We start from the raw sequence: 102,661 nt of genomic DNA, 5'->3' as shown, positions 1-102,661 counted from the left end.
ACTACCCAGTCACCACCTGCTTATAATTACCACGCTGGTTAAATACAGAAGGTGTAAGATATTTGAAAGCTTGGGACCCGTCACTTCGTCACAACCTTATAGCTTCTGCTCGCGACAGGGGTAGGGGAAGGGAAGGAGAATCGGTAGGGCTCGCTTACTCTTCCCCTCCAGTGCAGTGGCCGGTGATAGCAGTAAGACACCCGGGCTTTCAGCTAACCTGCTTTCAGATAAGAAAAAAATAATGGCTAGGGGGGGGGGCGTTAGAACCCCTAACCTCCCCCCCCCCCCGGTTATGCCCCTGATTCTGAGTCCGCTGTTTTGTTTCTATGTATTTTGGCTGGCACTGTAACCATATTTCAATTGCGTATCAGACACCGAGGAATTTGATTACGACGTGGTTACACACGCTACATCACAGCGCTGACAGCTGTTGACGCGAAATTCGTTGTTACTTCGATAATACGAATATGTTTTTTATCAATCATTAAAGTTTATATACAAATATATCTAGAAAAAATGAATGCATGTTATGTTAATGTAAGTAACTCATTAGCATTCCAAACGTTTAAAAATTTTGATATATTTGATAAAATATTTTTTTTTGTTATATATCAACACAATAGTTGTTTGTTTAGTATATATTATTGTAAATGTGTTTCCGAAGTAGTACTATAAAAGCATTCTGTTTGACATGAAACATACTAAGAACCACAAATTACCTACCGTTTAATTTTAATCAACGCTGTGTGTCGAAAAATGCAGCTGTATTTTAATTTCAAAAAGCAGAAGAATACATAAGGAATTTTTTTCTTAAAATTAGGGGTAGGTACGTTTAAATAGACTTTTTTTTAACACAACCATATTTTTGTAAATGAAACTATATTAAAAAAATTGAAGATATGAATATGTCTAAGGAAATTGATTTTTAATACCGTTTATGCTTAGCAGCAGGAAATTTGTGCACATATTTTACAAAACAACATTAAGGATATTTCATCAATAATGTTCTAACAATGGTAACGTCAGGTTTATTAAAAACATACATGTTACCTATCACACCAGTTAAGGGGCCCACCTCGTCAGGGGTGTATGTGTGTTAGTGAGGCGGGATGATAAGCGCGACGCTCGCTGGTGCTTCTAGCGCGGTGTCTCCTCTGGATTGGCGCGCAGTCTTCTCCCAGTGCATATGAGCGGTGACCGTAACATTATATGGCCGAGAAATGAAGATAAAGGTGTCATGCAAGTCCCTTAAGTGCTTTCAAGAATCTGTACCAGTTGTTTTACGCCTACAAATTACTTTGAAAACATACGTTTTAGCCATTTTAACTCTTCTAAAACTACAGTTTAAAAACATAAACCGAAATCAAAAGTACATTTCGGCCCTCAGCGAACTCTTAAATGCTTTTCGTAAGCAGACCCCACCGGGATATCTTGAGTAGTTTTCAAATTGCGTTGTTTTTCCTGAAGCTCTGCATGCCGTATGTGTAGGGACCTGAAAAATTCGCGGTTTAGATGACCTTCAGGATAGTCTACACAGTCCTCTGTACACGCGGGCAAATAACGCCAGTTCGTTGGCTGCTTACTTGCGAGACGTCTCAACTGGTTTGTCCGTCATTCGATACTTCTTTGGTGGAGGGTTTCTCATTGGCCCAGAGTCGCCCAGACGAACAGTGAGCCAATAGCAAGAGCAGCTTCAAGGTATACGTGTATGAATTTCAGACTATCGCGAAATGAATCTGCGAAATTTTCCTGTCTCTACGTATGTGTTTCCGGGTAGGCGGAGCCCAAGCATTATAGTCCACCGGGCACCTGCCAAATGACGTCATGTTGAAACACTTGCGAGAAACGGCGACCGCGTCACTTTGTATTTGAACGCAGATAGCCGCTAGGGAACGCCAGAATTCTGATAAGCTACTCGGCGGAACCGAAGGCCCGTTGTGTTGAAATGACGCTGAACGATACGTAGGTATGAGAGAACACAAGGGCCAGACGTCATAACTGTTTTTCGGTTGCTTGCGTACGTACTTGTTTTCTTAAAAACCAAGCAGCGCACGGTATAGGAAAATACTTTCTGTTTTGTCACTCCAACGTGAACATTTCATAATAGTATTGCAATAGAGACAATATAGGAAACTCGTAAGGAAATGGGAAGCCTTCTTTTCACAGACGAGAGAGCCAAACTCCCGATCGTGCATCTTCGGTTTTTTTTTTGTTCATTGTAAATAAATATGGCGGTGTTGATAAAATGATACTAATGGTCAATTAGGTTAGGTTAGCTACATTATAAATACTTTATAAAACATTGCATTGTGGACGGTTGATTCGGTTAGGATAGCTACATTAAAGATACTGTTAAATCATGTGAACTTCGAGGAACTTCGGGTGTAGCTCTCTCGTCTGTGAAATGAAGGCTTCCCGTAAAAAATACGTGAGTCAAGTGATATCAGCGAACCTGGCGGCATGGAGTGTAACTACATTTTTTTACAATGACATCTAGCGGCGTGGAGTGAAAATAGCTGGAAAGCAATGCAGTAAAATGTCTCGCTCTTCGCACATGATAATTGGCCAGAGTTTCCCACAGTGTCGTATTAACGTATTTGACAATAATATGTTTCTGAGATATTTTTGAATTCATTCCTCAAAACTAAGTTTATTGAATTTGAATGTGATTGGGACGTTTCATAAACAAATAAAAATTGTTTTGCTATACTTCTCTATACTGTATCCTAAGGCATAAGCGAAGGGTGCGGATATGTTGTAATATTTAATAACGAGAAAATATGGGTGAGGCCGATCTCCGTAACGCTACTGGATGCACGCCGGCTTTCAGTTCGAGTGGTTCTGGGTTCGAGTCCCTGGTTAGGCGTTTGGCGCTGGTGTGAACTTGTATTTAATAATGTTTGCAGGCTTGAGTAGGTAACTGCTCCCGGATGATGGCGACTGCAATGTCGACCGAAACGTCGGTGAATTATTCGCCAAGGACCCGGCTACAACCCAGAAGCCAAGCTACGTTTGAATTTATATTTGCCTAAATTATTATTGAATCTCGTCACCGTCATTTCTTGTGAAAATATTTGATACGTAATTAAACATGAGTCATTAACCATTTTAAAAAAAATGGTTGCGTGTAGGATTATGTAAGCGCATTAGAAGTTATACTTACTTGGCGTAATAACACACTCACTTCAATTTTGCATGCAAATAATTAATATAAATAAAATACTAAAAGTACTGGCGATATATTATTAATTCTATTGGTAAAGAATCGATTTAATGAAATTTAAAAAATAATTATAAATTAATATAATTATGTGAATAACATTAATTATTTAATTTAGTAAAATAATAAAAATAAATGTGATTAATAATGAAATCAATAAATCTTCTCAATGTGTATTATGATTTGTTGCTTTTAATTATTTTAATTAATAATAATGTAATAATTTATAATTAATAGTGTAAATAAATTATTTATATGGAAACCTAAACTAACTTAGGTATATAAATACACTTGAAAAAATGTAGACACAATTTTTTATCACTAATGTTCAAAATATATATATATATATATATAATTACATGGACCAGTATTCAAAATCAAAAACTAAAATATATCATTTAAAAGAATATGTTTACTTTTTATTTGTATGTAGTTTTCTTTTTCATCTTGTCAATTGTTGTTGCATACTGGACGTGCATCGTAAATTTCACTTTCATAATTTTTTCATAACGTACCTAAAGAAGTATAACTTCAAGAAATTGTGCATGTGCATTTTAAGTTATTCTTATTAAGTACATCTGTTACATTAATAATTGATGCAAAATTATAAATTATTTTTAAAAAAATCAGAAATATATTTTACAGCAAAACAGATAGCCAAATCTAGTTAATTATAGGTAAATATACATATAAGCAGAAATACCCAACATTGCATGGGCTCTATATACTGTAAAAATAATTCTTTTTTTGAGAGAGTTATTAGAAAACAAAAATGTAATGTTTTATTTAAGAAATTTAAACTCCTGGTGTACGGAGGATGGGAGAAGTCATTGAAATCAAATTAATTCATTTATTTTCATCTTACTTTGAATGGTGATAATGAACATTTTATCAAAAGGTAATAAAAAATTTTAAGGGGAGGGAGTAGTATATTTAATGGGCTCCTGGCACAGGTGCCAGTGCGTGGTGTGTGGTGTCGGTTACCGCAATCTTGGATTGTGACGTCACGGCAGCCATCATGGATGACCTCCTGACCTTGACCCCGGTGGCCATTTTGGATCCACCATCTCGGATTCAACCATTTTGTATTCTAGAACTTTCCGCCATTTTGTTTTGTCGCCATCTTGGATTCAAGCACTTTCCACCGTCTTGGAATAGAATGTCCCACTACCTAACGTTGCACATTTCGGTACGGCCGCCATCTTGAAAATCCATAATTTTCATCAGAAAAAATTAGGTAAAATTTTTAATTTATAAACAAATTTATATAGTAAAATTAAAAAAAAATCATTCCGTTATTTCAAAATTATGAACGCTAGGCCACCATCTTGAAATTCCATACTTAGAAAATTGTGAAAAAATTTTAATTCATAAAAAAATTATTTAATACAATTTAATAAAAAACGGACTTGCATCATGGAGACCTCGGTTCTAACCCGGTGAGGACATTCGATTAAAAATGGCGATGACTCCTTCCTCCATGGAAGACACCCGCAGATTGAACTCCAACCACTAATGTCAAGGAATAAATTACATCAGCCACTATGATGTCATAGTGGCCGCCTTGTTTTCGTCTGAAGGAGGCCACCATTTTGAGTCTGCTAGAGAGTGCTACCACCATATTACATATTTAACCACTTTTGGCCGTCTTGGCTGAAATCGAAATGCTGCACGTTTAAAAATTAGGGAAAATTTTCAAAAATCATCAAAAAAGTACTCATTATATATTAATCGAAACGATTGATTACTGTGCTTGGTTCAATCCTTGACTGAATAAATAAGGCAGTTTAATTAAATATAATCTCAATTTACTTAAAAAAAAGTGACAGGTTCGTGGATAAAAACACAAAATTACAAACAAAAATGTATTATTTAATTTTTACTCTACTATAAGGAAAAAAGAAACAATTCAAATCACCTGTGTTTCTATATTTCTGCATCTACTTCCCACGAATTAAAGCGAGGGGGGAAGCCCCAACACTTGACGTAGGATCGTCCATTTCTTAGTTTAAGAATACTTTCCACTAAGTACGTGTTGGGATACATCGTAGGCTGAATCTCTTCGGCATAGAAGTCGCCACGAATAAGCTTGAGGTCCAAATCTTCGAGGTAGTAGGTCCTAGGCTCCGATTCACGAATGTGGGTCACACGGAAAAGTTCGGGACTCCAATTCTCAGTAAAACCTTTCTCAAAGACCCTTTTCTGCTTGGAGATCCGCACAATGTCACCAACGTTAGCTTTACGCTTTCGTGGATCTTTCTTCTTCGTGTTGAAAAACACTGTTGAAGTAGACGACCATCCTGTACGTTCTTTGGCTTCAATTCGTTGGCAGAATGAACCGTGGAATTGTATTCGCTTACTTTTTTCGGCAAGATATCCAGCCGCTTGTAATTTCCGTTAGCTGTGAATTGTCACCACATCTTGGTGAGAAAAGTCCTATTAAACCTTTCAACAATGGAGGCGTTGACATTACTAAATGCAGAGTAGTGTTTGATGCCAAACTTCTTCATCAAAAACCTTGAAGATCACACTGTAGAATTCTTAGCCGAGATCCGATTGCAGGTGCGACGGTACACGTCCATCACGCAAAATATCTGCAGTGGTCTTGGTTACGTCGGTGGAATCCTTTGATTTAACAGGTCTGGTCCAAGTGAACTTGCTAAGCACATCGATGATGCAGTAAAGAAGTAAGAACTAAAGAGGGATCACCCCGGGTAAACGTGAAGGGGTGGGCAGAATCCGGCCGCAGACAGTCAAATGACGCTGTTTGGAGGAGATCGGAAGTAACGCAGCCTCGAACATGCAGTTGTCGAAAGTACCAGTAGATGGCGCGCATAAGGCCTGGGGAAGAGAGTCCGTGAGGAGGGTAAAGGTAAAAGGGTCGTAGTGATGACGCTCCCATAGGTGGTATAAACCAGAACTACAAAAGGCATTCACTTAGTTTGTGCATGGTCCGACAGGTGTCGCACCCGGTCCACGCCAGAGGTGATGATAGCTGAGTCCTGTCAGAAAAAAAAGAAGGGGGGTGGCGACAAAATTGTGGGTGGCACTAGGGTCGAGGAAGAGGAGAATATCGAAGGTGCCTGGGGTGGGGGACGCACCACAACGCCGAAATACCACAACGCCGAACGTACAATAACGCCGAATGCCAAATTGACTACAACGCCGACAGCTAGAAAACTGCTGTGTACCACAACGTCGAATTACCACAACGCCGAAATACATTAACGCCGAAAAATGTCATTGCAGGACTGCCACAAAGGTTAGGTTAGGTAAGGTTAGGTTAGGTTAGGTTAGGCTAGCCTAGGTTAGGTTAGGTTGTGGTACATTTTTTCGGCGTTACTGTATTTCGGCGTTGTGGTACACAGCAGTTTTCTAGCTGTCGGCGTTGCGGTCAATTTGGCATTCGGCGTTATGGTATTCGGCGTTATTGTACGTTCGGCGTTGTGGTATTTCGGCGTTGTGGTAACGACCCCCTGGGGTGCAGTGGAAGAAGCAAAAGGGAAGTAGGGGGAGGGGGGCATGCGGAGAGGTGCCACGAAGGAAAGCCACAATCAGGAGAGCCGCTGGCAGCAGGCGCTGACGTGTGCAGGGCACAAGATGGCGCGCATGAGAGGCGCAGGCCGGCATGGAGACGGCCATCGGTCATTGGTCCGCTGCCAGCGCAAGCATCTGGATGGAAGTGGCCCGCCAGAGGAACAAAACTTTCCGTCTTGAGCACCTGGTAAACTAAACAGAAAAATATTCTGTGAAACTACAACAAAAATGCCAAAATCATTCTAGGGTAAACATATGCAAAAAATATTAGCTCGCTAAAAAAAAAAAAAAAAAAAAAAACCAGTGCCATGAAATCTAAAAATATTGCACATGCTCCTCCGCTGAAAGACTGAACCATCGGTCAATCACTTGAAACTTTGAACACATTAGGTTAGGCTAGTATCTTTCTTATCTGTGAACATAAGATAACCCTAAAACATGCGCGGATAGTTTCTTTTAAAATTATGTACATTTCGCAATTGATCGAATTTTTATTGTAATATATTATAATGAGAAAATGTTCCTACCCATGACATGGTGACATGCTGGATGCCATGAGAAAAACACATGTTTTTGAATGATTAGAACGTAAATTGTGAATAGTTATCGGAGACGATTATTAATGGTCAGCCAAAAATCTGAAGATATGGTTTCGCAAAGCTGAAATTTTGGTGGCAAGACCAAAAAAAAAATTCTAATGTTTCAAATTAAGAACCCTCATTTTAACGATAGTGCAGATAAAATAACTACCATTAGCATTACTATTTACTACTACGTTAGTAAATTGATTTGGTGGCATCAAACATATAAAAACAGCAGCCAAACTGTAACAGTATTGTTAAAAACAGCTATTTCCTAGCAAAACCAGCTTAGGAGTCAGTTTTACACTTCCTGTGCTCACGCCATATGAGATAAGGCGCTGGCTGGCAAAGATAATCGGCTCAAATGTGGACTTAGCCTTATCAGAAATTGAACTTCGCAAATACGTCAGTTCAGCAAGCTCCAAGATGGATACGTGCTATAACACAGTATATGGGACGGCATTTCAGCTCTAAGAAGAAAGCAGTGTATTAGTGTTTGTTAACTAAATAAATTTATGGTAAATTGGGAAATAGCTCAATTCATATTTGTATTAGTTTGTGTGTGCATTATAACTGGTACCAGATTTCGTTAATGAATTAAATTGTTTGGATGGCTACCGTAAGTATAAATTAAATTAAATATGAAAAACGTTATATCAGACATAATTTAAAATCAATTGAATAGTATAATATAGTTTAGGCTTGCCTACATGAATTACTTGAAAAGTATTAATGTTCAATCAATTTACTCAGTAAGTGTGTGTGTGTACATATCCATTGTTTGACGTAAAGTAGTATAAGAAATTATTACAAGAATTTAATATTTTTTAAAAATAAGTATTTACACATTGAATACTCTCTTGCAAAACAGAATGTTGAAAAAATAGTTATTTATGTTCTGGAAATAAATATTCTATCACGTAAACTGTGTTGCTATGTAAGGAATAGATACAGTTTTAAAACAAAATCAAGGCTTTTAAGAAGAAGTTACTACAATTAGGTATCCATATTAAAATTTTTAATTATTTAATCACTAATAGTTCGTAATTAAACTCATGCATGAGTTGGAAAAAAATCGATGTTTTACAAACACATTGATGATGATAAAGCGTTTCTTAAATTTGCAAAAGAAATATAATTTTTATTGCATATAATTAATAAATAATATACTATAAATTATGGTGATTTTTATAAAGCGCTTTCGTAATATTCTCTCACAAATAAAATATTTATTGATATTTCTGAGAGGGTTTTATCCATAGTGTTTTAATATCTTTAGACGTGTTCATGTTGTTAATTGTTATAACCACCTTTTTTAATTTAATTATCTTGTTGTATATTCTATATAATTAAACTATTTATTGTTATATTTTTTTCTAAATGCGGGTACTGAAAATATTTCCCCCGTAAAAGAAAATGTATTATCTGTTTACATGGAAATGGAGGTAAATATGATATTGTAAAAATACTTGGAATGAATAGCAATGTTTATGAATCAAATTCAGAAAGCAGTCTGTAGCTACCCAGTTGTATCAAGGTTTTCAAACCACCAGGTGAGGATTATATTTAATATAAAGCATAGACGAAGTTAAGAATCATTACATGATGTAACTATAAAGTTTTAAAGTGTAGCTTTTGTTTAGCATATTATTTCGTGGGTTAAGAAGTAAAGTTGAACACAGTTAAGAAATATAAGTTGTTTCTCAAGTTTTTCTCCAACAAATTATAAATAATTTCTTCAAATATTTTTTAGAATAAAAATTATAAAAAAATTTAAAATTCAAATTTTATTTCCAAAAATATATTTAAAAGCTTGCCAGTTAAAAACATTCGTTTCATTTTTACACAAGTTTATCTTGCAGTATAAAGGTTAAATGACAATTTTGAAAAAAAAAAACGCTGAATTGTATTTATTTTTAATGTCTTCTGATAGTAAAATGTATCAATTTATTAAGAGTTTTTTTTTATTAAATTACAATTAATTTATAATACACGTAAACTTTGAATCCGCAATGATGAGATTATTTATTTGGTATATGATAACATAGTTTATCTGAGACTATGTATATAAAGATTATATATATATATGTCTTTTAGAAAAATTGGCCTACACGACCGTCATCATAATCAAATTGGCTGGGGATTTTGAAAAATTTGGGGATTTTGAAAAATTTGGGGATTTTGAAAAATTTGAGGATTTTGAACGATTTGAGGATTTTGAACAATTTGAGGATTTTTAAATATTTGAGGACTTTTTTAAAATTTTGTAGTTTTTTTTGTCTATAAAGTCGTTAACGCTTGAAGGAATAATAAATTCAACCTTTCCAGTATGATAATGTGTGACACTGATGTACTTTAGTAACGGACATCAGAATTAAATATGGCGACATACATCAGATGAATTCAAGATGGTTGTCTACAGCAGACGAAAACAATATGGCTGCCTCCGGCAGAGAAAAACAATATGGTGATGTCACCATAACGAAAAATGCAACAAATAATAGTGAGGTGCTCGATGATGATATCGTAACGAAAAGTACAGTGTTCAGGTGTTGAGTATTCGATTATGATGTAATCGTAAGGAAAAGTTCAACACACATGAGTGGGGAGCTCAATGATGATTCCATCATAACTAAAAGTGAAACGCACAGGAGTTTGGCATTCGATGATGAGGTCATCTTAGCGATAAGTGAAACACACAGGATTGGGGTGTTACATTCCAAAAATGGCGGAACGTTCTGGAAAAACATAATGGTGGATGTGATGTCTTAATTAAAAATGGTGCAATGTTCTAGAAAACAAAATGGCGGCATCCGAGTTGGACACCATGGACAAAGGTCAAGGTCAAGGTTATCTAAGAAGGCCGCCAGAAATTACGTAGTCCAAGATGGCCACCGGAAATGTAATCCAAGATGGCCACCGGAAATGTAATCCAAGATGGCCACCGGAAATGTAATCCAAGGTGGCCACTGGATATGTAATCCAAGATGGCCACCGGAAATGTAATCCAAGATGGCCACTGGAAATGTAATCCAAGATGGCCACCGGAAATGTAGTCCAAGATGGCCACCAGAAATGTAGTCCAAGATGGCCACCGGAAATGTAGTCCAAGATGGCCACCGGAAATGTAATCCAAGATGGCCACCGCAGATCCCTACACCTACCAAACCTACCTATGTTTGTCTGTGGCGCAGATGAGCTGGCTGGCTGTCGCGCTGCTGCTGGCGACTGCGGCTGCGCGCGCCGCCGGGAACATCTGCCTGGGCCCGTGCAGCTGCTCAGCGGCAGATGCGCGCCGCGTGGACTGCTCGCGCCGCCACCTGCTCGCCGGCTTCTACTCGGCGCGCGACTGGCCGCCCGCTCTGCAAGCCACCGCCGTCGACCTGAGCCGCAACCGCCTCGCCCAGGTGGGCCGCTTCCCGCGGCTGCCCGGGGTCCTCAGCCTCTCGCTGCGACACAACCAGATAGCGCGCATCGCGGCCTGTGCTTTCTGCGGCCTGGAGAGCCTGGAGGCGCTGGACCTGGGCCGCAACAAGCTCACAGGTGCTGTCCTGTTGTCACTCTCCTCAGTCTCTCTCGGTGGCTCGATCTTTTGCTTTCAGAAGGCTTAATATTAGTACCTCTGGTTGTTATTTCACTTATGATTATTTTCACATATTTTATAAGTTGATTAACATATATATATATATATATAACATTGACATTGATTTAAAATTACCTTATTAAAAGAATGGGCCGGCCCTTATTAGATGGATCATTAACACAATTTAAATAAAAATTCGTTACAATAAACATGCTCATGAGTAGCAGTCTCCCAGAATACGTTGGTGGATCTTATAAGTCCTAAAGGAACGTTTCTGGCTGTCTGATCTGTTCAACATCTTGATTCAATGCTAGTTCGAAAAGGTAAAAAAAAAAATGAAGGGCTGGCGGTTTGACGATTGCTGGACGAAGTGGAACAGCTGACTGGACGTCAGAGGGCCTTAGTCATTCCGGCCCTTGGAAACTGATCTGGTCCTCGGAATGTGTCCGGTACTTGTACCCTGTCTGTGAACAGATCCGAAACACATATGTTCAGGACTGATTCACAAACAGTTGGCAAAATAGGCAGCAAATGCCTTCTAATAACGATGATGGTCGGGGAGTAAAAGTTGTCAAAACTCACCAAACCGGGAGATGGCGTCCAGGATCAGCCCGGGTGCTGGGCTCGCGAACTCTCGGTTGTCGCGGACGTTTCCATGATTTAAAAAAATTAATAAATTATGATGAATAAAACATGACTACTCCTATGAGGTAGAGCTACATGGACTGACTAAAGGCTAATCACTACAGTGGTGGAAATGATATCCCTTGTCTAGCTGATTCCATTTCAAAATAAAAACGGAGAGTCATCCTGATGCCGGAGATACGGTGTGGTCAGTCCAGAATCGCGGCGCGCAGTAAGTTTGGGTCGGCAGCGACTCGTAATTAAAAGGCGAAGTTAAAGAAAAGAAAGGGTGGAGGCTTCGGCCTCCGGACCGAAAGGTTCCGAATATTACCGAGGGGCTTGTCAAGAAATACTGACCTCGATATCTCGAAGTTGGTGGTACTGGCCGATGTCAGTGCGACCTACTGAGGTGTGTCTGAACCAAGTAGTGGTCGACTCACACGAGGCGACTGCTGGCAGCATGGGGCTTATGGAGCAGACTAGGCCAGCGCTCTGGTGGCCTGGGAAGGAACTACGGGGTACTGGTTGCTGCGGGAGACGCCAGAGGGCAGGCGTTTAGCGGGCATTCAAACACCCAGGGGAAGTGATTCGCAAAACTACTGCTAGGGTGCATGAGCAGTACATTTTTGGGACTGTAGTCGTGGCCTTGGGACAGGCCGACCCTGGCCGGGGTTAGTGGCCAGTGTTCCCAGGAAAACTTGGAGAATGGGGGTGGGTGGAAATTGCTGTGATAGTGAGAACGAGGCTCTACTGGGCCTGGAGGCATGACTGTGCGTTGGTGAAAATGATTCGAGATCATGTCCCGAAGTGCTCGCGTCAGGGGAGGTCTGAGAAGTAGCCTGCCCTGAGAGCTTGCAGGTCATAGCAGTTCTTGTCACGGTCGGAGGCGAATTACAGGCGACGTTCGTGAGCCAAGGCGGGAATAAAAGGATACACAGTCTGACTCGCAAAAAAAAAAAAAACTCGGCAAAAATCGGATCTAGGGCTGGGAAAATTGGGAAGGCAGGTCTGACAAAGATTAAACTGGAGTTTACGGTAGAGGAACAAGTTTAAGTTCTTGCAGCAAAAGAATGATGGGGAAATTATTTTTTAAAAATTCAATATTTAAAATTGTGCCAAAAATACTAGTTAGCGGTACCATGTTCCTTTTGAGAACATTAACTTTTTCAGCTTGAGTTCAAATTTATGTCCCAGAATTTAAAAGGTTAACAGGCACAGAACGCAGTGCGTATTTGTATGTCCAAGAACATAATTATGTCGAGGAGCCAAGGAGCCTACCTTTATGATGTCTGTCACTTTCAATCTTCTTTCTGAGCTACGAGATATTGACTGTGCTTGCAATAATTAAAAGTGCTTAAAAAATAATTGTTTTAACAGATTTATTTCTTGCATTTCAATTCAATGCCTTCCATACATAAATAAATATACACGCAGATGGAATAACAATTATTTAGAGCATGTCATTGACTTTATGACCTGGGGTTCGAATCTCGATGGATACACCAAACTAAAAATTCAGCATGTTCTCCAGCATACTTTAATCGGCCACCAAGTCAGGTGTACTTATAAAACAACTAATCCTTTATCTCCATTAGCCTAAACCTCGTGACATATTACAGAAAGTTACATGCGTCAGTTAAATGCACACAGCACACTAAAATAACAGCAATTTATGGAAGGTCTAGTCCGAAATATGCTAGAGGTACAAAATATTACTCACACCTGCACTGTAAAAATGTTTATATTTACACATGCAGTGTTGGAGCGTTTTTTCCCTTTACATTTTCGACGTGTAATTCGGAAAAACAAATACCTACAGTATATGTACTTTTACACCTTCCTTGTGTAAATTTACTACTATATCGTGAAATATTACACCAAATGCAGGTTTATTTTCTCAAAACTCAACACTGGTTTAAAGTACTCAGTTTACGTATAAATGAACGATTCTCCTGATAGTTTTACTCCCACAATAACACATTATGTTGTGATAATAATACACCAACATGGTTTGTGTAATTTGACACAAACAGTGCGTATTTAAACATTATTAACAAGTGTACATTCACTCTATTGTGTTTTGGTATGCCCGTCAGCCAATATTCCTTGTGACTTTTACATTTCATTGTGTAAATCTACACCTAATACAGGGTACTATTCTTCAGATTAAACATTGATAAAAAAAACTGATTTGTATTGTAAATCATCGACTCTTCTGGTGGTTTTGTACCCAAAATGTAATTTAGTAAAATTACACGAACATGAAGTAAAATAAAACTTTGTGTTGTTATAATAATACACCAACCTGGTGAGTGTAATTCTACGCAAGCAGTATGCATTTCAAAACCCTTTCAACAAATTGGTGCCTACATTGTAAAATAAATTTGATTTTTCTCCTTAGAAGTAGGTTTATTGTTACACGTAAGTATGGAGCAGTTATTAAGCCTTATTGTGTGTAATTTTATATGCAGTGTAGCCAAAACATTAAAATATACTACAAACCATAACTTAAAAAAACATCGACTTTGTGTGTTTTTACACATATTTAGATGTAGGGTGGGCACACGATACGCATTTTCCTAGCAGTTTTCATAACTGTTTTCTGATAGCACGCCTGGTCTCATGTAGGTGCCATTCCAGCGCAATTCCAAGGAGTCTGGCACCGGGTATAAAATATTTCATACCTGAAGTCTTAACCAAAACCGTAATAGAACGTGTTCTATTTTTGACGTGACAACGTCTAATTAATCGATGAACGCCGGCTGCACGCACGAAAAAGTGTCCCGTAACGCACATTTTCCCACTACGATGTGTCCCGTTACGCTAATTGTACGCTTGCGCCGCATCTCTCTTCCACTCAATTGGAACAACCATCGATTTGACTTTTAAATCATGTTTTCGTCGTTTGAATTATTAAAATTATGTAATTTAACGATCGTTCACCGATTTTCAGCACAATCGGTACGATTATTTAAAAGTAATGTTGAATTTTCAAATACGTTTTTGTACGAACAATGGTGTTTTACAGTTACACATAATAATTTAAATTACACCCGTGATCTTTTGCACAATGTTTTAAAAAATATTGTAACACATTATAAATAAGTTTGGTGTATTTGGGATGCGTATTTGTTATAAAATCGTATCATAAAAACGAAATAATATTATTCCCCTACGGTGCTGCCATCTACGGTGACGGACGCGAACCGAACGAATCGCACTATATCCGCTTCCGCAGCAACCAGGCACTCGTTAATATATATTTTCCTTTGTTTATTGCGAGGGGCGTTATTATTAATGAATTATAAATAAAATTTCGTGCCCGGGGCTACAATTGCATATCATTTTGAGCACTGGAAGACATAAAAACGTAAAATATTCTCGACGAATTTTAATGTCGGCCCCAGCGCACCACGAGCGTCTGGGTTGGAGATTAAAGCCGAAATTCTTTCTTAAACTTACTAATACTTATTTTATTAACTGCAAGGGCATTTTTATTAAATTCTACGTTTAATTTCACGACGAACAAACTTCGTCGTTAAATGTGTAATTGCGAAAAGGCGTAAAACATTCTCGACGATCTTGAAGTTAAATAGCAAACATGTATAAAAGTTATAGTTAAAATAATCTCTTCGTTAAAGTAATAAACATATTAACATATTTAAATTAATGAGTGCAAATAAAAGTAAATTTATCAATTAAATTGTAGATTTCATTTCACTCCTTTGTATCCATACAAAATAGTTATAATTTAATTAAATTTGATCAATTTTATTCATAAAAGTACGCAATCATTTCATCAATGTTTTGTTATGACGTTGTCACAAACTATCGTCCGTAAACCGACTATACAGACAACCAATTTTTTTCTGCTATACCCACGATTGGAAGTCGTCAGGATGGCGGACCCAGGTGTAGCAACATAAACACTTACATAGTCCTTTATTTGTAAACTTTAGGGGACGTTACAAACATAATGGTATGCCAAATGAAACTTTATAATAGTAAAACTACCTTGGAATATATTTGGTAAACTAAAATAATCGTAGAAAGAAGTAATATCAAGTTTTAAAATTCGTAATGAAAATGCATTGTAATGTAAATAACCTTAGTCGTCACCTGCAAGTGTGTAAGTCTCGGTAGCGTAGTGGTATAGTGCGTTGTTGTGGTGTTCAGGGGCTAATTTTTGTTGTGTTTCAGAAACTCGTCACTGCAAATAACAGATTACTAAATTATATATATTGTCCTTTAAGAAAATATGTATTAACACATTTTGTTTATCTTATTGTTATAATATTATTAAACACATAGCTCAGACCATTGGTTGTTTTCCATACTAGGTAGATTTTTTTTTTACTTAAAGTAAATTTAATTATTTTTTAACAATTATTTTAAACAATAAATTAAATCTCTAATTAAAACTCCAACTTTTTTTTAGGAAACGACTGTCCATAAGTTATTAATGAATAAACTAACACTTCATAGAAACCCACACCTGTTGCTTAAATTAAAATGTGAGATGGACTGTTGATTTAAGTTTATTATGCGAACTTTGCGGGTTTCTTAGTCTCGCTGGGTTACAAAAATTTTATGTTACAAAATAAGCTAGTAATCAAGTAACATATATAAAATATCTGAATCGGTAGCATTTTTGTTACTATTACAATGACATGAGCACAATTAATACTGTGAATTAGCTAGATGAACTGTCTGATTAATGTAATATTATAAATATATCATAAATAAACTACATTAAAGCAAACCCAATTTCCATGTATCCTTTATATTTTGTATTACTAGATTTTGAAAATAACCTATTAATAAAAAATCAAATCTCGTTAGTTTTAAAATTCCTCTGTATTTGTTTTTTAAATAAACCAACTTTGTTATATTTTTGCAAATAAAATATAGATGATATTGATAAACATCATTCTCCAAACTACATAATTTTAACATAAACAGCTGCATTTTCATCTTTTTTTCAGTATTTTGTTAAATTGACAACATGTTTATCCTTCCCCAACATGTTTGCTTTGGTCAGCAACTGCGTTGGCTGGTTTTCTGTTAGCATTCTAGGTAACGTGTGTATAGAGTTAAGAATTCTTTCTTCTCTTCTGCTATACTAAATTTTAAAGCTCATTTTTATACCCAAAGATATCAGATATGATATTTTCCAGATGTCTAAACCTGTAAATTCCATTAAAAGTCTTTAATGATGACATTTTCTTATAAATGTCAATTTATTAACTTTTAAATTCGTAATTAATATATTTATTATCCGTCATTTAACAGAAACATTGAACACTCAAATAATGTGCATATATATTAAGCCAACCTAGGCAAAACATTTAACCCTTTACTAAAGAGAAAAAAAATAATTACAACTATTGCTGTATTGTATTAGTCTGACAATTACTGGTAACATTTTAAGCACAAAAAAATTATATTATGTAAAGCAAATCATATTGGGTTTCATAGTTTTCGAAAAGTAAGATTTTACACTTAGGCCTATTTATGTTTTTTTTAAATAAATACAAATACAAAATCAAAAATACAAAAAAAAATACAAATTAATTTTTTTTTAATTTTAAGCATTTCTATCATATATATATGTATAGTACATATTGCGTAAATATTCCCAATCCTTGACCACATTTTTTTATGAAAATATTTTTGTGTTTTTAAGCTACTAACACTTAATGATCTTCAGTAGACAAGCTCGCTAATATGTGTATCGTATGTGGCACAGAGGTGATGCTGGCTATGGTAAAATCTCACTCTCTTGCATGACTAATTTACCATCACCAAATCTTTATAAAATTCTCTAGTCGTTTTGAAGTGTCGTGTTTTTAAGAATATGTTGTCCAAAATTGTATGATGGAAGCCGTAGATTAAATTAACAAACATACCAAATAATTACTATAATTATAAAATATTCTAATAAAACTTTGACGTTTTTAAAGAAAAATAACACAAGGATTAAATTTGGGTTTATTTCAATAATAATATGCTTGTAAAACATAGTAATGATATTTTATAGTTTAATAAAAATGTTAAGTAAAATGTATTAAGGTTTTCACAATGGAGTGCGCTCTAAAGAAATAACATAGATATTGACGATTTCCTTAGTATTTAAATTATTTAAACTTTTAATTTTAAGGATGTCACTCATGAAAAATGATACATGTGGTTTTGTTCCAGGTTCCCAAATTCGTTCCGACATATTTCACGCATTGTTAAACTCCAGCCACTCCCAAGGATCTGCTCTTATAGCATTAGATCTTGGTTACAATAACATATCGACATTGCAAACCAATGCTCTTAAGAGACTCGACTCTTTGCAAGAGCTTCGCCTTAACAACAACCCTCTGCTTTCTTTGGAGAAGAGTATTCAAGAAGCTCTGCAAGATTTAAATAACTTACAAGTACTGCTTATTTTTTTTTGTAAATTCTATTAGAAAATAAGTTTGTTTCCTTCTTATGCAGGATTCTGTCGTCACGTGACGACCGACCGCGCATTTTATACTATTTAAATATAACTTTGAACGAACCATTTGTTTTATTTAAGACAGAGTATTTTTTTATTGGGCTGTATCGGGGCTCGCGGCCATTGATGTAACGTAAAACAATGCGTATTGGATTGAAATGAAAGCGAGACTTCGACTGTGTTACTTGATGTAAGCTTTTGGACATACGCCATTGCTAAGCACATGTATGTCTGTAGAAGAAAACTACAAAAAAAACCAAAAGACAAAAACACCAATTAAACAATATTTTCAATATTTTTGTGCTGTCATCATTTGTGGGTTTTTTTTCGTTCTCTTAGTCCATTTTTATTTATATTTCTTTGTTTGTTGACTATATTCCTGTTGTGGAATATTATGTCGTGTTTATATCCTGTTGACAGCAGAAATTGTTTTTGCTTAATTTGTGTTTTTGTCTTTTGGGGTTTTTTGTAGTTTTCTTCTACAGACATACATGTGCTTAGCAATGGCGTATGTCCAAAAGCTTACATCAAGTCATGCAATCCCATTGCACAAATCTTTCAAAGATAATTTCGACTGTGTTAAGAGTTGCTCACACCATCGTTCACCGACTGAGACAGGTTTAGTAGCGATGTTCCCTAAATTGTTATTTCTCTCTGGACCACCTCACTCATCTTCCCATTCCTGCATTTGGACGCAGTACACAAAGCCCGTCACCCTTCTTCTCCAGCGACCGTCTGCCGATGTCGGCCTTGTTGTATGATGGCGTAACCAGAATCTTGTTTTGTTCTAACGGTTAATGCAAGAGAAGGGGCCAATACATGTGATTTCAAAATTGGTTGCTAAAGGTTGCGAGTGATGTATTACACACATTTGTTCAAGTGTACTCATTAGACTAATTGTTGCTACTATAAAATTCCACTTTAGGCAATCTTCAATTTCAGTTCCTCCTATCAGAGCATGGCAAAGTCACAATATAGTTCTTAAGTAGCTGTTAGAAGGTGCTGGTGATGAAGTAGTCACTAACTGTAGTCAACTGTCTTATTTACAGTGTCGATACTAGGGCCCAAATCTTTTGTTATTTTTCTAAGTTTTGTTCCGCTCATTCTTTTAATATCATAAATGCAATAAAAGATATAGAAAAAGGGTTCAACACACAGCAACGAAACTAGTGGCACCGACTATTGAACCTTGGAACTAAGATGGAAAGGAATACATTCTGGCGTGTAACGGAGAGCTAAGGTGTACTATTATATGTACCCTGCTTAAAAAGCGTGTGCAAAATCGGTATACGGTATTTTAGGATATAACTTACGATGATTTGTAGCATTATATTCCTTAAAGAGTACCATATTTACCAATTTTGCATACCAATATTACAGTACATTGTATCATAATAATTATCGTGCACACCAGAGAACTGGTCTAGAAGTGATGTACATTCCCTACAAAAAAAACAATCTCCAGATACTGGTCTATTTATAAACTAGGAGAATACGTAAATTCATGCTTAAATTTAAATACGTGTTACTTTGTGCTTGTATGCGTACAGAGTAACAGGCAACATGGAAGCGACTCCCAAATTGTAAGTGGCCAGTAATCAGACAATATCAGGCCGAGTGTGCAAAGGACGGTTGTCTATACCGTACATCACTAAATCATAGCATTTTTTTCTGGCCACTAGATGGTCCCATTATGAAACCATGGTGTTTCCCTGGCATGTGCTGTTAAAAATAATCGCTGCTGACTTCTACGAATTATTACCCAAATCGAATAAGCCATTTTTCAAATTGGGAAGTAAACCGTGGGGTTCATAATTTACGCAGCAACACTGTATCAGTTGACATACTAAGCAAGGTATAGCGCACTGGTCCATATTCGAATAGAACACAGCATGTTCTCTCTGATTGTAATTATTTACTGATTGAAAGCAAATGTTTCCCAGAATATGTCCATAAAATAAAATATAAAAAAGTGTGGTCGGGCGATGTAAACACAGAATGATGCATAAACGTGGTATCACATACACTACTGTACAATTGTTTTTCTCTCTTTCAGGTTCTTGATCTTTCATCTACAGGTCTCATGTTTATTAATGACGACTTCTTCAATTGTCCTTCGATAAAAGGGAGCTTAAGAGAATTTTATCTGACAAGTAACCATTTGACAGAAGTCCCTAAAAGTCTTTCAGCTTTAGGTAATATATATTTATTTAAAATCTGTGTAAAATCAATAATCAACATAAAGTATACACAGTAATTGTATAAATTCCATAATTTTTTCCAGGTTCAGTGCTTGAAATATTATATTTGAATGACAACCCTATTTACGAGCTAAACGAAACATCGTTCATTGGTTTGCGAGCGCTACGCAAGTTGTCGATAAGCGAAATGGGTAGTTTACTTCGCATCGCAGCTGGCACATTTGACTGTCAAGAGAAATTGCAAGTTCTCTATTGCTCTTCAAATCCTCGACTCAACGATATAGACAAAGATTCTTTCCGTGAACTTAAAAACAAGTGGCCGATAAAAGAAGTAAGTAAACAAAGTAAGTATCTTTATTTATTTATTTCTCAACTTTGAGAAACTATAGAATGTGATATCCCATATTAAAGAGCAGTTCGCTTGTGGGTACACATAAATTTCAGTCCAAGTCCACGGTGCAGGGTGTGCAGCCGAGAGTCAAGCCCGCCATATTGTAATGTTACGTCACAGCAGCCATGACCTTGACCATAAACCTTCACATTTAAATTTACTCAAAATTCCCAACAGATGACTCAAATTTCCCCAAAATTGTCACAAAAATCCCCAATATTAACCTAGAATTTCCCAAAATTACTCAAAATTTCGCATTTCAGAGGGAAATAATTCCAGTTTTCAGAATAAATTTCCGAATAAAAATCTTCAGGAATCTAAGAATTAAAAATTACCCAAAGATGATAAAAATTCCCCAAGATGCTTAGTATTCCACGAAAATAGATAATGATCCTTAAAATGAAAAGTTAAAGACACCACTGGCCATTAAATTACGCTTAAACCAACCCGCCATTTTTAATGCTAGAAGATTCCGCGCTTATTTTTAATCCCACCATCTTGGAATCTAGAATATTTTGTCATGTAGGAATATATCTTGACAGTCATCTTGGTTTGCATCTTAAAATCACAAATATTGACCAAAAAAAAAAAAAGAAAAATTAAAAATATAAAGTCCAGAGTTGTTGCAAGACACAAGAGGCTGTATTCCCGACTGCACAAGTGTGACTGCAGGTGTACCTGGACGGCTGTATTCCCGACTGCACAAGTGTGACTGCAGGTGTACCTGGACGGCTGTATTCCCGACTGCACAGGTGTGACTGCAGGTGTACCTGGACGGCTGTATTCCCGACTGCACTAGTGTGACTGCAGGTGTACCTGGACGGCTGTATTCCCGACTGCACTAGTGTGACTGCAGGTGTACCTGGACGGCTGTATTCCCGACTGCACAAGTGTGACTGCAGGTGTACCTGGACGGCTGTATTCCCGATTGCACAAGTGTGACTGCAGGTGTACCTGGACGGCTGTATTCCCGATTGCACAAGTGTGACTGCAGGTGTACCTGGACGGCTGTATTCCTGACTGCACAAGTGTGACTGCAGGTGTACCTGGACGGCTGTATTCCCGACTGCACAGGTGTGACTGCAGGTGTACCTGGACGGCTGTATTCCTGACTGCAAAAGTGTGACTGCAGGTGTACCTGGACGGCTGTATTCCCGACTGCACAGGTGTGACTGCAGGTGTACCTGGACGGCTGTATTCCCGACTGCACAAGTGTGACTGCAGGTGTACCTGGACGGCTATATTCCCGACTGCACAAGTGTGACTGCAGGTGTACCTGGACGGCTGTATTCCCGACTACACAAGTGTGACTGCAGGTGTACCTGGACGGCTGTATTCCCGACTGCACAGGTGTGACTGCAGGTGTACCTGGACGGCTGTATTCCCGACTGCAGAAGTGTGACTGCAGGTGTACCTGGACGGCTGTATTCCCGACTGCACAAGTGTGACTGCAGGTGTACCTGGACGGTTGTATTCCCGACTGCACAAGTGTGACTGCAGGTGTACCTGGACGGCTGTATTCTTGACTGCACAAGTGTGACTGCAGGTGTACCTGGACGGCTGTATTCCCGACTGCACAGGTGTGACTGCAGGTGTACCTGGACGGCTGTATTCCCGACTGCACAAGTGTGACTGCAGGTGTACCTGGACGGCTGTATTCCCGACTGCACAAGTGTGACTGCAGGTGTACCTGGACGGCTGTATTCCCGACTGCACAAGTGTGACTGCAGGTGTACCTGGACGGCTGTATTCCCGACTGCACAGGTGTGACTGCAGGTGTACCTGGACGGCTGTATTCCCGACTGCACAAGTGTGACTGCAGGTGTACCTGGACGGCTGTATTCCCGACTGCACAAGTGTGACTGCAGGTGTACCTGGACGGCTGTATTCCCGACTGCACAGGTGTGACTACATGGCTGTATTCCCGACTGCACAGGTGTGACTGCAGGTGTACCTGGATGGCTGTATTCCCGACTGCACAGGTGTGACTGCAGGTGTACCTGGACGGCTGTGTTCCCGACTGCACAGGTGTGACTGCAGGTGTACCTGGATGGCTGTATTCCCGACTGCACAGGTGTGACTGCAGGTGTACCTGGACGGCTGTATTGCCGACTGCACAGGTGTGACTGCAGGTGTACCTGAACAACAACAGCCTGGGCAGTCTGCCGTGCGAGCTGCTGCCTTGGTCTGAAGTGGACTTGCTGGATATCAGGGACAACCCGTGGGAGTGCGACTGCCGCCTGGCCTGGTTCGCGCGCGAGCTGGCGCCTGTCATGAGGGCAAGCATGGCGATGTCAGCGCTGCGCCCCTAGTAAGCACAAGCACGGACCGCCCACGATCCACTCACCTGCAACTCACAGTGGGGTGTGGCTGTGTCATGGACACGGCCGTGTGTTGTACGTGAATATGTGTATTTGTATTTGGCTTTTTGACGCGTATAGGCCGACATATTTTTCTGATTTTTTATTTTAACACCATATATACATTCACTGTAACCTTTTTTTACACTAATGTTTTATATATGCAATTAGGGGCGCAACAACTAAATTTCCAAAGGGGGGGTAATATACCTTTTTATAAAGAATCATCGATTCCCCTTATTGAAGCGGGGGGTCCGGGGGTCCTCCCCCGGGAAAATTTGTATTTCAAGGTGGAAATTGGCGCTATTTAAGCAGTTTTATTATTATTTAAAAATTGATGACACAGCACTTTCTTTGCCCCCGTTTGCCCCCACTTATAGGTTTCAGAGGGGGGGGGGGCAAAATAACCTTGCCCCCCCCCCCCTGTTGTTGCGCCCCTGTATGCAATCGATAGATTTTGACGATAGCTGACGATTGAAACCCAAACGAACGTCGTAGCTTCTCCGAGTCAAAAGTTATACTAAATGGAAATCTCGAAACGCAGCAAAATTACCTCAAAATTGCGGCGCTTCCCCCTCCACCACGCGCGATGCGTCACAGTCCTCACTTAGCGTGACGAATTCTTTGGTTCTTTTGCTATCCGGTGGTGTAATTAAATTTTGGATGGAGATGATATATATGTAGCTGCAACACCAAACTGTATCCCCCGATTTTGTTATCATTCGTTTTTTTTAATTGCATCCCACTAGGGAAGCAATTTTAAAGACATGGGCTATTCACGTCAAAAGTGTTTGGTTACATTTCGTACGTATTTACGATTTTACAGTACATTTTTAATTTCGCTGACCTAACCTAGACAAATCTTTCATTTCAGTTACTATCAACTAGACGAGCGAAAACCTTACTCTCCCGGAAAATATATTAAAGAACCAATTTTTGAAGAAAATAATGATTTTAGGAATCTTACATAACCTAACTGACATTTTACATTTACAAACAAATATTTATCCGAAGATGCATGAACCCGGGATACTAGGACGTTTGACTCTGGGTTACGGGAATATACTTCTTGTCCGGTGCAGAGTGGCGATTCAGGATTGTGGAACTGCAGCTATGTTTGTCTAGAATGGGAAACCATTTCCGCTCAGGAGCGGAGCCGGGCCAGGTCAGTGATAGGTTCAGATGCATTCGCAGAAGGTCCTGAAGCATCGCGCACCCGTGAAGACACGCGCATTCCCTGCTGTTGCTGGTTCACAAGTCGTTCATTAAGGGGCCCGCCTCGTCAGGGGTGTATCTGTGTCGGTGAGGCGGAATGATAAGCGCGACGCTCGCTGGTGCTTCTAGCGCGGTGTCTCCTCTGGACTGGCGCGCAGTCTTCTCCCAGTGCATATGAGCGGTGACCGTAACATTATATTGCGGAGAAATGAAGATGAAGGTGTAATGCAAGTCCCTTAAGTGCTTTCAAGAACCTGTACCTGTTGTTTAACGCCTAAAAATTACTCTGAAAACATGCGTTTTAGCCATCTTCTAAAAATACAGTTAAAAAACTTAATCCAGAATGAAAAATACTTTTCGGCCCTCAGCGAATTCTTAAATGCTTTTCGTAAACAGACCCCACTCGGATATCTCGAGTAGTATTGAAATCGCGTGGTTTTTCCTGAAGCTCTGCGCGCCGCGTGTGTGCCCGGGTAGGCAGGGGCCTTAACCGCGCAGCTTACGTCACCAAGATGGATATGTGTGGCCAGACCTGTACAGGCAACCGAGCCAACACAACTCTCGAGTGAGCAGCCAAAGGGCAATGGACATTTTCTCGAGTAATGCAGGGTAGTGTATAATGTGTCTAAGTGGCCAATTTTCTCGGAGATACGAAGCGTGTTTTTTATAAGTAAGTACCGTTTTGAAATTATACCGCTGCAGTGTTGCGGTTGGAATTCCGCTGACCAGCCACAGACGCCATCGCGGAAACATTCTACCGTGTTTACGTTTGCGTGTATTTAAAATGCATATGCCGACTGTGAAATACGTGCTGCGATTCGTTCTCTTAGTGCTAAAGACGTGGCAAGGGGCTGAAATTCACAGTCAGATCAGTTAAGTGTGCGGAGAAAACATCGTGACCGGTGGAATGGTACAGAAATGGGTTAGAGCATTTAAAGATGGCCGCACGAATGTTCACGACGAGAAACGAAGTGGGCATCCTTCTGTCATTTATGAAGATTTGGTGCAGGAAATTGATTAAAATGTTCAAGAGAACAGACGTCTTACGATTTCTACGTTATCTACGTACATTGATATTTTGACGACGTATTTCCGCCGCTATCGTGCCTTAAGCACTAAGAATACCAGTCACAGTGCATATGTTATAGTCGGCGGGATTCTCAACAGGCGGAGACATTTTAAATACTCACAAACAAACGTGAGCACTGTCGAACGTTTCCGTAATGTCGTCTGTCGCTTGCCAACAGATGTAGGTACACATGCCGACCGCAGCGCTGCAGCGGACTTTCCTTTCAGCACGTGGAGGGCCAGACGGCCAGGCGGGTGTCAGGTCCTTTCAGCACGTGGAGACCCAGACGGCCAGGCGGGTGTCAGGTCCTTTCAGCACGTGGAGAGCCAGACTGCCAGGCGGGTGTCAGGTCCTTTCAGCACGTGAGGGCCAGACAGCCAGGCGGGTGTCAGGTTCTTTCAGCACGTGGAGAGCCAGACTGCCAGGCGGGTGTCAGGTCCTTTCAGCACGTGGAGAGCCAGACTGCCAGGCGGGTGTCAGGTCCTTTCAGCACGTGGAGACCCAGACGGCCAGGCGGGTGTCAGGTCCTTTCAGCACGTGAGGGCCAGACAGCCAGGCGGGTGTCAGGTCCTTTCAGCACGTGGAGAGCCAGACTGCCAGGCGGGTGTCAGGTCCTTTCAGCACGTGGAGAGCCAGACTGCCAGGCGGGTGTCAGGTCCTTTCAGCACGTGGAGACCCAGACGGCCAGGCGGGTGTCAGGTCCTTTCAGCACGTGAGGGCCAGACAGCCAGGCGGGTGTCAGGTCCTTTCAGCACGTGGAGAGCCAGACTGCCAGGCGGGTGTCAGGTCCTTTCAGCACGTGGAGAGCCAGACAGCCAGGTGGGTGTCAGGTCCTTTCAGCACGTGGAGAGCCAGACTGCCAGGTGGGTGTCAGGTCCTTTCAGCACGTGAGGGCCAGACGGCCAGGCGGGTGTCAGGTCCTTTCAGCACGTGGAGAGCCAGACTGCCAGGTGGGTGTCAGGTCCTTTCAGCACGTGGAGAGCCAGACTGCCAGGTGAGTGTCAGGTCCTTTCAGCACGTGAGGGCCAGACGGCCAGGCGGGTGTCTGGTCCTTTCAGCACGTGAGGGCCAGACGGCCAGGTGGGTGTCAGGTCCTTTCAGCACGTGGAGAGCCAGACAGCCAGGCGGGTGTCAGGTCCTTTCAGCACGTGGAGAGCCAGACTGCCAGGTGGGTGTCAGGTCCTTTCAGCACGTGGAGAGCCAGACTGCCAGGCGGGTGTCAGGTCCTTTCAGCACGTGGAGAGCCAGACTGCCAGGCGGGTGTCAGGTCCTTTCAGCACGTGAGGGCCAGACGGCCAGGTGGGTGTCAGGTCCTTTCAGCACGTGGAGAGCCAGACTGCCAGGTGAGTGTCAGGTCCTTTCAGCACGTGAGGGCCAGACGGCCAGGCGGGTGTCAGGTCCTTTCAGCACGTGGAGACCCAGACGGACAGGCGGGTGTCAGGTCCTTTCAGCACGTGGAGACCCAGACGGCCAGGCGGGTGTCAGGTCCTTTCAGCACGTGAGGGCCAGACAGCCAGGCGGGTGTCAGGTCCTTTCAACACGTGAGGGCCAGACAGCCAGGCGGGTGTCAGGTCCTTTCAGCACGTGAGGGCCAGACAGCCAGGCGGGTGTCAGGTCCTTTCAGCACGTGGAGAGCCAGATCGCCAGGCGGGTGTCAGGTCCTTTCAGCACGTGGAGAGCCAGACTGCCAGGCGGGTGTCAGGTCCTTTCAGCACGTGGAGAGCCAGACAGCCAGGTGGGTGTCATGTCCTTTCAGCACGTGAGGGCCAGACTGCCAGGCGGGTGTCAGGTCCTTTCAGCACGTGGAGAGCCAGACTGCCAGGCGGGTGTCAGGTCCTTTCAGCACGTGGAGGGCCAGACTGCCAGGCGGGTGTCAGGTCCTTTCAGCACGTGGAGAGCCAGACTGCCAGGCGGGTGTCAGGTCCTTTCAGCACGTGGAGAGCCAGACAGCCAGGTGGGTGTCAGGTCCTTTCAGCACGTGAGGGCCAGACAGCCAGGCGGGTGTCAGGTCCTTTCAGCACGTGGAGAGCCAGACTGCCAGGCGGGTGTCAGGTCCTTTCAGCACGTGGAGAGCCAGACTGCCAGGCGGGTGTCAGGTCCTTTCAGCACGTGGAGAGCCAGACAGCCAGGCGGGTGTCAGGTCCTTTCAGCACGTGGAGAGTCAGACTGCCAGGTGGGTGTCAGGTCCTTTCAGCACGTGAGGGCCAGACGGCCAGGCGGGTGTCAGGTCCTTTCAGCACGTGGAGAGCCAGACTGCCAGGTGGGTGTCAGGTCCTTTCAGCACGTGGAGAGCCAGACTGCCAGGTAAGTGTCAGGTCCTTTCAGCACTTATGGCCAGACGGCCAGGCGGGTGTCAGGTCCTTTCAGCACGTGGAGACCCAGATGGCCAGGCGGGTGTCAGGTCCTTTCAGCACGTGGAGACCCAGACGGCCAGGCGGGTGTCAGGTCCTTTCAGCACGTGAGGGCCAGACGGCCAGGCGGGTGTCAGGTCCTTTCAGCACGTGGAGACCCAGACTGCCAGGTGGGTGTCAGGTCCTTTCAGCACGTGAGGGCCAGACGGCAAGGCGGGTGTCAGGTCCTTTCAGCACGTGGAGAGCCAGACTGCCAGGTGGGTGTCAGGTCCTTTCAGCATGTGGAGAGCCAGACTGCCAGGTGAGTGTCAGGTCCTTTCAGCACGTGAGGGCCAGACGGCCAGGCGGGTGTCAGGTCCTTTCAGCACGTGGAGACCCAGACTGCCAGGCGGGTGTCAGGTCCTTTCAGCACGTGGAGACCCAGACTGCCAGGTGGGTGTCAGGTCCTTTCAGCACGTGAGGGCCAGACGGCCAGGCGGGTGTCAGGTCCTTTCAGCACGTGGAGAGCCAGACTGCCAGGTGGGTGTCAGGTCCTTTCAGCACGTGGAGAGCCAGACTGCCAGGTGAGTGTCAGGTCCTTTCAGCACGTGAGGGCCAGACGGCCAGGCGGGTGTCAGGTCCTTTCAGCACGTGGAGACCCAGACGGCCAGGCGGGTGTCAGGTCCTTTCAGCACGTGGTGAGCCAGACGGCCAGGCGGGTGTCAGGTCCTTTCAGCACGTGAGGGCCAGACAGCCAGGCGGGTGTCAGGTCCTTTCAACACGTGAGGGCCAGACAGCCAGGCGGGTGTCAGGTCCTTTCAGCACGTGAGGGCCAGACAGCCAGGCGGGTGTCAGGTCCTTTCAGCACGTGGAGAGCCAGACCGCCAGGCGGGTGTCAGGTCCTTTCAGCACGTGGAGAGCCAGACTGCCAGGCGGGTGTCAGGTCCTTTCAGCACGTGGAGAGCCAGACCGCCAGGCTTGTGTCAGGTCCTTTCAGCACGTGGAGAGCCAGACTGCCAGGTGGGTGTCCGGTCCTTTCAGCACGTGGAGAGCCAGACCGCCAGGTGGGTGTCAGGTCCTTTCAGCACGTGGAGAGCCAGACTGCCAGGCGGGTGTCAGGTCCTTTCAGCACGTGGAGAGCCAGACCGCCAGGCGGGTGTCAGGTCCTTTCAGCACGTGGAGAGCCAGACTGCCAGGCGGGTGTCAGGTCCTTTCAGCACGTGGAGAGCCAGACCGCCAGGCGGGTGTCAGGTCCTTTCAGCACGTGGAGAGCCAGACTGCCAGGCGGGTGTCAGGTCCTTTCAGCACGTGGAGAGCCAGACTGCCAGGTGGGTGTCAGGTCCTTTCAGCACGTGGAGAGCCAGACTGCCAGGTGTGTGTCAGGTCCTTTCAGCACGTGAGGGCCAGACGGCCAGGCGTGTGTCAGGTCCTTTCAGCACATGAGGGCCAGACAGCCAGGCGGGTGTCAGGTCCTATCAGCACGTGGAGAGCCAGACTGCCAGGTGTGTGTCAGGTCCTTTCAGCACGTGGAGAGCCAGACCGCCAGGCGGGTGTCAGGTCCATTTAGCACGTGGAGAGCCAGACTGCCAGGTGGGTGTCAGGTCCTTTCAGCACGTGGAGAGCCAGACTGCCAGGTGTGTGTCAGGTCCTTTCAGCACGTGAGGGCCAGACGGCCAGGCGTGTGTCAGGTCCTTTCAGCACATGAGGGCCAGACAGCCAGGCGGGTGTCAGGTCCTATCAGCACGTGGAGAGCCAGACTGCCAGGTGTGTGTCAGGTCCTTTCAGCACTTGAGGGCCAGACGGCCAGGCGAGTGTCAGGTCCTTTCAGCACCTGGAGGGCCAGACTGCCAGGTGGGTGTCAGATCCTTTCAGCACGTGGAGGGCCAGACTGCCAGGCGGGTGTCAGATCCTTTCAGCACGTGGAGGGCCAGACTGCCAGGTGGGTGTACGCTCGGTTTCAGCTGCGCGCGGCCGTTCCGCTGGAGTGGCGTGGGTCTGCTGGACATGCCAGCTGACGCGGAGGCGTGGTGTTTGGAGGAGGCCGTCGGCTCGTCCTCAGGGTTGTCCTCCGGAAGGCCCGCCGCTAACCTCGTGGTGCTGGCCGTCGGCCTGTGTCTGCTCACCGGGGCGGCTGTCTGCGTTCTGTGCGCGCGCTGCAAGTACCTGGCCTCGTTGGTCCAGCCACTGAGCCAACCCTACTACGGCCTCAGGCAGTGAGCACCCTGTCAAGGGAGTTCCTTCTTTGCACACTACTTGGTGATCGCCAAAAACCAGCAGCAGGTTTTACGGCCGTTGTCTCAAGTAGCTTGGCCTCTGGGTCGTTGCCGCGTCCTCGTCGAACAATTCACCTGACGTTTCGGTCTACATTGCAGTAGCCATCATCAGTAGGGGTAACTCCCCCCTTTTGATGGCGACTGCAATGTCAACCGAAACCGTCGGTGAGTTGTTCGCCAAGGACGCGGCTACCAACCCAGAAGCCAAGCTACTTCAGCAGTATGTATATATAGCTCTGTTACATCTGGCAAATAAACTGAATTAACTAATTATATCGTGTGTTTTTGTTTATTTCCGAAGTATTCCAATTACTTTGGCCTAGTCCTTGAATCCGACACTTAAATACAATCAGAAGGAATGCATAATATATATGATTTGTTTGGTTGTTATTGTATTTCATTTGTAACACCTGTAAAGCAATATTTTTCTTTTTTTAATGTGTATATAACACAAAGATGCTTATGAATTTTAAACTGAAGTACAATTATATATTCATAAAATAATATGTTGCAGTTTATATACTTAACCTATTTTAATGCAAATTTTAATATAAAAATCACCTGTGAAATATTCAGTGCATTAAATATTGACTTATATAAAGCTGCATTAATTTTTTTTGTTAACCTTGTGCTCAACAGTACCCATCTTGAATGCTGCTATCTTCTTATCGTCTGCTAGAGTGTGCTGCTGCCATATTTGTTAAATTTTTACCCGCTAGAGTGCAATAGTGTCGCTAACCAGAATGTTAACTATTGTAGTGTCCACCGTTTTTTGGCCATCTTAGCCTCTATCGTAAAATTCCGTAAAAATGATCAAAGAAATTCGGAAAAAAATCCCAAAAATCATATAAAATTTTATATTTAATATATTGATTAATTTGATTTTTCCAGTCCTTGGTTTTAACCCAGGCAGTTAAGAGTTAAATAAATCGACTCTTTATAAAACATTCTGCTCGAAATTATAATAAATAAAACACAACACTTTGAAAAAACATACATTACATAAATACCACTCAATTACAAGTGCATAAAATCAAATATATAATGTCTTTAGCGATTCTCGATTTCCGTATTTGCTACCCTATAATTAAAGCTACATGGGATGCGCCACCATTTGAGGCAGGAACATCAATTTCTTTATTTAAACATCTTCTCTACTAAATACATGATTGGCATATGGTATATTTTTAACAAGGTCCGCATGGAATTAAGCATTAAGTCCGCGTACTACAACTTTGCATAGAAGATATTTCCATCTTGAAGGAGCATGAAGTTCGCGTTCGACTCCGGTTCGACTCATAGTATGTATTTTTTTTTAGTATGGAGATTATCTTGTTGGTGTGCGAATAGTTTCATGCACTAAGCGAAGTAAGCAGCAATCTCAGTTGATAAAAAAATTCGTTTGGGTCATCCCAATACAAATTTTCAAAGTTCTGACCACTTTCTAGCTATTTGAACCTTCGAATCGCACTGCTATTTCAGTGAAGTGATTAGCGAAAATATCGAATTTGTAGGGACCGGAAAAATTCGCGGGTTCAATGACCTGCAGGATGAACTCTATAGTTCTACGTACACTCGGTCAAATGTCACCCACTCATTAGCTGCTGTGTTGTGAGACGTCCCAACGTAGCAGCCTGTGATTCGATAAAGCTTTGGTGGGGCGTTTCTCATTGGCCCAGAGTCATCCAGGTGAGTTGTGAGCCAATAGCAGAGGCAGCACTGAGGTATAACTATTTGTATTTTAGCCTATCGCGAAATGAATTCGCGAATTTTTCCGGTCTCTACGAATTTGTCATTATTTTCGTCAATATATATACCACTTTCTATATCGTAATCGCAAAGTGTGCTTGGGTAAGCTCTAGCAGTTTTTGTACTCCAAAAAAAAACCTCTAGAGGAAAGCCTGTAGGTTCCCTGCGAAACAACATTTCGTACAGACCAAGAGTCCCATGTGTTTTGCAATACTCAAAATGTGCGTATTTTCAGATAAAAAGTCTACTTCTTTAGCGCCGAGAAAAAATTAATCTGATTTGTGTACACTACAGAAGTTGTATCATTATTCTGGCTCCTGAAAGTTCTCAGGTATGACCGCACCATTGCATTTTGTCTTGTGCATAAACTCGGTGATCGTTATTTCCTCTTCTCGAGCTGGATCATATTTCCTTGCTTTTGCAGTTAGTACTTCCAGAATCCCTCCCTACTACTGTTGAGTGTGTCTTACTCCAAGACATCTCTCAATATGACTGCCATTGCATTTCATCTTAGCCAAAATGGTCTTCATTACATTTCATCCCAAGAGACAACGACCCACACATGCATCATGTATACCTTATTTAACCTTCTCATCCTCATCTATGCTTGTGGTCAAAATGCTTGCCTCACAACCAAGAGATCTTTTTCAAATCTCACCCACCGTAAACTCTCTACGAGCAACTACTGGAACTAACTGTGTCATCATCACGTCGCCTGGCTGCCAACTCCAGAACTAACATGGATGTACTCCAATCAATAACTAAGGCACTCATCTCAATACTCGCATGAGTTGGTGAGTGATAGTGGGAGGGGGAGAGGTAGAAAAAATCAATACTCCGAGAAGGTGGTGGGAGTGGGAGGGGGGTGTCTTCCAGAAATACACAAGATCTTAAAAAATCCATACTGAACTGAGGGGTGGGGTGATATGTTTTGGCAAGCGATAGAGGGAAGGGGTGGAGTGCGTTGGGTTTCCTCCATAAATACACAAGATCTTAAAAAATCAATACTGGACTGAGGAGTAGGGTGATGTGTTTTAGCAAGCGATAGAGGGAAGGGGTGAAGGGGATTGGGTTTTCTCCAGACAAACACAGCACTTGGGATCCACACTAACTGAATGATGAGTCATACAATCTAATTAAAATTAGTGGATATTTAATTAATACTAATTGACTGAGCTAGTGTTTATAAAAATACTGAATACTGTGTATTTATTAAAACATTTTATCTGACTGAATTTATACTGTACTAACCATATTTATAATATCACTCCAGTTCTTTTATTATTTTGTATCTATTAGCTATTTGCATGCAAATTTAAAGTTAGTTTTTAATCACGCCAAGTAAGTATAACTGTCAAACGCGTGTACATAAGTACACGCACCCATTTGTTTAACAGTACTACTGACATCATTGAAGTGTAAAATATTGTTTTAAGAAATATATTAGTATCTACAAAAAAATGAAAACATCTATGTTTTGTTTTTTGAAATATACAGAAAAAGCATGATAAACAAACATAAGTATATTAAAATTTATACAATAAAAATACATAATTTTATTGCATGCACCAGTAAACAAGTTGTTAATATAGAATTATTATTTTTGAATGACTATTTAAAGTTTGTCCAGTATGACAATGTTCTATTTCTCTGGTTAAAGAAAAGTTTTATTTTATATATATATTTAATAAAATTAATAATAACATACATTTAAAATTTTATGTTATTTACAATCCAAGTTCGTATGCAGATTAGGAAGGAAGTTCGATGAAAACTTTTACAAAATTTTAATAAAATATAAATGATACATAATATAAGAACAGTCTTTTTCACAGCTTGCTAATCGAAAAACAGAATTGTTTATATGATAATCAAAAGATTTACAAAAATAATTCAAGTAATATTTTTTTACAAATTAAATATGTCTATATGTTCAGAAATTTCAAAGAAAGAAAATAAGAAAAAAATAATAACAGATAATTACAAATATAGATATGTAATTTTAGGTAGAAATGACTTAAAAAACTAAAGGAATTGAATTCCTGCAGAAGATTTTCCCATGGAATAGATTATTAAATATACAAAACTTAACAATAATTGATTGGTAATTTAACTATTAATAATAATTATTTTAATATCATATGCATGTATTTTAAAACAATTTGAAAATTCATATTAAACATTATTAAGACTTTCATCTTAAATTGAACTGACTTTTGAACTATAATGAAAATCCCTTATCTAAGTCTTGACAACTTTCATGCCAATGCAAAAAAATTTCTAGCTTATGGTTAATCTTCTTAATTTATGGGTGTTGGGAATCAAAATAAACTCAGGGAATCTTTAAACAAAAACACGAAAAGAAAAATTCAATAAAGACTGAGTAACATTACTTGTATTAAGTGGTACAGTTTATCATTTATAATACAAAAATTACTTCAAGTTTTGTTGAATGAAAGCCATGAGAAAAACTGATTTCAATAAATATAGTTACTATATTTAAGAATCAATTATCTCAATTCTAGACTAACTGCCATAGTTCTTTATGTGGGCTATATTATTAAAAGTTTCAGTATAATTTACGCCATAAATTACACAAAAGAAAATCACTTTAGACCTCAAGTCGTAAAGAGGTTTTCAAATTATTTGGTTGTGAAAAACATGCCGTAGAGGCTTGTTGGTAGAATTCAGACCCACCTTTCATGCATATTTCTATATTGGATGTGGACTATTCGTAAATTGTATACATTATACATAATTAAATAATTGGTTTATACTGAAAACATTAATAACTTGAATGATATATAAATATAACATAGAAGATAACGTGTTTAAATATCTACGAAATTAAGTCAATAGGAAGCAATATATAGTAAAAAAAATTATTTTTCATTATGTCCATGTAGACATTTTACTACTAAGATACAACATTCTAGCATCTTATTTTAAAGCATTGCTACTAAGAAAAACTGTTCCCCACTATGACGTTACTGACTTATTGTGTACCAGCTATTGCGAAAATATTTAGCTGAAAAAAATATATTTGGCAAATGTTGGTTTATTACACAGATTCAAACTTACAAAATTAATAAATTTTGTTATTTTAAAACAATTTAATTTGTACAACCAACACTACAAACTTTAATAAATGATTTCAAATTTTGATGAAATGAGGCAATGAAATTAATAATAAAATATTCAGAAAACCACACATGGCTGTATACTAACAAAAAAAATTCTAATATTAAAATTAATATTTGCATTCATGGGTGGGAACACATTAATTAAATGTCATTTTACGACAAAGCTGTGGCCTTTTAAGAACACAGACACTAATTATTTTAACATGAAATGTTCTAAGCGAAATACTAACGTGGATATACTACAGCGATTATCTCTGTAAACGATGCCGTCATTGGTGTACGATTTGCCAGAATAACCGTCCGTTAAAGCCACGTGAACTATGACAAAAATTTATGTTCACAAATTGCAATTACATTAAGTCAGGAATGTATTTTTTATTATTCCTGACTTAATGCAATTGCAAATTAAGGTCAGAATTATTGCAATTGCATTAAGTCAGGAATAATAATAAAAAATGTATATATCTACACAGCAATAATTTAATGTAAAAACTATAAAAAAAAGTGCCAGCTGTGACGTGCAATACTGACACAGTTCCAAGATTTACCCAAATTACAGGAAAAAATATTTTTTCATCCATTCTCTCCCTAAACTGGCCAAGTAAGAGAGCTAACGTAGAGACAGGAAAAATCCGCGGGTTCATTTCGCGATAGGCTGGAATAAAAGTGCGTGTAACTTATTGCCGCTTCAGTGATTGGAACACAGTTTGCCTGAAGGACTGTGGGCTAATGAATGACCCTCAACGTAAGAAGTATCGAATCATAAGCATCCCAGTTAGCAGGTGTCACGAGTCAGTAGCCAATGAGCTGGTGTAATATTCCCGCGTACATAGAGGATCGTGGAGTCCTTCCTAGAGGTCAGTCAAACCGCGAATTTTTCCAGTCCCTAGAGATAAGGTTGTAGTACAGGTTTGCGATGTTTTCTAGCTATTGGTAGGGACCGGAAAAATTCGCGGATTCATTCGGCGATAGGCTAGAATTCAAATACATATACCTTTCTAATGATTTTGCTATTGGCTTACTGTTCAACAGGACGAATCTCAACCAATTCTAAAACCTCAATCAAAGAAGTATCGAATCACAGATAAACCAGCTGAGACGACTCACAAGTCGGCAGCCAATGAACTTGCGTTATTTGCTCCAGTGTTACAGGGGAATGTGCAGTCTATCCTGAAGGCCATCTGAAACCGCGAATTTTTTCCGGCCCCTAGCTTTTGGTAGAGAACCGGAAAATTCGCGGGTCCAATGACCTCCAAGGATAGACTCCAATATCCTCTACACACTCGGGCGAATGCCAACTGTTCATTGGCTGCTGACTTGTGAGTCGTCTCGACTGGGTGGCCTGTGATTCGACACTTCTATGAGTGAGGGTCTCTAATTGGCCCTCAGTCCTCCAGATTAACAGAGAACCAATGGCATAAGCAGCACTAAGGTATGATTAGAGACCCGTGAATTTCGCGGTATCATTTCGTGTTATGCTAAAATTAAAATAATTATACCTTAGTGCTGCTTCTGCCATTGGTTCTCTGTTAATCTGGAGGACTGAGGGCCAATAAGAGACCCTCACTCATAGAAGTGTCGAATCACAGGCCACCCAGTCGAGACGACTCACAAGTCAGCAGCCAATAATGAACAGTTGGCATTTGCCCGAGTGTGTAGAGGATATTAGAGTCCATCCTGGAGGTCATTGAATCCGCGAAATTCACGGGTCTCTAGGTATGATTATTTGAATTTTAGCATAACAAGAAATGAACACGCGAATTTTTCCGGGTCTCTAGCTGTTGGGTGGGAACTGCAGGAGATGCAACGGGAAGTGCAGGAAGGTGCCGGTGATACAGCTCAGGGCGCGATGTCGTCGTGCGACGTGGCGCGCGTGTAGTAGGCGCGCGAGTAGGCCTGGGCGCGCCTTCCCTGCAGCAGCTGCTGCGCCTTGCGCCACAGAAAGACGGCGGCGAGCGTGGCCGGCGCCGCCACCAGCGCGCCCACCAGCACGCCGATGAGCAACACGCCGTCACGCTCGGGGTGCGCTCCGTCCACGTCCAGGCAGCGCATGTTGTAGCGGCGCGCCTCAAGGTCGGCGGCGCGGCGGCCCTTCATCTCCTCTGGCGCGCCGCACCTGCGGGCCCAATCATCGCGCACTGCCCTCGAGTCGCCGGTGGATACATGAGCACACCAATGCATTTCACATCGTCACTTATTCTAATAACTGTGCGCGCGATTGTCAAACGCTACGTTGAAATCTTTAAGGAGCTAACTCAACTCGCCTGTAAGCTACGCTCCAAGAGCCAGATGCCACCCCGGATCTGGCGCGCCTCGCGACAGCCACGCGCATTAACTCAACTCGCCTGTAAGCTACGCTCCGAGAGCCAGGCGCCACCCCGGAGCTGGCGCGCCTCGCGACAGCCACGCGCACTAACTCTACTCGCCTGTAAGCTACGCTCCGAGAGCCAGGCGCCACCCTGGGAGCTGGCGCGCCTCGCGACAGCCACGCACACTAACTCAACTCGCCTGTAAGCTACGCTCCGAGAGCCAGGCGCCACCCCGGAGCTGGCGCGCCTCGCGACAGCCACGCGCACTAACTCTACTCGCCTGTAAGCTACGCTCCGTGAGCCAGGCGCCACCCCGGAGCTGGCGCGCCTCGCGACAGCCACGCGCACTAACTCTACTCGCCTGTAAGCTACGCTCCGAGAGCCAGGCGCCACCCTGGGAGCTGGCGCGCCTCACGACAGCCACGCACACTAACTCAACTCGCCTGCAAGCTACGCTCCGAGAGCCAGACGCCACCCTGGGAGCTAGCGCGCCTCGCGACCGTTACGCGCACTAACTCAACTCGCCTGTAAGCTACGCTCCGAGAGCCAGACGCCACCCCGGAGCTGGCGCGCCTCGCGACAGCCACGCGCACTAACTCAACTCGCCTGTAAGCTACGCTCCGAGAGCCAGGCGCCACCCTGGAGCTGGCGCGCCTCGCGACAGCCACGCGCACTAACTCTACTCGCCTGTAAGCTACGCTCCGAGAGCCAGACGCCACCCCGGAGCTGGCGCGCCTCGCGACAGCCACGCGCACTAACTCAACTCGCCTGTAAGCTACGCTCCGAGAGCCAGGCGCCACCCTGGAGCTGGCGCGCCTCGCGACAGCCACGCGCACTAACTCTACTCGCCTGTAAGCTACGCTCCGAGAGCCAGACGCCACCCCGGAGCTGGCGCGCCTCGCGACAGCCACGCGCACTAACTCAACTCGCCTGTAAGCTACGCTCCGAGAGCCAGGCGCCACCCTGGAGCTGGCGCGCCTCGCGACAGCCACGCGCACTAACTCTACTCGCCTGTAAGCTACGCTCCGAGAGCCAGACGCCACCCCGGAGCTGGCGCGCCACGCGACAGCCACGCGCACTAACTCAACTCGCCTGTAAGCTACGCTCCGAGAGCCAGGCGCCACCCTGGAGCTGGCGCGCCTCGCGACAGCCACGCGCACTAACTCTACTCGCCTGTAAGCTACGCTCCGAGAGCCAGGCGCCGCCCTGGAGCTGGCGCGCCTCGCGACAGCCACGCGCACTAACTCAACTCGCCTGTAAGCTACGCTCCGAGAGCCAGACGCCGCCCCGGAGCTGGCGCGCCTCGCGACAGCCACGCGCACTAACTCAACTCGCCTGTAAGCTACGCTCCGAGAGCCAGGCGCCACCCTGGAGCTGGCGCGCCTCGCGACAGCCACGCGCACTAACTCTACTCGCCTGTAAGCTACGCTCCGTGAGCCAGGCGCCACCCCGGAGCTGGCGCGCCTCGCGACAGCCACGCGCACTAACTCTACTCGCCTGTAAGCTACGCTCCGAGAGCCAGGCGCCACCCCGGAGCTGGCGCGCCTCGCGACAGCCACGCGCACTAACTCAACTCGCCTGTAAGCTACGCTCCGAGAGCCAGGCGCCACCCTGGAGCTGGCGCGCCTCGCGACAGCCACGCGCTCTAACTCTACTCGCCTGTAAGCTACGCTCCGAGAGCCAGGCGCCACCCTGGGAGCTGGCGCGCCTCGCGACAGCCACGCGCACTAACTCTACTCGCCTGTAAGCTACGCTCCGAGAGCCAGGCGCCACCCTGGAGCTGGCGCGCCTCGCGACAGCCACGCGCACTAACTCAACTCGCCTGTAAGCTACGCTCCGAGAGCCAGACGCCACCCTGGGAGCTGGCGCGCCTCGCGACAGCATCGCGCACTAACTCAACTCGCCTGTAAGCTACGCTCCGTGAGCCAGGCGCCACCCCGGAGCTGGCGCGCCTCGCGACAGCCACGCACACTAACTCAACTCGCCTGTAAGCTACGCTCCGAGAGCCAGGCGCCACCCTGGGAGCTGGCGCGCCTCGCGACAGCCACGCGCACTAACTCAACTCGCCTGTAAGCTACGCTCCGAGAGCCAGGCACCACCCCGGAGCTGGCGCGCCTCGCGACAGCAACGCGCACTAACTCAACTCGCCTGTAAGCTACGCTCCGAGAGCCAGGCGCCACCCTGGGAGCTGGCGCGCCTCGCGACAGCCACGCACACTAACTCTACTCGCCTGTAAGCTACGCTCCGGGAGCCAGACGCCACCCTGGGAGCTGGCGCGGCTCGCGACAGCCACGCACACTAACTCTACTCGCCTGTAAGCTACGCTCCGGGAGCCAGACGCCACCCTGGGAGCTGGCGCGCCTCGCGACAGCCACGCGCACTAACTCAACTCGCCGGTAAGCTACGGGAAGCCTACTTTTCACAGACGAGTGAGCCACACCCGAAGTTCATGCTCGCTTTTTATTCCGTTCTATCTCATTGTATAAACCGGTGTGGCATTAAATTTTTCGGTCGATTAGGATAGGTTAACTACATTATAAATACTTTAAAACATTGTGGATGGTTGGTTATATTAGGTAAGTATAGCTACATTAAAAAAACTGTAAAATCATTTTATGGTTGCTTAGCAAATAACTTTTTTAATATTTAGCTATCCAGGGCTAGGGAACCGTTTACATGATTTCACAGTATCTTTAATGTAGCTATCTTCACCAAATCAACCGTCCACAATGTTTTAAAGTATGTATAATGTAGCTAACCTAACCTTTTACAATGAGCAAAAAACCCGAAGATGCACGATCGGTAGTTTGGCTCTCTCGTCTGTGAAAAAAGGCTTCGCGTCAGCTACGCTTCAAGATAACGCCGTTTCAGGCGAGCCAACCTCTAAAACGCCACTGGCTAAAAGTGTGACGAGTTCCAAATTATAGGCTAATTACTTATGTAAATGTTAAAATCACAGAAGTTATATGTGAAGATTGTTAAACTACACACAGAAGACTCAAATTATGACATGCCCAATGAAAGTCTACATGAATTTTGGAACAAGTATTCAATCTTAATCGACATGATTTTTTGAGTATTTATAAGCGAAATTTCTTTCCTAAAATCAACTTGACTCACATGATTCCCTCCACGAGATCCGGATTCTTACTCTCGACAACTTTGACCAGTGTACTGACGACCCACTGGTTTTCACAGTCGCATATCCAAGGATTCATTTGGATATCTATGACGTCCAGTTTGTCCCATCTGTCCACGAGTCGAGAGCTGAGGTAACCAAGAACGTTGTCATTCAACCAAAGCTGAAAAACATAAATTTTAGGGTGTTAAGTGTTTTAGAAATGATTTAATTTCAAAATTAAAAAAATACAGAAAATGTTTATTTTATTATTATATATTAACATACATAATTACATAAAGCACATCACTTGATTTTGTGTATTGCTATTTCTAAGTATTTCTAAGAAGTTAAACAAGAGTACCTATTGTTATGGCCCACTCTTTTGAGTTACACGTTCTGCTAACGAATGGATAAAATTTCTAAGTCACTTTACTGAATTTTAGTTGTATGATGTAGTGTTTGTAGATCTCATTCTTATGTGTCAATAATTATTTCCCTGCCTTGCATCTATTTGGGCATATGGATATTAAAAAAAATATTTTTCGTATGGTCTGTAAATGAGGGTATGTAAGGTCTCTAATAGGTATAAAATGAATACTAATACAAACTTGTATAAATACTACTGTACTCTAGCGGGTAAAAATTACATTAATATGGTGGCAGCACCCTATAGCTGATGATGTATTTACTACATGACACTAGAGCTCCTTGTATCGTTTGCTGAAAACAGATGGCGGCTGGTAGATGAGAAATTTAAGCCTATATTGGGATCAGTTATATTTTATTAAATAAGTATTTTTTACTTAGAATAATGTTTTTTTTAATCGAACAAGGAGCGAACTAAAAACCCTAAAAAATCGATTCAATCATTATTTTAATTTTTCCCGAATTTTTCAAAAATTGCTGGAAAACAAAATGGTGAACGAGGTCCCAATCATAGACATCGAGAGGTTTCTCATGATTTCTACTGACGTAATTTAAAATAAAGAGAATAATGAAGAAATGATGGTAAAATGAAGAAGAGCTAATTTCAAAATGTTTTTATTAATCACTGTTTTTTTTTTCAAATATTTCCTGAAAAATTGTTGAGAACATTTTTTTTCCCTTCGTGTAATTTTCACACAGTCGGGTAATTCAACTAACATACGAAAACACACATCCCATTTAAATTAATCTATCAGCTACTGCATTGTAGCTGTTTCAGCCAATTAAAGGAAAATGGACCGAAGGAGCCAATTGCAGACATGAGATTTAGGCCTATCAATCAGGTTAGTTTTATGACAATGACAATGCTAAAACTATATATAAAGATATAGTCTCATTTAACTACATAAAGCATTTAGCAGCAAGAAACACCCGGAAATTTGAAACGATTTTTGACAAGGAATTTTATTAAAAAATTGCCCAACTTTTAAAAATTCATTTAACAGTTACTCCACACATTAGAAGTCATGCATACACGGCTTTACTATAATATTAACCTTAAATATTTTTTAACACATATTATAACACTAGGAATATGTTTGTATCTACGTTTTTTCTCAAAAGACTGTAATCAGTCTATAAATACTTCCTACAAACCAACTAACTTTATTTATCTGATTCAAAATTATCTTCTTTTTTTTTTTTTAATTGTAAACTAATTTTTTTTCCAGGGACGAGATTTAAACTACACCCCATGAGGTTACCAAGCGCGCTCTACCACTCTGCTACTAACCCTATTTAGAATTTAAAAGGAGAATATGTATTATAATCATTGTAATGCCAGTTTTCTTAGGTATTTTAATCTTGTGAATTCTTTATACCATGGCTATTTTAATTTACCAAATATATTCCAGTGTAGTTTCACGTTTGATATGTCTCCTAATATTTACAGAAATTGACTATTTGAAAACAATGGGTTTTCTTTTATAGAAAATTAAATATTTTATTTCAAATAAAAGAGCAACTTAATTCGGACCGAAGACCTCAAGCAATTTTTTTTCGTAATCATTAAAAATGTATTTTTTAATATTTTAGGATAAACATAAATTTTGGAAATGTTAAACTATTTTAAGTAATAAAATTGGTAAAAAATTGATATTTTTTTTGACAATACTCGAGGTTTGTAAAAATTATTTAGAGACTGCCATCAAACATAAAGTAAAATATTTTTAAACTTTTTTTCTTTCCCTAAGGGGAAACATTTTAATAATCAATTATGTACAATGTATTTCAATAAAAAACCAAATTACTAATTGGTTTGAATATCAAATCCATAACCTCCTTACAAATAAAAAAATTACACTTTGTTCTGAGATATATAATGTAACATTCTTTAAATTGATATATTGGTAAATTATGAAACTATAATTTATTTAAAATACATATAGGTTCTGAGCGCTGTGATTCAGTCGTGAGTTTTAAGGCCTTTTATTGTTGCATTGTTTTAACTGGCTATATAACACGTCAACTATTTGAGATGGGGGGACGTAGAAAAATGAGAGGTTGGACGAAGGTTAGTGAAGAGAGATTTTTTTTTCCTAACCTAAATTAAAACTAAGTGTATTGGGGAGGGTTCCGGGTTAGGGAGGGAGACTAAGTGCGTCTCAGGCCGAAGCCTTTACGCTCTAATCATGCAGGAGGGGTAGCATGCATCATGTGCTAGGAGGGGATTGGCCAGCCATGGCAGCGATTGGCGCCATGTCTAACTCCCCTCAATGACTATTCTAGGTTAAAAACTAGATAAGTTGGGCCCAGGTAAAACCTGCATAGACACAGGGAAAACCCTGGGCTCTTACATGCGGGATGCAAAATTTCATGCATTAATTACATGCGGATTGGCTACGGGAATAGAAATATGGCTCAGGAAGAAGAGTTGGAAGAGTAGAAAATATCTACTAAGCAAGGGCGGGCACTTGGACTTTTTTGTCCGCATTGGGGGTTTTGGGCATAACTGGATGTTAGGGGGGCGACTATCGTCGTTTCCCGCCAGGCTGCCAGCCAGCCAAATTAGTTGAAAAGAACATAATTACATGACCGCAGCAGCCAGGTTCCCCCAGCCGCCGCGGCCATGTATGTCCGACACATAGTGAAGAGAGGTTGCCTCGATCCTGTAAGGACAATGCAAACAGTCAGACACTCCGCTGTGACGTCATCTGCAGCCCGGCCGCACCCTGCTTCACGCCTGCTTACTGACGGCTTTCCCTTATCAGCCCGGCTCGTTTCACGTTTATAAATACCATCAAATGTCTGATAACCAATACGTATATAATTTCATTTGTGCTTCGCCGACTAAGATATGCAATGAACGACATTGCACATTACGATTTTTGTTGTTACGAAAAAAAAACCTCTTTACAAAACTACTTGCACTACGGTGCAGTCCGGGTATTCCGTTGTGACATATAAACATTGAAAAACCTGTTTTTTTTTTCTGAAGCACGTTTAAAAAAATTTCCTTTAAAGTGTTTTTGACATCAATTAAATACAATACGAAAGTACCCGCATCATACTTAAAACAGTCTTGACGCCTTGTTCTAAGAGCTTAAGAGATACTTATATGTAAAATAATAAAGACTTTTCGCCTATCGCTAAATAGATTTAACTTTTTATAATGTTTTTTCAGTAATCACTCCATCACATGTATGACGTGTATGTTCATTATAATTGCTTTGATGTGCTTTTCAAATGACTTAACAGGCTGTGACTGGAAGCAGATACCTTAATATTTGAATAAACAGTTTTTCAGTGATTGAATAAGCCCAGAATTTTCTTAAGTTAATTATAATAAACATATAACTATCAAATTACTCTCCTTTTCAAAACAAGTAATATGTAAAATTGATTTTTTTTATTTAAAAACTGTCCGAAATAAAGTTGCGCATGGGGATCTGTAATGAGGAAGCATTTTTCGTTTGTTTTTAAGATTTAAGTTTTCTTTTCTGAGTTTTTTTTATAAATTCCAAACCTAAAATATTTCTTTAAGGGCTCGGATTGGATATTAACCAAGCATTCGCGCACATACAATATACGCAACTAAACAATTTTACAACACACCCACTTTGTACAGTCAAACTCCTCACAATAACAATAACCGTTCCCACTTGACTGTTACGAGCAGATGCGCTACTGAACTACGTCACGGACATGAGCAGAAGGGCCGGGGCTGCAAGTGACGTCATGCGCAGAACGATGCGCAAGCGCTCGAGACAACCTCTCTCTCCTAACCTCGGGGTAAAACACCCTTCACAAGATAACCTGAGCAGTTACAGCCAGATGCTCAGCTAAATATTAAATCACCCCCCCCCCCCCCCCCCTCCTTCGACCCAACCCCCCCCCCCCCCCCCCAACCAAGGAGGGCTGGACAACACACGAGTTTAACGTAAAAATTAATTCATTCCCCTCGAAATCAAATTAAATTAAACTCAGGCAATTTGTATTCACCAAGCTTCGCAGCGAATTTTCAAAGTCAGTTATTTCACAATCCCCGTTAAAACTTGTTATTTACAGGCACAAAACAGGGGGTTAGGGGCCGCATTCAGCGGCCTGGGACTGCTCTCGGGCCTCGGGTTCGATGCCGAGTTCGGGTACTCGGCCCGTGGCGAGGATATCCCTGTTAGTTAGTCGGCAATGGCTACTTGGGGTTGCTTCGCCTACCCGGGCACACACGCGGTGCGCAGAGCTTCAGGGAAAACAACGCGAGTTGAAAACTAATCAAGCCATCCGAGTGGGTTCTGTTTACGAAAAGCATTTAAGAGTTCCCTGAGGGCCGAAAAGTACTTTTGATTTCGGATTAAGTTTTTAAACTGTATTTTTAGAAGGGTTGAAATGGCTAATTGGAGTGTTTTCAGAGTACTTTTTAGGCATAAAACAACCGATATATATATATATATATATATATATATATATATATATATATATAAAAGCACTTAAGAGTCTTGCATTACACCTTTATCTTCATTTCTCGGTCATATAATGTTACGGTCACCGCTCAAATTTCACAGTTATCCTGTGACTACGAGAAGACTGCACGCCAATTCAGAGCCTTGCGCCTAAAGGCTATACCGGGTTAGAAATACCAGCGAGCGTCGAACTTATCATCCCGCCTCACTAACGCACATACACCCCTGATCTGAGCTGTAAATGATCGGGAACTAAATCACGACCTTCAGAAGCAAGCCGGGCGTGCTAACACGGGACAAAGTACACTCGCTTACTGATCAACATGTGCTCCTATGAAATTCTGAGGTGTGCTGTACAGTGCAAATAACTTCATGACCTCAGGGTTCTAGTTTTGCTGTTGATAAAACCAAAAAAGCTGTTACAGTGCGCTCAACTTCTTATCTGCGTTCGACTCCAGTATTTAGATAAGATATCCGTTTGAAACCTGTACTTAACCTAACAACTGCAACTTTTGTTGCTAGAAAAGAATGAAGAAAAATATTTTTTAAAAATTCTAGGTGCTCTAGACCCAAAAAAATTAAGGTTATAATATATATTCTTACCAAATTTATTAAACTAAAAGTCTGTAAAGTCGGTTTACGGACAATAATTTTAACGTGATAACGTCATAAGAAAACATTGATGAAAAATTACATACTTTTTAATTTTCAAATAATATTTACAGTTTTTTGCAAATTTAAATAATTTGTTTAAATATACCCACGAACAATTATAGGAATAAACTGAAATCAAATCAATGTCAATAAATTGTTAATTTGAAATGAAGAAATTGGACAAATAAATCAATTTTTTTTTTTAAATTGCTGCTTTTAAAAAGCCCGCCTTAACCTGTTTGATATTATAGAAGATTTTCTCGCACGGTGGTTGGCCGGTTCTTGCACGCTCGGCTCAGGCGGAACGCGACAATGAGTCATGCTTTATCGTGCGTGCAGCCGGCGTTCAAAGACGTTATCGCGAGCGAGAAAACAACGAAGTAGAGCCATGTTCTGGAAGGTGCGTGACGCCTGAAGCGAGGACCGAGAGAACGAAAGAAGCTTGAAGCAGGGAGGACAGTTAGAACATGTGATGAGCAAGAGGAAGTAGGGAAGCCTACGATTCACTCATCCGTCTGGACATACCCGAATACTCACGTTGGCAAGCCTTCTTTCAACAAACGAGAGAGCCAAACGCCCGATCGGTTATTTTTTTTGTTCATTGTAAATAAATATACAACTCATGATAACTAATTGTCAATTAGGTTAGGTGAGCTACATTATAAATACTTTAAAACATTTTGGACGGTTGATTTGGTTAGGATAGCTACATTAAAGATACTGTGAAATCATGTAAACGGTTTCCCCCAAATAAATACACCTGTTGTGGTACGGGAAAAAAAAAGCGAGCATGAACTTCGGGGAACTTCGGGTTTGGCTCTCTCGTCTGTTGAAAGAAGGCTTGCCAACGTGAGTATTCGGGTAGGGAAGCATAAGATGTACATCAAGTTCTGTCCCTGCCCGAACACGCCCGAATATTCACCTTCGGCCAACCTCGGGTTTATATATATATGTATTTATATTTCTCTGTTTATTTTAATGTAGCTATACTGACCTAACCAACCGTCCATAGTGTTTTAAAGTGTTTTAATGTAGCTAACCTAACCGAGGTTGGCCGAAGGTGAATATTAGGGGCGTGTTCGGGCAGGAACAGAACTTGATGGACATCTCAGGCTTCTGGTGAGTATTCGGGTATGTCCAGAAGGACGGGTGAGGAAGCGTGACGAAGAAGGCGGAGAAACAAGGAAGTGCGGTGCGAGGTTGAGGACAGGAGCGGTGCTGGGACCTTTGAATATATATACTGTATAGAAGTCGCGAGTGGATAGAATTTACTCTACGTTTTTCAGAAGCGTATGATGAGCAGCTTGGGAACTTCACCGCTGCAGTGCGCTGCCGTAACGCCCTGTATCGTCTTAGTTGTTATTTACACGTTAGAGCGCAGCGCTGTCGCCCGCTGTCATTCCCCGCACCCCTCATCCATTATTCACTGCAGCTCAACGTCGTTCAACGGGAGGGGGAAGGGGTGTTTGAAGAGTTCGACACTTGTCCGCTAGGGACCACCACAAGTCGATGCCCTAGAGATGGTGGCGATTGCGGCGGTGAATTAACCAACTACCTCAAAACCGTATTAGAAATTTTAACCTGGGCTGGCGACTTCTATACAGTCTATATATTCAAAGCTGGGACTGACCTTCCTGAGCGGCGGCCACGTGGCCTGGCTGTTGCCGTCCTCGGAGCGCGACAGGGCCGCCTCGTCGACGACTCTGAGGCGAGGGTTGTGGTTGCAGTGCAGCTCCTCCAGCCCCGTCAGCCGCGAGAGACCGCCCGCGCCTATGCGCTCCAGCTGGCCCATGTAGCTCAGCTGCAGGGACTTGAGGTACGGCAGCCAGGGGAAGCCACTGCAACAGCCACGCGCTGAAGCACTTCGGCCTCTTTGCTGAGGAGGGCACAACTCCGAGGAAAGCCTTCTTTTCACAGACGAGAGAGCCACACCCGAAGTTCCCCGAAGTTCATGCTCACTTTTTTTTTCCCCCGTTCTATCTCATTGTATAAACCGGCGTGGCATTAAATTTTGCGGTCGATTAGGATAGGTTAGCTACATTATAAATACTTTAAAACATTGTGGATGGTTGGTTATATTAGGTAAGTATAGCTACATTTAAAATACTGTAAAAGCATTTTATGGTTGCTCAGCAAATAACTTTTTTATATGTAGCTATCCAGGGCTAGGAAACCGTTTACGTGATTTCACAGTATCTTTAATGTAGCTATCCTAACCAAATCAACCTTCCACAATGTTTTAACGTATTTATAATGTAGCTAATCTAACCTAATTGACCATTAGTTATCATGAGTTACAATGAACAAAAAAAACCGAAGATGCACGATCGGGCGTTTGATTCTCTCGTCTGTGAAAAGAAGGCTTCCCCAACTCCGACCACACGAGGGGAACAGTGCGGCAGGTGGCAGAGAAGGAGAGTGCAGCAAGCGCTAGCGGTCGAATGGCAGACGGCAAAGGAAGGGGGATAGGTACGTAGCGGAGCATGCTGTATGCTGGTTGTAGCGGTCGAATGGCAGACGGCAAAGGAAGGGGATAGGTACGTAGCGGAGCATGCTGTATGCTGGTTGTAGCGGCCGGAAGGGGAGACGGCAGGGGAGAGGTGGGAATTCTCGTAACGCTGCTTGTGTTTGTCTACTCCTCAGTTTTCGTAACGGCTGACCATTGACGCCGCCATATTTTTTTTTATTTCAAGTATATGCAATTTATTTAATCGTATGGAAAAGAGTTATTGATTTTTGAAATTAATTTGATATGTATCATTTATTTATATGTGAATAGTATGATTTAAAATGTAAATAATTTAACTTTATCTACACCTGATAGGCAAGAAGTTTCACTTGTGTCGCGCATGGACTTCATGCACACACTTTTTTTATTATGTTAATTTAAGTTTAAAACATAAATCTTAATATAAGCAACACATGTATTATGATGAGTGTTGGCTATTTTAAAGTTTAGGCTCATTAACTCAATTTTTAGAATCCTTATTACAAATAGTAATACCAACATAATAATCTTCAGGTGATACTAAACATTAAGAGTATTGGAGAAAATATTTAAATTATTTATAAAAAATTATAATAGAAATAAATGATAGAAATTATATTTAAAATTTAATAATTTAAACTTACATCACTAAAGAAGGAAAGCTATTCCATTTTCACAATTTTCGACTTTTTTTCACTAATCTTCCCAGAATATAATATCTAAGCGAGTAGTATATAATAGCCGGAACTAGATCTGGCGCTGGCGCGTGGTGCCGGTGCCGGTGTCCGCCATCTTGGATTTGTGACGTCACGGCGGCAAAAATTCCTCAAAATTCCTCAAAAATGACTCAAAATGACTCAAAAATTCCCATTTCGAGGGAAAATTTCCCGTTTTATTCCTCGAAAATCCCAACGGCTAGAAATGTCCTGATAGAGGCTTAAGCATCCTTAACTCAAGCCTCAGTTAAGCCTCTATCAGGATGTGACCTTGACCCCGACGGCCATCTTGGATCCACCATCTTGGATGACATCATTTCGTTTTCTCGAACATTCCGGCATTGTGTTATCCGCCATTTTGAATTATGACGTCACCGTTGCAATTTCCGTTACGGCCGCCATCTTTAACTTTTTTATTCATTATCCGATTTTAACGAAATTTTTTTTTAAAATTATAAAAAAATTTAAATAATAAAATTTTAATAAAATTTTTTTAAAAATCATACATTAACGACACGGAGTTTGGAGTCCTCGGTTCGAACCCGGTGAGGGCAAAGAAAAATTAAAAATGGCGACCGATCCTTCCCCTACGGTGGACGCAGGCATACTGACTCCCTCCACTTTTTTTTTCAAAGCATAAATATATCGTCAGGTAGTATGACGTCATGTCCGCCATCTTGTCCTCGTCTGCTGGAAGCCATCATCAGTGTATCGTCGGCGAGAGTGCGCTGACGCCATGTTAGTTTAATTCTTATCCGCTAGAGTGCAGTAATCATTTATTATTGCTGTGACACCCGACATCTTGTCATTTGGCTGCCATCTTGAAAATCCATAATTATTTAGCTAGAAATTCGGGAAAAATTCCAAAATGCATTAAATAAATTTGTAATCTATATACTGATCGATTAGGTCGACTAAGGTCCTTGGTACGATCTAGGACGATGCAAAAAAATTAAATATAACATCAATTTAACATAATAGTAACAGGTTCGAGGAATTAAACACCACAAGTTCTTTTACAAACATAATATTTATTACATAATGTCTATTCTACTACAGGATCATTTGCGAAAGCCAGCAATCTTATAATCATTTAGTTCCGCAGCGGTGTGAAATGACTAATTCTTAGCTCCAATCGGTTTATACTAGACAGAGTCCAGCCAGAACCTTTACAGACATAGTCCACCTCTTCTTGACAGAGTTTCTGGATACCGTTTTTAACAGTTTGCTTCACATCGTTAGAACTGTAAATTACTGCAGCCGATGTCTTGAATGCACACTTCTTCACTTTGTCATCGAACGGATATGGCTTTCCATATATACAGTCCAACCACAAGTTATATTTCAAAGGTCCGTTTGTTGCTACATCATCAGTAAGCTGATTGATTATCTTCTGTCTGATATCGTCAAGAAAATTACAAATGTCTTTCGACTCACCTAACGTATTTAAATAATAGTAGTCCTTCAATGTTCCACGAAATGCAGACTGCGCCAAGTAGAAACCATTATCGTTCACTTGTAATGCGCCGAACACAGTCTTAGGTTTATTTTCCTGTTCAGACGTCATACCAATCGGTTGCTGCACATCGGTTTTCTTGCTTGTACGCTCACGAGCCTTCAACCTAAACCGAGGAGTCGAAATTTCTGCAGGTAGTTCAGCAGTAGGCACACGGACTTCACCTTTACAGTTTTTCGCATGTCGACGCAAATTATCAATTCTAGTAAACCATTCATGACACTCATCACATCGAAACTTCATGCGAGATGGATTCTTCGTGCATTTGCTCCGCTCATGTCTTCGTGCATCATGGGAAAATGCGAACGACGTATCACAGTAGCTGCAAGGATACCGTGGTGATGAAGACGATCCTTTCAGACCCGATCCAGATACAGACGTTGCAACAGTAGTACCATTTCCAGGCATCCTCTTATGCACATCGATGCATCGTTGTTGCGACGAAACCTTTACTTTCTGCCGCACAGCAGGACCTTTGCATGCCTTCATGTGCGTTTTCATATTATCTTTTCTGGCAAACTGCTTATGACATTTCTCACAAACAAACATTTTACGATATAGGTTCTTGGCACATTCGCTCCTCTCGTGTCGTCGAGCATTGCTGCTGTTTGAGAAAATCTTGTCACAGTAACAACACCGATGTTCGTTAGTTGTTGTCGATTCGGCATCCATTGAAGCCTCCATCGAGGGCGAAACGAAGTTCGTCGAGTTTTCCTGCACAGCCAGCACTACCGGCATTAAAGTCTCTTCTGCTGGTGGTATCGCGTCTGATGAAGTCTCCTCCAGTGTTGTCGCCGTGGTTGTCAACGGAATCTGCTCCTTCTCCGTCGTAGATGTCGTCAAGGTTCCCGTAGTCGACGGTACAACCTCCATCGAGTTCGACGTTAAAGACGGTAAAGACGCCATCGAGGTCTCAAGAACAGATAATTGACACGACTTATGCACCAGAAGAAACAAACTAGACGATCCTTACACCGCCGACGTCAGTAACAAACTGAGCGATCTACTGTCTAGGACTCGCTTATATACATGCACCGTATGGAATAATACGCTAGTCAAATCAAGAACCATGTACAATAATACTAGAGTCAAATCTACAAAATTAAAAAAGAGGATCATTTGATCGAAAAAAAATTCGATCTCTCCAATATACGCCAGGCTCCAAGAGCTACAATTCACGTCATCAGATCCATCTATATTTTGCTCCTATGCTTCAATTGACCATTAGCTGCAAGTTCTCCAACAGCTCCATCAGCTCCAACACGTAATGTACGTAATGTACGCGCAATACATGCAATTTACGTACAATAAATGTAATGATTACACAGTACACACAGGAAACGGAACGTACACACAGTACACACAGGAAACGGAAACGTACACACAGTACACACACAGGAAACTGAACGTACACACAGTACACACAGGAAACAGAACGTACACACAGTACACACAGGAAACGGAATGTACACACAGTACACACAGGAAACGGAACGTACACGCAATTTACGCAAAGTACACGCAATGTACGCAATGTACGCAATGTACACAATATATATGCAATGTACACACAATGACTACGCTTCGTTCGCGCAGGACAAGCATTTAATGAAAACGAAGCACGTTTGGACGGAAATTCTATAAAACGAAAGCTCATTTAACGAAAAGGAGGCACATTCTCTTGTTCATTCAACTTGGTAGGATACGATCGTCAATGATAAGTTAGGATATAATCTCTCCAACAGTCTATGAATCCAACAGTTTATATTTCCATTAGCCATCGACTCCAACAGTCATTGACTCCAACAGTCATTGGCTCCAACAGTCATTGCCTCCAACAGTCATTGGCTCCAACGGCCTTTTGGTTCATCAGCTCCAATGATATTTGGTTAGAATGCTACGACTCTAAGAGACTATGAGACTACAATTCTACGAGTGTACAAGACTCCTCCAACTACCTTCAAGTGTACAAAGCTCCAACTACTTCAGCAGCATTATGTTATAAGATTACATGACTGCTTGTTTACATAGCTACAAGTCAACGAGGTTACTTGGCTACGTAGCTACAAGTATACGAGGCTCCAAGCCATCATGACTACGCGACTACGAGCCATGAGGTAACGAGACTACGTGACTACGGGTATTCAAGCTTACGAGACTGCGAGGCTACAGAGATACGAAGCTTCTAGAACATACGTTTACGAGACTGCGAGAATACAGGACTACAAGTGTACACGAGTACTTGACTACTTCTTAGCTTCATCAGCTCCAAATGGCTCCAACAGGTCCAACAGCCTCCAAATGGCTCCAACAGCCTCCAAATGCTTAACACAGCTCCAAATGGCTCCAAATGCTCCAAACGACCTCCAAATGCTTGACAGCTCCAAATGTCTCCAAATGCTTAACACAGCTCCAAATGGCTCCAAATGCTCCAAACGGCCTCCAAATGGCTCCAACAGCTCCAACAGCCTCCAAATGCTTAACACAGCTCCAAATGGCTCCAAATGCTCCAAACGGCCTCCAAATGCTTGACAACTCCAAAAGGCTCCAAATGCTTCAAAAGGCTCCAATTATCGCATCTGTCTTCGTCGGCATTTTCTCTTTTGCTCACACTGCTCCAACAGCATTATGTTATATGATTCCATGGATACTTTGTTACGTAGCTACAGGTCTACGAGGTTCCAATGCATCATGTTTACGAAGCTTCCAGAACACAGGGTTACGAGACTGCGAGGCTACAGGACTACGAAGCTTCCAGGACACGAGGCTACATGGCTACGAGACTACATGACTCTAACTGATTACAATAGCACCACTCAGTGGTGAGAGTTAGGTTATCTAATGCAAAGCAAATTGATGCAAGTAGTTCTGGCTGTCATCAACAGATGTAGCCACGTGTTGCTTGCAGGTGAATATTAATTAGTTATTTTATGTGGGATGCGGGATGCTCACTAACGATCGCAAAAGAAGGAAGGCTTCGCTAGACACCAAGGAGAAGGAAGTTCGTCCATCCTGTTAGTGCTTCTTAGATTTCTCAGAGATTATTTGACTGAATAATGATATATTTTTTTTAAATTTCCACCTGATAAAAATTTACAAGTGCTGATTTATTGGCAGAATTTCAATAATTAAATGCAACCTTGAATAAAAAATAACATGACTCATTAAGTAAAAAATTCTTCATGCAGAGATCAATTCCTCATCAGTAACCAGAAGCACTCGGAGAAAACCATCAGATGTCTAGTCAGGAATAATCAGGAGGACACGGAGAAAACCATCATAAAATTAGCAAGAATAATCAGCAGCACACGGAGAAAACCAACAAAATATTGACAAGAATAATCAGGAGCACACGGAGAAAACCACCAAAATATTGACAAGAATAATCAGGAGCACACGGAGAAAACCACCAAAATATTGACAAGAATAATCAGGAGCACACGGAGAAAACCACCAAAATATTGACAAGAATAATCAGGAGCACACGGAGAAAACCGCCGCAAGTTTTCTTTGATATCATAAAATTTCAGGAAAAAATAGTAATAAAAAATTAAAAAAAATAAAATAAAAAAAATACATAAAATTCTGGCTTGTACTAGAACTCTATCTTTGTTCAACAATGAGAAGTTCACAAGCTAGCAGAATCTGTTTATGTATTTTTTTTATTTTATTTTTTTTTAATTTTTTATTACTATTTTTTCCTGAAATTTTATGATATCAAAGAAAACTTGCGGCGGTTTTCTCCGTGTGCTCCTGATTATTCTTGTCAATATTTTGGTGGTTTTCTCCGTGTGCTCCTGATTATTCTTGTCAATATTTTGGTGGTTTTCTCCGTGTGCTCCTGATTATTCTTGTCAATATTTTGTTGGTTTTCTCCGTGTGCTGCTGATTATTCTTGCTAATTTTATGATGGTTTTCTCCGTGTCCTCCTGATTATTCCTGACTAGACATCTGATGGTTTTATCCGAGTGCTTCTGGTTACTGATGAGGAATTGATCTCTGCATGAAGAATTTTTTACTTAATGAGTCATGTCATTTTTTATTCAAGGTTGCATTTAATTATTGAAATTCTGCCAATAAATCAGCACTTGTAAATTTTTATCAGGTGGAAATTTAAAAAAAAAAATATCATTATTCAGTCAAATAATCTCTGAGAAATCTAAGAAGCACTAACAGGATGGACGAACTTCCTTCTCCTTGGTGTCTAGCGAAGCCTTCCTTCTTTTGCGATCGTTAGTGAGCATCCCGCATCCCACATAAAATAACTAATTAATATTCACCTGCAAGCAACACGTGGCTACATCTGTTGATGACAGCCAGAACTACTTGCATCAATTTGCTTTGCATTAGATAACCTAACTCTCACCACTGAGTGGTGCTATTGTAATCAGTTAGAGTCATGTAGTCTCGTAGCCATGTAGCCTCGTGTCCTGGAAGCTTCGTAGTCCTGTAGCCTCGCAGTCTCGTAACCCTGTGTTCTGGAAGCTTCGTGAACATGATGCATTGGAACCTCGTAGACCTGTAGCTACGTAACAAAGTATCCATGGAATCATATAACATAATGCTGTTGGAGCAGTGTGAGCAAAAGAGAAAATGCCGACGAAGACAGATGCGATAATTGGAGCCTTTTGAAGCATTTGGAGCCTTTTGGAGCTGTCAAGCATTTGGAGGCCGTTTGGAGCATTTGGAGCCATTTGGAGCTGTGTTAAGCATTTGGAGGCTGTTGGAGCTGTTGGAGCCATTTGGAGGCCGTTTGGAGCATTTGGAGCCATTTGGAGCTGTGTTAAGCATTTGGAGACATTTGGAGCTGTCAAGCATTTGGAGGTCGTTTGGAGCATTTGGAGCCATTTGGAGCTGTGTTAAGCATTTGGAGGCTGTTGGAGCTGTTGGAGCCATTTGGAGGCTGTTGGACCTGTTGGAGCCATTTGGAGCTGATGAAGCTAAGAAGTAGTCAAGTACTCGTGTACACTTGTAGTCCTGTATTCTCGCAGTCTCGTAAACGTATGTTCTAGAAGCTTCGTATCTCTGTAGCCTCGCAGTCTCGTAAGCTTGAATACCCGTAGTCACGTAGTCTCGTTACCTCATGGCTCGTAGTCGCGTAGTCATGATGGCTTGGAGCCTCGTATACTTGTAGCTACGTAGCCAAGTAACCTCGTTGACTTGTAGCTATGTAAACAAGCAGTCATGTAATCTTATAACATAATGCTGCTGAAGTAGTTGGAGCTTTGTACACTTGAAGGTAGTTGGAGGAGTCTTGTACACTCGTAGAATTGTAGTCTCATAGTCTCTTAGAGTCGTAGCATTCTAACCAAATATCATTGGAGCTGATGAACCAAAAGGCCGTTGGAGCCAATGACTGTTGGAGGCAATGACTGTTGGAGCCAATGACTGTTGGAGTCAATGACTGTTGGAGTCGATGGCTAATGGAAATATAAACTGTTGGATTCATAGACTGTTGGAGAGATTATATCCTAACTTATCATTGACGATCGTATCCTACCAAGTTGAATGAACGAGAGAATGTGCCTCCTTTTCGTTAAATGAGCTTTCGTTTTATAGAATTTCCGTCCAAACGTGCTTCGTTTTCATTAAATGCTTGTCCTGCGCGAACGAAGCGTAGTCATTGTGTGTACATTGCATATATATTGTGTACATTGCGTACATTGCGTACATTGCGTGTACTTTGCGTAAATTGCGTGTACGTTCCGTTTCCTGTGTGTACTGTGTGTACATTCCGTTTCCTGTGTGTACTGTGTGTACGTTCTGTTTCCTGTGTGTACTGTGTGTACGTTCAGTTTCCTGTGTGTGTACTGTGTGTACGTTTCCGTTTCCTGTGTGTACTGTGTGTACGTTCCGTTTCCTGTTTGTACTGTGTAATCATTACATTTATTGTACGTAAATTGCATGTATTGCGCGTACATTACGTACATTACGTGTTGGAGCTGATGGAGCTGTTGGAGAACTTGCAGCTAATGGTCAATTGAAGCATAGGAGCAAAATGTAGATGGATCTGATGACGTGAATTGTAGCTCTTGGAGCCTGGCGTATATTGGAGAGATCGAATTTTTTTTCGATCAAATGATCCTCTTTTTTAATTTTGTAGATTTGACTTTAGTATTATTGTACATGGTTCTTGATTTGACTAGCGTATTATTCCATACGGTGCATGTATATAAGCGAGTCCTAGACAGTAGATCGCTCAGTTTGTTACTGACGTCGGCGGTGTAAGGATCGTCTAGTTTGTTTCTTCTGGTGCATAAGTCGTGTCAATTATCTGTTCTTGAGACCTCGATGGCGTCTTTACCGTCTTTAACGTCGAACTCGATGGAGGTTGTACCGTCGACTACGGGAACCTTGACGACATCTACGACGGAGAAGGAGCAGATTCCGTTGACAACCACGGCGACAACACTGGAGGAGACTTCATCAGACGCGATACCACCAGCAGAAGAGACTTTAATGCCGGTAGTGCTGGCTGTGCAGGAAAACTCGACGAACTTCGTTTCGCCCTCGATGGAGGCTTCAATGGATGCCGAATCGACAACAACTAACGAACATCGGTGTTGTTACTGTGACAAGATTTTCTCAAACAGCAGCAATGCTCGACGACACGAGAGGAGCGAATGTGCCAAGAACCTATATCGTAAAATGTTTGTTTGTGAGAAATGTCATAAGCAGTTTGCCAGAAAAGATAATATGAAAACGCACATGAAGGCATGCAAAGGTCCTGCTGTGCGGCAGAAAGTAAAGGTTTCGTCGCAACAACGATGCATCGATGTGCATAAGAGGATGCCTGGAAATGGTACTACTGTTGCAACGTCTGTATCTGGATCGGGTCTGAAAGGATCGTCTTCATCACCACGGTATCCTTGCAGCTACTGTGATACGTCGTTCGCATTTTCCCATGATGCACGAAGACATGAGCGGAGCAAATGCACGAAGAATCCATCTCGCATGAAGTTTCGATGTGATGAGTGTCATGAATGGTTTACTAGAATTGATAATTTGCGTCGACATGCGAAAAACTGTAAAGGTGAAGTCCGTGTGCCTACTGCTGAACTACCTGCAGAAATTTCGACTCCTCGGTTTAGGTTGAAGGCTCGTGAGCGTACAAGCAAGAAAACCGATGTGCAGCAACCGATTGGTATGACGTCTGAACAGGAAAATAAACCTAAGACTGTGTTCGGCGCATTACAAGTGAACGATAATGGTTTCTACTTGGCGCAGTCTGCATTTCGTGGAACATTGAAGGACTACTATTATTTAAATACGTTAGGTGAGTCGAAAGACATTTGTAATTTTCTTGACGATATCAGACAGAAGATAATCAATCAGCTTACTGATGATGTAGCAACAAACGGACCTTTGAAATATAACTTGTGGTTGGACTGTATATATGGAAAGCCATATCCGTTCGATGACAAAGTGAAGAAGTGTGCATTCAAGACATCGGCTGCAGTAATTTACAGTTCTAACGATGTGAAGCAAACTGTTAAAAACGGTATCCAGAAACTCTGTCAAGAAGAGGTGGACTATGTCTGTAAAGGTTCTGGCTGGACTCTGTCTAGTATAAACCGATTGGAGCTAAGAATTAGTCATTTCACACCGCTGCGGAACTAAATGATTATAAGATTGCTGGCTTTCGCAAATGATCCTGTAGTAGAATAGACATTATGTAATAAATATTATGTTTGTAAAAGAACTTGTGGTGTTTAATTCCTCGAACCTGTTACTATTATGTTAAATTGATGTTATATTTAATTTTTTTGCATCGTCCTAGATCGTACCAAGGACCTTAGTCGACCTAATCGATCAGTATATAGATTACAAATTTATTTAATGCATTTTGGAATTTTTCCCGAATTTCTAGCTAAATAATTATGGATTTTCAAGATGGCAGCCAAATGACAAGATGTCGGGTGTCACAGCAATAATAAATGATTACTGCACTCTAGCGGATAAGAATTAAACTAACATGGCGTCAGCGCACTCTCGCCGACGATACACTGATGATGGCTTCCAGCAGACGAGGACAAGATGGCGGACATGACGTCATACTACCTGACGATATATTTATGCTTTGAAAAAAAAAGTGGAGGGAGTCAGTATGCCTGCGTCCACCGTAGGGGAAGGATCGGTCGCCATTTTTAATTTTTCTTTGCCCTCACCGGGTTCGAACCGAGGACTCCAAACTCCGTGTCGTTAATGTATGATTTTTAAAAAAAATTTATTAAAATTTTATTATTTAAATTTTTTTATAATTTTAAAAAAAATTTTCGTTAAAATCGGATAATGAATAAAAAAGTTAAAGATGGCGGCCGTAACGGAAATTGCAACGGTGACGTCATAATTCAAAATGGCGGATAACACAATGCCGGAATGTTCGAGAAAACGAAATCATGTCATCCAAGATGGTGGATCCAAGATGGCCGTCGGGGTCAAGGTCAAAGGTCAAGGTCACATCCTGATAGAGGCTTAACTGAGGCTTGAGTTAAGGATGCTTAAGCCTCTATCAGGACATTTCTAGCCGTTGGGATTTTTGAGGAATAAAACGGGAAATTTTCCCTCGAAATGGGAATTTTTCCCTCGAAAACGGGAAATTTTTTCTTAAAACGGGAATTTTTGAGTCATTTTGAGTCATTTTTGAGGAATTTTGAGGAATTTTTGCCGCCGTGACGTCACAAATCCAAGATGGCGGACACCGGCACCGGCACCACGCGCCAGCGCCAGATCTAGTTCCGGCTATTATATACTACTTAAGCGGATGCATGCTCATTACATACTTCAATGAGATCGACACACAATGTGGACAAATTTTTAATCTTACGACATTATCCAATGGTATCAAATAAGGTGTGCCAATAATGGATTTTTTTAAATTTTCAAAAATGTTGAAGATTTTCTTTAAATGTTTTATAATCTGGATTATATTGTATTATGTTGTATTAGTCAAACTGATGTAATTTACTAACAAAAAGCCTTATACAAAGACCGTGTTCACTGTGCGATTATTTAAGTAACACCTGTATCTTCGCACATACAAGCCCGCATACATACCTGCGCTGAGATTCGTTTAACAATGTAAAAATTCACAAAGAGCAGCATAAATGGCAACTAACTAAGAAAAACGAATTCTAGAGCACAAAATACATTATTAAGACAAAATTTGACACCATATTCCCAGAACGGTGCAAATTATTTTTACTCATGCCAAATATAACAACATAACTCGAAGCTGCTTACAAGCAAACTGTACCCTATTCCCGTATCTTAACTGCTACAAAAGTAGCATTGGGCTATATATATATATATATATATATATATATATATACATACACACACACACACACACACTTTGCAATCTCTGTGCTTCCTTGTCATTCCGAAGTCTTGTTGGTTTAGAATAGCTGCGTTTTCTGCGCGTACTCAGGCCTCAGTTCTGGGCAGGGCCGGTGCAAGGTAAATTGGTGCCCTAGGCGAAAAACCTTAATGCCCCCCCCCCCCCCCCCCCCGGCCAGACACCCCAAAAAAAATTTTCCTTGCCTCAAAATACATCACGTAAGCCTAAGATTTTGTCAACAATCAAATGTAAGCAGGCTTGTGTTTTTTTGTTACTTTTTTACCTATTACAAATCATAAAAAGGTCGCCGTGGACTTTAAATAATTACTTATATCAATATAAACATTCCAAACTGTTACAAAAATCAATTTTCATTTAGTTTCAATAATCGTTAAACATATTATATCAGCTGTTATGTGTCGTGCTGCGCCGCCCCCAGCTACTTGGCGCCCTAGGCGGTTGCCTAGTTCGCCTATATGGACGCGCCGGCCCTGGTTCTGGATATAAATCTTCTGGCAGAGTTGGTGTGGCCTCTTCATCGGTCCTAGCTCCTAGCTGATTGTTGATTACTAATTAGGGAACGTGGTATAGTACGGCGAATCGCACCGTAATAATTTGTTTCTGTGTTCTTCTTCTGCATACTCACTTACTCCTATCTTGATGTTTTCGATTTTTTTTTTCTACTTACAGTACACCTTCCTATTTTGAAAATTTTTGAATCAAACAAGAAATGTTAATATGGTAGAAATAATTTATTTTGGATGCGCGTACTTCAACACTATCCAATTACTTCTAAAGCATACCCTAAAATATCAACTTTAATGCACATTCTGTATTACACTAAAGTGCAAAGTTTTTTAATTTTTAATGAATATCCCCTCGTGCGTAAATAAATTTACGGCAGTTGCCAACACCTTAAATGTTGTAGGCTATAGCCTATGAGTTTCAGACAAAGATTATGCACATTGCTGATTAACCAATTGTCAGCTACCAACAACCAAAATGATATTTAATTAGACACGTGTTTATGATTTAAATCTTTGATATGCCACATTGAATTATTTTGATTCCACATTATTAATTTATATAAATATTCAATGCTCGCGTGAAACCACCCACCAACACATGGTTGTTACATTATTAGACACAGTTTAAAAACACGTTTTGAATGGGTAAAAAATTATTTTTTTTTACATTACAGTTTAAGCCCAGGGTGGGCCATATTAGGGTTTGTATCCACCCAGAGCTCGGCATGTAACGTTCCAAATGATGTGAAACAATACTGACTGTCACGGTAAACTATGCTGCTAAACTACTACCTAGATAACGCTTCGTTGTGGAGCATGGACCACAAAGTTGGATGGCTCACCTCAAACATGCTAGAAAAGTGTGAAACTAGAAATAACCGTAGCGTATGGACAATAACAGAAAATTCACGATAGTTACGTTATAAGTAACTTTGGTGAACATTAAACAGGCCAGTGGGTTTCTAAAAACTTCAAAACTGAAGCGCGGCTCGTCAGTTGTTGCTAAGTCATGAGAGATGTTTTAGGCGAGTGTAACACTTGAATGGGAAAAAAAAGGTGAGTACTGTACTTTTCAAGTAACCTATAAAGTGTTTGTTTTCTGGGGACAGCGAGCTGAGGAAAAGACGATTAGTTGGTGTTGGCCCGACGTGTCTTGAGAACATGAGAGCAAGGCCCTCGAGAGAAACGAAGGGCCCGAGGGAAAATAATTTTGTCCGCCCTCCCCCTTAACGCTATTACTTTATTCCCTTCCCCCTAAACGATATTATTTTGTCCCTCCTTCCCCTTAAAGCAATTATGTGTCCCCTTCCCTCTTAACGCTGTTATTTCGTCCCGCCTTCCCCTCAACACTATGGCTGGAGATGATAGCGGGTGATAGGATCAGAAGGCGGTATCGACGGAGGAAACGGGGGTGTTCCGAGTAAAAACCTACTGACGCACAGTGATAAAAATATATTCCGGGCTCGACCCCGCCAAGAAATGAAGTTAGGTCGCTTCGGCGGGAGGCCAGTGATCTGCGAAGGGAAGCCTTCTTTTCACAGACGAGAGAACCAAACGCCCGATCGTGCATCTTCGGTTTTTTTTTGGTTCATTGTAAATAAATATGGCGGTGTTGATAAAAGGAAAGAACATAAACAAGGCAACGGTATTTATTTGTACGCCGCCATACTTTTCGTTTGCCGTGTATCCGTGAATGTTTATTTTGGACAACTCATGATAACTAATGATCAATTAGGTTAGGTTAGCTACATTATAAATACTTTAAAACATTGTTCGACGGTTGATTTGGTTAGGATAGCTACATTAAAGATACTGTGAAATCATGTAAACGGTTTCCTAGCGCTGGATAACTATATATTAAAAAGTTATTTGCTAAGCAACCATAAAATTATTTTACAGTATTTTTAATGTAGCTATACTTACCTAATATAACCAACCATCCACAATGTTTTAAAGTATTTATAATGTAGCTAACCTATCCTAATCGACAGCAAAATTTAATGCCACACCGGTTTATACAATGAGATAGAACGGCGTATGACGTATGAGTAAGCTACATCCCAAATAAATACACCTGTTGTGGTACGGAAAAAAAAGCGAGTATGAACTTCGGGGAACTTCGGGTGTGGCTCTCTCGTCTGTGAAATGAAGGCTTCATATCTGCGAACTCAGACCTAACTAAAAACTAAGTGTGTTGGGAAGGGTTCCGGGTTAGGGAAGGAGACTAAGTGCGTCTTAGGCCGAAGCCCATACGCTCTAAAGATGCAGAGGTTTAAACCATGCAGGAGGGGTAGCATGCATCATGTGCTAGGAGGGGAATTGGCCAGCCACGGCAGCGATTGGCGCCATGACTAACGGTTGATGACAATTCCGATTTAGTTCTTTATATGTATCATTGTCCTTCTAGTATAGGTACGTAATATAAGTGATTCTGGTTTTGGTATTATTCTGTTAGTGGAAGAGGATGTTATGTGTTAGTGTTGGCAGCATTTGTTTTTTTTTTTTTTTTGGGACATCCGTTGTTGTGGAGGCTGCTGACACACTTCATATATAATAATATGTAGACTGTGAAGTCAATCCAATAAAACCATATATATAGTAACAGAAGTGAACACGTATCACTGACTATACTAGACTATAAACTAGATAAGTTGGGCCCAGGTAAAACCTGCATGGACACAGGGCTCTGACATGCGGGACGCAAACAACACCGAGCAGGGTGCATGAGGACGGATCTGGCAGAAGAGTTGGCCAGAGATGCACTCACGTGTCGGCGTCGATGGCCTGTATGGGGTTGTCGCTGAGCGAGAGGTGCTCGAGCCGGTGGCTGTTGGCGAGACCTTGTGGCACTCGGGTCAGCTGGTTGCCCTCCAGGCTGAGCCTGGCCAGCAGCCTCGTGCTGTGCAGCAGGGTGTCGGGGAACGTCCTCATGTCGTTGTAGGACAGGTCCAGCACCTGGGGACCACCAGCACCTCGAGCACCCACCAGCCGCACCACAACGCCGAAAACCATAACGCCGAATGCCAAATTGACCACAACACCGACAGCTAGAAAACTGTTGTGTACCACAACGCCGAATTACCACAACGCCGAAATACACTAACGCCGTAAAATTTCATTGCAGGACTGCCACAAAGGTTAGGTTAGGTTGGACCAGGTTAGGTTAAACTAGGTTAGGTTAGGTTAGGTTAGGTTAGGTTAGGTTAGGTTTGATTGTGGTATTTCGGCGTTAAGGTACATTTAAGAAACACACACAAATTCATTCAGTTGTTATTTCGGCGTTGTGGTACACAGCAGTTTTCTAGCTGTCGGCGTTGTGGTCAATTTGGCATTTCGAGCGTTGTGGTAACGACCCGCTCCCGGACAACTCACCTTCAAGTTGGGCAGCGAGGACAGCGCCATCACCGTCACGTGGTCCAGCACGTAGAACTCGTTCTTCTCCAGCAGGAGCACTTCCAGCTCCGGCAGGTGGACGAACAAGTCCGAGTGCAGCATGTGGAGCGCATTGTTCCCCAGCTTGAGCACTCGCATGGCTTGCAGCGGCTGGTACTCGGATGGAGCGTATGTGCCCTGCAACAACATCCACATGAAACATAAGACGAGTGTAGCAAAGCAGTCAAGCTGAGTAAATTGATACTTAACATCTACAAAAATTAACTTTATAAATTTTTATCGACCTTTAAACATTTTCTTGTTGGTTACCGTTTGAACAATAAACCTCATTTAATAACACATCCGATAAGGTAAAGCAAAGGGGTTCGGCAATGCACAAAGGATATGCAAATACGGAAATCTATCAATTCAATCATTATATAATATGAGTAAATTATTTAATGATTTTTGTTAATTTTTACAAATGTTTAGTTTAATAATTACAGATTTTTAATATGATGGTCAAGATAGCCGATAATATGGCAGATGCCACCAAAATAAATACTACCGCAACCTAGCAGGTGAAAGTTAAACCAATATGTCAGCAGCGCACTCTGACGAAGGATGTGTGTACAATGTGACACTAGCGCTCCTAGTAGCAAGTACTGTTAACAAAGATGGCGGTAGTGCCCTCTAACAGACGATGTGTGCAATTTCGCTCCTAGTAGCAAGTAGTAAAAATGAAGATAGTGGCCATTCCCTTCCGTAGGTGATGCTATTAATCCTTCAAACTAAAAAATATATATTACAAGTCCGAATATGTGTGTTAATTTTTTATAAACCTTAATTAATTCTCTGTCTCGTTGGCCAAGTGGTCAAAGACATATTTTTTTCCAACCCAGAGGTCCGAGCTTTCATGGTTGGAATCATCTCGCTTCTAATGTGTTTTGTAAAAAAATTAACTTTAATATTTCGATAAGGACCATAACAACACGGGTAGGTAAAGGAACTTCGACCTTATACGTACATGAGGCAGAGCGATGCTGGAGCACTCTAGGAACAAACAGCGGAAACAAAGATGGCGGACATTACATCATACAAAATGACGACTTGTAGCAGAACTAAAATATGGCATCTATGATGTCATCCATGATCGCGACCTCCAGCAGACAAAAACAAGCTGGTAGCAGTGATGTCATAACCGACAAAGAGTAAGTGATGTCATCCAAGATGGTGGCCTCGAGCACACGGAAACAAGATGGTCGTTGTGAGGTCAACCAACATTGCAGCTGTGATGTTAGAATCCAAAATTATGGAAAGTTCTACTTCAAGATGGTGGAATCCAAAATGGCCACAGAGGTCAAGGTCAAGGTTCAGGATGTCAGTTTGTGGTAGGTCATTGACCCCATCCTCAATCCTTTTTGCCAGTTACCTGGGAACTTTTTGCCTAGATTTGCAATCAGAATTTAAATATGTTTCAGTAGCTTTTTAATTACTGTTTAATAATTTTAGTAATGTTAATTTTCATATCTGTTGATTTTATAGTCTGGTTAAAGTATTCTTTTTTTTTTTTTTGCATTTTTTAAGTCATTTACAAGCATATTAATCATAATTCTCCAAACTAAAAAGCTTGCAGACAAGAAAATAACCTCGTGTTATGGCAGTCTACACTAGAGAAAAATAAAAGTAACTTCACCAAGCTTTATCGATTAACAAGATACCAGACACATAAATAAACATGTGATCTTTATACCATTATTTGGCTGCACAGTTTAGGCAGTGTAATATTTTATTAAATTTCTGAATATATTTTATTAAATATATGAAGTTTTTCATTTATAAATGCAATATGGCGTCCATGATGGCATATATAAATATCTGCCACTAAAAATTAATGGTCTCTAGAATTTTTTTTAGAAACCAGAAGACAAAATTCAAGATGCAGACTAGGGGCAAAGTAAAGGTCAAAGTTATTGAATTTTTTGGGCTCCTGATTTTTCTGGACTCATTGGAATATTTTAATTTGTTAATATTCATTCACTAATAACGGTCCTTTTAAGGAAGCATGACACTTTCTAAGTAAACTGGACTTTCCGGACTTTTAAAGTGTTTTTTTTTTTGGAAAACATTTTTTAAGCATTTGTGAAATTCACCTAAGAAAGGAAACTAAAGCGTTTTTGAATTATTTTAAGAAATTTCAGGTTTTATTATAAAAAAAGTTATATTTTCAATGTCAAGGCCAAAAATCATCCAATATAGCGATCGGCTCTAGCTCCACATCCTTGATCATTTTTCCGGACCTACCATATTACTACTACTCACGTGGTCAGTAAGAAAGCTGAGTTTACATTATCCAGTGGAATGGCTAGAGACCGGAAAAATTCGCGATTTCAATGACCTGTAGGATATACTCCATGATCCTCTACGCACGCGGGAAAATTACATCCGCTCATTGGCTACTGACTCGTGTCGCCTGTTAACTGGGACGCTAGTGATTCGATACTTCTTTTGTTAAAGGTTTTTCATTGGCCGAGTATCATTCAGATAAACTGTGGCCCAATCACTGATGCAGTAAAAAGGCAAACGTTTTTGGATGCTAGACCAGGGCCGGCGCGTCCATATAGGCGAACTAGGCAACCGCCCAGGGCGCCAAGTAGCTGGGGGCGGCGCAGCACGACACACAACAGCTGATATAATATGTTTAACGATTATTGAAACTAAATGAAAATGGATTTTTGTAACTGTTTGGAATGTTTATATTGATATAAGTAATTATTTAAAGTCCACGGTGACCTGTTAATGAGATGTAATAAGTAAAGAAGTAAAAAAAATCAAGCCTGCTTACATTTGATTGTTGACAAAATCTTAGGCTTACGTGATGTATTTTGAGGCAAGGAAAATTTTTTTTGGGTGTCCGGCCGAGGGGGGGGGGGGGGCATTAAGGTTTCTCGCCTAGGGCGCCAATTTAATTTGCACCGGCCCTTTGCTAGACTATCACGAAATGAATCCGGTCTCTAGGAATGGCTTACCTTAAACACGTCTGCAGTGAGCTGGTCGGATGTCAGCTGATTGTAGCTGAGGTCAAGCTCGGTGAGGTTTGTGAGGTTCTGGAAGGCAAACTTGTCCACCCTGACAATGCTGTTGTGGCTGAGCGAGAGGCTGGTGAGAGGCAGGGCAGGGAAAGGTGTGACGTGCACAATCTGGTTGAAGTCGAAGCGGGCTGTCGAGATGGCTGGGCTGGTGCGCATCGCCTCGGTCCAATCCGAGGCGCTCAAGTGGGCTTCCAGCGTCCGGTTCGAGCAGTCGAGGATCTCATTGGAGCAGACGCATCTCTCGCATACCGCTCTGGCATCTGCATTGCACAGCATGGCAGCCAGCAGCATCACGCCACTCCATGCTCTCCTCGGACTCATTTTCATGATCCTGAAAATCAATTGAAGTGATTATTTTTCATATAGAATTACTAAAATATAAGACTATCATCAAGATATAGTATTTGGACTCGTTAACTTAGTACATTGTTACTTATAAGTTACGAGACATGATAAAAAAAAACAGTGAACTATTTTTTTCTAGCAACAAATGCTAATGCTACATCTATTTGAAGTAATAAACCTGATAGCCGGATTCTTTGAGATAATCAGTGACAAGTTTGAACAAGTTGTGACTTGTCAGTCGGCTTCCAGAGCCGGAAGCGAGGTAGTGTTAACCGTGTCTGTCACGAATCATGGATTTCGAATAATCCGTTAACATTAAGTTTTGTTTTAAGTTGCAAAATAATGCCGAAAAGATTATTCCTTAAATGTTATAATCAAGGTATGGTGGTGATCTTTGAAGACTGTTTACAAGTGGGATGAGCAATTTAAAAGCGGAAATGAGTCGGTTGAAGACGAGCAACGGTCAGGACACCTTTCGACCACAAAAACAGACGAAAACATGCAAAAATTTACAAAAATGGTTCCCTCAAACAATTGATTAACTATTAGAGAGCTTACCGAAGAACTGAACATTTCGTATGTATCTATGCAAAGCACTTTAATCGATAACTGTATAATGAATCGAGTGAGCGCGAAAATTTTGTCCCAGACATTTGACTGACGAACAGAAAGAAAATCGTGTGACAGTTTGCACGAAATTCAAGGATCATCTTGATGACCAAAATTATAACTGGAAATGAAGATCGGGTGTATGGCTATGATCCTCAGACGAAAATTCAGAGTAACCACTGGAAAAAGAGTGGCCCTCCTCGCCCTAAGAAGGCACGCCAGTCAAGATCATTCTCATTGTTTTTTTTAGAAAGTGAGGGCAAAGTGCGATCAGATTTCGTTCCAAGGGGAACAACTGGTAACTTAGAATATTTCAAAGGCTTACTGCAAGGTTTGTGAAGCGATGTGTGGAGAAAGATTCCATAACAATGGGCCAATGGCTTCCTCCATCACGACTACATGCTGTGACACACCTCATTTCTTATCCGCGAGGTTCCTTTCTGTCCACATCCACCTTACTCTCTGGATTTAGCAATATCGACTGTAGGTTTATGGTAACTGAAGTATGATACTATACTCGTGATTGTAATGTTTTTAAGAATCGTTCAAATATGGCATCAATAGTGATGTAAATTACAGTAATCAGTAAATTTCGATACTTGTTCATTTCTAGCTTGAGCTCGTTCTTCAGGAAAGTTATCAGCAGTTCAGTTTCTGTAGTAGTTGTAGTGGTATTAAAATCACAACTTAAAATCATGGGACATAAATAGTAATTAGTAGTGTATAATAGCCAGTCCAAGCGCTGGAATCAGAGTGTGGATTGTGGATTGGTTCAATGATGGACCGACCTCTGACGACAAAGCGGCCATCTTGATGTCAAAAATTTCTAAAAATGTCCCTATTTCGAGGAAAAAATTCTCTTTTCGAGGAAAGTTGTCCTATTTTAGTCCTCAAAAAATGCCGATGGTTTGAAAATTCTTTAAAAACGGCATAAAGTCACCATGAGCAAGCCGCCCTAAGCCACTGATGTCATAACATTGACAACTAGGATTATATATCATGGTCACAATTTTGAAAGTATGACGTCACCGTTACATTTTTTTTAATGGCCGCGTACTTGAAAATCCTTAATTTTTATCATAAAAATAAGGGGAAAAAATAAAGTTTATAAACCAAAAATTTAATCACAATGTTAATGAAATTTTAATAAAAATTACACATATTTGAGTCCTCGGCACGAACCCGGCGAGGGCAAAAAATAAGGCTACAGTGTCCTTCCTCCACGGGGAATACCAGCAGACTGGTCTACTGGCCACTGGTATATGCGGAAGTTTCACCATATTGTATTAAATAAGTATTTTTAGACTAAAGTTACCTTTTTTTACATCTACCAAAAATCGAGCCAAAGACTAAAATCTAGAACCAATAATTGTATTAATAAGTGATATTTTAATGATTTTTTAATTTGCCCGAATTTCTAGTTTAATAATTACAAACTTTCAAGATATCAACCAAAATGGCGGATGCCATGATGGTCTGGTAATAAATACTAGTGCACTCTAGTGGGTAAAAAATAATCAAAGATGGAGGAAGCTCGCTCTTGCAGATGATATGTGCACTGCGCACACTAGCTCTCCTGGCCTCAAGTATTGAAAACCCTCTAGCAGACAGTATGTGTACTCCACGACACTAGCGCTCCTAGTAGAAGGCATTGGAAACAAATACAGATGCTGCTATTAATACTTTATATTTTAAACAATACAATACCAAATATGTGTTGTTTATATAAAACTTATTTAATTCTCAGTCTGGTAAATAGCTTGATGGCTGTGTGGTCAAAGGCGAATGTTTTATATTTCAGAGGTCCGAGTTGGCATGGTTCTAATCACTTCACTGCTAATGTATTTTGTACAAACAATAATATGTATTATGTCTATAAGTGTCATAACAACATTCGTAGGTAATGGAACATCGACCTTACATGCATGAGAAAGAGTAATGCTGTCGCCCTCTAGGAACAAACAGCAGAAATAAAGATGGCGTACATTACATCATCCAAGATGGTGGCTTCCAGAAAGAAAAAATAACAATTTGGTACCTGTTACATCATCCATTATGGCGGCCTCTAGCAAGAAAAAAATAACAATTTGGCGCCTGTTACATCATCCAAGATGGTGGCTGTGATGTCATAATCTAATATGGTGGTCGTTACATCATAATCCAAAATGGCGAATTTTCTAAAATTTACAAAAGGCGGAAAGTTCTAGAAAAAATTGTGTAGTCCAATATGGCGGAAATCAAAATTACTGCTGGGATCAAGGGCACCGAGATCAAGGTCAAGGTCTTCCAAGATGGTTACCATGATATTACAGTCCAATATGGCGGCCGAAAATCTCAATACTCACCCTGCAACCTATAACAGTAGGTACCTACTATTATATCATACTTTTGGATGTTTAGATGTTTAGTTGTCTAGCTGTTTGAATTTTTGAATTTTTGTTACTCAATACCACCCGAACAGCTAGCTCATATCCTGGATTAAAACCTAAGCTACATATAAATTATTACATTGCATCACTAAGGGAGTGGGGAAAAAAAGGTAAATTCCGTTTTATAATAGAGAATAGTAGGAGGTAAGTCATAGATATACAATCAGTGAGTGCGTGCGTGTTATTTCTTTATGTCCGCCACACGGTCATATAGTAAGGCCTGGCAACTTCATATCCTTATCCCTGGCGAGATTCGTCCACTGAGTGAAGCTCGTGGCGGCTAGCGAACTAACGGCGGTATAAACAGTTTAGTTTTTAACTTCGTTAATAGATGGCGTTGTCTTGAGTTTGAAACGCGCTATCGTTTGGCGCGTCCGTAGATAAAAAACAAAACAAAAATAGTTTATTTGTTTTATTCAGCGTATCGAAGATACACACTTCATTCTACACGGTGATGACCAGTGACGGTACTACTGCTTACACCATGAAATTTTGGAACTCCTTAGAATTAACAAGCGTGCCGACTCGCAAACTGAAGCTGAAGGTTGGCTTCCCGGTTTTGTTAATACGTAATCTTGATGCACCGAGATTTTGCAACGGTACCAGGCTGCGATCACAGAGTTGGGGAGAAACATTATAAAGGTGAGATTCTCACCGGAGCAGTTAAAAGAGTTGGCGCGATGATTCCCTGCATCCCAATAATTTGCCATTATATTTTAAGAGGCTGCAATTCCCTCTAAGGTTAGCATTAACAATGGAAATTAATAAGTCCTAGGGCCAAACATTGAATGTGGCAGAAATTCATTCGGGCACTCCACGTTTTTCGCATGGTCAACTGTATGTTGGTTTTTCAAGAGTATTGATTGCCCAAAACTGGCGGAAAGCAATAAACCACATAAATTTGTCTACGCAAAAATATAGCATTAAATTACGAGTGACGAGAAAAAAATATAAATGCTGCGACTTTATACCATGTGAAAAAAGCGCAAAACTCAGTACAAATCAGACTCATCTGTCTTTTCCCTCGTTATATATATATATATACATATACATATATATATGTGTGTGTGTGTGTTTGTGTATTTAGGTGTGTGTGTGTGTGCAGGGGCGCAACAACTAAATTTCCAAAGGGGGGGCAATATACCTTTTTATAAAGAATCATCGATCCCCCCTATTGAAGCGGGGGGCCGGGGGTCCTCCCCCGGGAAAATTTGTATTTCAAGGTGGAAAATGGTGCTATGTAAGCAGTTTTATTATAATTGATTACTTAGCTCTCAGCTCTTTCTTTGCCCCCGTTTGGCCCCACTTCAAGGTTTCAGAGGGGGGGCAAAATACCCTTGCCCCCCCCCCCCTGTTGTTGCGCCCCTGTGTGTGTGTATGTCGAAATATCAGCCAATCAAATATTCTACAAGTATAGCAGAGTTCAACGCAAGTATAAAATGATGGCCCGGAACGGAAAGCTGTGGCCTTATCAGCCCGGGCGTCGCGACGCCTGGCAGTGAAAGTGCGCCCCAGGCGACACACAGACTGTTCACGGCGCGTGTCACTGCCCGCAGACAATGCTTACCGTGTGTTTGTGTTGCAGATGAGAGTTGCACAGCAGCGCGTCCACCCTCGAGCTATCCTCGCCTGGATCTCCGCTCCCAGGTGCGGCGAGGCAGCGTGATAGGTTATCTCGAGGCTTATCTGTGACGCGGCCCGCGAGAGCCGGGAAACGTGACTCAGTCGTTGCTCGGAAAACACTTCCTCTGCTGCAGGAGCGAGCGGGCAGGCGAGGCGGTTATCAGATCGCGCCTCGCGCACCTCCGCAGCGTCGCGCCAGGCTGTTTGTTCGAGTCGCGCTCTGAGAACCCAGCACACCACCACACCACCACACCACCACACCACCACAATGCCACACCACCATACCGTCATAACGCCTCACCACCATACCGCCTCACCACCACACCGCCACACCACCATACCGCCATACCGCTTCATCACCGCCACACCACCACACTGCCACACCACCACACTGCCACACTGCCACACCACCACACCACCACACTGCCACACTTGCACACCGCCACACAGCCACACCGCCTAACCGTCACACCACCACACTGCCACACCACCACACTGTCACACTACCACACCGCCACACAGCCACACCGCCTCACCGCCACACCACCACACCGCCACACAGCCACACCGCCTCATCGCCACCTCACCACACCACCACACCACCACACCGCCACACCGCCTCAGTGCCACCTCACCACACCGCCACCCCACCACACCGCCACACCACCACACCGCCACACAGCCACACCGCCTCACCGCCACCTCACCACACCACCACACCGCCACCTCACCACACCACCACACCGCCACCTCACCACACCACCACACCGCCTCACCGCCACCTCACCACACCACTACACTGCCACACCGCCACACCACCACACCGCCACACAGCCACACCGCCTCACCGCCACCTCACCCCACCACCACACCGCCTCACCGCCACCTCACCACACCACCACACTGCCACACTGCCACACCGCCACACTGCCACACCGCCACACCACCACACCGCCACACAGCCACACCGCCTCACCGCCACCTCACCACACCACCACACCGCCTCACCGCCACCTCACCACACCACCACACTGCCACACCACCACACCGTCACGCCGCCACGCCGCCACACGGATGTGCCAAAAAAGGTATCATGGCTAACACTACGACGACAGTTTCAACAATAACAGTAAATGCAGGCAGACAACGCAGCAGATATACCAATACAACGATGACAATAAATTGGTGTTATGGACAAAACAACGACGACGACACCGACGATCACAGTACATTTTCTGTGATAAAACATTGGCTACGTTTCGCTAACTGACATCTGTTCCCGTCATCGGAAATAGCTGTGCATCTACATGTGAAAACACAACATTTGAAATGACCTGTGCACTATAACCAATTAAATCTGTGCTATCGTTAACCCAGGTGACGATGTCTACATTCTCGCGTGTGAACAGAAACATATTGTGAGAGATTTTTGTAGTGTCAAAATGATCAATCTTCGAAAACAAGACTACTGTCCAATCTTCAACAGACCGACCAAGACTTACAAATGTTAAATTCTAAAAAGGTTACCATTGTGCACAATTTAATACTCAATTATTAAAATTGTGGTTATACAAAATCCTTATTACTATAGTGATGGATTAAATTCCGAGTTTTTTTTTGTGGTAATGATAAACATTGTTTCCTCTGTAAATGGCCGTTGAAGATGGTGTATTGGTGTAAACTGTGTTGTCAATTAAAAAAAGGTATTACAATATCTTTTTATTCCATATTTCTTTCCACTATGATATATACGGTTTGGTTTCTTCTTGAATCCGCACATGGATTTTTTTTCATTTAAGTGTCATCCAAATAGTGTGACAATGGTTAAAAAAAAAATTCAACTTCGATAGCGAGTGGGTTCCATTATTTGTCATCTATTTTTTTTGGAAGTAAAATTTTGCTAATTAACTATTTCAATATGTACATACTGAAAGTTGTATTTTTTTTAAATCTGTCAGTTGTCATGAGTCAATTTGCATGAATCAATGTGGAATCTGGATATTTGGAGGTCAACGGTTTAGTTACTGATTTATGGAGCTTTCCTTGAGAAATAATGCAAAGCATCGTGAGAGGAGTGAGTGCATATTGTGACCTTACCAAAAACCTTTAAGTCGCATCCAGTATCAGAAATATTGCAACCCCTCCCACTTGTTATGGGGAGGCATGGAAAACGTACCACCACGCTAGGACCGATCCAGATTATAAGGAAGCTAAACACAGTGTTTTCTTTCCAGAAGTGCCAACCTCGCTGGTCACTATCTGTGCCGAGTGAGTTCGCGGTTTACTTTAAAATGTTGGCAGAATTTAACCAAAACAAATACGCAGTAAAGATAAACCTTATCAAAGATAACAAATTTCACTATTATATTAACATCTCGAAATAACCACAGAATTGCTGTTAACACGAACCCCTACTCGCTAAAGAAAAAAAAACACTTGTTAGCGAGTCGCATACCTCAGCCTACTTCCAGCGGTTTTACATTTCTCGTATTGCCATAAATTCTCGTGCCTGTACCCTAATATTGTAGTCACTCAAAAATGGTTGCAAAAAAAATGATACCTAATAATAAAAGTAGGTATATAACTCGCTAATACTGAATGGCTACTAAATAAATATTATTGCCTACTTAAGTTATTTACGTATTTTCATATTAATTTAAAAATAATTTTGCGTCTTTTGTGATAAAGTTTATAAGAGATGGGCCTCCACATTGCAGCAAAAAAAAAAAGTTATGGCTAACGAAATATTCTTGGTAGCCAAACAAAGTTATTAAAACGCCACTGTCAGTCAAATGATTCACTTGCGCCACCGCAAAAGTAACCACACGACTCTTCAGCGGCGATGCAGCGAGCCTCGTACACTACTCGCATGAAGTTTTTATGACCAACTTCAAACCACTTGCGCTGGTTCAGTTTATTTATACATGTCTTTCTAATGCTAGCAACCTCACCACTAAAAATTAGTATTTATTTCGACTTGCATATTATACCAACAGCAGTGGGTATATACGAGAGGCCCAGATGACAGAATCCTCAGTCCGCCTCTGACTGTGGTGCAGTACGGGATGTCAAGTTCGACCAGTCTAATGCATAAGTCATGTAAGCACCTATTCTTGTGAACTTGGTGGCGTCTTTACCATAATTTACGTCGACCTTGATTGAAGGTCCACCATAAATACTGAAGATCCCAATGGCAAAAACGCTATTGGCAGCAGAGTCCATGGTCGAACAAATCCAAGTGATAGGTCTATCATTATCTTCGGAGACCCTGATGGCAGCAACGCCGATGTTAACACAAGTATGTAGGTTTAGTATGTTCTGGGGCGCTGGATCCTGGTTCGGGAGACAGGGAGCCATGGCAGCCATCTTGGGTTAGGTTGTTTGTGGTGGTCATCTTGGATAGCTCCCAGAATTATTCAAAATAATGTAGGTTCATTGTTAATATCAGTTTCTCCTTCATACTTTGACTAGCAGATCCTTCAACATATCCCACAGAAACATTTGAAAAACCCTCCCTCTCGTCTTCCAATGTATCCAAAAAGTTTAGTCTACCCCAATACAATTCAATTTTCTTCAAAACCAATCAATCCCTCATGCGGGGTGTTTTTTGCTGGCATAGAATGTGCTGTGCTGTGTAGGAAACCAACCTCATTGTTTCCTATGTGTTGAGTGGTCAGTGCATTATTTTCATGCACCTATTTAGCATGATAAAGTCACAAGTATCCAGACACCTGCCCTATATTTAAAAACATATTGCACTTATAGAATTTCCTTGTAATTTGTTACAAATGATATCATTCAAAAATGATTAAACAAACACCAAACTTAATGTGTTTGTTTTGTTTATTCATTTTAATCCCTGCTATTAATTTAATATTTTTATTTGGCCCAATTCAATTTTGGTGCCCATTATTTTCAGTAGTTTTTGGTCATTTGGGAACAAAGTGGAATTTGACAGTTTTACATATTTTGCAATTTAAGACAATCACAGAGTGAGTGTTGGGAAAGGGGCCTTTCATTTCTTTTTGGAGGAAAGACAGTCCACAAGCAGTCTGTGCGGATCGAAGGAGCACCAACACATGTCGTCAAAATGCACCTGTAAATCTGCTACAGTGCTAAACAGAGGTTAGGACCCGAATAGCTGAAATAAAACAGTACAACAAATTAGGAGACAATTTAGTTTAAAAACAGTATACTGTCATTTATAGGCTGAGAATAACGAGTCGAAGCCATTAGGATACATTTAATAGGAGTCTAGCATTGCAGAGTGTCTGAGCAACATGACCATCCTCCATGTGGGCCAAGACTCATCTGGCGTGCAAACGCGCCAATCACTATACCTGCAGTGCGCTCCACTCACGCGAAAGCAAATGAAAACATGCAGACCAAAAATTTGCACAAAACTGCAGGTTTACTATATACTAATGCTTATAACTAAAACTGTGTACATGCAATCTTAAATAAATAAAACCTATAATAACTAAACAGAACACATTGAAGTAGAACCTGTTTGCTATCTCTACATGTACACTAACTTATGCTTCTTCATGTTCAGTGGTGATGTTCGATAGTGGTCTCAAATATAAAGAGGGCAATGAAGTGACGTGTCCCGGCAACAGTGTCCGGTGCTGGAGTGGCTTGAGGTGGGGGGTGAAAAACCCCTGGGGTGTGACGTCCTCAGTAGTTACTGCCGAACAGTTCGTGTAGTCGGGCAGTCAGCCGGGCAGAGAGGGCCTGCAGCCTCGGGTCGCAAGGTGGCTCGCTCGCTGAGTAGGGCGACGGAGGTCGCCGAGCCGGGGGGGTGGGGATTTCGACCAGAATCAGGGTCCACTTGCGGGGTTTGATGGACGAAAGAAGGGTTGGAGGTGTGGGAAGAGTCTGGAGAGTAAGGGACAGGGGAGAACTGGTAGGAATGAATGGGGAGGTAGGCAGGGCTCGGCTCGACCAAAGGAGGTTGGCTGGTGATTGGTGAAGTAACCCTGCTGGTATGCAGGCAGCTGCTCCTCCTTGTCTCTCGGATGTTGGTGCTGTCTGAGATGCCTGCGACCTGCCCTTGTGCTAAGCATGGGAACAAGGAAGGGGAAGGGGGGAGGCCTTAGAGCATTAACCTCGATGGGCCCCTCCAGGAGTAGGGCCATTCCAGGGGGGAGGGATGCTAGAGTGTATTCCAGAGAGCTGCTCTAGTGAAGCATTCCAGAGCATAATCACAAGTGTTGCTCCAGAGGAAATAAGGGGAGGGAAGGGGGGAGGGGGAGGGAGGGGCAGAGGGAGGGGGGGAGATAGGGGAGGAGATCGGAAAGCACCACCCCGGATACATCACTTCTGCGGTTGCTTTCCCGGATTGCTATCGGATAAGAATCCCTGACTGGTATTTTTTTTTTTTTTTTCCTAACCTAACTAAAAACTAAGTGTGTTTGGGAGGGGTCCGGGTTAGGGAGGGACCTAAGTGCGTCTCAGGCCGAAGCCTATCACGCCTTAGTCATGCTGGAAATAGCCATGCAGGGAGAGGGTCACATGCATCGTGTGCTAGGAGGGGATTGGCCAGCCATGGCAGCGATTGTTGCCATGACTAACTCCCCTCACTCTTATCTCTAGTCTAAGCTACTAGTTAAGTTGGGCCCAGGTAAAACCTGCATAGACACAGGGAAAACCCTGGGCACTTTCATGCGGGATGCAAGTTTGCATGCATTAGTGTAGGAGAGTACAGGAGATAGAGGATGGTCTGGATGAAGAGTTGGCCAGAGTAGAAAGAGTCTACCATGCGGGGGTTGGGCACTTGGACTTGATGTCCGCCTTGATTTTTGATTTTGTCCAGGACTGGAATTCGCTGGCCAGGGACGCTGGGGCCCCTGGCGGTGAGGGTAACACGAACCACTCACATCCACTCCAGACAGCAGCACCTATAACTAAAAGAGAGAAAATTAAACATCCTACAGACTAGACTATTTTTAGTAAATGCATGTTGCGCGGGCTAACATGCCTTGATGTGTGGTGTAACGCATGTGTGGGCATTTAATGTTTTATTTACGTTAAGTATCCGCGAGCTGTGACATGGGCTTTACTCCGGAGAAACTATAGCTTCAGGTCGCCTGTCGCCTGTCAATGGCTGTCGGCACTTAGAGAAATTAGTTCGTCCGTCATTGCTTAACCCATTATCACAGCATCTACGCATCAATAGCTACGAATAATTAATTTAAATAGTGTGCCCGCAAGTTGATGTGTCGGGACAAACTCTGGAGAGGACATAGCTTCAGATCGCCTGTCGCCAGCAAAAGGCAGTCGGTCGGTTAGAGAAATTGCCCACTCCTTCATTGCGAATCCCTAGCAGCAACTTCCTACGCTTTAATTATCTACGAAGTTGTGTGCGTGTAGTATTAACTGTGATGTGTTACTAAGCATAACTAAAACTAGTTTTTTTTTTTTTTTTTTAACATATATCATGCAACACAATTGCAACATAATATAGGCTAATATTTTATACTTACGTCTATTCACTAGTTATAGTGGAAGAACTGTCGGCGTATGGGTTTAAGGCGAATGGTGAAGGAGCATTCGTATTTATTTTTATAAAGTGATGTTTTATATGCAGCCTGTTTGGTTATTTAGCATTTATAAATTAAATAATAAGTGTTACTCGCGTAGGAAATTTTTTCCGTGCAGACAGGGCTGGGTTCCGTGCGCGTGAGCCTGTGCGCGACGTGATTGGCCAGCGGGCCTGCCAATCACAGAGCAGCTAGGGCGGCCTGTGCTCCAGGATTGAGATAGGCATTTTGTATTTGCGATAAAATTCCGGGTCGCGATCTCCGAGAGAGGAAATATACATATTTGCGCTCAGGTGACTTTTATCATAGAATTTCTGTGCAGTCCTGACATAATAGTCTTTCAAGAGTTCGAGTTTAAGCTCCCTGTGCATAACCCTGACGGGGCAGTACACAGGCGCATCTGTCGCGATACGAATGCTCTTGTTCTGTATTCGCTGCAACTTTTTTAAATGGCTCTCAGCCGCAGTTGCCCACACTGGTGCTGCATATGTTATGATTGGCTTAATGAGCGCGTTATATATTATTAAGCCATTTTTAACAGGGCTCCCGAGTCGTCTGCTCATGACTGGATAGAGTGTCATGAGTCTTGCGAAAGCTGCCTTTCTTTTGAATTCTATGTGATCACGCCATAGGAGTTTTCTATCCATGTGTACTCCTAGATATTTAACTACGTTTTTATGTGGTATTATTGCGTCAAAGAGTGTGAGGCGTGGTCTATTTTCTAAGTCCGGTAGATGTTTGCGCGTGAACACTATGGCTTCTGACTTTGTCGGATTTACTTTAATTCGCCATTTTGTGCACCAGTTTTCAAACAGATTTAATGCAGTTTGCAACCTTTCGGCAGCCAAATTTAAGTTCCTAGACCTACTAAACAGAACTGTGTCATCAGCATAAAGTCCTAATTGGACATATCTATGTTCAGGCCTAGGCATGTCGTAAATGAAAATATTGAATAATACAGGTCCTAGGATACTGCCTTGCGGGACTCCTGCTTTGATTTGTTTGACGTCTGACTGAGCCCCTTCAGTCGTGACTCTAAATGATCTACCGCTTAAATACGAGGCTAGTAGTTTTATATAACAATCGGGAAAGCCTGTTTGATAAAGTTTATATATTAATCCTGCATGAAATACTTTATCAAATGCTTTTTCTACATCTATAAATGTTGCTATACTGAATTGATTCCAAGTGAATGTATCAACTATTTGTTCAGTCATTCGCACTAGTTGATGTGTTGTGGAATGCTCGCTACGGAAACCAAATTGCTCATCAGGTAGTACATTATTATTTTTAATGTGGGTGTTGAGTCTCTGAAGGATAATATACTCAGCCACCTTTGATAGTATATTTAGTAAACTAATAGGTCTATAGTTTTGTGGGAGCGTTTTATCTTTACCAGGTTTTTGAAAAACAATTACGTTCGCTTCTTTCCATTGCGAAGGGAAGTATTGTAAATGAAATATAGCATTTATTAGGGCTGCCAGATACTCAATAATTTCTTCTGGCAGCTGCTTAAGTACAATGGCCTGGATGCCATCATTTCCAGGGGCCTTACGAGGTTTCATGCGCTTAATGGCTTGTTTAACTTCCTGCGACTGAGTTAAATAAGGCTCTGTGGTTAGGGGTTGTTTTAATTTTAATCTAATTTCCCTATAGATTTCGGCAGTAAATCGCGGGTCGCAGGGCTCGAGATTCGGGGTGAAAGCTTGTTCGAGTGTATTCGCGAATGCTTGAGCTTTATCTATCGGGGTGAAGGCAACACCAGTGGGGGTCTGCAGTGGAGGAATTTTTTCTATTTTGTTGAGAAACCGCTTTGTCATATTCCAGGTGCTATTATCTTGCACCTGGAGTTTCGAGACTTTGTCGTCCCATTGGCTACTCCTCCATAGAGTAATTTCCTCGGAAATTACTCTTTGTAGTTCATTAATGCGCCGTTTGGTATCTCGTTGTCGATGCCTGCTAAACTCGCGCCTTAGTCTATTTTTCTGAGAAATTAAGTTGCGAATATACGCCGGCAGTTCGTCCTGCTTAAAATTAACCTCTTTTTCTGGAATGCACGAGTTTATTGCAAGCTGTATTTGTTCTGTAAGTTCAATTACTGCTGAATCTATATTTTCTTTAGTTTCGAAGTTGGCAGCATCGGCTGCAGGTAAGTTGTCAATTAGTCTGGTCTGAAAACCTCTCCAGTCTGCTTTTTTATAGTCTCTGACTGTTCTCGGCGGATTGATGTCAGTATCCGCGTCATCGAGTATTAAGTGAACTGGGAAGTGATCAGACGACATTTCGTGAACGACTTTGAGTTCGAAACCCGTGTGAACTCGCTTGTTTAGTACTATGTCTAATATGTCGGGGGTTTGCCTTATTGCTCCACTATCATGTGTTGGCTCTGAGGGAGCATATATTTGGTAATTTTTACTTGACTCGTGCCTTCGCAACACGAAACCATTGGCCGTGTTGCGTCGGCAGTTCCAGTCGCTATGCTTAGCATTAATGTCTCCAACTGCTAGGAACGAAGGAGCTGATTGGTATAAGATATCTAAGTCTAATTCTGTCAGTGTCCTGCCCGGTTTTGCATACATAGAAATTAGTATTATGTTTTGATTATTTATTTTTAGCTTTATGGCTATTGCTTCCAGTTCATTAAATACAGGTAATTGAAATTCTGAGTGCTGTATGCTTCTGTGGACCACTAAGGCAACCCCCCCGCCTCTAGTATCGCGGTCGCGCCTATATATAATATAGTTTAATATCGTGAGGCGATCAGTTGGTTTTAAATGAGTTTCATTAATGGCCGCGATTTTAATATTGTTTTTAATCAAGTGGTCTGTAAACTCTATTATTTTATTTTTAATTCCTCGTGCATTCCAGTAAAGGATGGTGCTTAGTCTATTGTCGTCGGGGTTGGAGTCAACGACAGGGCCTAAATTACGATTGTTGGCCATTGAAGCTGGCCGCTAGGGTAGTCACGAAGCCCATGGTGGCTTGTACTTTGTCCTGAAGGGACATGGCCGGGTTGCACCAGATGGCCATCAGTTGGCACATCGGCTCTAGGACCTGGGCCAGGTTCGGATCCTGGGCGAAGGTTTTAGATTGCTGGACAACCTTCAGGAATTCACTAGGGCCAGGGGCTGGCTTTATTACGGGGCTCGGCTGCAGTGGAGCAGTTGGCTGCACTGTTTGTGCCTGCTCTACCTGCATGTCGGTGGCTGCGGGCGCTGCCCGTGTGATTGGCTGCTCTGGAGCCTTGGGAGGGGGGGGGAGGGGGCCGTGTCGTGGGCTGTTCCTGCCTCGGGGCCGGCTGTTCCACTGGGGGCTGTCTCCCTTTGCCATTCTTGTGCCCCGTTAGGTTTTTCTTCGGGGGTCTTTGTGTTTGGGGCTGGCCTCTAGGCCTCCACGGGTTGGCAACGACTGGGTACTCAGTTTCATACCTGTCGGCCAAAGCTGTGTACTGATTGTACTGTTGCGGGGCGGGGTAGCTGGGGGCTCTCCACGCTTGTCTGGGGGGCTGGGGCTGGCACCCAGAGGGGCCCGCGTGTTGCGGGGGAGGGGGGACTGGAGCTGCTGCTGCAGCTCGCCTATTGTCGCGCATTGCGCGCTTAGATTGTAGCTCGCGTTCCTTCCTTTCTTGCTGCGGGAGGTGACGCCAGTTTTCTCTCTTAAAGGCCATGCAGCCTCTATAGTTCGCAGAGTGCGGGCCGTCGCAGCGCGCGCACTTCATCTGTTTTTTGTCCCCTCCCTGGGGGCACACCTCAGTTTTGTGGCCCTGGCTACACCAGCGACACACAGGGGAGGCTCTGCAGCCTTTGCCAGAGTGGCCAAATCGCTGACAGTTCCCACATTGTAGTGGGCCCTTAGGGTGCCTGTAGTCCTCAACTCTGATGTTGAGGCCACCAAAGGACTTGATGGCGTAGACCTTGTCTGTGTTAATGGCCTTCGGGAGTTCAACCACTAATTTGTTTATTGGTTGCCTGGTCTGCCTATTGGTCAGGAACCAAAAATTTTGTACTGGAAGTCCCATTCTTTGGAACTCCCCCTGAATGAAAGCCTTGTCCATGCTGCTGTGGACGCGGCAGAAAACGAATTTATTTGGGATCTCGTCCCGCTGTAGTAGCACGGAGTGCTGCACTCCGGCCGCTTCTAGGGCCTTCACTGCCCTGTGGTACTCTGTGACTGTGGCGGTGTGTACCATTAGCTGGTCGTGCCCTCTACTTATGCACGACCACTTTTCTAGCAGGGCTGCATCTAATGCAGCTTTTATGACCGGGTAGCTATGTGCCTGGTCGACAAAAACAAACAGGGGTTTAACCTGCATCTTTTTGGGTGCCTGAGGGGCTGGTTCTGCTGAGGCAGGGCTCGAACCTGCACTCGTGCTGGGGGCCGGCTGGCTCGCCGGGTCGTGAGTCCGGCGTGCCGGGGTTTTACGCGCGCGCGCGCCCTGCTTGTTGTAAGCCGGGTTCGTGAGAGGGGGGCGAATCCTGCTTGTTTCCCCTGTTTTCGTTTTTTTGTTAGCGACGACAGTGGAGCCGTCGTCGCTAGACATCTCTGCCTCATCTTCACTGGGCAGAGGCACATTCATGTGCTCCTGTTCTGCGTCCCTTTTCTCGTGGTCTGGCATCCTGCAGCAGCACTTCTCACCCACTGACCAACAAAACCCGGACTAGTCCGGGTTTGCGGCTAGGCTGTAGGGGCAGCTACTCCCCGGGCGATTAGTGCGCTCACTCTATTTGCTAACACCTGTACCGCCTGTGCACTCTGGGTGCACAGGCTACCTTTCAATAAATTCACTGGGTAGCACTGAAAAGTGCTACACACAGCTTCAGTAGTGGAGCTCCTCTTCACGCGTCCGTCCTCGGCCAGGGCTCCTCTCGACCATCTCCTGACTGGTACAGTGCAAGTCACGTTTATATACAAGTCGGTTACATTATAATTACAGTCAATATTTACAGATTTAGCCTTTGCAACATGTTCTATAATATGTCACTGACTGTCCTGGTAATATGCTGATTTCTGAATCTCGGGATGCTCCCAACATGAGCGGAAGCCCACTCCTTCCTTGAGTAATGCCACAATGAGTTCCAATTATTTACATTCTGCAGCAGGCGCCATCTATTGGCGCCGGGTGCATCACCATCTTACAGGATAACTATCTTGGGCATAGATATTAGGTAAAATTAACCTGCGGTGTCTGGGGCAGCCATGTTCGTTTCAGGGACGAGCATGCAGCACTCGCACATGGGGGTCGAGGCCAAATGCAGGACACGACAGAAGTTGCACATGAACATTCAAAAAGTAATGCTTTGCGAATATACTTTTAAACATACACTGTATGTTTTCATGCAATTATAGTCATTGAATTGTATGGTCCAAATGCATGTTTTACAATGTAAATAATAAAGCATTCTTACAATTCGTGATAAATTATTATTATTTACAATAATGTTTAATGATTTTTTCTGCACTGTGTCCTTACAAGCGCATTATGTATAAACTGGACGGTACGGCCACAGCGATGTAGTGTGTAGTAGAGAACAAGTTTGGGCGGCCTGATAGTTTTACGTACTTTTCCTTTCACTATGGGGGGCAACAATTATGGATAATGTACTGTGCGAGAAGATGAAGCACCGCCCGGTGTTTTGTACCCATATGAAGGTTATTTTCAATTTTGTTTTATTGTAGCCTATGCATTTGACATCGTACCTCCGTGGGCAGTAAAGCCCGGTCCCCACCCCGCCAGCACCAGCCCCACCTGGCAGAACGCACCCTCACACCCCCTCCTCCGTGCAGTCACCATCGCTAGCCAGTCTTCGCCCGCGCACGACCCAGGACGGATGTGTGACCCTGTGAGACCACGTGAGACGTGAGTAGTGATATATGTGAGTGTTTTCCGGATGCGAACTCCGAACCGCCGGCGAGCCTAGTGAGCTGCACAGGGGCTGACGACCCACACCCACCGTGGCCTAGCTGCAAGCTAGCCTGGCGCCCATCCGGACAGAACAGCACACCAGCCCACTTCCCTACTAGGCTCACCCGCTAACGCAGCCTCCGTTACCGGGACGACGGCATTTGGCACCCCTGCATGTGGCAAAAATCAAGAAAATTTCAGTGTTCTACAGCAACTTGTCAACATCCAAGCTGAGCGGTATGCGGGAAACGGCCATTTCTTGCGCGCGAAGCGGTTAGGGTCAGACAGGCCGGCGCGACCAGCGCAGCGAACAAAGAGCACCCCTCTCCACCCTCGAACATTTCAGCGGAGCGAGCGACGCAGCTGGGTGTCACGACCCAACACCTGTCGGAGCTATCGCCCTTCTCTTTGTGCGGTTATCCGGGCAGCTATCGCCCTCACTTTTGTGCGATCATCCGGGCAGCTATCGCCCTCCCTTTTGTGCGATTGTCCGGGCAGCGGCCCACACTCCTTCCTCGATGCTGCGCGCGCAGACAACTACAACACGACCCAACCTCCCACTCCCTCCCCGCCAGAGCTATCACTCTCCTCTTTGTGCGGTCGTCCAGGCAAGGGGCCACCACGCCTCCCCTCAGTAGAGAGTGCGCGCGCACGACCATGCAACTAACACCTATGATCAAAACAAACACCAGACACCACTCCATTAGTTTTGATTTTTAAAGATTCAAATGTTAAAAGTAATTTTAACTTTTTATTAAACATTTATTAAACATTTTCGACTGACCATCTCACCTCAGATCTGATAGTAACACCAACACAATTTTACCCCACACAATGACCAACTTGTGTGCGAAATGCTCCTTGCCAAAAATACATGGATCCGCTGGCTGGACTCCGCCCAGGGCTGCAAGTCGAAGTTCACGAGATCAGCGCTGATGCTCCAGAACTTCGACTTCGCGGTCGAGCACATCCCTGGACGGGACAACCAGTTCGCCGACGAGTTGTCGCGCCATCCCGACCCACACAACACTTTTCAGGATGACCAGGACTGGTAGGGGCTGTTGCCGCCAGAGAGAGTCGCGCCACCAGTCACTCCGGGGGAGGCGCCTGCAACCTTATTTCACATCCCAAGGGTCCCCGACCATCCCGCCGTCTTGCCTGTGGAGACCCTGAGCGAATTAGTGGAATTCGTGAAACAGGCCCAGCGGACAGACGACCCCACACAGGCCGAGGTGCGGTCATGTGGGGAGCAGGCTAACCCCTACCACAGGTGCGTAGACGGGGTGTTGGAGACCCGGGTACCAGGGGACATGGACGCCTGGCGCCTTCATGTGCCGCTCGGTGCCCGTGAGCAGGTCCCTGAGATCCCGAACCCAAGCAAAAATCATGTCTAAATAGTCAGAGGTAGCGGGGACGGCGTCATCTGCTATGTGACGAGCTCCAGCCTTTTCTCCACAGCAGCCAACACCTCTCTGTAGAAGACTACGTGCAGCAGGCAGTGGCCACGGAAGTCTGGCGGCGAGGTGCACCAGCTCCAGAGCGGGCAAACAGCAGCCACTTCACAACACAGTGCAGCCAGCCGACAAACCAACCAGTCAGGGCAACCGAGTGGCAAACCCCGCCCAGATGACAGCAGACCATCGAGGGTGCGACAGCACCACCAATGGCACTCAACCCACAGGGCTACCGTGAACTCTCGCAGCCACGTGAATATGACCGGCCACCACAGTGCCAACGAGGCTGTCCCAGCAGAACATACCACTGGCATCATGAGTGCCCCCTCACTCCATCATAATGCCAGCACCAGACGACACCCTCATCGGGAAACGGGCTACTGGGGGCACGGAACTGAGGTGCCCGCCCCCCACAAGACCACCATCTGCACCACCAGCCATTCTAGCACCACCTACCACAGACCCAGTACCATTAACATCATCGGCACCACCTGCCACAACACTCTCCCGGGGACCAACTGCACCACCACTGGAGGCCCCACTGGCAACACTGGCTACCGGGAGCACAACTGGCCCCAGGCCAACCCTGGGCCAGCTGTTCCAACTGCAAGACCACCTGCTGCGCATACCGGTGGAGGTGAATGGCCGGCCGGCCGCAGCACTGGTGGACACAGGTGCCAGCCATGTGTTCATCACCCCGAGCCACATACCACCAGGGGCGCTTCGGCCTCACCGTGCGGAGCTGCGCCTAGCGACCACCACACGACCAGGAGTGACGGTGGGCCAGGCGGAGATTGAGGTAAGCCTTCGGGACCTTACGACCACAGTGACTGCCCTTGTTGTGAAAGTGTTACACGAGGCCCTTGTCCTGGGACAGCCATGGCTAGAAGCACATGATGCTGTAGTGGAGCTAAAGTCGGCCCACGTCCACGTGGGAATACCGAAACGGTTCACAATGTATGGCATAGGTTTCACACCTGAGACAGTTACACCATGTTGTCCCCCAACAGTATCAAGCCGCCATCGAACAGATACTCTGCGAGAGGCAGGGTGTGTTCGCCACGGCCAGCCCTCTCCGACGCACCACAGTAGCGGAACACCAGATCCCCACCACCCATGATCGATCTATCCACCAGCCTCCTAGGGGGTATGGCTTCAGGGAACAGTGTGTCATCCGGGAGCAGGTGTCAGAGATGCTGCAAGATGGCGTCATCGAGCCATCTAGTAGTCACTACAATTCCTGTGTGGTGTTGGCCCCCAAGAAGGATGGCTCATTACAATTTTGCGTCGACTTCCGGCCCCTTAACGCCATCACCGTCAGTGCTCCCCCCCTCAGATCAGTGTCGAGGATGGGCCAAGGTGCTCAGCACCCTTGACCTGAAGGCCGGCTACTGGCAGGTGCCCATACGGCATGGAGACAGGGAAAAGACGGCCTTCACCGTCCCGGATGTGCGGCGCTTCCAGTTTAGAGCCATGCCTTTCGGCCTTAAGTGCGCACCTGCAACATTCCAGGAAATGATGACACGAGTGCTGGAGGCCTATTTGGGGCAGTTTGCCATGGCCTACCTGGACGACGTCATTGTGTTTTCTGAGACATGGGAAGACCATGTCCAACACCTAGCACTCGTCCTGGAGCGGCTGGCCACTCACCACTTAACGGTAGCCCCGCTCAAATGTCACATCGGCACTTCAGAAGTCGAGTTCCTGGGATATGTCGTGGACGCAGCGGGCAACCGCCCACAGCCCAGCCACCTGCGGAAAATCGCAAAGGCCGAGGTTCCCCGGACCCGCAAGCAATTGCAGCGGTTCATCGGCCTCGTCAACTGGCTGAGGAGTTATGTGCCAAACTTCTCTCACGTCATTGCCCCCCTGACTGACCTCCTGTCCCCACAACACCGCTACCGGTGGGATGCAATTGCTCAGAAAGCATTCAGCCAGGTCAAAAAGGTGTTCACTCAATGCCATACTCTGGCACAGGTCGACCCAGAGCATCATTTGTACTTGCAGACCGACACCAGTACCCTGGGGGTAGGGGCCGTGCTGTTCCACCTGGATCAGCATGGGGGTTGGCAGGTTATAGATTATGCCAGCACGAAGCTTGGCTCGGCAGAACGTCGTTGTCATAGTAACGAGCAGGAGTGCCTGGCTGTCGTGTGGGCGATGAAGAAGTACTGCCCACACTTGTAAGGGAAGTCCTTTACACTTCGCACAGACAACCAGTGCCTAACCTGGTTGCATACAATGCAGGGAAGGAAGGGCAAACTGATCCAGTGGGCATTGTTCTTACAATCCTTCGACTTCAACGTCGAACACGCCCCCGGAGCAGACACTAGCTGCCCGACCTGCTGTCCCATGAGCCGGACGAGCGCAATGAGCTGATCGACCCAGAAGAGTGGGAAGACATGTTGCCCCCCAACAGCCAAGACAGGCTACCTCACCCAAATGCGACTTGCACTCGGATCACAGCCGACACAGTGGAAGAGGGCGATCCTCCGTGTACCTCGAACGACGTCCACCGACGGGTACTACAGGCACAAGAAGTCTCACCAGAAGCTGCTCGTCGGCGCCAGCAGGTGACCAAAGGATATCAGGAGACCTGGAGTGCCCAGGACGGGACATTGATGAACCGAGCACCCGGGGAACAGGTCGAGTGGAAAACATATGTACCACCCGAGGCACGGGAGGCTGTGCTACGTTTCCACCATGACCATGACTTGGCCGGCCACCCAGGTACTGACCAAACACGTCGGGCAGTGGGTCAGTTCTACCACTGGCCTGGAGTCACCTGCGATGTACGAGATTACATGCATGAGTGTGAGATATGCCAGTCGCGGAAGGCTCGAAGACAAGACGGGGAGGAACAACAGCAGCCCTACGAGCCCACCACGGCATTCCAAACACTAGTGGTCGACGTGATGGGCCCCTTCCCACGAACTCCTAGAGGACACAGCTTCATCCTCGTAGTAACTGACCTCTTTACACGCTGGACAGAGGCCTACACATGTCGGAACGTGCGGGCGGCCACGATCAGCAAGATCTTGAGCACAGAGTTCCTGCCACGCTGGGGCTACCCACAGTCGGTTCTCACGGACAATGCCAGTCAGTTCCTGGGCCGGTGTTGGAAGGCCTGGTGTGGAGAGCAACAAATCTGGCACCACAATACACCTGCCTACCACCCGTGGGCCAACCCCACGGAGCGCAGGAACCAGGAGCTGAAAGTGCAACTCCGTATCCGTTTGGGCCAGGACCATGCCCAGTGGGACCAACACCTCACAGACGCACTCTTTTGTGTCCAGCGCCGGACGAACACCGCCACCGGTATGACACCCGCCGAGATGGTCCAGGGGCGCAACCTGCCAATGCCCGGAGAGTGGACCACTCATGGGGTTCCGCACACAGCGGAAAATTTGGAGGAACAGGCCCAGCGTCGCAACCTCACACACGAGGGCGCACGCCAGAGGCAATGGGCATACGCGCAGGAGATCACACCTATAACAAATCAACCCCCTCCTGGGGTGCGGGCCCCTCGCAATTACTGCACGGGGTTAGCCCCGCGATGGGGCGGGCCCTACATTGTTCAGAAATGGCTCGGCCAGATGACATACCAGGTATGCCTAGGCGGGCACTGAGTGAAGAAAATACACCGGGATGACCTACAACTCGCCCCACTCCCAGGAGACAGGCTCCTGGGGACACCGACTCCCAACTGCTTATCCGTTGACACGAGGTCACAGGGGGAACTGGATGAACCGCAAACACCATCCGCTGGGAGGAATAGCGAACTACCCGACGTACAAATCCCCGTGCCGACCGCAGTCTCAACAAGAAAACCTGGGGCAATTCAGCATCACAGATGTCTCAGCAGAGGAATCTGAGCCCGAAGTTGATGGCATGCCGCCCACCCTACCGGTGGTGACTGAGCCGGAGGACCTAGACCCAGAAACACTGGAGTCGCCAACTCGCGGTGCCTGGGGCCACCTTGCGCCCCTATAAGGAGCCACCTTCACAATGTATGTGAGCGACCCGGATGAATAACCACCCATTGGACCACACCAACAGTCACTGCACCCCCCCCCCCTTCGTGGAGGACTATGCAGGAGACCAGCCCACAACACCCGGACCAAGAGGCCAAAACCCGAGCTGCCCATGGCGAGGCCCGAGGCTCGCAAACAGTGGCAAAACAGGGAGTCCCCAGCGCTATCAGGCTGCTGAAACCAACAATGCAGACATGTCACCAGGTATCCCTGAGCGGGAGAGGGTGCCCTACCGGTCATTGTCAGTCCAAATCGGCCCGGAGAGAGAAACAGCTGCATCAATGGCCCCACAGATGGGCCCCTTGGTAGCAAGCCCAGAGCAGGAAAGGAGTCCATGCCATCTGCAACAAACGCGGGGGCAACCTGAATATGGGGTAACCACCGTAAAGACCAATGACCGCCCATTACCTCTGGGGATTCGGGGAGGAAACGGTCGACCTGACCACCCCCACCGATTACGATGGCCACCCAGGTACCTGGAGGCATACCACATGGGAAACATCCCAGGGGCCCTCGTCCGGAGACGCCGCCCCCAGGTACACCATGAGGGACGCAGGGGGAAGCAGAGCACCGACCCTACCAGCGGCGGCTCTCACAGGCGCCTCCCACCTGGACCTGCTGCCAGCAGTGAGGGTGCAAACACGCCGCGGGGGCCCGAGTGCGGGGTAAGACCGGGCTTCTTCAGGGGGGGCATTTGACATCGTACCTCGGTGGGCAGTAAAGCCCGGTCCCCACCCCGCCAGCACCAGCCCCCGCTGGCAGAACACACCCTCACACCCCCTCCTCCGTGCAGTCACCATTGCTAGCCAGTCTTCGCCCGCGCGCGACCCAGGACGGACGTGTGACCCTGTGAGACCCCGTGAGACGTGAGTAGTGATATATTTGAGTGTTTTCCGGACGCGAACTCCGCACCGCCGGCGATCCTAGTGAGCTGCACAGGGGCTGACGACCCACACCCACCGTGGCCTAGCTGCAAGCTAGCCTGGCACCCATCCGGACCGAACAGCACACCAGCCGACTTCCCTACTAGGCTCACCCACTAACGCAGCCTCCGTTACCGGGATGACGGCCACATTTTACGAAATAAAATTTATAAATTTTATCAAATCAATGAAATGTATGATTACTGGCACTGACATTGTACCTCCTTGCCTCTTAATTAAAGCCTGAGTCCCAGCCCTGTGTGCAGCACACCACAGCAGTGTTTGTGATGTCACTTCCGCTTCATGCACGCGGGAATGGCATCCTGGTCTCCAGTCCCGCCCAGGCTACCACCAAGGCCAGAAGCGGTCGCGATGCCTTCCATTGCAAATCTCCCTTTGTCATTTCTGTTTTACTGTTTGTTCTCTTTTGTATCATGTGTATGTTTTGTAGCAGCACTTCTTAGTGTCCTGTGCTATAATAAATTTCACCTAACTGTAAGTATTCCTTTGCGACTTATTTCGCCTGCTTCCTATTTGCCTTGTCATACACGGGCCCCCAACATGTGCATCAAACTAGTATCCACTAATTTTTCTTTGCAGAGTGTTCTCCGCGCGGGTGACGTTCCCGGTCAGCCACACTAGGCTGGACGGTCCACTCCTGACTCAGTGTCAGAGGCTGCTCTTTCCACAGAGGTGGCGCCGGGCAATCAAACATTCAATCATCAGCAAAGCGACTGAGCGACGTCCGACACGTCTCTACCTCTCTGTCGGAGATGTGACAGCGACATGGGACAAATAAAATTTATCAATTTTATCAAGTCAACAAATCTATGATTACTGGCACTGATTCTCGAAACTATGTAGAAATGATTGCTTTCTATTACGCACTCTTTTTTTTCCAGTTCGCCTTTGAACTTCAAATACCACTAACTTAGTGCGAGGGCACTGGTACATTTAGCCTCTGCTTGTGCACACCTAGAGCAAGACTGTATAATTGCTGGAGTTTGTCCAAAGTTTGATATTATTGGATACATAATTTATTTTTAAATACATAAATTCAAAATTTAGTGGTTGTGCTTTTAGTTCTTTTCTTTTAAAATGTATGAAATAAATTACAAATTTAAACTAATGATATATTTGGATTCAGTCAAAAAAATATTTAATAGTTACATGTTATCACTTTGGTCTTCAAAGGCCAACAATAGCGGAATGTTTTTGAAAGTGTTTGGGTTGAGTTAAATAGGTTGAAAACTTAAATTTTGACATATTTCTGACACACATTTTGTATAAAATTGAAGGAGGATTTTTTTTTTGCAGTTGAATTTGTATTTACTCTGTTGGTAAGTACATTTTAATATTTATAGTTGAATGGACTTACAACGAATCAAACCTAGGCCTCTAGCATGTGACATATGTAAAAATATAGCAACCAATAAAAGGTGTGTATTTAAATTAAATGTATTTTTAGATATTCAGTTTAATTTAGAAAGGGTTGACAAAATGAATTTGTCTGTTATTTCTCTAAATATGTTTCAGAGGTACATTAATAGCCTTGTAAAGTACATTAATAGCGCTGTAAAAACATTTGACGTTTGGTTTTACCTATATATTATTATAATAAAATATTTTTTCAGCGCTATTTATGTTGCTCGTACATCGCATGTCACAGGATTGAAAATTTCTTCTACATTCTAATTGTTTGTATCTTAAAGTAAACAATGATTTTGAAAGTTATTGTAGTATTTTAAAGGAGAGCGTGCATTCGGAAAGAAAGAAAAAAATATTAACCTTTAAAACAGCTATTTTACATTCATGTTCTTTATTCTATTTGTAAGAGGGTGTTGTGATACTTCAGTTGTTTACCTTTTTAATGAATTGTTTATTTTTGTGATATAACTAACCTAACATAACCTAATCAACTGGGTAGTACTAAAGGAGATAAATATGTAGTTGAGCGGTATTTGCGAAAAAAAATGTTAAAAATCCGAAAATACCTTTATTAGACGCTCTTCAACTTCCTCTTTTCATTAAAAGCGGCGGAGGTAATAAATTCCAAATACTTTAGGAGATATCGAATTTTTTAAATTTCATCATATGTAGTTGAGCGGTATTTGCGAAAAAAAATGTTTTAAAATCCGAAAATACCTTTATTAGACGCTCTTCAACTTCCTCTTTTCATCAAAAGCGGCGGAGATAAGAAATTCCAAATACTTTAGGAGATATCGCCGTTCTTATTTTGCATACAAGACCTGTGTTTATCATTCGACCGTCGCCATTTTTTTTATTTTGCTGTGTGTTTGTGAATGTCTAATTAATGAAAATGGTCGATTAGGTCAGGTCAGTTACATTATAAATACTTTGAAACTAAGCGTACATTAGAAATAATATGAAATTATTTCAATGGTTCTTTAGTTTTAAAGTATTTATAATGTAACTGACCTGACCTAACAAACCGGGACAAAGGATGAACAGAAACAACTCACGTAAAATTTTTTTGTTACTTATTACTTGCGCAACAATAAAAAATAAGACTTTAAAATTAGAAACGTTAAAAACTCGCCTAAGTTGGAGGCGGTAATTAAACACCGTTTTAAACAATAAATGAAGTAAATAATCACGTATTGGTTAATTTGAATTCTGGCCTATCACGAACAATCACGTGACATCATTATCCAATAAAAAAATAGATGCTCGTAAACAAGAAACAATGGTCATAGCCACATGAACGCACTGCTATAATTGTGATGAAATTTAAAAATTCGATACCTCCTAAAGTATTTGGAATTTCTTATCTCCGTCGCTTTTGATGAAAAGAGGAAGTTGAAGAGCATCTAATAAAGGTATTTTCGGATTTTAACATTTTTTTTCGCAAATACTGCTCAACTACATATGATGAAATTTAAAAATTCGATATCTCCTAAAGTATTTGGAATTTATTACCTCCGCCGCTTTTATTGAAAAGAGGAAGTTAAAGAGCATAGAATAAAAGTATTTTCGGATTTTTAACATTTTTTTTCGCAAATACCGCCCAACTACATATTTACCCTAAAGGAGAACCTTTTCTAAAGGAAAAAATAATTGAAAAATCCAATAAGCTTTTTTTTTTTTGCTTCAAAACAGTTTTTTTTAATTATGGTTAAGAGGGTTTTGTTATATATATTAAAAATACTTCAATCCTAAATCCTGATACAATAAAAATATTGATGTCACCAACATGGTGCCGAACATCATTACCACCACTACATTTTTACGGGACAAGTGCTGAAATACCTATGTGGGTTTTGGGCGGGGAACATTCACATGCTTTTGCAGAAACCACATTTCTCTATAAAACTAACTAACAGGTATAGTACGAGGGGGCACCCAAATAAAACTGGATTTTTGTCATCAAAAATTTATTTATTACTTTTTTTACCAAATTCCTTTTGTCATCTTCAAAGTATTCTCCATTAGATGTGATGCACTTGTCAAGTCTTTTTTCCCATCGTTTGAAGCACCTCTGGAACTCTTCAATTTTGATATCCTCCAGTGCCCCTTGGTAAGCTGTTTTTACCTCCTCCACATCATTAAAACGCTTCCCATTTAGATTTTTCTTCATTCTCGGGAACAGGAAAAAGTCGCACAGGGCTAGGTCTGTCGAATGCAGAGGATGCGGAATGACAGACCACCCCTGAGAAGCCAAGTAGCAGTTCATTCGTAAGGCCGTATGTGCGGGGGCGTTGTGATGAAGGAACCAGTCACCTGATCACCAAAGTTCCAGGCATTTCCTTCGCACATCCTCTCGCAGACATCTTAAAACTTCCAAATAAAAGTGCTGGTTAACAGTGTGGCCAGGGGGGTACAAATTCCCAGTGCACAATTCCACAAACATCAAAAAACATAATGATCATCGTCCTAACATTTGACCTCACTAGTCTTGCTTTTTTTGGTCAGGGGAGTTGGGAGTCTTCCGCTGGCTTGGCACTTGCTTTGTTTCTGGGTCATACACTTAACACCAACTCTCATCACCTGTAATGACTTTGGTCAAAGAGTTGGTATCACTTTTAGTCTCTCTTTTTCAAGTCCTGGCTCAAATTCAATCAAATGTTTTTTGATCCTGTTTAAGAAGGCAAGGAACAAATTTAGCGGCAACACGCCTCATTTGCAAATCCTCAGTGAAAATCCTATGGCACGAGCTCCAATTCACTCCTGTCTCTTCTGAAATTTAGTCAATTGTAAAACAATGAACTTCATTGAGTTTTTGCCAGATTTTTAACTTTTTCATCATTTTGAGATGTTGAAGGACACCCAGAACGAGCATGGTTTTCAACACTCATCTCACCACGTTTAAAATGCCCAAACCATTCGAAAACTTGTGTGTGGCTCAGAGCATCCTCCTTGAAAACATGTTGAAGAATTAGGTAAGCTTCCGTTGCTGATTTTTCAAGCAGGAAAAAAATTTTAGAACACACTCTTTGTTCTTTTAAATCTGCCATAACGACTTCGCAGGTAAAACACAAAAACAGTTAGAGAAACACAATACTATGATCAAATGTTAACCTACAAACTGACGCCATCTGGGCAGCTGTTTAGTGAAGGTATCTACTAACCCCATCTAGCAGGAGAACTCTACTTCGTCTACAAATGGCCATGCGTTCTCAGTCCTGTTTTTTTTTTCTGTCTCCCTTCTTATTCTATAATATAGCCCTATCTGTAGTATAGGACACAATACCAAAGTCGTATTTCACATGGTATCGTGTTCTATACTGAAGTCCTACCTACTCTAGTATAGGACACAATACCGAAGTAATATTTTCCAAGGTATCGTGTTTGATACTTCAGTTTTACATATTCTTGTACAGGACACGATACCGAATTAATATTTCCCACTGCAGCTTGTTCTATATTTCAGTCCTACCTATTTACCTAAGTTTAGAACATGATACCAAAAATACACTTCCTACGCTATCTTATTATTTACTATAATCCCGCCCGGTTTACTATTTTTTGTGATACCACGTTATAATTTAATCATAGAACACAATACTGAATATATATTCCATACACTAATTTACTTTTCTCAACAACAATATCTTTTGAAACCAAGCATGTGAATCGTCCCAATCCAAAATGCCCATTCCCATGCTTATATCATAAGAACGTAGAGGTCGTAATTACTTCAGCACAGCCTTGTTGACGATTTCGATGTAAACATATATATATTTATTTATTTACTTGTATTCACTAACCTACCCTCACCAAAACTTTCACTTTGTTTTTATTACTTCAACAATTGCAAAACTATCGTATAGCAAAAACAAGCCTTTTTAATATTTCCTACTAAATTTTATGATTCATCTAACCAAATGAACTGTTTTACCTAACATCACAAATGAAACACACACAACACACCCCTCATCTAACACATCAAAAGAAATGCACAAAAAAAAAACTACAACTCACAAATATTAAACAGTCATTAGAAACAACTTACCTTTCTTGGCCTTACGGCAATAATCGTTTACTGTCAGTATTTCTGTTGAAGATATTAAATTTCCACCAAAAATATTTGACATTTCTCCATTTAATTTTTTCTATGTCACAAAACATGAACCGTTGCTTTCCTGTTCACTACAATCACACAACCACACATTCTTTCTCTACACTACACAGTTATATTTATTCATTATAAATAAACACGATCTTGCTCTTCTCTTGTGACTACTACACTTATTTATACACACATCCAATACATTTCTTAATGCCTACTTATTACTTACTTTGTACATATTTATTTACTATATTAAAATCATTAATTCAAGTTATTAATTCACTCCTTGTTCAGCAATTGTTCCAATACTATTACTTCAATTGCTTTTTTTTTTTTTTTTTTTTTTTCCATGGTGCTACTTTGGATTTTGCTGTTGCCAATATTATACAATTTATGTTCCTTCTTTCAGCAATACAATTTGTTATGATTGGCCAACTTCAATTACATCATACATTTCCCCGACTTTATTTCCGACCAATAGTAAGGGCGGTATCGTATTTTGAACTTGACCCATCTGGGATATCATAAGAATGGTCTATTGGGTTTGGTTAGGTTCATTAAAAATACTTTAAAATAGTGTGGAGGTTGGTTAGGTTAGGTTAAGTCATCTACCTATATTAAAAATATTTAAAATCATTTCAACAGTTAGGAATTAACAATTTAAAATGTAGGCAGCTAACCTAACCAACCATTCACTTGATTCAATTACTTAATGCAGCTAACCCAACCTAACGAACCAATCGTTCACACATTTTCACTTTATTTTAATGTAGCTAACATAGGGGTGCCTCTCTAAAAAAAGGTAAACACCCAAAAATGCATTTATTGAGTTCTTTGCTTTATTTCTAATTATTCTGTGGAGTCCCACTCTGATATTCAAGTATTGCACATTTAATTTACAGTTTTAATGTTCCTTAGGTTAGGTTAGCTACACAAAAAAATACTGAAAAAAACATTTCAAGGGTTTGTTAGGTTAGGAACATAAATTTATTTTGATACATATTTTATTATTTTGCTGACCTAACCTAATCAACCTTTTTAACTTTTAACAATCACCGACATGTGTGTAACACCAGAGTATGACATAGAACACAAACAAAAATTATTATTTGTCGCCGTGTTGCAAAAAAAATATCCGAACTACACGCCACTCTTGAATAATAAGTTTCACATTTGTATTTAAATTTTTCTGCCATAGTAGTTAACAAAAATATATTTATATCCTTTGCAAATATTCTTATACACAATTTTTGTATATCAAATTTTTTAAATTTAACACATTATTTGTTATGAGATGTTGTCTACGAAACATAAGGCATAAGGATCACTGTCATTTATATACAGCAAAGGCACAAGAAATAACGCTGCCATGAAGAAACCAAAGATCTTTTTATTTAAAAGCCATTAAAAATGAAACTAAGGAGAATTTTTGCTCAAATGAGTTTATTGTTGTAATTACTTAATAGAAAATGTCATGATACAGAGAATAACTTTGTACTGTTAACAGTTGTGCACAAAACTTGCAAAAAATTTTGTGGATAATCCAACACTATCTTAAAAATAATTAAATTATTAAGAGTAGGTATTTTCTAAGAGTGGGTATAAATAATTTGCTGTGCAACAAAGATTAAAAATAAAATTTTTACAGGAAAACAAGGTTTAACAAAAACAAATATAATGGTGTTAACTGTATTAACATGCTCAGTCCCATCAACAGTTTTCTCACAACCTACCATAAATTGATTGATTTAAAAAATTTTAATATTAGATATCATATATTTTTAATACAAAAATACCCAATTAACACTTTCACTATTTTGGAAACACCACAGATTTCTGTAAAATCTAAACCATTGCTGAGATCGCTGATAAATATATAGTTAATGACAATAATATATATTTAATTTATAGACTAATTTAATATTAAATTTATGTGCCACTAAATCCAATTACCAAATAAATGAAATAAGTGATTTCCTGCAAAATTTATCTGTTAGTGAAATGATACAACAAAAATGTGCCACAAATATTTTATTTAAATGGATTGGGTGATTTTTCTCATTAATGATTACAGCTCTTACTAACTTTAACTTAATTAAATGAATTAAACTACTTTTTCAACTAAATCTAGTATTATTTTTAGTGTTTTAAAAAAACTTACAGAAGTGACTTATTTTTGCACGTTACCCATTTAGTTTTGGCAATAAATTGTGGTCCTGTTATAAAATAATAAATTATGACCCAATATTTGAGTATGAAAAAACCATTGTAAAACAAAGATTAACATGAAATAATACAGGCAGTAAAATTTTCCACCTCCATGATTTTGATCCCTTTGCATTTTCAAAGGCATGTTCCTTTAAAACATTTAATGCACACTTCTGATTAAAAAAAATATTATACTGCTGTATTCGGTCAAATTTGCCCAGCTAAAAGAACCTATCATATTCATCAATGTCCCTTACATTTCAACAATGGCACAAGAAAAAAATAATTTATTTCAAATTTTCCCCCAAAAATTATTAATGAATACTGGTTCATAGATAAAGTCACGAGTTAAGAAATTGGCATGCACACAAAAAATTACACTTTTCTTCACAAAAACATTTGTCACCGGAAATAGAAAACGACTTTCTAGCAGTACTAAACAAATTTAATGCTCACAACATTTTATCGAAACTGGTTACATACAAAGCCATAGTCACTAGAGACAGTTGCTGCTTGAGCATCCACATGGTCATCTTGGGCCTATCTGCAGATACCTGGAGTCACATAAACTCCCAGTTAACTGAAAAAAGTTTAAAAAATATGGCATAGGCCAGACCACAGACATGAATTTGTCTGCACTACTTAATGCATTATATCTTTTGATGTGAGCCACCGAGTGAGAAGCAATCTGGTCGGTCCACTTACTGAGAAATGTTTGAAATGTGCAGCCAATACTGTGCCCCAGAAAACATCTTTACAGAAAATCCTGGAAGGTTATCGTACCAGAGATCACTGTCGTTGCCTTTCACTAAATACAGATAACAGTTTTAAAAAGAAATACTGTGTATGATAAAACTCACTGTTTAAACACGTTATATTGAAAACAGTTTGATCTTTTAATTTTTCAACCAAAAGTATTCTTAAGAAAAATAGTTACTATAAAACCAATCACGTATACTTAGGTGAAAAGTCTTGACAGTTAATAACATTCATCCTAAATATAAAAAAGACTTAACTTTTAAAACCTATACATTCGTATGCACTTGGGGACTGTTTAATCAGTTCTAGAACTTAAATAAAAAAAAAAAGAAAACAGTCATAGAAACACAACCCTGATGCTTCCTGTAATTAATTTTTTTGTGGGCTTAAAGTCCCAGAGGTCATTAGAAATGGTTACACACTACTACACACATTAGGGATATGTATAGAAAAAAAGAGCATGTGTAACTCAGTACATGTGATGGAAGTAAAACTTTTTGGCAATTCAAACCTGAACTTGTAAATTCTCTCTTTATATCTCTTTGGCGTCAGAAATGTTCCAAAACAATGTTTCACAAAAACGTTGCATTAAAATTTGGCCTTGAAATTGTAATTGCAATATACTCTCATCGCACCCGAAGAAGTTTCACTTCAAAAATATTTAGTTACACAGATAAAACAGTACTCATATAACACTGTTTAAAAATACTAATTAACACAAGTAATTAAAATAATACGTACTTGAAAAAAAATCATTTTCTTACGAATATGGCCCGTGGCACAGTACACAACAATAATCTCAAACCCCATTGTGTTGCCCTCTGCCCAAATACTCCCTTACTAGATGCCAGCAAGTCTGGTGGCGTCAGACGCAGGCGGGGCCCTACCGCTGCTACCCGATTATCCCTGCAGCATGACAGGGTTTAACCTGAGCCGCATGCAACCACTTGGAGCCTGCTCAAGGCATCGTGGCCCGAAAAGTCCTCTGCACCGTCTGCAACTTGTTATCCGTCCTTTTTGCATCAGAAACTTTTCACAACAATGTTTCACGAAAACGTTGAATTAAAATTTGGCCTTGAAATTTTACTCCCATCACGCCCATCATTGGTCATAACCTTTAGTAAGGATCCATCCCAGAATTTGCATGGAGTAATTTTGGTTTAACCATGGAAAACCTAAATTAGGATGGCCAGATCAAGATTAGAATCTCCTCTGGAAAATGAGTCTAATATGATAACCCTGCGCCACCTCATTACATTTGTCTTGTAACTGATATCTTTGCTGTCACACAACAAGGTTACAAACAGTTTTTAATTAAAATCACATAACTTAAGTTTAGATAAAATAACATTTTATGTAATACATCAGTATTATATTTGGGTAACAGCTCACAGAATAACTTAGTGTGATTCAGGCCAAGTGTCTCAAACTGGCAGCCCATGGGTCACTTGTAGCCCGCATAATATTGTTTTTCGAACCGTCCTGTTTCTATGAAATGTGGTTGTGTAATATAATAATTTAAAAGATAGCAATATGACTTTCTTCTTACAAAAACCAAGCAAAAAAAAAAAGAAGAAATTTATAAGAGCTTTAAATATTTTGACACACACCAATGTAAGTTTCTCTTTTTATGGGTCAATTTTCTTTAAATGCAAATGGATCTTAGCGACTTTTGGAGTGACCAAATTTTAGAAGAAAGGTACCAAGAGGTTAGGGTCTCCAAAATCTATTATTATTTAGGGCAAAAATAACCACACATTGAATAATTTGCTGGTTATCATGTGTTACTTGGGAGAGCACATATTTATGATAACTGCTTTCTGGCATGAAAGCAAACATGGCCAACTGATGTCATCTTCTACCGTAAAGGTTTTTCCTTACAAGTCTTCTTTGCAAAGCTGATTGTTAACAAACTGTGTCAAGTGTCTGACAAAAAAGACTAAGGGCCATTTTTACAACGTTTAGTTCTGGGATAACCTGTATAGTCTTTCGGCATATCACAATAATGTACTGTTTAAAGTTTAAGTTTTAAAACTGGCAGTGTTTGTTGTGAAATGGTAACAGTGCAAACTGTATATTATGTGTGGAAACATTTTAGTCAATTCTGAATATTATTAATGTTTAAAATTGGTTTTGATAATACTGTGTGCTATTGCAATAATGTATAGGCCGATGAGACGAGGGATACAATTTATATGGGCTGGAAAACTCAGGGGAATCGGCTGAAGTAAGAGAGTAGGAAACTTGCTTAATAAACATGTAATGATTTTTGGGTTTTGTTGAAATTATTTTCTTTTTGAGATGCTATGTAAATGTTACCAAATTATGTTCAGATAAAGTACTTAATCATAAAAATAAATATACTGTAGCATGCCAAGTATATTTTAGTCGTAAACTTTCAGTGAGACAGCTTTGAAAAACCTAGAGAAACCTGGAATTTCCAGGAGAGTGGTCACAACACTGGCCGTTTAGGACAGTCCTCGCATTGTCAATCTCGTCTCGTGCGCCGTCACCACTTCGTACCTCTTGGCAATCGCGCATCCAAGACGAGCCGTGACCAAGCTTCGAACTCGTGACTCGGGCGTGGACATAAATACGAGCGTTAGCGGGCGTGAGTAGGTAATTTGTTAACCTGTGTCGCCATGGGCTAGGGTGCTTTGGATCTGCCTCTTGAGACCGCTTACTCCCCTTTGTCGTAACCGTGAAACGTAGCGATAACATCCCCTCTCATTTTTTCTGCACGTGAGGCAGTGCAAGGCCACGTGTAACACTGCCTGGCGCCTTTTCTGGGCCATTCCAACACCCCCGTACCTTCTCCACCGCCATCCAAGCTACCCTCAGCCACTCATTTCGTACCCCAGATTTCGTATCGCCCCTCCTAAACTCTAAACTAAACATCCCCGCACGGCCAGGCTTTGCATGACCGACGTGGCCAAACTAGTGTCGCAGCTTAGTGGTGCCCGGGCCGGACCGAGTCGAGAACCGGCGTCACGACGGACTGCGATCACGAGGTGTGGAGGTCTGTTGTGTGCCTGGTGCTAGCGAGAGCACCAGTCCATCGCCGCGCGTGCCAGAGTCTGGCGTGTCGACTGCCACGCCCCTCCGGGCATTATCTCATATCGCGCGACCACAGAAGACTAATGCTTACAGATGCGAAACGGCCCTGCACAGGTGAGCTCCGCCATCAGCTGCAGTCAGGGTCCCTGGAGACGACCGATTTGACGTTACTGTTGTTAGTGATGGGTCAGACTGGGCCGAAGAACCTTCAGTTGCCGATGGCACATATGCCATTGAGATCTTCGTCGTTTCAGCTTTCAAGTCCGAGTAAAGATTAACACTGTTGGATAACTATCAGGCAAGTGTGTCTTCACTCTTTCACAAACAAAGGCGAACTGAGAAGTCACACCGAAGGCAATCCATTTATATGTATCTACATACGAAAGTCATATCGCAATTTTTACCCAATAAAATTCCAGTGTGTATCTTTACGGTATTTGGAATGGCGTGCCAAATATTCGCGAT

The 102,661-nt window shown here is 42.5% G+C and overlaps 3 protein-coding genes across 9 annotated transcripts in view; 2 read left to right on the top strand and 1 right to left on the bottom strand.

Annotated features, from left to right (window-relative positions):
* The first annotated feature begins 7,769 nt into the window (after positions 1–7,769).
* Positions 7,770–30,202, top strand: LOC134528831 (leucine-rich repeat-containing G-protein coupled receptor 4-like). 2 transcript variants are annotated; one of them, XM_063362498.1, is made up of 7 exons: positions 7,770–7,856; positions 10,533–10,881; positions 17,747–17,970; positions 20,089–20,227; positions 20,317–20,564; positions 22,757–22,935; positions 29,560–30,202. In XM_063362498.1, exons 1-7 carry the CDS (start codon positions 7,854–7,856, stop codon positions 29,813–29,815), a joined length of 1,398 nt encoding a protein of 465 aa, XP_063218568.1. In that variant the 5' UTR covers positions 7,770–7,853; the 3' UTR covers positions 29,816–30,202. The 2 variants fall into 2 exon arrangements, with proteins under 2 accessions (XP_063218568.1, XP_063218567.1); XM_063362497.1 differs by having other exon boundaries at positions 7,770–7,957.
* A 5,961-nt stretch (positions 30,203–36,163) lies between these two features.
* On the bottom strand, positions 36,164–84,120 carry LOC134528998 (uncharacterized). Its single transcript, XM_063362666.1, has 13 exons — positions 84,056–84,120; positions 81,758–82,945; positions 81,297–81,444; positions 72,679–72,714; positions 72,575–72,586; positions 72,137–72,246; positions 71,732–72,007; positions 66,719–67,112; positions 63,690–63,887; positions 63,085–63,272; positions 47,361–47,568; positions 40,193–40,374; positions 36,164–36,879 (listed from the first exon to the last, which is right to left on the bottom strand). The coding sequence occupies exons 1-13, from the start codon at positions 84,118–84,120 to the stop codon at positions 36,603–36,605; spliced, it is 3,282 nt and encodes a 1,093-aa protein (XP_063218736.1). The 3' UTR covers positions 36,164–36,602.
* A 7,712-nt stretch (positions 84,121–91,832) lies between these two features.
* LOC134529841 (solute carrier family 12 member 9) overlaps positions 91,833–102,661 on the top strand; it is a 57,418-nt gene continuing 46,589 nt past the window's right edge. For 2 of the 6 annotated variants that reach the window (XR_010074718.1, XM_063364338.1), the window contains exon 1: positions 92,009–92,081. Coding sequence is in view for 1 of the 6 variants with exons in the window: in XM_063364338.1 (XP_063220408.1) it covers positions 92,011–92,081 (71 nt within the window). In the remaining 5 variants the exon portion in view is untranslated. The other 4 variants (XM_063364340.1, XM_063364342.1, XM_063364341.1 and 1 more) reach the window with 4 other exon arrangements.

Source organism: Bacillus rossius, chromosome 2, assembly GCF_032445375.1.
Source record: "Bacillus rossius redtenbacheri isolate Brsri chromosome 2, Brsri_v3, whole genome shotgun sequence".
Lineage (NCBI taxonomy): Eukaryota > Metazoa > Arthropoda > Insecta > Phasmatodea > Bacillidae > Bacillus > Bacillus rossius.
This window is presented reverse-complemented; position numbering and strand designations above follow the sequence as displayed.

Excerpts from the sequence above, each read along its gene's own strand:
- LOC134528831 (XM_063362497.1), top strand. Across the intron at positions 17,971-20,088 it reads AAGATTTAAATAACTTACAA|GTTCTTGATCTTTCATCTAC; the intron begins GTACTGCTTATT and ends TCTCTCTTTCAG. Across the intron at positions 20,565-22,756 it reads ACAAGTGGCCGATAAAAGAA|GTGTACCTGAACAACAACAG; the intron begins GTAAGTAAACAA and ends GTGTGACTGCAG.
- LOC134528998 (XM_063362666.1), bottom strand. The coding sequence starts at position 84,120 with ATGGTGACTGCACGGAGGAGGGGGTGTGAGGGTGCGTTCTGCCAGGTG. Across the intron at positions 72,008-72,136 it reads GGTGTGGCGGTGATGAAGCG|AGCGCGACTCGAACAAACAG; the intron begins GTATGGCGGTAT and ends CTGGGTTCTCAG. Across the intron at positions 63,888-66,718 it reads TCACTGCAGACGTGTTTAAG|GGCACATACGCTCCATCCGA; the intron begins GTAAGCCATTCC and ends ATGTTGTTGCAG.